General features: G+C 34.2%; 8 protein-coding genes, 1 non-coding gene and 1 pseudogene across 11 annotated transcripts; 2 read left to right on the top strand and 8 right to left on the bottom strand.

The window, feature by feature from the left end:
* Positions 1-15,709: 15,709 nt before the first annotated feature.
* LOC143535979 (DExH-box ATP-dependent RNA helicase DExH11-like) lies at positions 15,710-27,723 on the bottom strand. The gene is made up of 23 exons (XM_077030079.1): positions 27,578-27,723; positions 26,554-26,802; positions 25,339-25,596; positions 24,979-25,044; positions 24,633-24,708; positions 23,931-24,139; positions 23,754-23,861; positions 23,558-23,659; positions 23,285-23,485; positions 22,758-22,868; positions 22,606-22,673; positions 22,175-22,532; positions 21,943-22,098; positions 21,561-21,671; positions 21,429-21,482; positions 21,086-21,343; positions 19,452-19,561; positions 19,214-19,367; positions 18,204-18,651; positions 17,375-17,589; positions 17,049-17,287; positions 16,841-16,967; positions 15,710-15,990 (listed from the first exon to the last, which is right to left on the bottom strand). Exons 1-23 carry the CDS (start codon positions 27,710-27,712, stop codon positions 15,778-15,780), a joined length of 4,026 nt encoding a protein of 1,341 aa, XP_076886194.1. The 5' UTR covers positions 27,713-27,723; the 3' UTR covers positions 15,710-15,777.
* Positions 27,724-34,933: 7,210 nt separating this feature from the next.
* LOC143535948 (uncharacterized) lies at positions 34,934-37,107 on the bottom strand. Its single transcript, XM_077030056.1, has 6 exons — positions 37,066-37,107; positions 36,861-36,993; positions 36,321-36,424; positions 35,937-36,108; positions 35,693-35,812; positions 34,934-35,593 (listed from the first exon to the last, which is right to left on the bottom strand). Exons 1-6 carry the CDS (start codon positions 37,104-37,106, stop codon positions 34,997-34,999), a joined length of 1,167 nt encoding a protein of 388 aa, XP_076886171.1. The 5' UTR covers position 37,107; the 3' UTR covers positions 34,934-34,996.
* Positions 37,108-50,262: 13,155 nt separating this feature from the next.
* Positions 50,263-50,694, bottom strand: LOC143535921 (auxin-induced protein X10A-like). Its single transcript, XM_077030037.1, has one exon. It carries the CDS (start codon positions 50,692-50,694, stop codon positions 50,263-50,265), a length of 432 nt encoding a protein of 143 aa, XP_076886152.1.
* Positions 50,695-55,266: 4,572 nt separating this feature from the next.
* LOC143535947 (putative ribosome-binding factor A, chloroplastic) lies at positions 55,267-56,508 on the top strand. 2 transcript variants are annotated; one of them, XM_077030055.1, is made up of 4 exons: positions 55,267-55,627; positions 55,751-55,924; positions 56,037-56,199; positions 56,305-56,508. In XM_077030055.1, exons 1-3 carry the CDS (start codon positions 55,283-55,285, stop codon positions 56,160-56,162), a joined length of 645 nt encoding a protein of 214 aa, XP_076886170.1. In that variant the 5' UTR covers positions 55,267-55,282; the 3' UTR covers positions 56,163-56,199; positions 56,305-56,508. The 2 variants fall into 2 exon arrangements, with proteins under 2 accessions (XP_076886170.1, XP_076886168.1); XM_077030053.1 differs by having other exon boundaries at positions 56,316-56,506.
* An 8,269-nt stretch (positions 56,509-64,777) lies between these two features.
* LOC143535946 (small ribosomal subunit protein bTHXm) lies at positions 64,778-65,141 on the bottom strand. The gene has a single exon (XM_077030052.1). The coding sequence runs from the start codon at positions 65,094-65,096 to the stop codon at positions 64,821-64,823; it is 276 nt and encodes a 91-aa protein (XP_076886167.1). The 5' UTR covers positions 65,097-65,141; the 3' UTR covers positions 64,778-64,820.
* Positions 65,142-67,785: 2,644 nt separating this feature from the next.
* Positions 67,786-71,378, bottom strand: LOC143535945 (uncharacterized). Its single transcript, XM_077030051.1, has 9 exons — positions 71,178-71,378; positions 70,442-70,519; positions 70,319-70,343; positions 70,213-70,245; positions 70,002-70,123; positions 69,795-69,925; positions 69,494-69,708; positions 69,005-69,228; positions 67,786-67,887 (listed from the first exon to the last, which is right to left on the bottom strand). Exons 1-9 carry the CDS (start codon positions 71,178-71,180, stop codon positions 67,786-67,788), a joined length of 933 nt encoding a protein of 310 aa, XP_076886166.1. The 5' UTR covers positions 71,181-71,378.
* Positions 71,379-72,905: 1,527 nt separating this feature from the next.
* On the top strand, positions 72,906-72,989 carry TRNAL-CAA (transfer RNA leucine (anticodon CAA)). Its single transcript has one exon. It is a non-coding gene; the product is annotated as a tRNA-Leu (tRNA).
* A 1,780-nt stretch (positions 72,990-74,769) lies between these two features.
* On the bottom strand, positions 74,770-84,629 carry LOC143535920 (endoglucanase 24-like). Its single transcript, XM_077030036.1, has 7 exons — positions 84,368-84,629; positions 84,035-84,284; positions 81,458-81,614; positions 76,869-77,360; positions 75,798-76,097; positions 75,546-75,707; positions 74,770-75,399 (listed from the first exon to the last, which is right to left on the bottom strand). The coding sequence occupies exons 1-7, from the start codon at positions 84,486-84,488 to the stop codon at positions 74,770-74,772; spliced, it is 2,112 nt and encodes a 703-aa protein (XP_076886151.1). The 5' UTR covers positions 84,489-84,629.
* Positions 84,630-86,013: 1,384 nt separating this feature from the next.
* Positions 86,014-91,151, bottom strand: LOC143535918 (subtilisin-like protease SBT3.10). Its single transcript, XM_077030035.1, has 11 exons — positions 91,065-91,151; positions 90,868-90,959; positions 89,744-89,841; positions 89,474-89,629; positions 89,132-89,243; positions 88,335-88,878; positions 87,556-87,653; positions 87,247-87,486; positions 87,049-87,163; positions 86,793-86,982; positions 86,014-86,585 (listed from the first exon to the last, which is right to left on the bottom strand). The coding sequence occupies exons 1-11, from the start codon at positions 91,149-91,151 to the stop codon at positions 86,014-86,016; spliced, it is 2,304 nt and encodes a 767-aa protein (XP_076886150.1).
* Positions 91,152-93,656: 2,505 nt separating this feature from the next.
* LOC143535944 (squalene synthase 2-like) lies at positions 93,657-98,194 on the bottom strand (annotated as a pseudogene). Its single transcript, XR_013135800.1, has 13 exons — positions 98,002-98,194; positions 96,880-96,922; positions 96,675-96,764; positions 96,530-96,605; positions 95,755-95,824; positions 95,531-95,674; positions 94,748-94,998; positions 94,465-94,540; positions 94,292-94,380; positions 94,118-94,209; positions 93,989-94,034; positions 93,825-93,894; positions 93,657-93,752 (listed from the first exon to the last, which is right to left on the bottom strand). The product of XR_013135800.1 is annotated as a squalene synthase 2-like (transcript).
* Between the last annotated feature and the right edge of the window lie 39,516 nt (positions 98,195-137,710).

Here is a 137,710-nt window from a genome sequence, read left to right as displayed (position 1 = left end):
AGTAGTTAGTAGTTTGTGATGAAAAATAAAAAGAAAAGCACAAGCGCTTATTGAAGAGGATTAAGGTGTGATAAAAAAAACACAAGAAACATTAGTGAACCAGTAATATCAGTAATAGTGGTGAGTTACCACAAAATATTGTGTTGCTCGTTCGATAATTGAGTTCTAACAATTTACCATTTTGAAAGATGATTAATGTTTAACACCTACAAACATTGAGATGAATAAAATAATTTAGTTCTGAAATAGAAGCAATGTCATATGAACAAAAGTTAAAAAGATATAATGGTATTTATTTTAAACTTTGGCAATTTTATTGAATATCAAAATCCTCGAGAAAGGGTTTACATGATATGACCATTAAGACAAGACACTAGCTACAACAACACCTAGGTGGATTTCCTTGGCATTCACCATTCTGGTATTGAATTCTTTGGCACATATGCAAGCAAGTCTCCTTTAACGCAGCACATAATTCGAGGCATGCTGGACCATGAGCTGTATACCAAAATCTTCGATTAGTAACTTTCGTCATTTCAATGTTTATAAATTTCATTTGGATTTATAATATGTATGAAAACCGAATAAAACCCTCATACCATACGATGGAACAAATGTTATGAAAAGAAATGTCAACATGAACAACGTCGGTAGAAGAGCATGTTTTGATATGAAAGCCATTACTTTAATGTTGGATGTTGCTTGATGTTAGAATGAAGAAACAATGGTTGTTGTGGTTGTCCAGGACTTCTTAAATAGACATATACACTAAATGTACAAAATATTTACATTAAAGGTAAAAAAATATAAATGCTGTTTATTAACATTAAATGTAAAAGATATTAAAGTTATGATATCGCTTAAGTTAATATAAAAGATTAACATTAAATGTAAAAGATATTAAAGTTATGATATCGCTTAAGTTAATATAAAAGATTAACATTAAATGTAAAAGATATTAACAAAAGTAGTTTAGTAATTATTAACTAATTTAACTTAAATAAAACGCCAAGTAATATTCTATACTCTCTAAAACTCGACTAAATTACTAACCGGGAAGTGAACCGATCGACTCTAGTAAACCTAAGTAAGTCCGGATATTGAACCCACGAGACTCTTTTAATTACGTTAACTAGCTAATTAGACTCGACATAACTGACACGACTATTTGTTTATATTATTTTATGGGGTTTTTATTAAAATACTAAAATTAAACTATTATTAAAAAACTAATTAAGAAAAGACAAGTAAATTAAACAAAAGATAATTAATTTGATTTAAATTAGATGATAGATGAAAAACCACCTAGGCTATAATCCCCTAAGTTGTAGTTATCAATTAATCGGGAAATATTTGCTATGGAACTGAGATAATAAAATAGACACTTAAGAGAAAACCTGAACAGGACCCCTGACCCTTCTCAAGAAAACACTTGTGGGTTTCTAATAAGTTTTAAAGCAAACCATTTTTAAATATTAGACTTCCTTACAGTCACCTAATTAATTATGAATAAGTACCTTTATGTGAAATCCTACCTTACAACGTAGAAATCAAAGGACGTTTAATGTATTCAATTGACTCGAAAGACAAAGTTGACCAATCAAACCTAGACGGTCTCCTTACGAAGAACTAAATCTAGTTATCTTAATCAACAAAGATTTATCAATAATTTATCACCTTACAGCTATTTAGATTAGCAGCAAACTTAGGTTTTTTTGATTAATTATTAATATTCCTATGATCTTATTGCAATTCAGCCATAAACTAGTCAAAAACACACAGTAGATGACCTAAAAACAACCTATTATATGACAGACAATCACCAAGGAAACTGGGGAATAATAAAACTAATCAAACAATCCTAAGTACACATATGCATCAATTAAATATAATCAAACTCTTTACTAATTCATAAAACTATAACGTAAAATAAATCCTAATCAAAATCAAACGTTTAACGAATGTTCATCATAAGCCTAGACAGTCTATAACATTTATCTTGTCATCATAAAATCAAACAAAGCAAACATAAAAGAAATCATGACGAAAAATAATGGAAACGAAAGATAATAGGTGATAAAACCCGTAGTCTTCATCCTTGGTTGAATAGCACTTCACCAGCTGATTCATTGCCTTCAAACGCGCCAAAAGATGCGATCCTAAGCTTCAAGAAACTCCAAATTCAGCTATGGTTCATCATGTATCTTCAGGGTTGAGGTTAAGGATGTTTATATAATGTTCTGGCGTCAAATAACCTGAAATCCGTGAAAGGATCTTATCAATCTTCTGCAAATTCAATTACCTGGAAGAGAATATTTTGTTATGGTTTACTTCACCATCTTACGAGGAACCAGATTGACAACGGATGATTCTTTAATTTTTTAGAGTTTATATTGAAGAACGCGATTCTTGGTTGTCAGCGATTGTAACACCCCGTCCAAAGGCGGATTATACATCGGGGCGCCACATATTGTTTCATTACTCGTGACACTATTGGGTGTCAATATTTAATAAATACATTCATTCGCGCACGCGCAAAGTAAACACAAGATAACATAAATCATCATAAATCAATATATTATAAATCATAATATTCGAACAGCAATAACTTGTCTTGATACATTTTAATCTAGGTCCAAAATAAAGAAAACTTCCTATGTGTCCACAAGCTCCAAAACAGCTACTGCAAACCTGAACATGTGTTAAAATAAACGTCAAACACTTGCGTGTTGGTGAGAAATCAAGTTTAATACAATACATAGATAACCATAAATCTGCGCGCAACATGTGTATGTCTGGTTTTCAACAAGGGTGTAATCTGATCGGGACCAACTCTAAGATTCATAGACTGCCAGTGCTCATAATTGAGCTCACAAACAAGACAAACTGTGCATGTGCAAACAAAAGAGAAAATCATAAACGATAGTTCTCCCGTGTTCATCTAATGGTACCATGAGAACTGCGGAATAGACCGACAAGACGGTTAATGATCCACACATACAAATAAACAGCCAAGTCTACGTCCTCAACACATGGGATACTGCGCGACTAAAGTTCATAAACCGTTTAAGACTCTAAGTTTGTATGAACACATGAACATCCCAAAACATTAAAAGCAAAAAGGGATTAGATACGAGATTACTCACTTGATAAACGATGCGGTGTAAGATAAAGCAAGAACCAACTTTAAACAAGCACAAGTTAACCTATAAATAAGATTATTGTTTTAATGAATTGATTTAAGTCTTGATTATAAGTTAGCATAATTAATAAGTAAATTATTATATATAATATATATATTACCGGAAAAGCAGGGCAGAATAGAAAGGAAGACGGAGGCAGAGAGAGCAAGGAGGACAGGAGAGATTAAGTGTTTTGTGTGTGTAGTGTTAGGAAAATAACATTATTATTTATAGAGAAACCCTAGGGGACACAATCCCTAGAAAAAGGGGAAAAGATCTCAAAAAGTAAAAGATTCCAAAAGCAAAAGATATCAAAAGATATGGCAGCTGCAGGGGGCAAGATAAAGCTGTCAGGGAACAGTAAAAGCATGGGCGGGTCAGATAAAGGTACTGGTCAAGCATGGAAAAAGCAGATCTCCAAAGATAATGTCAGTCACTTTTTCTGCCAACCAATGGGGTTGGTGCGCATGCTGCGCCGAAAGTAACTTTTCAAACATAAAGCAGATTAGGTCAACAGCTCAAAAGATAAGACAACACAAAAGCAAACGGCTAGATTCAACAGAAGAAAACTCAAAGGGTTTAGCGCGAGAAGGCTAAGGCGTGCCGCGGGAAGAATCACATTTCTTAGCGCGCCGCGGGAGGAACTATAATTCCTAGCGCGCCGCGGGAAGAACTATAATTCTTCGCGCGTCGAGGGATGAACTACGATTCTTAGCTCGCTGCGAGAAGAACTACAAATCCTTAGCGCGTCGCGGGAAGAACTACCGTTCTTCGCGCGCTGCGAGAAGAATTACAATTCTTAGCGCGCTGCGAGAAGAGTTCGTCTCGCGTATCGCTGGAACAGATGGTCTTCACGCAGGCTTCCTTGAAAGGAGTCTGGCGCGTGGAGCTGCGCAGACAACCTTAGGCGGGAAGAAACAAAGGACAAGGAAAGAGTTGGAAGAAAGAGGGAAACAAGGCTTAAGGGCGGGACGGCGACAAGAGGAAAAAGAGGGCGGAGAGAGAGAAGGAGAGGGACGGGACGGCGGAAAGAAAGAGAGAGAAAGAGGCGGGAAGGAAAATATATTATTATTATTAAAAGTAAAATATAAGTATAAATAAATATTAAATCATAAAAGAAAGAGATCGGATAAGAGAAACGGGTACCTGGGTCGGGTCGGATCGGGTCAGATGTCACAGCGATGAGGTCTGGAAATTGCAATGGGTGTTTTTGGGTGATGGTGATGATTGAGGTGTTCTTCGGGTTTGTTTTCCGGGTTTCGGGCTTTTTGGGTCGAGTTATTCGGGGTTCGAAGTTTTAATTTTAGACCCAAAACCCAACCCAAATCTCTCACGTTTTTTCGGGTTCGGGTATTTGGGTTCGGATTTTTTCGGGTTGGGTTAATCAGGTTTCGGGTATCTAAGAAAACAAAAGGAAAAAAGTAGAAAAAAACTACAGCGCGAACATTATAACAACATATTATTCTTTACTCGTTACGTAAATAACCAAATACTAAATAAACATAACCAGGTAAAGCAGCATATTCTTCGACTATAGTTGTTATTAGCCATAAATAGAAAAGGATATATAAACAATAAATAGTTGATCAACCATAATAGGTGGAATAGGAAAAAAGTGTAATATGTAGAGTGTTTCGTATAAGGTGTACGTACCTAATAATAATATCATTTTTTTAAAGAATTAGTTTATTCCGGTTTTTTGGGTTGACCCAAGACCTAGAAATCAGACCCAAGAACTAAACCGAATTACTTCGGCTCAGGTTGGTCTTTTCTTGGGTTCGGGTTTTCCGGGTTGGGTTGGTTTGAGTTTGAGTTTTTTTGGGTTGAGTTTCGGATAAAAGTGACAGCCCTAGTGGTGATGGTGGTAGATGGGTGGTGGCTATTAATGTCGCTTTGGATGGGCCAAAGTTATTTTTTAAGCGTGTATTATTTTAGATCTTTTTTAATATTGTTTAGTGCCTTTTAGTATTATTTGGTGTGTAAAAATGTCACGTTAGCAAGAAAACTAACGGAGTTAGAGTTCGTTTAGTTCAGGAGTATCAAAAACAGACTGGGTGAAAGTTAATAGTGGTTGGTAATAAATCGAAAGTTAGAAGTGATATCAGCCAATGGGTAAAAGTAGAGGTGCACAAATCGGGCTTTTCAAATACCCGGTTCCTGGTATGGAATCGGGTTCGGGTATAACCTGGTATTGGAAAATAGGGTATTGGCAATACCCGGGTCAGGTTCCGGTCCAAATATTGTCTCTAAAAACCATACCCTACTTCGGGTTTGGGTCAGGCATAGGAACTGGATATTCTAAAATCGGGTATTTGAATACCCTATTTTCAGGTATTGAAAAAACCATATTTTCGGGTTTTTTTGAGCCATGTATTTTTCGGGTATAGATTGGATTTTTAGGGTTATAATTTCAAGTATAGATCTGGTATTTGAATAACCTGGTTTCGGGTATTGGAAACACCCGGTTTCGGGTATGGAACCAATTTCGATTTTCGGGTATTATCGGGTACCAATCGAGTCTGGTTCGGGTACGAGTTTTGGTATTGAAATGCATACCCTATCCGTATCATACGGGTAGGGTCGGGTACGAGTTTGGGTATTAAAAACCCAAATATAGAAAAAACCTGGTTCCGCAGGGTCCGGTTTCATGTTCGAGTTTTTTTTTTTTTTTTTTTTACCTGTAGCAAATACTATTCAGGTTCTCTGAGTACTTCTATCTATCGATTGAAGCCGAACATCATAGGCCCATCCATATAAACGTTTTTAGACTTCTAAGAGAATCGTCAGGCCCATACACCCAATCCCTGTAATGTAAATAAGTAACAAAAATAAGGTTAAACTCAACACATGCTACCACTACAAATAAACCACCACCGTGAATTAGGTCAATTGGGGACAATATGCTCGGAAAAACTGAAAGAGGCTCCGGCGAGAGAGCGGCAGGTTTCATCGGGTGGTTGCCCCCTCTCTTGCCACTGCACCAACCTCTGTTGTGTTGAGCCGATGACTTCGTCCCCTATTACTCAACTCAACAACCCTACAAACAACAGCAATAATATGGGAAAATTACTGAAATGTCCATTTTAGAGGCTGTTTGGGATTCCTTATTTAGAGCATTCTCAGTAGCCACCCCCTCTCTTTCTCACACACACATTCTCTCTCTCTCTCTCTCTCTATATATATATATATATATATATATATATATATATATATATATGTATGTATATGGGAAAATTCCCAAAATAGCCCTTTTTTTCCTGATAATATATAGGCGATGATGATCTAGTTCTGCAAATAATTAATTTTACGAGCATAGTTTATACCGGACACGGTGTGATACTCGGCCCGTACCTTGGCGTGGCAACACTTGCAGCCATGACGGAGTCTGATCCGCTTTGTCTGGTTCAATATTTGCAGATCTGAGCCTAACGTCCACTCAGACGAAATGAGGCTAACCGATTTTGACTTTATGTAAGTCAAACATCAGCCGATGATTTTCTTCAGAATTGCAGTTAAATTAGCTGTTACCAGCTAATATTATTATTATTGTTATTGTTATTGTTATTGTTGCTATTGAGAGTAAGAGTGTGTTTGGTTACGCCTCTTAATCATTCAGTTGTTACTGAGTCTCACCTCTCATTGATTTACTTGGTTTGTTACTTGAATAAGAACATATGATATATTTTGGGGATGTTTGGGATTCCTTATAACTTATTAACTTTTTGGAAAAGAATAAGATGTTTGGGATTGCTTTTGATGCGAGAGGAAAACGTTAATAAGTTACACTTTTGAAACTTATGAACTTATTGAAAGAGGCTATGATGATAAGTTTCCGTGCGTCTGAGTGGAATCGAGCAAAAATGAGATTATCCGCGTCTTGGCGGGGCAACTTGTTGGTATGCAGCCATGGCGGATTTATCCTTTTTGTTTGATTGTTTACAGATCTGAGCCTCATAATGATTTTATCCCACTTTTTTCTTGTTCATTTTTATGTGAATTTATTTTGGTTGTGGTTTACAGAATTTTGATATTGTGTTTTATTATGTTTTGCAACTGTGTGGCTGATGGATTTTGCACCAATTCATCGCACCATTGATTAAGGTTTGCAGGCATCTTGTATGCGTACGCTATATGTGCTAATATAGGATCGGTGTGAGGCGATCAAGAGACAATACTCTAATCACTCAAGTCATTCAGTTCATTTGGTTGGGGTTCTTAGGTGGTTTTGTGGTGTTTGAAACCAAGTATTGAACTCCAGATTATCTTAATTTGTCTCTTGAAGATGATAAAGCTGATAAGTCTCGATGAGTGAAATCGAGCAAAGATGAGATCATCCGTATTTGATCGGGCAACCTGGATGCTAGTGTTAAAGAGTGAAGATCCGATTTGGCTTTTCACAACAAGAAGTTGATAAAATGTCTTAACTTAATTGGGACGCTAATTCGGTTTAAGCTAAAGCTTGGATTAGGTTATAATTATATCAGGTTTGGGCTGACAATTACATGTAGGCTAAAGTGGAAAAATTGGCTAACAACTAAAACATGTATTTACAAAATGGTTTGAAGGTTGGGTCAAATCATTAAGGTAGTCGGATTGGATAATCATTGGTCATCACTGGCTAGGTTTAACTTACTAACCTTGATTTAGGCTGATTGTGCTCCAACTAAATTGGGCGCTGCGATTTAGTAAACGTTTCGGCTTGAAATTTTTTCCAAACCGAATGTGAATTATAACTTCCAGATCACTGAAAAATTTGTACAAGTCAGAGATGACTTATAGTGACATTTTTCACTTGATGGTCTTGCTACGTGCTTATTTTCTTACTTTCAACAATGTTTTGTGTTTTATAAATTTCAACATGTATGTTGGGCCAACACTATCGTTTTAACATCTTAATCTAACAAAAACTTTCAATTTAACCTATTTGGATCGAAGAAACGTGTAAGAAATTATCTAATAGAAGTAAAGTAGAAAGGCCGGCATCACAAGACTCACTTATGAATATTATTGTTTTTTTATCTTTTAAAAAATGTTTGTTTTGTTTGTTTTTTAATTGGTACAAAATTTTGTTTTTAAAAGCAAAGTAGAAAGGCCAGCGTCACAAGACTCACTTTTGAATATTTTATTGTTTTTTTTAACCTTTTCAAAAAATGTTTTTTTTTTGTTTTTTAATTTGTGCAAAATTTCGTTTTCAATTTTTTTAATTGGTTAAATGTGTATTTTGTTTTTTTCCCAGTCACAACGTCTGAAGCTAACAATGCTCGGGTTTTAACAACTCATGGCACAATGTGCAGTACCGACAACGCTTTGCCAAACTTTATTTTAATTCCGATACCGTAACAAACGTAAGCGAAATCTATGAAATTCGCGTTGACACACAGCCGAAAAGCTCGGTTTTTTACCAGCGTCCCAGTTTTGCCAACTCACCACCACAACACCCGAATACGAGTCGAGTCGACGTTTCGTATAGAAGTAAAGTATACATGTCGATGCCACAAGATTCATTTTTGATTATTTTACTTTTTTTTTCCTTTCAAAACATGTTTGTTTTTTTGTTTTTTAATTGATGCTAAGTTTTGTTTTTAATTTTTTTATTGGTTAAATGTTTTTTCTTTTTGTTTTTTTCCTACATTCGTAACAAGCATTATGTGTTTTGTTTTACTAAAATTGTGTTGATTTACCGTCACAACATCTGGGGTTAACAATGCTCGGGTTTTACCGACTCATCGCGCAACGTCCAGTACCGACAATGCTCGGGTTTTAACAACGCTCAGGTTTTGTCAAGCTTTATTTTAGTTCTGATACCGTAACAAATGTAAACGAAAACTATGAAATTCGTGTTGACCCACCGCCAAAAAAGCTCGGTTATTTACCAGCGCCCCAGTTTTACCGACTCACCACCACAAACACCTGAATACGAGTCTAGTCGACATTTCGATTATCAGCTTTTACCAACGCTCTGGTTTACCGACCAGATAAACATTACTTTAAATATGGTAAGGGAAAAAAGTATAATATGTTATACGAGTGTCCTAGAGTCACTGCCTCAGCGTCAAGTACCGACCGCGACGTCACCCCATTCGCTCACCTTACTTTTTGTTTTAGTTCCAGTATCATAACGAACACAGTTAATGCTGACTAAATTCGCATTGACTAGCTGCTGTCGTCCGGGACCAACTGACGCTACCCCATTGGACTACCTCAACTTTGATTCTTATTTTTTTGTTTCAATTTTGTTTTAGTTCCAACTAGGGATGGCAATGAAACCCAAACCCGATGGGAAAACCCGAAACCCGACATAAATGAGACGGGTATTACCCAACCCGTTAGGATTTGGTACGGGTTTGGGATTAGTTTTGAAATTTTTCTCGGGTTTGGGATTTCTAATATACCCGATTATCCAACCCGATTACCCGATAACATAGACCCATTTACACGATTATATACCCGATATAGCTTATTATATTACATATATACTATATTCCAAATATATTATTTGTCGAAACTTGTTTATGTCAATTATTTGAGATATTTTACCTTTATGGTAACCATCTTTGTAATTAATTAGTTATATTTTGTCAAAACCTCGGTAGAAACCCGACGGGTTTTGAGCCGGGTATACCCACGGGTAATTTGTCAAAACCCGATAGGAAACCCAAAACCCGATGGGAAAACCCGAAACCCGACGGGTTTGGGATGGAATTTTATAACCGGGTATGGGTTTGGGAATACCTAAACCCGACCCATTGCCATCCCTAGTTCTAACACTGTAACGGTCGTAGGTACTATTACCTGAATTCGCGTTGATTCGTCACTGCAGCACCCGGATTTTGCTGACCGATTTTACCACGCAACACGCGGGCAACTCACTAGTTAAAGAATAAGTTAGATTTAAGTTTAATATTGATGTATGAAAAACAACATAAAAATCATTATACCACATTACCCACCTATATAACTTCCAAAATTATAATAATTAGATATTAGATAATAGATAAAAAGAAAGGAGAATTTTTACATATATCCTTTTACCAAGAGACCTTATTGCATATTTGTTTAACCCATAAAATTTTATTACATATCCCCTTCTCATCAAAAATTACCCAATTACCCTTTTGTATTTTTATCAATTCAAACAACCCTATTCCCTGACAACACTTATGTATAAATCATCTATTCTACGTTTAAATCTTATATTTTTTTTCATGTCACTAGACTCTCGACTATCAATACCATTATTCTTTCCATATATTTTTTTTCATGCAAATAAATTAAAGGACCAGGCTCTGAAGCCTGAAGTGTTTAAATCTTATAAACTGTTAGCTAATAAAACACCAGAAATCTAAATAACGGGCGTGACCTGAAAACTGTTTTTATCTAAGAGTTAATATTAAACCTCTTGAAATAAGATTTTATGGTTTAAAATACACTTTGAGTAACTTTCAATATATAATTTACAACTAGTATTTCGACCCTGCGCTTCACAGCGGGTGAAATTATTCGATCAACTAATTGTCTCTTCTCCGAAAATCCACCATTTACCACTTATTGATTATGCGTCAATAAGTTGTTAAATTGTTACAGTAATAAGTTGTCTCTTATTAATTATTCACTATTTGCCTCTTAGGCCATGGGGTATACTTTAACGCCTAACTAGGTTATGATGAAATGACACTTTAAATGTGCTTTTCACGGGTTAAAATGAACAATATGCATTAATTATTATGTATTAATTACTAATTAATTTGTTAAAAATTAATAGAAGTGAAATGGAGTTAAATAGAATAAGCCACTTCCTTTGAGGACAAATGGGTAACTTAACACCCTTACACAAATAAGCTTAAAAGCTTATAAGCATAAGCTTAAAAAGCTACAAGCATGTTAAAAAAAAAAAAAAAAAAAAAGCTAGGCCAAAACAGCCCTAAATAAACCACCACCGGCAATTTGGTGAATTGGGGAGAAATATGATATGCTCGGAAAACATTTCGTGGATGTTATTGTTAGGTCAGGATCGGCTGAGAATGCTCTTATTATTTATTAACACACACTCTCACTCTCTCTCTCTCTCTTTAGGCGATGATGATGATGATGATGATCTAGTTCTGCTAATAATTAATTTTCCGAGCATAAGTTATATATACCGGGACACTGTGTGAAACTCGGCCCGTACCTTGGCGTGGCAACACTTGCAGCTATGACGGTGTCCGATCCGCTTTCTCTGGTTTCATATTTGCAGATCTGAGCCTAACCTTCTCACTCAGACGAAATGAGGCTAACCGATTTTGACTTTATGTGAGTCAAACATCAGCCGATGATTTTCTCAGATTAACACCTAATTGTGTTGTTATTATTATTATTGTTAGGGAAAATTCCCAAAACAAGCATTTATGAAAACAAATTTCAAGTTACTATTATTTTTTTAGTAGCCTTTGGAACTACGTGCTGATTTTTTGAGTTCAATGGTTTCGATCCTGGGACCATAATGCTATTGGAATATAATGTCATGGGTTAAGCTCAAGATTATTGAACAGCAACATGTTATCTGTTTTGAAAGAGGCTATGATGATGAGTTTTAATGCGTCTGAGTGAAATCGAGCAAAGATGAGATTATCCACGTCTTGGCGGGGCAACTAGTAATAAGTATGCAGCCATGGTGGAGTTATCCTTTTTGCTTGATTCTTTACAGATCTGAGCCTCGTAATCGTTTTATCCTATTTTTTTTCTCACATGGTTTCCATAAATTTAACGAGTTTGGATGGTTTTTATCTGATTTCAGTTGTGTTCAAAGAATTTCGGTAGTATGTGTTAATATGTTGTGGATTAGCGCCATTTCATCGTGTATGTTTTAGGATTTGCCGGTATGCTTTATCATGGTAATATGTTATTATATAGGCGACCAAGAAACAAATGTATTGGAGTTACAATCTTTCATCATCAATTCCGTGTCATTTGGTTGGGGTTGCAAGGTTTCAATATTTGAAGTATTGTGTATCATCATAATCGAGTTCTGTTTGCTTTGCTAATTGCCATTCATGGTTGATTCATAAGCTTTTGAGTGATCATTTGTTTTGTACTTTTGTAGTTCTTTGCTGTTTTTATTTGCTTATGCTTTGTAATTGTTTCAATATATTGTATGCTGTATTTAAGTTAATCAACACACTAAAGATTGAGCATTTAACGTGTGGTAGTGTATTGTTTGTCCTGTTTTATTGTAAAAGTAACACACTTGGAAAAAAAGAAAAAAACTATGTTGTATTATATGGTAAGTTAACACACTTTCGATTTAAAATAGAAGTAACCAGCACAGCAGACCATAGCATAGCAAAACATAACTAGCTGCGATCTAGCATGAAAAATATCACTAACCGGAACTCCATAAAATCGGTATATGTTTTGTTCGTTCGTTTAATAAATTTGAATAAAGCATCCCAACTTTGCCATCTTTGAAGTGTATGTCATTCTTTGACTTGTTGGTTTGTTAAAGATTGTTGATAATTTTCGCATGTGTAATAATGTGTGTATTGGATTTTAAGTATTTTGATAAATACTATATTTTCTTTTTCTGCATTCAAGTTAATTATTTTAAAATGTTGTAACTATTTTATTTTATATAACTTATCATGTAAACATAAATAATAATATCTAAACGTGTAATACTATTTTTCAAATATAAAGAAAAAGTGTTGATAGATTTTCTATTGCAAATCAGTCACAACCAAACGCTTACACTAGGTGCTGTTTGTTTTTTTGAGATAAAATGTCTGAAGTCTGCGGACCATATCTGCAGCAGAGGTGGACCAAATCTCTGCAGTCGGCAACAAGAAGACTATTTGTTTATTAACGTCTGCACACTGCTATAATAAACAGAAAATTAAATAAATCGATTTTATAAAACAAAAATCAAACAACACATTCATAAACATTCTACAAATTTTATTCAACAACAAACTAGTAATAATTGTACAATTTAACAAAAAAATCAAACAACACATTCATAAATCTAAATCTTCTACAAACTTTATTCAACAACAAACTAATAATAATAGAACAATTACAATAATGGTGAATAGACTATCAAATCTTGAAAAAATAAACATGCCAAGGTAGATGGTAGACGGTGGTGGAGGTGGCAGCTACGGCTTGGGGTGGCGGAGCAGCGTGCGGCGGCGCTGATGTCGGGAGAAAGCCAGTGGCGGTCGGCGGTGATGTTGGGAGAAAGGCAGCTGCGGTCGGATGGGGTTGCTGGAGGAGCATGGCGGTCGGCGGTGGAGGTCGCCGGTGGTGCGGCGTCGGCAGTGGAGGTCGCGGTGGTGCGGCGCCGGATGTGGAGTAGATGGTAGGGAGGAGATGGTAGAATGAGGGGGGGGGGGGGGGGCTAGGGTTTTGAATGAGGTAGAAGATGCAGAAGACTTGAAAAGATGAAATCCATGTCTTCTAGGATAAGAGGGCGCGAAAACGTTTTTTTAATGAAATGTCTTCAAAAAAACAAACAGTCTGCGGGCCTAAAGGTCTGGGCGTGGTGTGGCGCAAACATAAGAGGCCAGTAAGATCTTCAGACAAAAAACAAACACCACCTGTCATTGGTAAGTTGTCGAGAAAACGGCATAATAAGGTCCGTTAGTGACTTGTAACATTAGGGATGAGCGTTTTCAGTACGGGTACCGATTGGTACCGGTAACGGTACCGATTTGGTATCGTCGGTACAGAATCGGTACAAAGTTGTGAGTTTTCGGTATCGATATGGCACCGGTATTTCCTAAATTTTGCACGAAATACCGGTACGGTACGGTACCAGTACCAAATATTTCTAAATTTTGGAATTGGAAATTTCGGGGTCGGTACAGATCGGTATCGATACCATCCTGAGCTCATCCGTATGTAACATCGCCTTGGCTCCAACGTCGACTAAATTGTTGAAACTTCATAGGTGATAGTATGTGTCAATAGAATCATTACTCAAATCATGTAATTCTAAAAGAGTATCACTGACAGATACTCGTTCATCTAAGAGTTTCCGTTGGATGTATACGTCGGTAAAAGCCTTGTTTTGTACTTGTAGTAATAACATGAAGTAAGAATAATGTTAATATCACTTTTAAATTTGTGAAAAAAATATAAGCATTATAAAAGTGTGCTACTAAACAAATGAGTATCACTGACGAGCGTTTACTGAGAGAAGAATCCTTCGGAAATTACCAACGAATTTCCATCTGATAATCTGAAAGAAAACCCTGAAATGTTTTTAAAATTATCGGTATTTCAAAAATTTGCATGTTTGTCGAGAAAGCATTATTGTCGTATAACTCATAGGTAATTTTTTATTAGATTTTCGTTAAGACTCCCGCAAATTCTTTTCAAACACTTGTCGGTGTGAGCTCACATTTCGTCTATGATTCATTGCTAATCTATCAGTTAATGAGGGATTGATTTCAGTGAGTTTCCTACCCAGTCAACAGTTACGATAAACTTTCCATAAAGTTGGTCCTTAATGACAACATAATATATCCCCAATCAAGCCTCCTTATTTTATATCCCCGGTGGTTGTTTTGTGGTAAATTTAAATGTTAGGAATTGGTGGTCTCAGAATTAAAATATCACCTCTTTTGTTTATAGTATCACAATTCAACTTGGTCATGGAATCCTCGTCTTCGTATGTGTTTTACCCATCGCGGCATGGTAACTCACATAGGACAATAAAGATGAATTGTCCACGAGTGGCTAAATTCCTCTTTGTTGTATGAGGTTATCCCATTGATACATGGTAACTCATATATCCTAAACAAGTTATGGTGAATTACTTATTTAGTTAACAAGAAATGGCGTTGGTGTGACTTGCACTAAGCAATGGTGGCCTATGTTAAGGCATGTGAGATTGTCAATTGGCATGAAGAGGTAGAGTGATTGGTATAATTCGTAGTATTTTAAAATATAATATGATTCGTAATATTTAAAATATAAAATCATGTATGAAAATGTAATGTAGTTTACTTATAAGATGTGTAATATTTTGTTGTAATGTAATTTACAATGCGTTCTTCATGTGCATGGTCCGCTTATACTCGGCGTATGGCAAAAAAAAATTTTCGTCTTCTACTTGTTAACAATTTAATTTCTTATTCCGCAGAAGTTAAAACCTTATTAAATTATTATTCATTACACTTGTACCACCTGGACCAATAAAATTTGAGGTCGTATTAAATAAGAATAAATAGGGTGTTTGCTTTCTCAACAGTACACATATTTTGGAATCCATCCTAATTCAAGCTACTCGTGAAACCTGAGAACATAAATCTAATTCTTTTCACAATCCACTTGATTCAACATATTTTAAGTCAAAAGTGTGAACTAAACACCCCATAATCCTACTTTGATTTTACAATATAATAAATCTGATTGTTTAAATCAGCTTTCCCGATTAACAAAACAGATAAAAGACAATGTGTCATAAACCGTAAAATCAAGTTACAAAGATTTTACTGAAGTTGGTAGAAAAATGTCCGTTTCCAGTTCTAATACATCAACCACTAGCTAAATATCAAAGGCTGAGAAAAGACTTCTTTGACCTAATGTACAATCATAAAAACACATTTTGCTATTACAAGCCAGTAATGTACAAGCTAGCTGCAAAAACAATATCACGTTTGATTGCATTTGAAGCAACTTCCATTTTCTTGTACAACGCCGAGTTGCCCATGATAGCTGCAGCGTTTCTGAACTCACGACACGTTTCATCCAATCGTACGATTGTCCTTACAATAAGCCCTTCAGGGACATCCGTGAGTTCACATATATCGGCAAATGGAGTTCCCTGCATAACCCAAAACATTCATCTCAATATATGCTAAATACTTCTAAGTTTTAGTAATCAAGTTTCAATATTGTTTTAACATATGCAAAGTTTTTCCTTCTACAAAAACTAATAAGTAATAGCCAAGTTTTAATATTGTTTCATTTTGCTTAAACCGAGTGAACAAAATAGGACAATTGTGAAACTTGATTATTGGTTTGCGACTTTTTCTTCACAATTACATGTTCCTTCCCATTACAATTGAAAATCAAAATTGCTAAATAGTAACCAAGTTTCACAATTGTTCTATTTAGGTTACCTAGCTGTAAATTTTTGAAAATACTGAGAAAAATTAATGGAGGTAGGGTTGGTTTTGGGTTCAAAGTGAACCTAAAACCACAAACTCGGTTTTTGAGATTTTTAAAACCGTTCGGTTTCAGTTTTATCATTTGAGCAATTGGGCCTGAATTTTTTAGGCAGAAAACAAATCGGCCCAAAAAAATGAATTTGGGCCTAAAACTTTGAGACTAAAATTTTTTGTTAACTAATGATTAATTGATTATCATACATTTGGGGTAAAAAAATTTGGGTTGCACTGATTATTAATCTTATATATTCTTTATTATTCAAAATAAAAAAAATGAGAACACATAAACTTGTTCAGTTCAATTTTGGTTTTAATTAAATGCAAAACCGAAACCAAACCAACTTTTGGTTTTTACAAAGACATAAAAACCAAATTTCGGTTTTCCAGTTACAGGTTGGTTTTTTCGGTTTCACGAACAACCCTGAGTTGAACAATTAAGAAGCATGGTTAATGTTAAAACACTTTGTTTTTGTGTGTGCGTAAGAGATAGAGAGAGAGAGAGACCTTTGCCCACTCATAAACAACCTCAACAAGTCCAAACTTGAGATTCTCTCGAGCATATTCCTCGGGCTCGATTTGTATTTTGAAATTTGCTTGAAGCTGCCCAAGTTTGATGGCAGTGTTGTACAACCTACTCACAAAAATAAATACATTAGGTAATGACAAAAATACAAATATGTTTAAGAAAAACAAATAAAAATATAAAATTGACCAGTCTCTGGCTTTTGCAAGTCTGGGAGTAAGTGAAGGCTCAGAAGCATTCCTCTGCTGAAACACAAAAGCCGACATCAAAGCCACGGCTTCTTCTGGTTCCAAATCATCAAACTGATTATCAAATAAGCATTCTGTACATATCAACTCTTCACCTGAATTCATCTCACAAGCAACTCTCCCTTTAATCTCAACCACAAGATCACTATCTATACACCCGAGCTCCTTCAACACATCAATCTAAATTCCAAAAACATAAATGATATAACTAAACAACGGGTAATAAAAAAAAACAAAAGAAAAGAAAACGAGGGTGTTGTTACATACACGACCCTGAAAATCAGGCATCTGTTGAAGGGCTTCATCCGACATCTGATATTTGAGTGTGTTAATTTCATCTTTATACTTTTTTATCTCCCTAGCTACTTTGATGTGTTCTTCCAACTTAATGCAATTATGGCACTTGCTTTGTGACATTTTTTGTAATAAACTGTTCCATTTGTAGTATGCTTCCACTAAACTCACATCTTTCAGCTTCAAATCTGGTGTACGAATTCGAATACCGAAAAACTAGTAAGTTAAAGCAACATTAAATAAACTTAGGCCTGTAAACGAACCAAACGTCAATGAGCTGTTAGTGAACCTTTCAGCCAGAAGTTCGTTTATGTTTGTTTATTTAATAAACAAACGAGCATGAACAAAAGTTTTCAATCATTTATTTAAACGAATGAACATGAACACATGTCTCATTCGTTTATCTTCGTAAAAGCTCATTTTTATTCCTTCATTTAAACTCATTTACATTTGTTTATTTGTGTTTATTTATATTCAATAGTTTACGTTTGTTAATATATTCATTTGAATTTTTTAGGCCCATTACAACTTAGTCTAGTTTTAATAAAACTGTTTAGGCCCATTACAAGTTGGTCTAGTTTTAATAACTTTTAAGGCCCACTATAACTTAGTCTAGCTTTAATAACTTTTTAGACACATTGTTCTGCACATTCATTCATAAACCATTCATTTAAACTGTTAATGAATGAACGTGAACAAGCATTTTCATTTTCTTAACGAATGAACACGAACAAGAAAACCCCATTTGTTTAATTGTTCGTGTTCGATAGTTTGTTCCGTTAAATTTAAACAAACCCATTACCTTTAACTGGATCAAGGGCTGGAGGGTACTTATTTCCATCAACCTTTTGATTTAACAAACTAAGAACGGTTTTAGAATAAGCTGCTGTGCTGTCATCTTCTAGAAGCCCAACTTGATCGATCTTGATTTTGGCATTGCAAATGGACAAGAATTCTTTAGTGTCGGTTTCTCTGACTTCATAATTAGCACCAGCAGCAGTGCCACGATGGGGCAGTTTAATTTTAACAACACCAGATCCCTTTCGAGCAGTGGAAGAAGAGTAATAATCATCATCCATACCACGTTTCGATTTTGGCATTAATATTTGAAGACCAGCATTTGATTTCTTTTGTTGGTCATCACTGCTTTGTAATGTTGATGGTAAAGATGGTGTAAGCACCAGAACAATATACTGTTTGTTAACCGAAGAGGGTGCTTTTAAGATCACCCCGAGTAAGTGGTCCTGGCCCTGCAATTACAACAATGTATTTGTAAGCATAAAGACCCACCATTTCTTCCTTTTATCATTTTTCAATTGAATTAAGATTACAAAAAAGAAAAACTGAAATTATGATGTAATGCGTTTGAATTATGCAATTAATAAGTTCGAGTTTATAGCCACTTTGACTGAAATTTAAAATAGATTGACCCGTAGATTCGGTAATTTTAAGATTGCGATCAAATAAAAACTCATCCCCCATGTAAAAACTAAAAAACCAAATTTTGGCCTTAGATAAAAACACCTCATCTTTTAATCCACGGCTAAGATAGATCTTGAATTTTGTGTACAAAAGAAATAGACTAATGACTAAGATGAGATCAGGGGTATAAAGGTAATTTGACTTTTTTTCCTCTCTTTCCCATGCATAATTATTAACCAAACAAGGAAAGGACATTCCCTAAAATAGATATTTACTAAAAGCAGGTCATTTAACCCAAACTGACCCATTTTCACATAAATGACCTGAAACTGCCTTCTCTAAACATAACTAAAAAATGGTATTTATGAAGTAAGATAACGATGAACTCACAGATTGGGATTTGACAATGACAAGTCTTCCTGGCATAAGAAAAGACTGAGAAACTGAAGACTGCAAAACTGCCTCGGTAATTTGGTTGCTATACATCTCAGCCTCCAAGTACCACTCGTAGTATTCCTCTATTCCCTGATCACCTTTTATGCACCTACCCATAAATAAAACAATTTATTTACTTATTCATAAAAACTTGTGACAAAAATATGAAGATGAGGAATCCAAAATGTATTACTCAATAGATTTGATAGGCTGAGCAAGCTTTCGCATCAGCAATTGCTGTTGCTCTGGTAGTTTTTTCTGAGCATGAAATTCAGCAAAACTTCTTTTCAGCATGTCCTCCACCTAAAGATTTTCCTCAATATTAGATAATGAACTTTAAGAGAAAAACTGAAAAACATAAAACGTGTACTATGTTTTTAATACATGATATGCCTTCCCAAATTAAATATTGCATTTTGAACTAAACTCAGAATTGATTGCTTAAATTAAACCGATGCATTTTGGTTATCTGTTTATTGCGACTTAAATTCACAATAATCATTTTTTTAAGCTTGCAAAAGTGCTGCTTGCTTCTGATATAGAGCACAATAAGTTTCAAATAACCTAGGACTTAGGGTCAAATTAACCTATTCACAAAACCTCTCTGTCACATAAATGCCCTTTCTGGTCATTCTACAACCACCACCATACCCAGTAAAATCCCACTCATAGCATAGTTATTGGCAGGGTCTGGGGAGGGAGGGTGAGATGTAGGCAACCATACCTCTATCCCAAGGGATAGAGAGGTGGCTTCCAGTGAGACCCTCGGCTCCAAAATGCTAAGTGTTTTACAAACATTTATACCCCTAAAACACTTGCATAATACCATATTTACCCAACTAAAATCTAATATCAAATATTCATTCAAAATATTTGCAATTTTATATTTACTGGTTTCATTAAATGCAATTATGATATTACCGTTATTCCCTTCTATTTCTCCTTAAGAGTCCAAGCTCTCATACCCTAATGCAAGTTTTAGGAAATGGGTTCAAATGCATATTTAAAAATGGGTATACTTGATATTATGACTTCTTGTTGAGTAAATATGATTTTTAACCAAGTTTTAAAGAGGGTAATATTAGGGTCAGGTTATTCTACAAAGAGGGACAAAAATAAGAAGGATAAGAAGGATTTGTAGCCACAAAAAGAACCCAAAAAAAATTCAAAAAAAAATCATAACTCAAAATTTAATAAAAAAAAACAAAAAAAGTAAAAACACAAAAATGTTTCCACCGTCTTCCTCGTTCTAAAAAAATCAAAACAAAAAAAAACAATTTTAAGGAAAAAAGATCATTGTGTTTTTTGTTTATTTTTGTCCTTGATTGTGTCTTTTTTTCCTTGATATTGTGTTATATTTTGTTCGGCATTGTGCTATATTTTGCGATCTATTGTGTCTTTTTTTATTTATAACTGTGTCTTTTGTTAATTTTCGTCATTGTGTCTTTTCATCATTTTCTTTTTTGGAGAGGGAATGAGAGGGGAAACATTTTAGTTTTTAATTTATATTTTGAGTTATGATTTTTTAATTATTTTTTTGAATTTTTTTTTTAGGGTTTTTTTTTGTGGCCACAAATCCTTCTCACATTTCTCATTGTTGTCTCCCTTTGTATTTTAACTTTTCTAATATTATCCCTTAAATGTTTGTAAAACACTCAAATAGCATATGTACATCCAAACACAGTCTTCTGATTACTCAAAAACACACAATCACTTTCAAAACACGCATTCAAACACCACCTATAATAAAGGATTGTATCTATTTAACTAACCATATAATGAAACCAGGAATATTTGTCGGTTAACTAAGTGATCATATGTGTGTACCTTTAATTCTTCAACACGAAGTAGATGCATAATCATGATATAGGTTAAACGAAACTGAGATTCAAGCCTGGTTGCACTTCCAGTTATAAGACTCTTCAAATCAGATTCATCTGGAATCTCATCCCGACACATCACAAGAACACTCCCAATCTTATCAAGTCCTCTCCTACCAGCACGCCCCGCCATTTGTGTGTATTCTCCTGCTAACAACTGTCTAAATTCTTTTCCATCAAATTTCCTTACACTATCAAATACAACCTGCCGCCAATAATAAAGCTTTTAATGCTCAATTAACTAATAACTAAAAGAAAAAACAAATACTAATTTTGCTATCGTGACTCACTGTTCTAGCTGGTGCGTTAACTCCCATTGCAAATGTCTCGGTTGAAAATAAAATCTACAGAATTAAGAACAGACATTGAAAAAATGCATAATATCAGCAATTATAAAAGGAAAAACAATGAAAGTAACTTGCCTTAATAACACCACGACAGAAAAGCATTTCAACTACTTCTTTGACTATTGGGAGTAAACCAGCATGATGTACACCAATCCCTCTGTGAAGAAGACCTTGGACTCTCACAATCTATTATTGTACATCAACAAAACAAAACCATTATTCTACAAAATGTCAGGTACATAAAATTCAAAAAATAATAAAACCAGCTCAAACAGTTTGGTACCAATCTTGTTTAATTTGAAAAATATGAAGCCAAAACAGTGCTTTTAAAGTTTAAAAAACAAAATAAACAGGTTTGTTCCAGTTTCGGAAAAAAAAAGAATGAACTGTTGAGGAACTATTGAATTCAGTTCTTCAGTTCTGGTCAACCCTAACTGCATTGACTCAAAAATATCACCTGCGGAAGGTTCCTATCAGATCCCTTTAACCGAGCAAATGCCTTGTCGCAGAAAACACGAATCTCGCTTTTTTCAGATCGACTTGTTAGGTCAGTTTCACGCAGATTATCAGCTGATTTGTCACAACGATTCTTTGAGAAACAAAATATCACCACCTACAAACACAAGCAAGATCTTGTAATTCAAAACCACTTGTTAAATTAACAGAAATAAAAGTATATCGTTACATACAGGTAAAAGGGACGTCTTTGACAACTTATTAATTAGAGACAACCACACGGATTTTTCAGAAACTCTCGAGCCCCAATTGTTATTTCCTTGGTGGGCCCGACCTGTACCAACAAAGTTTTGGGGCCCGGTTTGTTTGTTTGAGTTCGGTTTGCCCCTCGCGAAACCAGTGTTGGGTTTTTGAGTGTGAGGTGGCGCAAGTGGTCCTGAACCACCGACACCTGTGGTCATAGTTTTTCTCTTATGGGCATCTTTAGCAGCTCTTAATCCCTGTGATAAAAATTTCTCCTGTTCACAGATTTTGTACACTTCTCCAGAATAAAAAAGACAGTGCTCTAATGGGACAGGCCTTTTTGTCGTCCTGTCAAAAATTAAATAAATAATTATCTGATAGAGTAATTATCGTTAAAATCATTTCAAATAGGGAAACTTACCCAGTTACACGGATTTGCTTTTGTTTTGTCCTACCAATCCAATCAGCAAATTCAACTGTATTAGGTACCTGCAAATACAATAACAGAATTTTAAATATATATTCAGAATTATGTACAGAAATTCTTAGCGTGTGAAATGTAAAAAGATTTACCGTGGCGGAGAGGAGAACGAAATTGATATGCCTTGGGAGCATTATGATAACCTCTTCCCAAACAACACCTCTTTCAACATCATTAACATAATGTACTTCATCAAATATAACCTACTCACCATGAATTAATACAAATTAGCGCACAGCTAATTTTAAAAGACGGTAAGAAACCAACAATGAAACAAGTGACCATTTTACCTAAAAATAGGCCACTATTGAAAACCTAGCTAAAACTAAAGCAGGTCAAACCGTTCGAAAGTGTCTCGAGTGTATCCAAATTCTTACAACCTTCTATATTAAATGATTATTATTTTAACAGCATACTTTTGTTAGTCATGTTAATTACATTAGTTATTTATGAAGTCCAAAAAATGGGTTGAAAGTGATGGTTAGTCAACATGGATTGAAAGTGATGGTTGGTCAACTAGTCTCCCATTCTGGCATGTTAAATAAAATTACCAATTTTGAACAAAAACCCATTAAAGCTGCTTAAGAAATAAGCTACAAGATAATAAAAATGAGTTTACCCATTCAATATCACGTATGATGTCAGCGCCTCTATAAAGCATTGACCTTAAAATCTCAGTTGTCATGATGAGGCATGAAGCCTCGGGCCTCAAGCTAACATCCCCCGTGAGAAGCCCAACATCAAATTTTCCTGAGAAGTCCCTATACTTTTGGTTGCTGATTGTTTTTATGGGAGCAGTATAAACAGCTCGTGTGCAATGCTGCATTAACACAACCATCCATTAAAATTACAAAACTACTCTTGAGGCACTGAATACAGAGAGATGCCATACTTTAGATACTAGTGCAAATGCATACTCTGCAACAACTGTCTTTCCTGCTGATGTATGAGCTGCCACAAACACTGATTCCCCTTTCTCAAGATAATATATAGCCTGTGATCATACCCCAAAAAGATACCTTTTTGTTTTAAAATGGTAACTAAATAAATAAAAAATGAATGAAAATGTAAAACTGAACTATTTATACCTCTTTTTGGAATGCATCTAGTTCAAAAGGGAAATCTAATGCCATGTCAGGAACTAGTTCATCAAAATGATCTGCAATTCCATCACTACCTCCGGTAACAGCCCAGACCTACAAAACCAATCCATTAAGCGAAAACATCAACACAGAAAATATTTTTTTAATAGCGTTTGATTATACTTTTGCCTCCTTTGACTTTTCTTGACCACTGCCACCCGACTCATCCAAATCTTTAGTCAATCCTCCAGATCCAGTTGTTGACAGAATCTGATCTATAACAGATGATTCAGAGTCATTTGAAACTTCTGGCTTGTTTTCAGCTTCTGTAGATATAATGGGCCTTGGGGAACCCGCCTCGATTACATTAATTTGTAGATCGGATGTATCTCCTGCACAAGCAATAATGTTATTAACCTACCAAACTTGGAGCACTGTTTTAGTTTTGCATACATATATTGCCTGTTTTCTAAGATAAAAATAGCAAATTTTAAGAGGTGGAAAAACATGCAGGTGATGTGAGTTGGATAACGAGTCAGAACTTAGAACAGCTATTGTTAGTAAAGAGTAACAGAACTACATCTAATAATAAGCTTTTTCTAAGTAAAATGATTTAGGAGGTTAAACATACAATTTGGGCGGTTTTCAACTTGTTTGACCTTTTTTCCATTTTAACTATGTTTTTATTGAACCCCCTCGACCCATTAGAGATAAAACACGACCTGAACCATAGATAAGTGATTTGGTCAAAATCACAGCCTTTATTTATCTTTATATCCTCAAAAACAATGTTCGTATTTATCATTTTCATCAGAAATAAACAAAAAAATATCTATTCTGATTACTGAAAGTCTAAAAGTAAAGAGTAAGTTGAATCAGGCATACCATCGATAGGTACTTCTGTAACATCATCTTCCCAAGCTCTTTTAAATAAATCATCAAACTGAACAGATAAAGTACTCTGCAGATGTAACAAAATATTAACTTGAAATATAATATCACTCCATCCGCCCCAAAAAGGAAATCTAAAATTCGATTTTAAGAGACTTAAGCCATGCATCAAAATTAAAATACAAAACATTTTTTCGTAACAGTTTCAAAGGCTCCATTATTGTAGTTCTTTGTTTAGTTATATGTCTTAATCGCTTTTAATTCTATAACAAAGTAATTGTACGCTACTAAAAGTAACATCATTCCACCACGTGAAAACAAGAATCATGACAAGCATTACCTCGGGTGTTGCCTTGGAGTTAGGCAAGCTTTGATCTTCACAAATGGTCCAGGAACACGAATGACCCTTCAAAAGTTTAAATAAAATCAAGAAATTAACTTTTTTGTGGCAAAATGAGCAGATTGCATAACGGGTCAAAACTCATTCAAGTCAATATGGGTAATTTTAATATGAATCAGGTCAAATTGGTTTAGCCTTTTGTCGATAGATAACTAATGCTAATAATAATTATAAAAAGTATATGATTTCAATAATGTTTAATTTACCTTAATAAAATGATATAAAAGGTTCTATACATTAAAGAAACACTTTGATTTGTTAAAATAAATAGACCGCCTTTAATATTATAAAGTATAAAACCTTGAGGTCTCCGAGCTTCATTCCTTGTTTAAAGGTAGGAGGGACGACTTGAGCGGGACCACCAACAAGGAGTTCTTGTACCCATTCGCCATTTGAAGCACCATCAGGAAACGTCCTTCCTGCGGATTGAGAATCATCCAAACCACCAGGATGAAACGGGCGGTTGTTAATGCCTCCCTTCACAAAATCCTTTGGAGGTCCGCTAATCCGCACACCAATTGAATTATCTGCTTCTACCATTAGTTCAGACACATCAACCTAAAAGTCAACATAATAAATCAACTCAATGAAAAACCAAAGCCCCAAAAGGTCCCATTATCTCACTTCAAAGAAAGAAACATTTCAAATATAGAAATTTAGGATTCTCTTTGCTATGAAAAATTATTTATTAAGTCAATGAAAAATTTGCAAATTTCTATATTTTGAGTAGGCCATTCAACAATTGGGGACATGCATAATGCTTAAACATTGTTCAACCAAATAATGTATGCATAGTAAAATATATAGACATTGATGTGAATATCTAAAACAATAATGGCTTTTCATATTGCATGCAGTGTGTGGCATACTCAAGATATCCAATGTACGCACTAACATAGCAAACAGTTACCAGATGATGAAATACAATTATAAGCTTTTTATTTTACACTACAATAAGATTTCATTTCATGTATGCAATAACTTTTTATGAGTTCGCATATTCATTAAGAAACTAATTATGTGATGCTGAGTAATCACAAACAAATAATAAGGTGTGATGAAACATGTAGCAGGGGATTGTGTTTGGATATGATCATGTTGTTTGAAGTTGTAATAATCATATAATCACATATTGGAGTACAAAAAATCATATAGTCACATACTTTAGTGTTAGGCAACGTCCTAATATATAAGGAACTAATGGTTAAAATGACAAAACGAACACTCTTAAATACTTCCAAACCATTCAAATTTAAAAAATGGCAGTTTATCTTTTATTAACTATAAGTCTATAAGAACAAAAATGTTAATAATTTTCGTTGATATCTTTCTTAAAAAGTTATCGTATCCAATACCTGAAGTAAGATCTCCTCTTAACAGTAGTATTACAAACCACGAAAATGTAAAAGCGGAGTAGATAAGTAATCTTAACATTTCTTAAAATACTAGATACGCATAACCATAACCAGAATCACAAACCCTAGAAACAATAATGGTAACAACAACATTAGTTACCTGCACGGATGCAGGTTCCCATTTCTTAACGTCCGACGAACGTCTAAAAGGTAACTCCCACGCAGGCACCACAATCGTGCGTGGCATTGTCGGCTCTAAGTCAAATTTTGCTTGGTCAAACCAGTCAAACTCCCATTGCCTTCCACTTTTTTCTGCACAAAATTCATCTTCATCCAATCTAGGAAGAAGATACTTTTCTTCAACAAACTTCGTGATCGATTCCGGTGTCTCCTTAGCAAATGCAGGAGGCTACAAACATATACGCACAGCATTACAAGCCAAACTTTACAAATTCAAAACAAACACCATAAGATTATAACGATTGCAAAAATCGCGCCAAGTACTTGACGAGTAATCCCAAAGTACTTCCCACCTAGGCCAAGTACCCGTTGAGTAATTCTCAGGTACTCCCCGACTAGGCTGAGTACTCGCAACACCTGCAGCACCTAGCTATGCAGTTAATATCGGCGGGATATCGGTCCCCAAGCAAAATATTGGTCATAATAACAGTACCAATATTATCGGCAATGTTGACAGATATTTAACCGATATTTTGGATTCCTTGGTTGATGTGGACTCGGAGGAACATTTCATGGCTTACGCCTTACGATTAGACAATTTGTCAAATATTGACACTTCTGAGTTTTGGAATTACTATTAATATTATACATGTTTACGTTTTTATACATGTATATACATAAATTTTGCATAAAATTAAAATTATCGATATCCGATAACCGGTATCTCAAATATTAGTCCTTAACCGATATTCACTTTTTTTACCGCATTAACCGCATAGGCGCCTAGTGACTTCAGCAATCATAGCCTAAGAAACTAACAATACAATTAAACTCAAAACTTAAAGCTCATACAATCAAAAGCCACTTATAGTGAGCACTGAGCAACATTACAACATTAGGTCATAAATTTATGCTTGTTCCAAAATTCAGGTCCAATTTTAGGTCAAATTAAACTAAATTTTAAGAAAACATAAAGCGGAAGGAGATTGATAGAAACGACTGACGAGAATGAAGTCCGGTAGCGAGTTAACAGGTGAGGATTGTTGAACAGAAGGTAATGGTTCGATTCGAAGATGACCGGTGTGACCGGTGAATCCGACACGGAACGGCAATTCACTGACGGTGTCAATTCGATCCATCTGCTGCTGTGAAATTGATGAGTGGTTTTCGTAATTAGAGCGGGCTGGCAGGCTTAAACCGTTGTTGTTAAAGACGAAGGGTTTGTTGGTCTGCTTGTTTGTTTGTTTGGTCGAACTGAGTAATTTTTTTTTTTTTTTTGTGTGTAAGATGGGCTATAAAGGAATGAAGCTGCAAATGGGAAAGTATAATGTTTATATTTAGGTCACTCTGCTTCGGATGTAATTCTGCTAAAACCATTTCATGTTTCCTTCCATAAATAACACCAAGTTTTTTAAAAGCCTTGTTAATTTAATTTGATTCATCTCAATCGGGTCATATTGTAATTGTAATTGTAATTGAGTACAAACGATTTACAATGAAGTCAGGGCTGGCCATGGCCTATGACAAGGTGGTTGACGGTCATAGGCCCGACTATCCGTTAGGCCCGAATTTTTTTTTAACATTTATACGTATTTTTATGAAAAAAACTATATGTATACTTAATGTTTAAACTCAATTACATAACAACTAACTTGACCTAATGGTAAAGGGGTATGACTTCTAACTAAATGTTGTGATTTGAAACATATTTAAACCTATTTTTATACATTAGTTTTTTACACAACCCAAATCATAATCAAGGAAGCCAATTTAAAAATTAAATTGTTTAAACCCAACAAAATACTATTTTTACTTAAGGCCCAAAATATTTTTCGCCTTCGGCCCAAAATTTTTTTTCAATTATCGGAGCCCGCCCTGAATAAAGTGGCAGGTAATCGAACAACAAGATGTGTCGGCGTGCCGCACCCCCTTTTGGATAGCAAACCTAATCCTACTAAAAACAAAGTTTTGGTTCTTATGGGTCGATAAATTAATATGCATGATTTTTTGAACTTTGTTTAGAAGGTCCACGGCATCTTGAGCTAAGAAACCAAATGTGTCAAAGGCAAAAGGGATAAACACGTGTCGATTCTCTAAACAAGTTTTCTCGTATTTAACAACATTGCCCTATGTCGCATTCAATGTTGTCTGACCTGCTACAAACCCAATGTTCCTAAGTCCAACAAGAGGAGACACTCCTGTAAGGTCCAACAAGCGTGTTTCCCCCTACCCACCAAAAAACAAGAATATCGGCCGGTCGTAAAGTAGAACTTCCTTCAAGAGGATCTGTAAGAAAGTTTACGGGGCGCTCCTTTTTAGCTGAAGTTCCGACCCGTTTAATAACATCGCATAGAAAATCCCTTATCAAATCATGTTTGTATTTAAACCCAGGTAACTTTTTGCAATGAACTGCATGCTCACCAAAAGAATCCAAACAAGCCTTGCGGCAAACTGGGCATGGCTCATCAGCCGGGAACATAGGAATCATTAGCCGATATTTGAGGATGGTCCGATACTCCAAAGGCGAGATATGTTGACCCAGTCCTTCAATAGGAATAACACTTAAGAAATCCTGAGCCCGAAGGCACTTAAACACCGCTTTCTGACGAAGGGATAAATCAAGCTTCACTTCTAAACTCTGGATGATTCCACCAATTTGATTGCGGAAAATAATTTCTAATTTATTTTTTCTCTTGCTTATAAGCACTATAAGCTTAGTTTTATCATTTATTTGCTGTCAATATAAATCATACAATATTTTCATATTTTCTTTTCAGTTATACATTTAAAATGTTATAGTCTGGTGAATGTAGATAAGAAAACACTAGTAAATCGTTGAAACTTTTACAAATATAAAACCGACTTTGAGATGTGTTCTTGAAATATCTCGAGAGCTTGATTGCCAGCCATCATCCTTCTAGGAGCTTGCTTAAGTCATGACTCATGTCAACATCACAAGTTAGTATTGGTATTGTAAAATATCCTATAATAACAATGGCCACATATCAACAAATTTATCACTACTAAAGGGGTAATGGGTTAAAGACAACCACAAATTGTTGGATCTGGCATGCTCAGGCATCCACACAATATATTACAATTATAGTGAAGTTGATTATTTAAGGCCACACAAACAACATAAATAACTGAATCGTTTAATTGAGATCAAGCGTCCAAGCGAATTATTCATAGTGTTGGAGCCTGTCATGTTACCATATGATAAAATATTGAAGTGATATAAGATTACACTTAAAAGGAGTGTTAAATTGGCTTAATTCATAGTTGTGTGTACGCTAACAAGAATAGAATGATTTGGAAAAGATGATAAGCAATCACAATATTAGAAGAAGATTATAATCAAACACACTTTGTCTATTACAATAAAACATATATATATACAAAAATGGGAAGCTAATTCTAGGAATACATTTAATTACAATTATATGTAAGGCATAACTTATAGAGAGAATATCTCCATCTTTGACTAGCCATGATTCTTGGGATTGTATTCATTATTATCCTTGATATGCTCCCGCAAGATGGACGACCGTAGGATAAGTCCAATCTTGAATAAAAGTAGATTTTGTGGTATGTAAGAAAAGTTGATGAAGCAAAGACATGATTCTTGGGTTTTTTTTAATTATCATTTTAGAGGGGAATAGTGGTGGAATAGTGCGTCACCGAAAATTGACGGAGTAGTGCATCACCAAAAAAAAATTTTATTTGTGGAGGGGAATAGTGGGTCGACAGAACAGTGCATTGCCGGAATATATTTTAGTTGTGGAGACAACAGTGGGTCGATGGAACAGTGCGTCGCCGAAAAATATTTTATTGGTGGAGGGGAACAGTGGGTCGCCGGAACAGTGCGTCGGTCGGAAGTATTTTAGAGGTGGTAGAGAACAGTGGTTCGACAGAACAATGCGTCGCCGGGAAATATTTTAGTGGTGGTGGTGGTGGTGTTTGAATGAGTAATATTGTGATAGTAGGAGAGATTATTGTAATAGAGAAAGAGGAAAGGAGATTGATGGGTGCAGGATCAAGAACTTCTCGTTGGAGACATGAGCTGTGATACCATAACAAGAATAGAATGATTTGGAAAAGATGATAAGCAACCACAATATTAGAAGAAGATTATAATCAAACACACTTTGTCTATTACAATAAAACACACATATATATATATATATATATATACAAGAATGGGAAGCTAATTCTAGGAATACATTTAATTACAATTATATGTAACGCATAACTTATAGAGAGAATATCTCGATCTTTGACTAGCCATCATTTTTGAGATTGTATTCATTATTATTGATATACGCAACTCAATTTTCAAGACTCTAACAAAATAGAAATACATTAGATAACTCCCTCAATTTATATGTTTGAATTCCGATACCGCTAAGCTTTCGGTAACACTAATGTTACTGCTCATATACACATATATACCTAGTTATATGTCATATTGTTCAAATCAAGTCAAATTATCATACTTCTAATAATTAATCAAAGACTATATATCTTTTAGAATACACTAGTAAAAGTGTTCGCGCGTTGCGGCGGGGTCACAATTATAATCTAGTTCGTAGGGTGTTTCTTTTTTACCGACATTGTCGACGTTAATATTAGGTTTCCATTTAGTTTGCAATACCAAGAGTTGCCATTTTAGACAACTATAATAGGGAAGAATGTAAATATTTGAAAAGCCATATGGAGGATGTTGTATGTTGATATAAACATTTGTTTAAAGAGCATGTTAGAGAATGTAGTGTAATTGAAAATTTTATAGATAATTGATGGTGCTAAGTGTAACAATGGATAGCAATAGTGTCTGCAGCCACAGCGGATAGTTTGTCACCGACATCATTTGCAAGGGGCCCCCATAAAGATACCACCACCGATTTGTTACTGGGATATGCATAATTGGACGTAAAATATGTAGAAGACAAAATGTTCCACTGTTAATCGGGGAAAATATAGTGAGCGTACGTGTCATCCGCGATAGTTACGTCGCGTTTTGGGACCATATCGTTGTCCAGCCTCCTTTTGATGGCCTTTGTAGGTGAAAAGTGTAGGACAACGCCAATAACATCCGCAGTTAATTAAAGTAAAAGAAGCAGAAGTTAATAGAGAAAATCATCAACCGTAGGGTGTAAAAAAAAACTCATACCATTAAGTGGCAATAACTTCCTTCTGTTGTACATATTTTTGTAGTTGATCGATTGGCACAAAGTTAAAGGTGGTTTCAGGAATGATAGCTGGTTCGCCTACTGCCTCATCTACTTTAGAGTATTCATTCAAAGTCATCTCGTAGTCATTTGGTATGGTATTGAATTCCTTTTTAGCCAGTTTTAGCTACCCGTTGTATATGTAGTACACCTTTCCCAACTCAAACAAGTTGAAAAACATCCTTGCGCCGTGATTAAACATGGTTGCTTGAATTTGTGTTCCCTATAATATAGATGTTCATGTTGTTGTGTTGTTAGGAATGACATATGTAAAATAATAAGTAACATGCTTGTTAAGTGGATGAGAGGTTACGTCTTCGTCAGTTAGCTCAATATTAAAAAGTCACCCTTCGCCTCATGCATTCTTATAGTAGCGCATTGGCCCTTTGGAGGTGACACGAACTTTAATGGTCCAGTTTCCTTGATACGGGTTTAACGAAGCGAGGGGGTGCACACGCCTAGTGGTTGACATCTGTGTTGTAGGCGTTATCCTGCGATATGAATTGAAACAGACACGTTGCTGTCAGTAGTTATAAACGTGAAGTTTAACGGGCCTGAACCTGATAATTTATTTAACAGGGTCTGTTAAATTGTTTGGGGGATGGGGGGTGTGACAAGGGAAGTTGGTTGTCGATAGGCTGTTACGTTTTTAGATACACACTCATGTTCGAGATACAAACATGATCCACTACTCGTAAGCAATATGAGATCATTAGCATTAATGTGTTGGTTTCCGAATAGGGCTGGTTTCTGTTTGGGGTCTGTATTGTTTTGTGTCAGTCGTGGCAGGTTGTTTTTTTTTTTTTTCGTTTCATTTTTTCGGGGTTTAGGATTATGATTTTATGTTTTGTCTAAGTTTATTGTTTATCTTTAGGTCCACTCTTTGATTAATGTTGCTGAAAAAAGAACAAGAGGTTCAAAGTCCGGGATTTTTTTATTTTTTGTTGATCTTATGAAGATAATGCTACTGTTGCATGTTAATTCTGTTTTTCATATTATGGTTATATGTAAAAATTAAAGTGGGAATACTTGGTTTCGGTTTCGGTGCGGTTCAAGAGAAATAAATCTTTTAACTTAACCTTTTAGAAAATGAGAGAATAAAAATTCGGTATATTAATGGGGACAACAGTACTTTACTTAAGGGTACTACCAAACCGAATTAGTTGTCCTGCGGCTTAGACAACTGCTCCGAGCGAGAGCTTCAGTGCATGTCAAATTTTGCATCAGATGGGACAACATTTGAGACATAGAATGTCTCATGCATTTAACTTGACTGCCTTTTGATTTAATTTGGCCTTCGTTTCATTTATGAGTCTTAGTTGACTGCGTTTTATACACATTTACCAAATTTATCATTTTTTCTTTAGTAATGTGTCACACTATCTATATTTTGAATGATTTTTAGCTCAATCAAGGTTCTGGACCAACATAAAGAGATTCCAAATAATTGTGTTTTGAGTTATGGGGTTAATAACTTTTCAATGGTGTGAGCACTTTTTTGTCGGATGTCTTGGTTTGGAATTATTTATTTTAGACTTTTTGATGTTTCTTTCAACTTGGAAGTTCACTTGGTTTGGAATTATTAACTAAATGTTTTCTTATTTTGTTTTAGGGGACAACATCGGTGGTGCTTGCAGGCGTATTTCTGCACTAAACTTTGTTGGTGGATCATTGGCATATCATGAATTTATATTTCTTGAAGCTATAGAGGTTAGTCAATCCTACTTACTTTTTAATAATTCAGCTTTCTTGTACGTAAATTGTTTTATTATTTTTATCTTTTTTGTTTTTGTTTCAGTTTTTAACTGTTGCTTTTCCAGGAGGGCTGAGGCATTACTGAACTCATAGTTCTTGAAATACTAAAACAGGTCTGATTGGATCATTGGGCGCAGTGCAGACTTTACTAAAGACTTTGTTTAAGCTATGTCGTCTTTTATTGAGGTATTGCAGCAACAATTAGTTTGTTCTAATATTTATATATTAAAAATTCACCTCACATATTTGGTTTTTATTTTGTTCTATTCAATGTATACGGTTGAACAATGGTGCTTAAATTCACAGAAGTAGTTGGGGAAAGTTGTCCACAACAGGAGAGTCAATTACTTCATACTCGAGGTAGGTAAACGGCCGAGTTGACAGAGATGAAGTAATCGCTCATGTATAGTTGGACTTGAAACAAACCGAAAATATTTAAGTTAATGAACTTTTGATTTCAGTTTATATGGTTTGTTCGGCTCGTTTTATAGTTTCAACTTGCGTGGTCGATGAAAAGATTTCTGTATTTCAGTTTATACGGTTTACTGGACTCGTGTATTCAGTCTAAAATCAACCAAACAGATTTAAGTTAATGAACTTTTGATTTCAGTTTATACGGTCTACTCGGTTCATTTTATTCAGTCTGAAATGTCGGCTCGTTTTAGTCAGTCTGAAAATTTTTTGGTTAACAACGAACCGAGAAGATTTAAGTTACTGAATTTTTGATTTCAGTTTATACGGTTTGCTCCATTCGTTTTATGGGTTGTTTAATCAATAGTTTGAGTTGTGTTTTTTTGTTTTGGTTTCTGTTTTTCATATTACGGGTTTTATATTTTAAGCATTCAATTTGCAGTCCTGCTGCGTTTACTCGTGCCATAGATTTATGGCGGTGTAGGTGCAACTTGTGTGGTCGATGAAAATATGTCTTTGTTTTATAAAAAACAGATTTGTAATTCAAGATTTAACGAAATCAGCAGGTAGTTTGTGGTCCGAAAAACGACATCAACATAACGAAATCAGCAGGCGTTATATAAACAATAGTCAACCGAAACCCCAAAAAATTCAAAATGCAAAATGTTACCTCGTAGTCTAGTACGCGGTGCGTTTGATAGATCGTCTCTTGCAATTGTGGAGGTCGGGATTTGAAGATACCGTGCCATTGAACAAAGGGTTTAATTGGATTGGGAGTTTCAGGGAGATGGAAGGACGCCAGCGATGACCTGTACTCAATATTTACGGCGTCTCACCGTATGATATTAGGGGCATCTTAAAATGTGCAAATTACCATTTTATCCACCTTAAATCTTTTATATGTAATATAGATATAGATATACAAACTACTTTAGGTTTGCTTCCTCCAAAACAAATAAAACTAACCACAAAATTCTAACAAATTGAAGCCAATTTACAAAACTTTGAACTAAATGATCTTGAATTTTAAACACTGCATATCTCATGGTTTTGAAACTTTTCTTTCTTTAGTGCCATGAACTTTGCTGCTAACTCATCATAGTCAGGGAGTTTCGGATGCACATGAGACCATGATTCTTGAACAGGAAATGAATAACTCCTCATCACGCCATCTTCATCCCCACGTTTCTTCCAACCATTACACGGCATACTCATCGCCCTCGAAGGCTCTCCAATTGGCTTAACAATAATGCCATTTCCATGGCCTGCTTGATTAATCATGGTCTTTAGGCTATACACTCTCGATCTTTCATCATTCTTGCCACGATTCCTTGTTCCTGTTCTAATCTTCATAGAATCCCCTAGTTTCTCAATGATCGAAATCAACAAGTTGATACTTTTATGGGTTGTTGTGAACATGAAAACTCTTTGATCTTTTCCATTATTACTGTCTTTCAATGGAGGCTTAAACTCTTGAATGTCTTCTAGGTGAATAATATCTTTGGGCGTATTAATAGTTGAGTTTTCTGATGAAGATGACTTGGGCTCAACATGATAGGTTATTGATCGATTTTGATGATCAAAGTCGGACCGATTTGGTGGGAACTCAATGTCTGTAGTTAACTGTAGTTGACCCTGAAAAGATGTGGATCAAATGCATGCGTAGTAAAGTTATTGCGCACATGGTACACCCTATAAAGCACGCATGAAAAAAACGCATACCTCTTTAGAAGTAAACTCTAATGCCAAAGGTCCTGTTTGTAGAACTGTTGTCGTTATCTCTTCGACCAGTTTGTACTTCACTTGATTGGGTACCTTATTGACGGATAAATTGTCTCTAATCTGTAAGATATAATAAAAGTAGTTCAAATTCCATTACTTAAAATAAAGAGAAATTAATTTATAAAATGAAGTTGCATTAAACATATAGGGATATGTCATGATATATGTTTATGCGCATACACACCTGAAAATTGACTAGATTTCCGGGAAGTAAACCAAGAGCCCTGGCTTCAAAATGCTCCCCGTAACGCTTACTAAAGATTTTGCGTATGCGCACAAGCTCGGGCAGGTCTCCGCATCTGGCGGAGGCGAAAATAAGGCTCGATATTGCTTCATTGATGTCATTAGGGCAATCCCTAGAAATTAGAATCCGAACACATATATAAAAAAAATTAAAATGACAATTTTATGTTTAAGTAATCTTTAGAACATGTATGACATCATAATTAATCAACTAATAAAAGTAATATCAATGATCAAATATACCTATTTTCATATTTATATCACTTATAGCATTTCCCTATGTAATGATTTAAGTTAAGATAAACGATCGGATTAAAGATCATACTTGCTACGACGAATGTAGGGGAGTTGATGAGATAAAAATTCACAAAAATGAGCCAAAAGGTCGTATACGGCGATGATGCATTCGTCCTTGTAAATTTGATCCACCTGAAACATTAAGCACATTTAATTATACATATAATCATAATCATAATCATAATCATGGTCATGGTCATATATACAAAACCAATTTTTAATCATCCAAAATTTCAACATTTTCTAAAGATGAAATTATGCCCAAAATTACTTATTTTCTGTAATTATTAATTGAATATGAGCATATATACATTAGCATATGATTAAGAGGTAAATGACATCCATATTATTATCAAATCCCTATTTAATACTTAAGAAAAATATTCAAATAGTGATGAAATTGGTTATACTATGAATTTGCTAAGCTAAAAGTTTAATTTATTTAGATTTTAAATTTGATATCAATAATAAATCTTATCCAAAATATGTAATATAAATATGTAATGATCCGATGTAATATAAATGTTTTTCTACGTTAATCATCAAAAGAATAAAGGAGATCGAATACTCTATTAAATGCCGTTTGATGATGACCGTGTTTGATGAGTTGTGCGACATCGTTTCGTAATTGTCTTACAATGCAGCATCTTTTGTTCTTCAGCAGCTTCAAACGACACCTAAGCTTCTTCATCAGCTTCTTGCTGCATGTACAAAAAATATATAAATATTTAAATTAATTTAATTTAACAAAATTTAAAAGAGAAAAAAGTTACCATTTGGAGGCTTTACTCCATCCAAACATGAGATCAAACATATCTGAACCTCATGCAAGCGTACGACAACTAGCTTGTAAAGAATAACAAGTGAAGAAGGTATTTATTATTTAAAGTGGTTGGCGGTTAGTTTAAGGTGGTGGAAGTAGGTTAGAAAATATCGGTAGATAAGAAGAGTGGTTGGTTTTGTGGTTCATCTAACTATATATGTTATGTTTCTAAGTCTAGTCTTGCTGTAGGCTAGAAAATTTAGTGGGAGAAGAGGAGATAGTGGGTGGGGTAGTGGGTTACGGCTAACTGCCTTTAGGTTATGGTTATCTAATGTGATGTATTAAAAGTTATGAATATTTTAACGTCAATCATACACTAAAAGCTAGCACATTTCACAAAGATAAGATGAGAAAGTTATGATTATTTTAACTTCAATCTTACACTAAAACCGTACTTTTCACAAAGATAAGATGAGGTGTGTTCATGCCTAAAGGGGCATACCCATAAAAAAATTTTATGAGGTCGGAATTTTTTAGAATCGATTGGCTATAGTTATATAATAATTTTTTTCGGTTCAGTTTGGGTCAATTCATATAAAAAGTCATTCTAAACTTCATATAACCGAAATTAGTACGTATTACGTCATTAAAAATCCAAATGAAAGTATAATATATTTAAAATTGTTCTCTATGGGTTTTTAGTTTTTTGAAATCTAGACATAACGTCATCTCTAGAGAAATTCTTAAGCGGGCCTTTTTAGTATAACAAACACAATTATCTTTTTAAATTCTTATCACCGTTTTGATTACGGAAATTAGATTTCACGCATTTCATCGCCGAGCACAATCTTACGGAAATTAGATTTCACGCATTTCATCGCCGAGCACAATCTTTAGTCGATGCATGAGAAAAATTAATATCAGTTCAACACAATTAAGAGAAGCAATTGATGAGATCGAAATAAAAAACCCTGAAGTATGGGCGAATCGAATAGGAAAAAAATGATATAAAGGCCTCTGATAGCATGTCAAGAACTAGATATATTATTGAATTGAAAGATAGTAATAGTATAGATGAAACAATAACCGACTTCGTCTTGTTACAAACTACTAAATGTATACTGATTAAGAACAATAAACAAGAATACTTAAAACATAATAGAGATGAAATAAGAACTAAGAACGACTCAAAAGATTCTAAGATACAATTGGTAAAGAATCAAGACAAGCAAAGGATAGTGATGCCATTGAGCCTCATTAAGACCCTAGCCAAGGTGAGGATCGGAGAAGCCGTTGTGCACTTCTGATTTTCCAAAAAATGTATCAATAAAAACACTGGCGTCTGTCGATAAAACGCGATGATGGATCAAAGGCTTTTATAAAACGCGGTGGTGGATCAAATTAAGGCTGCGATAGTGCCAGAGCCCAAACACAAAAGGAGGGTGGTCCATATCTAAAGCCCAATTGCTCAATGGTATAGCCCAAAATGCAAAGAAGAGAAAGTAAAATTAGAACAAGAGAAATATGGATTATAAAATTAAAGAATATAGGAATATATATTTCAACATTTTGAAACCCATATATGGTTTCTCTATAGCTATGTTTATTGTGTATTGATCAAGTGACCCCCTCCAAAGAAGAGCTCAAGACACCTTCCTGACCACCGACACTGACAAAACTTAATGTAGACCCCGGGGTCCATCCCTCTCTCGTTTTTTGTCTAAGTTTCACCGCTTATCACCGCCCAACAACCAACCTGCATATAACGAATGAAATTGCTAGGTTTGCAGCAAAGGAAAGTAAATAAGTCAAAATCTTTGCAGCAAAGGATGTTAATTAGTAATACTATCATTTTCTAGTGCATTGCCTTTTCTCATAATGGATGCATTAAAAAAGTGAGGTGATAATGTTAATTAACTCAAAAGGTACACACTAATGTCAAATTACATCTTCGGACCATCCATGACTAATTTTCAAAAGTTAAATAATATTTTTATAGGTAAAAGTGTAAGACACTCAAAATATGAAAATTTTAAATTTTGATAGGATACTAGTAATTTCATTTTTTTTCTGTGTTCACCTCCTTGTATGAATTAGTGAGATCGAGGATTGTTTCAATGTAATCGGGTATGGGTAATTTCTAGGTCCGTGTGAAAATTATTTAGTGTCACACAGTCATATACTTTGAGCGGGAAAACAATATCAAGAATGGATTTTTTAAAGGACATGTGGCACTAGTTATTTTCTTTTATTAGAAGACGTAGGTTATGTTGAGTATTCGAAGTATTCTTCTATTACATAGCTAATGAACATAATGACTTCTTGTTTACATTATATAATTATATGCATTTAAAAATAAACAAATGATTAACGATATTGCAAATTACTCAAAAGTTATTGATTCAAACATGAAGTCCCAAACAAATCAAACTCGAGGCGAACTGGGCTCGAGTAAATTTACTTAGACAGTTTGAGTTTGGGATCCATTAATTATGGTTATACATCCTTAGATCATGCAAGTCTGAAGGGAAATTAGTAGAACGACCTCATGAGTGGGTTGCCAAAACTTTACAATATCTTTTTAACTTGGGTCCCCAAAATCTTGACTTTTTGTCAACCGAATCCTATTTCTTCATTGTTTATTATTGGCATTGCATCTTTTCAAGATTATTTAACCGTAGTGACAAAGTATGAATTATCACATTGTTATAATCTTGCTAAAGTAATTTTCTCTTTAAATCCTTGATACACTATAAGTATTTGTCTCGTAGACTGTTTATTTAGGTTCGAGTACATGTGAGATCGAGTTACAAACCAATGTCTAAGTTTGATTAGAAATCACACAAACAAATCAAACTTGAAGTCTTCACCATCATGATCAAAATCAAATAAGCTACACAAAACATGACCAAGATTAAATGTTACTAGTGAATAATATAAGATTTGACAGAAATCTTTGTTTATTATTAATAATAATTGATCAAGTATATATATGGTTAATTTGACCTATACTAGAAAATATAATCATATTACAATACAATTTGATTACCTAATATATTCAAATATAATTTCTAATATACACTTGTTGGATATCAAGTCATCGAATTACACTTGTTGAACAAAATGTCTGAATGCGTAATTAAATATACATTTAATGATAAATGAAAGATAATTAAATAAAAAATTAAAAGAATTTGACTGCTTGTGAAGGTTGTAAATTGGATGGCATCTATCTATAATATATATAAACGAAACCTCTAAAATCTTACGTGTCGCGATATGGTCGCTCCCCCCTTTTATGAAAGCCACCAGAATGCTTAATTTTTAAATGGAGGGCTCTCATTGATTTAACCCAAATTCATGGGTATGGGTCTTAACAAAACCAGATAACTCTTAAACGGGTTATAATGTCTCATTAAATTAAGAAAAAAATTACAATTTTTGTCCTTTTGAATATACAAAATTATGGAATGGGTCCTTTACGAAAATAATTTTCACTTACTATCCTTTATTTGTATGTTTCGCTCAATTTTTATCCTTTACACTAACGAATGTTAAGTTTTTCCGTTAAGTTATCTCATATGCACTGTACATGAGGGTATTTTAGTCTTTTTACAATGACTGTTTGTATAACTTAAATAAAGATAGAGTGTCCGGTACAGTTATTATAAAAAATTATTTAAATAACATTAAATTTAAAAAAAATTATTAATCTATAAAATCAAAACACCCTTCACTTTTGCCATACCACTGTTTAGTATTCTCTTACCACCACTACTGTTTGCCTTCTCCAACCACCTGGCAGCATTACAATCGAACAACCACACCTTAAAAACAAGCCACCCACCATCTCTATCTCCTAACTCGGCATCCCCGATCGTAGCCCCCACCACAACACCGTCATCCCTTGTCACTGTCGATTACATCTCAGATCTGCCTCCGTAACTCTGATGGCACTTCTTATTCACTACATCGCACCAGATCACACACATCTCTCTCTCTTTCCCTCCCTCGCTCTCTATCTGCCTCTCTTTGACTTTCAGATATGGTAGGTGCAGATTTGATGACGTGGGAGTTGTGGTTTCTCACCTTAAGATGGTAGCTAAAGATGACGGTGGTCGTGACGGGAAAATACCAGTAAAAAAGATGCAATAGCCGGTTAAACCTCCGCCGCCCAGATCTGAGGAGATGGTTGCAGGTCTTGGTTGAGGTCCCTGATTGGAATTGCATATTCCATTATGTTGTTTCGATGAGGAGATGGCTCGATTTAGATGTGATGCGGTCGTTTGGCAAGTTTATGGGATTGTCGGCATGCCGGTGAGGGATTGCCGGCAGGGATGAAGCCTGAAGATGGTTGAAAGGAAAGTTTAGGGCTAATTAATAATTTTATTTAGTTGTTACCTAATGTTATTAAAATATATTTAATAGTAATTGTATTGGAGACCCTATTATTTATTTATGTTACACAAACAGTCCTTCAAGTGTAAAAAGACTAAAATACCCTCATGTGCAGCGCATATGAGATAACTTAACGGAAAAACTTAACATTCGTTAGTGTAAAGGACAAAAATCGAGTGAAATATACAAATAAAGGATAATAAGTGAAAATCATTTTCGTAAATGGCTCATTCCATAAATTTTGTATATTCAAAAGGACAAAAATTGTAATTTTTTCTTAAATTAAAAATTAATCTTACCAATTATTTGATATGAAAATCCTATAAAATAGGGATATACTAAAATTTAATATCCAATTTAAAAAGAAAAAGATATTATTTATAATTAATAAACAATTTTATAATAAAAAACATAAGCGGGTCATGGGTCACCAAATCCACATAACTTTTAAACGGGTTATAACATATCATTTATTTATGAAACCCTTTTATCATCAAACCCTAAATATATTATTAACTTTCTTACAATAAAGAAAATTAAAATCCAAAAAATAAATATTAAAAAACAAAAAATGTAAAAACAACCATTCTCTCAAACCATCAGATTGCTTTATTTGTAAATGAAGGTTTCTCACGCATTTGACCCGAATTCACGGGTAAAGGTCTAACTAAATTCAGATAGCTCTTAAACGGGTTATACATCTCATTAAATTAAAAATTAATCTCATAAAATATTTGATATGAAAATCCTATAAAACAGGGATATACTAAAAATTAATATCCTATTTTATTAAAAAAAAGATATTATTTATAATTAAGAAACAATTTTATAATAAAGAAAATAAACGGGTAATGGCTATCACCAAATCCAGATAGCTTTTAAACCGGATTATAACATATCATTTATTTGTGAAACAATTTTATCATCAAACCTCAAGTATATTAATTATTAACTTTCTTACAATAAATAAAATTAAAATCCAAATATACATATATAAATATTAAAAATGAATAATGTAAAACAACCCCCGTGTCACACCCCAACCTAAGGCGGAAATGCCGGGGCGTGATCCGATTGCTCACAGCTCGAAGATAATATATATATAAATTGTGACAATATCTAATTAATTATTTACAAATATTACACACATTATCCAAGTATACAAAACAATTCAAATACACAAATATGAATTCATATTACGATTATCTTGATTATATCCTAAGGTCTTGTCTACGTGTCCAACTTCAATTTTCAATACAAGCAACCTGCATATGCATAGAAAATGGAGTTTTGTCAACAAACATGTTGAGTGAGTTTACCACCAAGTTTTGACCCCAAAATAATGTTAATATGATAAATAAGCAAAACGTAATAAGTGCGGCAATGAAATCAAACCATAAGCAAGTAAGTTGTCGATTAAACCATTGCCAAGCGAATCGGGCACCGGTAAATCAACTATGAGCAAATAATGAGAATAAGACCGTTTCCAAGCGAATCAGGCGGTGGTCAATGAGAATGGGAACCCTCTCCAAGGGGACATGTCAAGCGAATCAATATATTAACACATAAGCACATAACAAGTAGATTTGATTGATCACACACAATTACAGGTTTGCTATTTTTGATATGTATGTATATATAGATATGTATGTATAGTATTATATACGCATATGTCCCCAAAACGTTTATGAAAATCGAGTAAAATAGGGGAATGATAAAACTCACCTTAGACGGAAGGCAAGTGATTAATAAATTTGACAACGAACTAATGATTTAAGCGAGTCGTCCAATACGCGTCCAACGAGATTAATGATCAGAATCTAAAACTTTGTGATATGAAACTGTAAATAAAAACGAACTTAATGCCACTGGAATCAATCCAAACGGATGAGTAGAACTCTAGTTATGTTGAATTAAACGTTTAAGCGAGCTGGTACTAACCAGAATCCGAACAGCGAGTCAGAAGTCGGGTTTTGGTCAGTAGCCTTAAAATTTCGTTACGAGAATAAAAGTCTTCTGGACTGAACGTTGATTCCGACCAAAAGTATGAGAAAACGTTAAGTCAAACTAGTTGACTATTTTGTCTTTTAACGAGTTTTAAACGATTTGACCAGTCAACATCCTTCAACCACCGAAATTGATTGAAGGTTATTGACTATGGAATATTTATGAATGATTTCTAAGTTTACAACTTACTCGGAAAGTGAAAGAATCAACAGAAACGACGAGTCAAAGGTCCATACGTATGCAAAGTCAGCCAGTTATGAACGTATCTTCAACCAATAAGCAAAAACCAAAGAGTTTGAGGAGGGTCAAAGAAGGGTGACGGCTGAGAGTAGTGTTTTAGGGTTTTGGAATGATTTGTGGTAGAGAAATAATGATATGTTTATATAGGGTACACTAAATCAATCTAAATATAGTAACTTACTCGTTTAAGAACCAAATGGGCATTTAATGATTAAATCAATGTTATAAGCTGTAAATTTCGTTCTTGATCAAGGGGTTATGTATATGGACATGTATTTTAGTTTTATTAGTTTTCTTGGAGCTTAATTCACCCGATTTATGCCTAAAATAAGTAATTTGCATGCTAAAAACAAATTAGGAAACAAAATAATCAATTAATAACAAAATCGAACCAATTAGTAATAAAAATTCGTTTTTAATATTTAAGGTAAGAAAATGGACATGTTATAATATTATATAACTTATCTTGGGACATAAGTTTCGAGATTTGGGTCAAAAATAATCCCTGTACTTTTATAAATGCGATTTTTAGCCGTTTTAACTGATTTTAAGGGTTTTTAAGAACTATTTGGCATAAATGAAAGTTATGAAATTATAAAATAAGTTAAACCAAGTTGAATATCAATAAATACAAGTTTTAAATAGTTCAAAAGATCCAAATTACGTTCCCGAATCGGTTTAAACTTAAACGAATACAAATACGAAAAATCCGAGATGTTACACCCCGTATATGGGGGATAAAATCTAGTTTATAATATATATAAACGAAAACCCTAAAATCCTACGTGTCGCGATGTGATCGCTCCCCCCTTTTATGAAAGCCACCAGATTGCTTGATTTTTAAATTGAGGTCTCTCATTGATTTAACCCAAATTCATGGGTATTGGTCTTACCAAAACCAGATAGCTCTTAAACGGGTTATAACATCTCATTAAATAAAAAATTAATCTTACAAATTATTTGATATGAAAATCCTATAAAATAGGGATATACTAAAATTTAATATCCAATTTAAAAAAAATTATTTATAATTAATAAATAATTTTATAGTAAAAAACATAAGCGGGTCACAGGTCACCTAATCCAGATAACTTTTAAACGGGTTATAACATATCATTTATTTATGAAACCCTTTCATCATCAAACTCTAAGTATATTATTAACTTTCTTACAATAAAGAAAATTAAAATCCAAAAACTAAATATTAAAAAACGAAAAATGTAAAACAGCCATTCTCTCATGCTATCAGATTGCTTTATTTGTAAATGAATGTTTCTCACGCATTTGACCCGAATTCACGGGTAAAGGTCTCACCAAACCCAGATAGCTCTTATACGGGTTATAACATCTCATTAGATTAAAAATTAATCTCATAAAATATTTGATATAAAAATCCTATAAAACAGGGAAATACTAAAAATTAATATCCTATTTTATTTAAAAAAAAAAGATATTATTTATAATTAAGAACAATTTTATAATAAAGAAAATAAACGGGTAATGGGTATCACCAAACACAGATAGCTTTTAAACCGGATTATAACATATTATTTATTTGTGAAACCATTTTATGATCAAACCTCAAGTATATTAATTATTAACTTATTACAATAAATAAAATTAAATCCAAATATACATATATAAATATTAAAAACGAATAATGTAAAACAACCCCCGTAATACGGGGGGATAAAATCTAGTATATAATAAGAAGCAAATATGATATCATATAACTTTTAGCTTGATTTTATAAAAATGTCATTTACTAAAAACGTTTTATAATAGTAATAATAATAGCAAAAAGAGAAAATTACTGTTTGAGTCCCTGTGGTTTTAAGGCGGAGGCATAATGAGTCCCAAATTTTTTTTTTGAATTGGTTGAGTCCCCGTGGTTTCGAAAATGAACCATTTGAGTCCCTGCCATTACTTAACTTTCAGGGTAAAACGTTCATTTTACTGAAACCACAGGGACTCAAATTGTTTGTTTCTGAAACCCCATGGACTCAAATTGTTCGTTTCTGAAACCACGGGGACTCAACCAGTTCAAAAATTTTTTCGGGTACACATTGTGTCTCCGTCCTAAAACCACAGAGACGCAAACAGTAAACATATTTGAAGGCATAATAATTAAAGTAATACAAGTTGAGGAAGTTGAGGAACATGATAATGGAAACCATGTAGCTAGCTGCATGAAAGATGCCACAAACGTACAATGTGATAATAAAGTAAATGTACCTGCCACTTTGCATGGAACAAACAATTTTAAAAATAAAATAATTTAGGTGGTATTTATTTTTTGTCTGAAGATCTTTCTGGCCTCTTATGTTTGCACCGCACAGACCTTTAGGCTTGAAGACTGTTTGTTTTTCTGAAGTATTTCATTAAAAAACGTATTCGCGCCCTCTCTCCCACGCAAACATGGACCACACTTTCTCAATTCTTCAAACCTCTTCTCCTCTTTTGTTTCCTTCTGCTCTCTCAAACTCCAGGCATACCCTTCTTCAGCCCTCAAATCCCGTCACCCCTGCCCCCCTCCACCTCCAATTCCGACGCCACCCTTACTCCATGCCGCCGCCGCGCCGCCGCCCCTGCCTCCTCTACCTCCGGCCAGCCACAGCTGCTCCGCCCCTGCCTTCGCAACCCCGCCTCCCACGTTGTTCCTTCGCCGGAAATCAAGGTAAGCATCATCAGTAGCCGCCAAAATCCGATTCTTTGTAGCCTACCTTCAACTTTCAACTTTCTGAATTGATTCTTTCACGCATCATATCTCCTATATTGTTGATATCATGGTGCTATTGTCTTCAATTTTAGTTAAATTGTTCATTTATTGGAAACCTAGGATTACTAATTTCACTTTTGGGGGGATTTTGAACTTTAAAATTAGGGTGTGAATTGAGTTATTTTGGGACTACGTCAACCTTAATTGTGGTTTCTTTTTTCAAATAAAATGTTTTTTTTTTCCTTTTACAGGTGCATCCATGTGTGTTTAGAGATTGATATCATGCTGTCGTGATGATAACATGGTAGTGTATAGAGTGGTTTCTACCGAAGCTACTGGACTTTGCTCAATGATACGTTCACTTAACATTTTCAATTTCATCTATTGATAAAGGCATGTAGGGTGTGATAAAGGCATATAGGGTGAATTGTCATAATATGTGGTGAATATTCATACTGTAGCCAATTCAGGTGATACATCTTAAGTTCATGTTATGCCATTGATCTTAGAACCATCAAGTCTTCAGTTTGTTAACATTTATGTGATCAAGCATATCATTTTTTATTTATTAAAGCTACAAAATTTTATAGGCTACTTAACTGTGTGTTTACTCGTGAACAACGGGCTGTAGCCTAGGTGATCGGACCGAAGAGTGTAATAGTTGCGAGGGTTGCGTCTAAAGTCCATCGAGTGGTATACACTTCGTCGGCTGGAGGGGTGTACATGGATCCTATTAGAGGTCCGTCTGAATATACAGTAAGTGCTTTTTTCAATAGCAGGTATTTTTTTTTTAATTTTTATAACAAGTCGTTTAGATGTGCTTTTCGTTTATGAAGATGCATTTTTTATAGAAGAAAAGTGGGGTACTTGTTGGAGCTCAAGAGAAATTTGCAGAACTAAAATAAGTAGAGATAATTCTTTTTTTTTTTTGAAACTTGGTTATACATTAGATATTTGCAAACTAATCAAAATGAAGTTGTAGTTGGATTGCTCTCAATGTTATTTTGTTGTAGTTGCAGTTGGATTTGCATCTTATGTAGTTAAGAATAAATCTCATGATCTATTGTTGAACCTTATCTTGTATCAAAGTACGGGACAAATGACTTAAAAAAATGCTACTGTAGTTTTATGAATATTATTTCGGTGTTGTTTGACTATTATTTAAATTCAGCTTATTTAAAAATTTTGTTTTATTTTAGCAGTCTGCAGACACTAAAAACAAACAGTTTTCTTCTTGTAAACTGCAGAGATTTGGTCCACCTCTTCTGCTACAGATGCCTGCAGATGTGGTCCACAGACTGCAGACATTTTACATCTGAAAAAACAAACAAAACCTTAATAAATGTAATACGTTTAAATAAAAAAAAATGTTCTAATAAAATAAAGTAAATGCCACTTTGCGTGCAAGTCAGTCACGTTCGTGGTCAATGTTTTGGGGTAAGCGACTAATTAGTATTTTAGGATTAATTTATTAAGATTATAATATCTCATCAACATCAAGATTTTTTAAATTAATATCATAATAAAATAGGTTATTTCATGTGTTTTAAATATAGATGAGTAGATGACTGATCGACATTGTTACGTATATGCATACTCTCTATTTTGTTTGAGATCAGTAAACTATAGAAAAACATATAAAAGAATACTATACTTACAAACTCTTATTATATTTTAATCGTAAATATTACATTAATCAAACGAATGAAGACAAAGAAAAAAAGACAATTAATATACTTATGAGTTATATATGATCTACAATTCGACATGGTATCTGTATATGAAATTTGTGAAGTGGTTGTAAGTATTTTCTAAATTACTATGATACGAGTTTTTTTTTGTTTTTATTTTGTTTTATCTTTTATTTTTTACAGGAAACTTATATTTGATTTCAATAAGATTTTGATTTTCTTTTGAATGTTTTTTTTTATTTTTGTAACGTATTGGATTTGATTGCTCACTATTACCTTGATGTAAATTTATTTATTTATTTATTCTATAATCTATATAAGAGTTTTTAGCAATTAATTATGATTTACAAATGTTATCAGTTCATCTGTATGATATTGTTATAAGAAAACATTCCAAGTCAGTTCGGTCTTTGTAAAATATTGATAAAGTGATTTATATATATGTAATACTACTATATGTTGGTTGATTCCTACACAGACCCTAGTTATATAAACACAGAAAGTAACATAGTGATGTACCTGGCAAGGTATTGATATTGTTTACAGCTACCGTCTTAGTATTTGTAGAGAAATAATTAAAAATCAATAATTATTTTCTTATGTCTATTAGAAGTAAAAGGTTTCCTTGAGAGCATAAATGTCCTTTCGAGTATCCAAACACCATCTGGATCTGGATTTGATATCAGTTCTCACCAGGTGAATACAAACATTCCTCATTATAAGCTGATCGGTATCATTCTGTTAATTAAGTAGAACCTAATGACACACGTATCAATGTTAATTCATATATACTAAACTTATGTTACCAACCAAATCTATGCAACAAGCCGAAATCAATAAATGAGACCTCGAGTTTCATCGGATTATATTGATATGAGTATGAGATTTTGTGTCTCGGACTATTGTATGGTGTCGCAATGAGGTTACAATCTTCAGGATGCGAAACTGTGATCTTAGAATCTTGGATGATAAAGTTTGATACATCAATCATTTAGATTAAAAATATGTGTACGTAATTTGATGTTGTACATTCTAGGATGATTTTAATGGTGCATATAGTATGTGATAAACTATATTGAAAATGTATTATTTACTTTCTCCTTACTTTTATAGCCCAAATTCTTGTATGATATTACAGCACTTATGTAAAGTTGATGATATGTGTTTTCAGATCAATATATTATCATTATTATTACTTTTATAAGAATTATTAATTTATCCAACAAAAAGTTATGATTTTTAAATTTCCTGTACAATCAACCTATGCAGTCGATCTCGCTGATATATCACCGATATATTAGTGATATATCGGTTATCGGTCCCTTGGCGATATATAAGTCATAATATCAGTTTAGAATATCGGTACCGATAATATCAATGATATTGACGGATATTTGACCAATATTGGACTAATATTTGACCGATATATCACCGGTATTCCCGATATTAGTGATTTAAGCCTTAATTATCAACTTTTAGTGTTCAATATTATTGTTTTAACTCTTAATCAATTCTTACTTACTACGATTGTTAGTGTTTTTGCAATTTGCAAAAGGTTAATTTATAAACGGTGAGAGACTATACTGAATTATTAGTGTTAAATTGTTATATATATAAATTTTACATGATATTAAAATTACCGATATCCCACCGATATCTCACTGCAATAACCGATATCTCATATATCGGTCCTTGACCGATATCCGATATTTTTCCACATTAACTGATTAGCAATCAAGTGCAAAAATAAGCTACTTCAACTTGTGATTATATAATTTTAATAACGCAATCATGCCAAAGAAAATAAATCCAAATCTCATTCAACTCGGAAAGACTCGGCCTGAGTTTACTTACAACTCGGTCCGCAATTATCTCCCAAGCAAAAAACCACAATCAAACACTCTACTTCACCCCTAACATTACACAAAAGGGTGAAAATAGACACCAAAAGACTACTTCTAGTCTTAAAAAAAATAGAAAAGTAGTTAGATTAAGATTTTAGATTAATCAACTCGGTTTAACAATTAATGCCGAGTTGACTAATAAGTGGCGTGCTTACACGCCAGCTTTTTTAATACGAGCTTGTGGTTTCATACACCATACATTTTTTTTTCGTTTATATCGCATGTGGTGTATGAAAACCAGATCCCTTTTAATAAACGGATCCATGTAGGAGTGGCTTAGACTCCGCCACATTACCCACGTGGCAAAACCTCCGAAACTCTTCTACATCGACGGACCGGCCAGATTTGCTATTCGGGTCATGTTCGGGTCGTGAAACAAAGCGGAGGATCTCTTCGAACTCGGATTCTTCACAAGGAATGGTTAACGGACCTGTGTTGCAGAACCCGTATTCTTCTTCGGCTTCAAATAGAAGCTTCTGGAAGACCGGGTGGTTGAGGTACGTAGCTCTGACGATGAAACTCCGGCAACTGGTGCCAACGCATATCGCCACGTGTCCGGCCGGCACATCGGTTGCTGTTAATCTGTTGGACGATGCGGCTCGTCTACGCCAACGGCAGAGCATCTGCCGGACTCTGACAATGTGGCGGATTTGGCTTGATTTTCCGGTTGCCGGTGACATTGGATTGGTGGTTAGATCGGAGTTGTGTTTGTGTATAGTTTTTTTACATTTATGTGATGCACGGTATTTTTGGGTGGTGGTTATATAGAGAGTTGAATGTTATTTGAAGGACGAAAATGCCCCTGGAGGCTGGTATTTCACAGAATCACAGTGGCCGGTTATGTTGTTAGCCACTTGCAGGATAATAATAATAATAAAAAAACTAACTCTTGTGAGCACTATGTCACGGAGCTATCCCTCAGACTCCGTGTGGCGCCTGAAGGCCAGCCAATCGGTCCGCTCATGATCAGGGTCTGCTGGTTTCGTTCTGCCTTGGACTCATCAGGCGAGCGGCAACAGCTCGCAACCAGCGATGCGTTTGTCATGCAAGCACGATTAGGCATGTATGCCTTCCTTCCCGCTGAGGCCGTGCCCAATGAAATCCGGGATGAGCCAACAAACCCAAGCGTTACGACACAACTTAAGCATCTCGATCTTCAAATATTTGGTCCGTGACAACTAGGGGCAGATCCAGCCCTGCTTTGGAACCCACAAGGTTTGAAAAAAATCAGTGAGAACCTTGTACGATTTGTAAAAAATTAGTGAGAATATTTGGATGTAACTTTTTGTTATGGAGAAATATAACAATTGTAATGTAATCAACTTTTTATGTATTTAAGAAAACCTAACTACTGAATTTTTTTAGAACATCGACAATAGCATTAAAAAGACTAGAACTTAAAAAGAACATTGTAAGAGTTACAAAATAAAAATCGGAGAGCAGCACCATTCCAATCAAGAAACAACGCATAATTTGATCTATAGAGCTTAATTCCCTATTCTTCAAACAAAACAATTGATGTTTAGACTTTAGAGGCATCTAATTCTCTCATCTGAAGCGTTGATACGGATTCACATTGTCAAGGACAATCATGATCTTCCTGGGTGATTGGAAACTAATTTAATAATATTAATTAAATTCTTATATAAGATTGATACATTATTTATTAATAATTACTCAAAATTAAGGGGGAAAAACATTTAGGCCATCTGGCATGGTTCACTATAATGCCAACGTGGCAAATGATGGGAAATGCCCCAAAACGGATGACCTTAACGTGTATAAGCTAAACATTTGTCTTATGAAGGTGTTCATTAGTTTGTATTGTTGTATTTGATTGGTTTTGTGATTGTATATTAGTTATATTTAAATATAAATATCACAAGATTTATCCTCATATAAATAATATCATTATCAAGAAAAAAAATTAGTTAAAAATTATTTTTACGATATGGCCAATCCATGTTGAAATTGAATTTGATGGAAGAAGTAGTTGTATCTGATCTGTTGTGAATGATTGGTTGGGATTTGCTGATCAAGGCAAGCAGGTGCCTTCTTTTGTTTTCATTTTGATTTTGATTATAGTGTGAAGCATGTGTAGAACAGCAACGCACGTATGATCTAGAATTATTATAACTGGATTAAGTCATGTTGAAGTAGTGGCAGATCAATTAATATTTTTATTTTTATTGAATATTTTCTTATTGATGTATTTTAGAAAATGCTTGTTAACGTGTTGTGACTAGAGCGCCGAATATTTTAGTCGGTGTTTATTATAGTATGTCCGTCAAAATTAGGATATTGTTGTAAAACTAGCTTCATAGCAAAGCATAACGAGAAGAAATATATGAGAAATAGATACGATATTTTATTGATCAAGTGCATAATACAATGAAGTATATATAATGGTAATAAAACCCAATCAAAAAATAAATCAACAACTATTTGAATAACATGATAAGTATATATATATAGATAAAACTTATCTAAGTAGTTGTTGATAACACAATGGTTATTTTTGTAACACTCCTCTTGGTTATCAACTTAATACGTTTGAAGATGTTACGCCGAAAACTTTGCTAGGAAAACCCGGTGGAAAAAAACATAGCTAAGAAAAAAAAGAATGCAGTGCGTATTTGCCCTGACAATTCCGGATGAGAACCAGATCAGTACGTTGCTTATTAAATACCTTAGCAAGAAAAACCAATAGGATAACACTTAGTGAAATAAAAAATAGTGCAACTTGTATAATCATTCCCTCTCTAATACATCTTTTAAAAATGGTGAATGCCGATCTTTTATTAGAGTTGCCTAAACTTTTGTAGTTATCCATTTGATTTCTTATTTTGCGATTCCTTGTTGAACAGAGTTATTGTCATTCTGCATGTCAATGATGATCATTATGTCATGGGTTACCTTCCTTGCTATCGTGAGCGAACTTTAGAGTTAATATCTACATTTCGCTTTCATCCTCCTTGGGTCGGTGGTGTACACACCCCAGATGGTGTGCGCTTTTGGTTATTTCACCAGTAGTATTTCATGATGCTATTCGAGTGGTGCAACTTTATCGGGCTTATACATGCCCTAAGAGATTGAAACTGATATGTTTATTCATGGTAGAGTAGCAACATATGACATTACAATCGAAGCCTTTTCAACCATGACTGGGGTTGCAGAGTTTGGGATAGTGGCACGGGTTTTGTATTTAAGACCCTGTATATAGATGAAAATTGTAATATCAGAGTGAGAATTCTTGTAACTAAAGAAAAGCTTGATAACAAATAAGTAGTCATGCTATTCGTATATGTAGTTATAAAAACTATACAAGACATAAACTCAATACTGCATATAAAAGTCATCCATGCTTATACAAATCATATAGAACTATGATGCCTACGGCCTACGCGAGATCGTGACTTCTTGTGTCAAGACTTTTCTTTTAACGACCAACGAATAAACCCTAGCTACCGTGGTAACCCAATAGCAAAAGAAAACCCCATACGTCCGCGATTATAAACAATGTTAAGCAGTCAAAGTGCATCATCTCCTATTTCGAAAAAAGCCCGCCCCTGAAGGTAAGACCGTCTCGTGTGTAAGTCAAATAAGGCTAAAGCTTTACGCCTTCAGTTTTACAGGGTCTCAACCTAAAATAGACGTTTATATCATGAGTTTTTGAAAGTGGGTTTTTTCGTAGTATTAATAACTTAATGATGGATCACAAGTTAAGGAGGAATGTTGCGTTCCCATTATCATTGCATATTAGACAGAATTACAAATTTTGTCCTTTAAAAAAAGCCAAATTACGGTTCGTGTCCTTTTTTTAGTTTCCTTGCAGGCGATGTCCTTTAAACATTTTTTTCCTACACGTTATGTCCTTTACGCTAACTGGGTTAGAAAAACTCAGTTAAATACCCTCACATGAGGCGCATATGAGGGCATTTTTGTCTTTTCGTCTGTACTGCAAATTTATAACTTACAAAATCCCAAAACCTACCACCAACCCCAAAACCTGCAAATCCATTATCATCCCAAATTCAAATCAAACCAAAACCCAACCATCTCCCCATTCCTCAATCCAAATTCAAATCAAACCAAAACCTGGCCGTACACCTCGGCCAAACTATCGAACTCGTCAGCGTTATATTCTCCGGCGAGATTTGGTTCAAACTCGTAGGAATCGTAACGGCCGATCTGGGTTTCAACGGGATCCACATTACACTCCCCATCCGCCGTCCTCATCGTCTTACCCGGGATTGAAGGTTGAAATTACACTCCGGGATCCACATTACACTCCGGCGGCGCCGCCTTTATGCCGGTACACGTAACCCTAATCGGGACCTTCTTACTCTTAAACGCCAAAACCGTCCCGTCGCGACGTCCACGCCGTTGGAATCGAACGATACGGTGACCGGATCGTAGGAGAACGGGTCTTCTTGTTAGGGTTTCGAGCGGTGATAGTGAAATTGAATTTGGTGTTGAGTTTTTTGGATGGAGATAAGCTAAATTGTGACACGTGGAGTGACAATACGTGGTTGAGGACGTTGCGGCGGCGATGAGTAGTAGGATAATGACGGTGAAGGTGATCCAGAGACAGCATGAGCAGCAGATGGAACGATTGCGGCGGGGTTGAGGACGGTAGACGGGACGAGAGTGGTTGTAGAGTTGGGCTTTGGTGGCCGGAATGATGGTGGTTACTGGAGGTTGAACGGTGATGTGAAGGTGGGTGTTGATGGTGGGTTTGGTGGTGGTGGATGGCTTCTGGAAGAAAGATAGTCTTATACAAAATTTTTGCAGGTGTAGACGAAAAGACCAATATGCCCTCACATGCGTCTCATGTGAGGGTATTTAACTGAGTTTTTCTAACCCAGTTAGCGTAAAGGACATAACGTGTAGGAAAAAATGTTTAAAGGACACCGCCTGCAAGGAAACTAAAAAAAGGACATGAACCGTAATTTGTTTTTTGTTTAAGGACAAAATTTGTAATTGGGCCTTGCATGTTATTCATATTCCATAATTCATGAATACTCTTAATGTTATATGTATAAAAAAAAGCAACATTTTAGTTAATTTTCTGTCTCCGAACACGATAAGGCCTGAAGGTCTACTTTGATAAAACTCGGTTGGGGGTTGGGATCGTATCCCAACTTAAAAACGAAAAAACTCATTGGTGGGCGTAGTGCTGGCCATTGGCGGCCCAAAGGATTTTCTTTCTTTCGGATAAAGAATCTTCCTATCCGTTTCTGGCCGCCGGAGAAACTTTATCCTGTGATGCCGCACTGTATCGTCACCGCTAATCACCTCTGTCCTCTGCCGAAAACCACCGTAACATGCTGCTCTTTATCGGCTTTCCAACCCAGTTCAATTGGGTTCCCAACGGCCAAATTCGGTTATGCTTTAAGAACCACCAGTCTGAGAAATCGTCTTGTAGTTTGTATGGCAAAAGAGAGGAGAGTCAAAATGGTGGCTAAGCAGATACAAAGAGAGCTTTCCGATATGCTCCTCACCGACCAGGTTTTACAGTACGCTATCCTGCCCGAAGCTGCCCTTGGTGCTGACCGTTATCTCTCTTCTATCACCACCATCAGTGATGTCGAAATCTCTTCTGATTTACAGGTTAATTTAATTAATATGCATTTTATTCTTTATAATTGCCTAATTTCATATTCAACCCACACAGAATTCGAATTTATGATTTCAGTATGAACAAGCCCTAGTTTACTTATCTTGAATTTATAGGTGGTTAAGGTGTATGTGTCTGTTTTTGGTGATGAAAGAGGAAAGGAGGTAGCGCTTTCCGGGTTGAAGTCGAAAGCTAAATACGTGCGCGGTCAGCTCAGCAAGCGGATGAAGCTGCGGTTGGCTCCTGAGATACGGTTTATCGAAGACGAGTCCTTAGAGAGAGGAAGCAGGGTAATATGTTATTTAGTTGATTTTACTTATATGTTATAAAGTGAATTAGCAATGCATGTTTGGAGCTGATGATATTAGGCCAACCTGATAAATGATTTGTGTGTATGTTTAGGTGATTGCTATATTAGATAAGATTAAGAGTGAGAAGAAGACGGGTGAAAATCCATCGGTTGAGTCATCTGATCCGAATGAAGACTGGGATGACGAGGAGGATGATGACATCATTTACGTGAAGTAGTTGTTTTAAGCTTGTTTCTTCACAACTTCATACCCTGGTGAGTTCTCGTTCTTCTTTAATTCAGAATGTATACAATGCATTTATGTGTTAGTATGGTTATTAGTATCTTGCTCGCTTTCATGAAAAATTTATTAAACGATAGCTTGTGTGCAGGTCGAGCATTAAAGGACCGAGTAGCTGCTTTTGTGTTAATTGCTGACGAGTGACCTCAGCGATGATGTGTAAATAATTCCTTGGAAAAGTTGGTGTTGGTGACATGCTTATGCATATCAAAACATGGTTATTAATGTATGACATTTGATACGTATACTTATGATCATGAAAGATTTAGATGCCAGCTTTGTATGGTTACATTTATATTTTGTATGCCTTTGGCATCTACAATGTATGCATTTTTGCGATCTGTAACACCTTCGGGCAAACTTTCTATCTTGGAGGCTCATTCATCACTGTCTGTCACTTAGATTCTGTAGCAATTTGATTTGTTTCCTGAATGTTACCTTCAGAAACATGCGAACCCAATTTTCTAAATGTTCATGGTCTTCTATGAGCCTAAGTTTTGCCGCCATGATTCATTACATCAGTAAATGAGTTGGGTTTAGTGTTGGAATCAATATCAACTTTATAATCATTCATGTAAACTTGATTTGCATATTATACATTTCCTACACTCACTTTATCATGTGCATCTTCCTTTTCTTGCATCATTAATGAAATCATAGTAATGTCCTGCTGTATGAAGAAATATGCAGAGGCTAGAATCAAGTGGTAGGAGAAACTCAAATTTGGAGGAATAAAGGATCACAAAGGGTAGAAAGACAGCATTTTGAGTTGAGACAAGATTATCTGATTTATAGAATGGGGATATGTTCAAGTTATTTTATATTCTTTATTGCCTTGCCTTTTAATAAAAAAAACAGTTTGTTAATAAGATATTTCTTTTAAAGAAGTTTTAAGATAATAGAATATACAACGAGTTTAGCGTAGAAAACACACAACTACGTAATGGTTAAGGTGGATGTTAACAATTTTATCTGGCGTTCTTTTATGCCATAATTCCATTTGAATTGTAAAGCACTGGTGACTTTTCTCTGATCTAAGTAAATTTGTTCTCTTCATATACTTGATCTTAATCTGATATATGAGATGTGTTTAAAACTAAAAATAATGATGTTTAAAAGATCAAGAATTTTGGTTTGCGAGAGAGGTTGGGGTGTAAACAAGCTGAGTAAGCCAGCTTGAACTTTGGCTCGGTTTAAAGTTAGACAAGTCAACTTGGTTCGTTTATGATGCAAGAGCATCAGCCCATAAAGTTGACCCGGCCCAAATGCTTTGTTTATTATTATTATTTATAAATAGGGTTGTTCACGAGCCGAGCCGAACTGAGCAAGGGCTTGCTCTTTGCTTGGCTCATTTACAACCGAACCGAACGACTGAACTTCGAACCGAGCGAAAAATTGAAACGAGCCAAAAGCGAATCGAGCATTTTTCGATCGAACATCTAGCGATATCGAGCATTATTTATTTCTTTTTCACTTTAAAATTTTCAATAAAAAACAAGTTTGAAAGTTTGAAGGTTGTAAATAATATGTTTTGTAAACATATTAGTAGTGTTTAGACAAACGTGTAATAAGTTGTAAATTTTTATGAGAAATAAATTTGAACCGAGATATAATGAACATGCAAACATACTTATGGTATTCTGAAAGCTAGAAGCGAACAAATAAAACTATAAAATTTATGGAATTAAGAAAATTTTAAAGGGTTTAAAAAATTGTATACTTATATTTATGAGTGTTTTCTACATATTTATATATTTGTTCATATATAGTTATATATAAAATAAATTAAAAATATTCGAGTCGAACCGAACCGAACGGACATTTGTTCGTTGCTTGGCTCGTTTACAAACCGAACCGAGCAGAGTGGCTCGCTTACAATCAAGCGAAAAAACGAGCGAACACTTTTTGAGCAATTTCCTAGCGAACGACGAGCGATTTGGACGGCCCTATTTATAAATATGGTTACTAGGTCTGCTGCTTAGTCAACTTTTTTAAATTAAGAATATTATGAAGAACGCTTGTTCTTGAACCTTTCGGCTCATCTCTAACCTTCTGGTTAGATGAAGTCTATGAATAACGAATAAACTCATAGTTTCGTGGGCCATTTGAGTAAAGCCGTAGATTTGACGTATCAATTTATCTTAACAAGCTAAAAGGTTGAGCTCGAGCTTGGCACGTAAAAAGCTCGAGTAAGCTTGGAAACCAACCTTTCTTCAAGTGGTGCTAGGTATGATCACCTTGTCAAGATGTAGTTTTTATCCAAGATCAAATACCTACAGCAAAACAAGCGAAAGAGGAGAAAATCTTGAACCAACTTTTGCAAAATAACTAAATCCCTCTCTCCACCTTTCCTTTGTTCAAAACCGAATTCTAAGAGTGTAATAACCTCATATTTTTAGTGTTCATAAATGTGCAATTGGACATCAAAATATGAGATGGTGAGTTATTGGCACTGATAGGTGTTGATAGAAACTTGGGAATGTGGCTCAATGGAAGAGTACTCACTTTACTAGTGAGAGGTAGGGGGTTCAAACCTTACTACCACCAATTTATATGGAAGATATGAGGGATGACACTAGCTTGCCGGGGTTCGAGTCCTGATCTCACCCGATTTTACCGGCTCCTCGCTGTCGTGCTGTTTGGCGGGCGCGGGGGTCGGGTTTTATCCGGGGAATCCCTCAATAGGTGGACCGCTAGGGGCTCCGTCCATCCAGACTAGTGGCTGGCTCAGGCTACCTTTAGCCATTGGGGGCCGCGTACGGAGTACCCGGCGTTACTTAGCTGGTCGTTCCATAAGAAAAAAGAAACTTGGGAATGAAGTGGAAGGTTTTGATTTTGTGTATATCATTAGTTTATACCAATTCAAGTACATTGTGTAATGCTTCAAAATTTCTTTTCAAGTATTTAGGCTAAATTGTCTACTAATTTTGTCAAGATGGGTTATATTTTACTTGTTCAAATTAGAAACTTCCCAAATGCATAATTATGATATCTGCATTGACATGTAGCATTGGCGGATTTAAGGGAGGGTCAGGAGGGTCTTGACCCTCTAGCCGGCCAAATTTACTGCGGATCGGAGCATGTATTTTTTTTATGGCTTGACCCTCTCGATCATCTCTCACAAAGTGCTTAAAGTCAAAAGGGAAATGTAGATATGTTGTATTTGAGAATTTCCCGGTCCGGCAAAACTGTGAAATATGGTGAAGAATGAAGAAGACGACATGAGCTGTGGGCAGAACTAAGAAAGCGTGCTATTTACTTTACTCTTAAATGGGTTTATAGGAACGTGGGCCTTTTAAATGAATTGATTTAATTTTTTTAATAAGCCCATATTCAAACATAATATTTTATTGGTAATTTATTTTTTAACTTTTGACCTAGTGTGTAACGTCCGACTTTTAGAAATAATAAATAAAATAATATTTAAATAAACTTTGTTATTTAAATTTCGTATAATAAGTAAATAAATTAAAATGAGGGAGTGTATGTTTAAATGGATATGGACTTAACAATAAAACATAGACTTAATAAATTAATGGGCCTAAGGTCCATGAGCTAAGGGTATAAGTACCCCTTAAACCTTTCTTAAAACCCTAGATCTCATATTCCATACCTTTCCATTTTTACCAACACACACCCTCCTTACTTTGAAACCTAAGAACGAGATCCATGTCGTTTTAGTGATTCTCGCATCCAAACGACACGGAGAAACAAGATCTAGCTCGTGTCAAGACCAAACTCTAAACCGAATTTCGCTAGAGGTACGTTTGTAGTGTAAAGGTGGTCCTTTTGACGTCGGTTCCCATGAAATTTGGTAGAACCTTAGATCAGGGCCTAAGGGTTAATAAAAATATAAACTTGATGTTAAAAGATGAACTTTAGGAGTCGGATTCGTTTGACTCTTTCATTAAGTTCGGCTCGTACATATTTGTAGATCTAACGAAAATTTGGCTCTTATAAATATAGTATAAAAGATTGAAACTTGAATCTAACCAAGTTACCAAGTTGGGATTTTTGATTAATAATGATAAAGGAATAATAATAATAATGATAATAATAATAACAATAATAATAATACAATATCGATAATAATAATAATAATAATAATAAGGTAGAGCAGAAGGTGCTCTTACATAATCATAATAATAATAATAATAATAATAATGAAGTAAAGTAAACAGGTAGGAATCTTGAATATAATAATAATAAACCAATGAAGGGAGTCATAATAATAAATGAAGCAGCATGCGAAGGGAATTCCAATGATAATAATGACAGCCATAAGTGTACAAAGGTATAATATTAATGGCAATGATATGAATACCATCAAAGCACTCTAGCTTAGTGGTTGAGTAGTTGCTATGAGTGTGAGAGGTCACAATTTTGAATCCCTACTCACACAAACATTTTTTCGCCCGAAACTGGAAGCAGACTTGGGCCAGGCTATGCGAAATGGATCATGCGAAGTTGGCCAAGCGTAGCGAACTGAGGGGTTCATGCGATGTGAACTGGGCCATTCCTAGTTAATCCAAGATGATCCGACAAAATAAACCAAACCAACCAACTTCGTTATCTCCACATAACCCGATATATTTTAAGATAAATAATCAATTAAAGAAAAGAAATATATTTGTATATATATATATATATATATATATAATTAAAGGAAAGGTGTGTATATACACACACACACATACATACACAATAATATATTAAAGGAAAGGAACATGTATTAATGAATATATAATAATGGGAGGATATGAACACAAAATAAAGACCGTCGTTAAATAAAGTTATTTCGTTAGATTTGTTAGCCCAAACAAACGAGCCTAGCTTATCAAGTACGCTAAATTAATAAATACAAATCTAATTAACTATGTTAGTACGTGGTTAATTAATGAATATATGTGTTAAACAGTTAGCCGCACACAACTCAGGAAGGGCATTACTATAAACGTTGAACGTAACAGGATCCAGGTGAGTTCTAGCCCTTTTATGTGTTATGTTTTCGGGGCTATGTGCATACTACGATGTGTTTAGTTTTATACACTTAACTTAAATGGTAAGTGTATATTAGATATATGTTTGCGTATGAATGTGAATGATATGGATTTATTAATTTAGTATGCCCGTAGTTATAATTAAGTATAGTATAATTGAAGGATAAAGGTATGAAACGAACGAATGTATGATTGTATGTTTGAACGGCTAGTAAAAGGGTTGTGGACCCTACTAATATCTGCGAAGAGTATAGGGTTGCGGACCCTACTAATATCTGCGAAGAATATAGGGTTGGTTGCGGACCCTACAAATCTCTGCGAAGAATATAAGGTTGCGGACCCTAATAATATCTGCGAAGTTTATAGGATGAAAGACTCTTTAAAATATAGAAAGGATGCGTATGTATTAACTAAAGAAAGTTAGATAAAGTATGGAAGATTGTACGAATGAAGGTATGTATGTATGTATGAATGTTAGAAGAACAGGTAAGTGATTAATATGTATCTTCGGATGCGTATTAGTAAGTATCAATACGTATCTTCGGACGCGTATTAGTAAGTAAGCGAATGTGATGTATGTTAATTAACTAGAACTCACTCAACGTAGCTGACTTTTAGTATGCACGCAGGTGAGTAGAATAAGGCAGGTTGCTTGATGAGGACACGTGACAGTAAGAGGAAGACTGGCATCGCTATGAAGAGAAGACACCCGTGTCATTCATGTTTTATGTTTATGACTTATGTTATGTTATTTTAAGACAAGATGTTTATGATATGTATGAATGATTGACTTTATATATTCCGCGAAATGTTTTAATTAACTATGATTTGCGAATTATGTGAATGAGTAAGTCCAACCAGCGAGAAAGTAGGGTTCCCTGGTCGGGGGCCTTACATAGTAGACGTGCACAAAAAAACCGGTTTCGAACCGGAACCGGTTCCAGTTCCAACCCGGTTGGAACAATACCCGGTTTGGGTATTTTTGTACCCGAAAATCGTACCCGGTTCTCCTATTTGTATGTCAGTACCAGTTCCAACCCGGAACCGGTTCGGTTCGTACCCGGAAAAACCGGTTCCGACGGGTTTTTTTGAAGGGTCAAACAAAAGTCAAACTAGCCGTTGGAACCGGTTCCAACGGTAATATAGCCGTTGGAACCGGTTTTTTAGACACCAATTAGCTGTTGGAACTGGTTCCAACGGTAATATAGCCGTTGGAACCGGTTTTTGATGCCCAAACCTATATATAACTTGTTTCCATTAAAAACTAACTATTACAAACCTATATATAACTTGTTTCCTATATTTAAAAACTAACTATTACAAACATTATTAAAACATAAACGATACTAAACATAACAACTAAACATAAAAAACCGGTTCCAACGGTCAAAAACGGTTCCAACGGTCAAAAACGGCTATATAGCCGTTGGAACCGGTTCCTAACGGCTCTAATATTTAAATTTCAAAAAAAACCGGTGGAACCGGTTTTTACGTAAAAACCGGTTCCGGTTCATACCCTACCCGGTTCTTAAAAGTTCGCATATCTGGGCATCAGTTCGGGTCGGGAACCGAACCGGTTCTTGATTGGAACCGGTGCCATTTTACAACCCGGTGTGAAAAAACCGGTTTGGAACCGGTTCGGGTTTTCCATTTGAACCCGATTTGTGCACCTCTATTACATAGTGCAGAGTAAAATCAGAAGTCAACTGTCTTGCTCTACTCCTCTGTTACAACCGTCGAAAGATCATTTTCCACGATGAAGTTTATCAAGACTGATTTACGTAACAAGATAGGTGATAATTTTCACTCACAGATGCATTGGTGTGCTATGTAGAGAGATATTTTTGCAAGTGTAGAAAATGAAGCAATTCTACAACGGTTTCAAGCTATGGGACCTCGAAGATGCCAGTTGTCGGCTATCTGTAAAACAAAGTTGTGTACACCATTGAATTACGAATGTTAAACAATTATATTACGACCCCTCATTTGGAATTTTCTGGTTCCGCTACTACATGCAAGTTAGTGAAACTATGCAAATTGGAGTGTTGTATATGAGGTATGGAGAAACTGTCGTCATTGACTCATTTCATACACACTAGTCAATATTGACTATTATGATTACATACATCTTTAGTAATACTTTTGTGTGTAGTACTTCCACCCTCAGGTTAAAAGGAAACACACAAATTACATGTGACACGATAACTAGCCTAAGAATGGAAGTGCTTAATAGTGTTTAGGATAAATACCCTGACCAGTAATTTTATTTCCTAGAGAGTAAATACTGGATCCAAATACTCATGATAAATTGTTTTACTAGACCAAAAATAATGTTTACTTCTGTGCACACTAATTATTCATTATATTCCATCTTGTTTTTTTTGCAAGTCACGGGTATTTTACGATCTTTGAAAGTGTATACAAAGTTTAAAAGAATTTTGGAGAACACAGAATTCAGTTTTTTGGGTTAAAAGTTCAATAACCTGAGGGTGTCCGCCATAGGGCTACGACACTTGGAATAAGTTCCTGCGTGTCCTACAATGCTTTTTACTTAACCACATTGTAACCTTAATTTAGTCCTATGATCAACTTTCTATAGCATTTTGTAGTGATTTTCAAATGTTCTTAGTTTCGTTTAGCGTTTAGCCCATGTTGATTCACTTAGCATGTAGATCTTAGAATGTACAAAAGCCTAAGTACAATCTCTTCATCATAATTCACATAATATCAATCCCCCAAAACATCTGCCTGGCCACCTGATAATTAAGGTTGCAGACATGCAGCCATGGTTTTGACTTAAGTAGTTAAGTGCTAATGCAAATTTCCCCTCCCCTTTTCTATAAGAACATATATCATCATAACCCCACAAAATGTGTTTTAACCTCAAAATTATTATGAACCACCACCATACTTATAGTTACTTCCCCTTACTTTTTTTATGTTCTCCCTATGAATAAAAACAAATGCATGCATATAAATTCCAGATGGGGGTGTGTAGAGTATCGCGCAGTTTAGTTATACCTAACAACCAAACCATAACTGACAGTTTCAGTTATTGAAATGCCTAATCAACCATCGATTAAACAATCAAATAATTCAGTTAACCGCTTGTCTTAACTGGGACAGAATATAACCGAACTTTTCGTATACACACACAGCTAACAAAGCACCAACTCACCGGTTGTGGTACTTGAATTTTAGATGTCAATCAAAGCAAAGTCTTTTACTTGACTCGCTTTGGTTATTTGATGGTGCAGTTTAAATTCTTTACCTAAATCACTTCAATTTTGTGAATGCTTTTGACCGATACTGAATCAAAATAAAGTTTTATTAATGGCTTTTTCGTTATAATTCTGTTGTTATGGTTTCCTAACAAATTGCAAAACTATTAAATAAATTGAAAGAAGAATGCACATTTTGCAGATATCAACTTGCATAAACAACCACTTCTCTAAGATTTCTAGACAATTTCAACATTAATGTTTAATTTCATAACAAAAACTATCCAACAAATTAAAAGAGCATCTGGATTATTATATCATATTGATGATATTTGATAAAACAAACATCAATTAGGACTACAAAATATAGAGAGATCAGATAAGTTTAAAAGGAAGAGGCCATGGAGTAGACCTGGGGAGCTCAAGCTTATCCTTAATCCGTTGAATCTTCTTCTCCTTCTTTGGCCGTTTGTTTCCGTACGATCCTTTGAATACCTTCCCCTTCTTCGTCTTCTTATCACCCCTGCCACACAACACCGGCGCCGGAGCTGTTAACGATGAGAAAGCGTGTCGTTGCGGTTGCCTTTGCTCAGCCGTCACAAGCACTCGTTTTGCCGCCGTGCCCCATCGCTGCATCAGCATCATCGCCATGGTTCAGATCGCCGCTTAAACCCTAGAATGTTAGTGGGTGGATATGTCCCGTTGCTAAGCTAAGCTAAGCTGATTTTACATAACAAATAAAACGTCATAAAAAGTAATGTAAAATGTTGTGTAAAGTCATAAAAATGAGGTGTATGAGAAAGATTTTTAGGAAAAAAAATTGCCTCACAAAATATAATGAAAAATTTATAAAAAAAAATCATAAATTAAATTTTAATATAAAAACACAAAATTGTTTCCACTGTCTTTCTCGTTCTTAAAAGAAAAACTTGAAAAAGACACAATGCTAAGTGAAAAAACTTATTGTGTCTTTTTGTTTATCATTATGTTTTGTGTCTATTTTCATCATTGATTGTGTTTTTTTTAAGCTGTGTTTTTTTCCTATATATTGTGCTATATTACTCAACATTATGTAATATTTGTTCAACATTGTGTTATATTTTGCGATCTATTGTGTCTTTTTTTGTTTATTATTGTGTTGTTTGTTCATTTTCGACATTATGTCATTTCGTAGGATTTTTTTTGTGTGAATGGGAATGACGGGAGAAACATTTTTGTTTTTTAATTTTTTTCGTTTTTATTTATATATTGAATTATGATTTTTTTTTATTTTTTTGAAGGGTTTTATGTATGGCCACAAATCCTTATCACACTTCTCATTTTTGTCTCCCTTTGCATTTTAACTTTACCCGTAAAATGTTATCATTTTTACAAACACAATGTTGTTCTCGGAATATTTATTAATTTAACAAGATATTATTATATCAATAAATTCTTAATTTAAGGAGTTGGCTTATATTCATGAATAACTCTCAAATTAATGCATCGACCTTCAAAATTTTCATGTATGTTACATTAATGAACTCGTCAACTTCAATGTACATAGATCTAGATTGATCACTATAAAATGTCTAATGATAAATTATGGCGGACATTGTTCAAAATCCGGTTGATGATGATTGAGTACCTTGGAACCGGTCACTCAGAAAGAAGCATTGCAAGCGACAACTCCTCTTCACAACTTTTGATTGCAATTCGAGAATACAGTGCCTCAACTTTTAAGTGCAATGAGAATATTTAAAAATGAACTCAATATAGATTTGAAGTTAAAAAAAGTGACTATAGATTCATTTTTTACTAGATAATCTTAAAATTTTGGAATATTTTAGTAATTATTAATTTATAGTTTCGCTGGAACCAATATATTTACATTGGATTTCAAAAAAAAATTATTATTTTATGGATCGGGTCCAATTTCTACTGACCGGACAAATTATTAATTTTACCGAGGTTATTAATTTATCGAGTATTAAGTTATTGATGTTCTACTGTAAAATGTTATTCTCATGATATCATTTTTACAAGAGATTTTTCCTATCCGTGGTTAACGCGAACGTCCAATGTGTTGCTAAAAGTCAAGATGATACACTTGCATCCATGTGGTTACAAAATGCGTAAAATTGAGTCCCTTAGGCTAGCAGAACCGTTAGATGGAGTTAAATCGATGGACGACTTAGTCTTTTTACCTTTGCAAAACCCGGTAATCCATTTATCCTCTTTGGGTATCTGGGTTCACACACCATGCAACCTTTCTCGTTTCTTCTTTGATAAGATAAGCTCCTATTCTTATATGTCTTCCCCACCACGATCAACTACCCCCCCCCCCCCCCCACCTCCGTCTTCTTCTCCTCACCATCTCCACTTAAGCCCTAAAATGTAAGTGAATGTGTTCCGTTGGTAAAATTGTTATCCTCGTGATATCATTTTTGCAAATAAAATTAAAAAGATATTAAGCATGTTAAAAAAAAAATCTTACGAATTTATAGTGTAAGATTAAATTGAAATCTGTAATTATTATGCTATGAGTTTTATGTAATAAAAATAATCAATGTAAGACATTAGCTATTTTTAATGGTTTTAATTGTACTATTTTTTTATAAACTTTTAGAGACTTATGTATCTTATGACAAATAAGATATTGGAATATGACAAATTAAACTCGATTTTTGAGCATATGACAAATAAGATATTGGAATAAGAAATGTTAACATTCTAGAGCTCATCCTCATACAAGACTAATGATTACACGATCATACAACTAAGATTTTTGACTGTGAAAACTTCAAAAGAGTTGTGAACATGAGTAGAAATAAGTACCGAGATCTAGCGTGAGTAGAAATAAGTACGGAGATCTAGCGTCACGTACACGAAAGTTGTGTTATATTTGCATCCAAGAGCGGTGTGATAGTATTTGAACCTAAAGGTGCTTTCTCATTCTCTTCTCTCTCATTTAAATTAATCTATTTTGGGCAACATTTTAGTTCTTCTCTCTTCAACGATAAATTTTTTTAGGGTCTTCTAAAATCTATCTTTCTCACCCTTCCGGTTTTTGAAACTCTCTATTTTGGCCTTTACCATGGATTTGTGTCTAGGGTATGTACTGCCCATAGTTATTTTACATAAAACTCTTAAAATATATAGACATAATTAGACAAGACCTATATAGTCAACTTGTAAATACAACTGAATACGAAACACGATAAACTTGAACATGTAATTAAAATCGTCTGTGACATAATAAAAGCATAACAGGAAACACAAGCTTCTAAATAAAAAGACTAATTAAAGAGTTGCATGATAGATAATAAATATAAGCATAATCACAAGTACTAGTAGGACTTCAACCCTTGAGTGAGTATTTCTTCCCTGTGAAGGCTTGAAACTTGGGCTCTTCTTTCTTTTCAGGCTCCTCTTTTTTAGCCTCTTTTCCTTTTGCAACTTCCTGCACAATACATGCCGTTTAACCAAAAACCGCTATAATAAAACAACAAAATTATATAAATTATGCACAAATTCTTACTAACATAAATACTATTCTACAAGTATAATAAAAACCCTGATAAAACTTATTTTAAATCAAAAGCTACTGCTAAAATGACCCTAACAAATAACATGTAAAAAACACAAAATTATATTATTAAGCTAATAATCTTGTTATTTGCATATCTACCAAATACCAATATTTAGTTCTAAGAAGTTAAAATAAGTTTAAAGGTGAATAAGAAGAAGCACATAATTCTCTTGTTAGAAAACAACTTATTTCACCCATAGGGTAAACTTTTCATTTCTAAATTCATCAATAATAATTAATTTAAAATAAGGCAACTCCAACATCATGTTGAAAATCTTATTTCACCGTGTATAAGTAAATAAATATGGACACCTTTTTTGTCAAGACACTCTTACCTTTGTTTTTGTTTTTTTCAAAAAACAAAAACAATAATAAACATTGTAATTTTCTTAATCTTTACACTTAGCAAGGCATTACACACAATTCTGTTTCTGATTTCTGCGAAATTGTTGATGAGGATCTTGATATCCTAGAAGATGTTTCGATTACCGAAACATAAAGTTAAGATAATAATCACTTTCTAGACACACATCCAACCATCCCCTATCAGATCAAAAACCTCGTCAACAATTACACAGACTTCAAACATGAAATTACGCGTAATGCCTTAGTAATTGCAAAAATTACGAAAATTATCATGTATTTTGTTTTTTCCCTCTTATTAATAAAAAGCAAAAGATAAGAACTTTTGAGTGTTCAGAAGCAAAAAGTGTTTATATATATCTAGTTACTTTAGGGTGAAATAAGATGTCTCAGTTATCTGCTCGAATATTGCCTTAGTTTAAACTAACTATTATATGGTTTAAAAATTTACAAGTATAGCCTAAAAGTTAACTAAGTTGTTTTCTAATAAGATGATTATCTTCTTCCGCTTATACACCTTTGAACAAAGACTTATCTTAAGTCTATATGGTATTTTATAATAAGACGAACATTTGCTTATTTAATCAAGTATAATTTGAAGTTGTACTTGTACAGAAGCACATACCTTTTGCTTTTGAGCGTTTGAACCAGAACCAAACACAAGCTTTCCTTGTGATTGACGAGAAGTCGTTTGTGAAGTTGATGACTCACCACCACCACTAGCAGGTTTCTTTTCTTTAGAAGATGAATCAGGTGGCGGCTGGTACTTCAAAGGCTTACCATCCAACCTTCGACCCGATCCAGTGAACGGATTAAACTTTGGCTCCTCAACCGCTGCTGGCTCCTCACCTACCAAATAAAAAAGAAAAGATAAAAATGGCATCTTATGTTATAATATAACACAACAGAGTAACAAAGGTTATAATGGTTTTCTAGCCCACCTACTAATAGTGATGAGCAAATAACTGACTTAATCGACCTGTAACTGAATTAACCGACTTAACCGAACTGAACACTTAACCGACAGTTCGGTTAAGCCATAACCGACTAAACGAAATTGTGGGTCGGTTTTAGACTTTTAGTTATGATATAATATTATATAAAAAAAACCTACCTTGAACGGGTGCCTTGCTTGAGGGGACGGGTCTCTCAGGTTCCTTATAATCTAAAGGAGGTGCAAAGTCCACCTCACAGTCGGTTTCAATAATACTTATCGCATGCGACGGTTTCGATTCCATAATATCTATGTAATACTTCTTGTTATTATACGCCACCATTATGCTATCTCCGGTTGTCAAACACGAAAAGTTCCTCAATGTCGTCTCTAAACTGCACACCCGCAACACCACATTTATAATCAAATAATAAAAATTGCATTTATTACTAATATTATTATCTCAATGAACCAAACTTACATTGCTTTTGGGTTGGAAATGTCCAAAAAGTCCTTTGTGTGTGGCTGCAACTTAACATAAGTACCCTTCGGAAGTGTCACGTTTTTCACTCGCACAATGTCTCCTTCTTGTAAAAGCAGATTTTCCATCATCTAAATGAATAAATGTATTTAGTAATAATGATTAATACCTAACAATTAGCAAAAAGATATAAGAAACGGCGCGCACCCAATAAGGCATATAAACCATTCCTTCTTCAGCAATGAACTCCAAAACGCCACAATGTGAAACTCGCTCGGTAGCCGCATTGCGCAGCTCAAACAACATTGGATAATCGATTTGAAGAGAAGCTATTATAAAAAAACATTAACCGTCACCTCATATCATGTAAAGATTATGTTTTTATTGAATATACAATTAAAAAGTATGATAAACTAACCAAGGCGATCAAGTGCTGATGGAGGCATTATAACTGATACAAAACACGCACGTCAGTAACTAATTTAATAGAGAAAACACAGAAACACTAGGATCCTACTACTTACTTTTATCACCATTCTCTAACTGAGGCTGCAAAAAAGGAAAAACAAATAAAAATGTATAATTAGAACCATATTAGCGTAAACAAAACAGGAAAAAAGGTTATTGGTAAAAATAAAATTTCCAACCTTGTCGATAAAAGATGCAGGGTAGCATCGATATGTTTGCTCGAACGATGTTCCGTGATAACCATAACCTTCAAAATACTGTAATCACAATGAAAACACTTAGTCAAGAAAATCTTATTCAAGATTCGATAATAAAAAATATATAAATTTGAATATGCTAAATCTTATATATTTATATATAGGGGAAGGTTCATGTGCATTTTAATCTTAACATGAGAATGTAGGAAATAATACCAATTTATAAAAAAAATGAGAACGTAAGAAACAATACCAACTACAATACCAATCTACATAAACAATGATTTATAACAAAAAAGGAAAAAACCTAAAAATTACAACAAAAGAATCAAAATCAAGAACAAAATAATAAAAGCAAATACCAGCAAATACTTATAACAGCAATAGAAAAGATCTAATAATAACAACAAATTATAAATCAGTAAATACTTATAGCGTAATAACAGCAAAATGGTTCTCACTGTTTTCAAGTTAAGAATAAAATGTATTTGATCCTATTTAATATTAAATGTATTTGATCCTATTTAATATTTATATATATACACACACACACACACATTTAGTTCATTGAAGATCAAAATTGAAAATATTATACCAAGTTTATGAATTACAAAACACAACAACAACAACAACAACAACAATAATAATAATAAATTAATACTAATTAGCATCAAAACCAATATTCATGATAAAAAATACATGATAAAAAGATAATTACCATGTTTAGTTGTCTTGTTGAAGAAGCAGGCGAATTTCCGATAGCCCAATTCAAGAACAGAATCTGCGATCAAAGACACACACTTTAAATATAAAATTATGCTTCGTTAATCTACCAAAGTGATCGATTTGTTAATATATACAGCTACAGTTCATACGACACACAATTCGAAATAATTCACATCTGGGTTAACATGATGTAACGAAATCTGAGATTAGGAATTAGAAAATATGAATTTAGGGGAGAATAATAATAAGAATATTACCAGGTAAGGTAGGATGGATTTGGAACTTGTTAACTTGGAGAACAAAAAACCCTTTCGATTGTATTTATTTATTTAATTAATAATCGAATCGGATGGATTGATTGATTCGTGAGAAAGAGGTGGATATGAGGCTAAGATGTACCGGGTGGGTTTTTTACACCGAACCAAAACCTCTTGAATGTGGCCCAGATTCTTTTGAAGGGAAGTGGGCTTGGACTTTGGATATTCATGTGATTTTTTTTTCAACGAAATGGTTTGGCATTAGTTTTTGACTTTTTTCATTGTTTTTAGCTCTTTGGCCCCTTCAACTTGTGGGTTCGAGACACCGTTTTGCGTTAGTTTTTTCACGGTACAAGACATAAAATTACCGATTACTTTTCAATCATCGTTGTATAGATTCTTATTGATAAAATCAACAATGATATACGGTAATAGATGTCAAACGGTCAAAGGAACCATACATAAAACTTACTGATTGTTTTTGAGAAATTTACAAGCGGAAACTTACACCACAAGTTCCGATTTAACTGGGATACATTCCCTTTACTTTTTATATGTTTGTAGTTCGGCTTGATCTCTTCAAGTATCTCGAGGATAAACAGAGCTTTGTTTTTGATGATGTTATCGCTCCTACCTCTCAAATAGACCAACATGTGGTCAGGAACACTACTTGTAAAACCATTTTATGTCAAGTGGGTTTTGTCTCATTCATGGGATAGTTGATACCTTACAGTTACACCATAAGCTAATATGTATCTAATTATCAGTACCACGACAAAGCAAGATACAAAAGGGTGAAATTTTACCCATATATAGACTCGCTTTGAGTTAATGATTGCGTTAAAGGTGGACCAAATCATAGAAATATTTGAGAGCGTCTAAGAGGGTGTCTGGGAATTGGGATTATTTTGGCCTGACTTTTTAACTTTTTGCAAGTTAAATGATGTTTGAGAGTCCTTATGGTGTGAGTAGAGAAGTTGGATAAGTTACAATTTTATAACTTATGACTTTTCCATAAGTCATAAGGAGGCCAAAATTAGGAATCCCAAACACCCCCTAAGTAATTGTTTATTACATTAAATTTTGTAAGTTTGTTTAATATAGTTAGTTGATTGCATATTTGCAATTTGCATTACCGAGCATGATAATCATGTAATAAACATTTATGTGAGGAATCTTGTTTGGTATAGATATTAAGGATCATGCATTGGGTTGCTTATTGGAGTTAGCCTTGAAACACCACTATTAACACACAATGTTCTTACTTTCCCTTTAGTCACTTGCATGTCGGTAATTAACATGCAATCTAACAAAGAAACATTTGTTAAAATTTTCGTTTCATTAAAGCTCATTTCCGACTGTCATGATATGCTTGCACATAAAAGTTTTTAAAAAAAGAATAATAAATAAACTCTGCTGTAGTATTGTACATAGAGTAATTTATAGAAACGATTAACAAATCAGTCAGGATGGCCGAGTGGTCTAAGGCGCCAGACTCAAGTTCTGGTCCTCGAGAGAGGGCGTGGGTTCAAATCCCATTTCTGACACATTCTTTTTTACTTTTCCTGAAACGTAGCATTAGTTGATTTCTTGTCGTTTATGATTTAACCCCTTAAGTTGGCAATTGCTGAATCAAAACATATAGACATTCAAAATGTTGACTAATAAAGAGTGTGGGCAGTGATCCTTGGTAGCGGTACAAATGAGCCAAGATATTCGCGACCTACATGAGATCGGCTCGTTAAAAAGCTCGATCGAGCCGAGCTTAATCGAGCCCGAGCCTGTCATTTATATAATTTTTTAAAATATATATTTAATAATTATTAATTAATATATATAATGAAAAAATAAATAAAAATAACTAAATAATATATATTATTTTATACATAAAATTATAACAGAAAAAATAATATAAAAATAATTATAATTATATAAAAAATAGTTGATATATGGTAAACGAGCCAAGCTCGAGCTCGGACTCGGCTTGGCTCGTTTGCACCCCTAATCCTTGGGTCGGTTACTTTTCTTTTTCAAATGCCCGCAAGGCAGAAAAATAAATCATAATACAACAAAGATAACATATAAGATTTTGAACAGCGAGCCAATATGAATATATGGTGATCCAAGTGATGGAGAACAATTAGAGTACAAAGTGTTGTTTGAAATTTATTTAGCACAAGATGTGATCTCTTTTACTGCATTTGTTTAGTTTATTACTGTCGACTTCAAGTATATATAAAAATGGTTTACAATAATGAACTTTTAGAAAATTGTCCCAAAATTTTATTTAGCCCATAAAATGTTTAAGGTACCCATGGTTAGGGTTTCAAATCACCAAACACCACCGCAGATTCTTTATATCGTTGCCCACAATAGTGAGTTATTCGCCGAAAGAAGCAAAAACCCCATTGTCAGGTACAATTGTACACCACCCTTCAATCACAATCGACATGTTACCGATTGAAATGGATTGGACCTAGCTAGCTCGCAAGTAGAGAGACTATCTAGTAGGCGGGTGGCTAGATTGAGAGATTTGAGGGATGAAATAGATTAATGAGGGGATGCTAGTGTTATATTTTCAATTTTTTTAAAAGAAGGGATGTAGTACCCATATTGTTACACTTCAAAAAAAACTTTTTGGAACTTATAATATTATATAACCACAATACATTATGATTTCAACCTATGTATTCGAAAAAACTTACATATTGGAACTTACAATATTATGTATCCATTTTTTAAAAGAATGGGATGTAGTACCCATTTTGTATTCGTTCATGCAACTAAATGGTTGTAACACGATGTGTTAAACCTATAACATTATATAACCACAATACATTGTGAATTCAAACACTCATTTCATGAACCCAAATCCACAAAGCGATACAAGGATTTATCAATAAATCATATCCAGTAAAAATCATGTCAGTAGCAACGTTATTAACAGGGTCTGGAAACGGTGTGATTTCAAAGATAGAGAGGTTAATTGATTTCAAAGAGAGAGATGAACTATAATAAAAAACATCATTTACCAAATTTCGTATTATCAATTTAAGTGTTATTAGGAGTACCTTAACCATCATTACATCATTAAAACTGATTAATGGTGATACAAATAAAACTAAAAACCAAATGAGAAAAAGCAAACACAAAGCTATACATGTCTTCCCTCTTGACTGACTTATATAAGCACAAGATGAGAGACTCCCATTCCCTAGCTAGCATTTGCTTCCTTGATCTATCTTTTCATTCCTCGCTCATTTGACTTTTCTTTGGCCCGGTGGGCATGAAAAAGAAGACTGGAAGAGGTATCAACACTTCTTTTATTCACCATCTTTGTTCTGGTGGACTAGGATCAGAATTAGCCGCGAAGAATGCTAACACGCCTACAAACGGTGCATTAACATAGGTTGCAGGCTCGGATTTACTAGAATCAGCTCGCTCATCGCCATACACGTCATCCCCTGCGGGCCCACCAACTATAGCACCAATCAAAACATTTGGATTAGGGTCGGGAGAGTTAAAATAAGCAGTGCCATCTCTACATTGAAGGCGTTGGGGATAGTTCACAATGGACGGTACAGATGACCCACGATGGTGAATATGCTGCGGGTACTTATCACCGTACCCTACCATATATGACATTCTCATAGGGTTTTCTCCTAGGATGTAATCCACTTGGCGTTTAGCCAATCTACGAAGGTAATCGGGTCCCACGTTTATGTTACCACAATTCAACGACGGGCTTGGTGATCGCTCTAAGTAATTTGCATATACTAGCATGAGGAATGTGAGTGCAGTTGAATGTTGTAGATTACATCCACCAGGACGATAAATGAGACCACCCGGAGAATATTGAACGTGATCCCTAGACGATTCGGGTACTAATGTGCACATGAAGGTGTCTGCCGATGCTTTGTACGACTCCAACTCTCTAGCATTTCCTTCCAAGACTTCCTGCATTATTTAAGTAGGTATATAATCACTAAAAAAAATATAATTCGTATATATAGTTGATTAATAATATATATAACAATTAAACAACCTCATTAGTATATCCTTTTAAAAACAAAAATAATAAATAAATACATAAAGGGTTTTACCTTGGAAACAAGAACATTAAGACCACCATGTTTGTTGTCCCATCCAAACTCATAAATATTTTCATCAGCACCAAATATATCAGCATTGACTTGTATATAATTCTTATACTTGTCAACACCAGATGCCCTTCTTAGCCATGCTGCTCCCCATAACAATTCATCCTGCCAAATTATATACACTCTTAGATTTTAATTTCTACATAAAATTTGTTAAATATTAACACGCATATGAATATGTGTAAAAATACTTGCCTGATATCCACTATAATCACAGTAAAATGGGCAAACACCATTCCTAGCATCTGCATTATCGCTATATGCCCCTCTATAAGTATCAGCAAACTCAAAGACTCTGGTGGCTGTTGCTAGAATGGTTCGAGAGTAGCCGGGATCAGACGAGCGGAATGCCATGGACGCAGCCGCTAGAGCAGCAGCCGTCTCTCCTGCCACCTCCGAGGCAGGGTTTGGTGCAACCACCTTGAACACTGTTCGCTCAGTGTCCATGTCTTCTGGCCTCTCCCAACAGTTGTGGTCTTTTATTGGATCACCAACCTACAATCACATTTAAATATAAAATATTTACTCATTATTATTATTATTATTATTATAATAATTGTTTGGCAATCATAAAAATATTTTCTATTTTAGCTTTTTGGAAGGGATAAAAAACAGTTTTCCAAACTTTTTGAAAAAGCCAATAAGCTAATAAGCATTTTTTAAACTCAATCCCATACATGCCCTTATAAAAACTAGCTATTATGTCATATAATATGTGACCGTTAACTAGCCATTATACGACCATTTTGACCCTTTTACCCCTCATTCGTTAGCATATATATGGGTACTCGCTGACCACATCTGCAATGCGTTATAAAAATATTGACAAAGACGAAACTTCAACCAATGACGACCCCGCGTACTTCTGATCACAAAAACGTTGTTTTTTGTTTTTAAGCTAAATTATGTAATGCAACAGGTTTAACCAATGACCAAAACAAACTAAACAGATCCAGTTTTGACTTTCTTTGACTTGATTCGAACCAGTTGTAAACCCAATTATATTGTGGTTGACCCAAAATTAGATTCGTTGACTTCTAGACTCAACTAGTCTCCATGCACTCACGGGCTCACTTTCAGTAGGACCCAATAACCTAGATGAACATATGACCATAATAAATCCATACATTGGTTCACGTGCTGTTCTCCAAAACAACAACGTATCAACTATCACCAAACTACCACCAATACCAGTACTAGTTTTTTTTAACTTCCAATGAATAAAGACCTGCTAGCCAGTGTAACCCGATAACTGAATAACCGTACCTGAACATAAATTCGATCATGCTCCGCCACCGTCTTGAGCAAATAATCTGTCCCCCACCGTAACGCCACCAGCGCATTCCTCAACTCCACCGGCGGCATCATCTCTCCGAACTCAATCACACTCCACGCCAGCATCGTCGTCATAAACGCCATCGGGAAACCAAACTTCACATTATCTCCAGCGTCATAATAACCACCGGTCAAGTCAACATTTTCATCCGAACCGTCATGGAGACCCGAGTTCCCACGCCATTTCATCCGCTGGTCGTTTGGGAGTCTCCCTGATCGCTGACCTTCAAAAAACAGGATTGATTTGGACAATGCTTCACCGTAGTTTAGGTAACTTGAGCTAATAGTAGATAGTTGAAGGACCAAAACTGTAAATTTGAGAATTAAGTGGAACTCCATTGGATTATAGAAGGTGGTGAACTGGTGATGTGTATGTGTATGTCTATATGGTGGAATGCAAGGGTTTTTATACGATACTTTCGACTAGAATGAAGTTAATGATTATTAAACTGTATTTTATTAAATGGGAAAGTGATAAGTTTTTTTTAGTATGACACTGATTGGTGGTTAATCATTGAATGTTAAAGCATATAATTAGTATAATTGAAATATAAAAGCAGTTTAAAAAACAAAAAAGGGAAGTTGTTGAAAAGAATTGAAAAATAAAAATAGTGTAGTTTAAGTATAAAAATGAAATAACAAATTAACATTGACTGTCGTTATTATTCTGGTCTCTTAAAAAGGAACTAGAGATAATCTTGTTTAATTTACCCTTTTAAAAACAAAATTACCCTTTTAAAGTCTTGATTTGAGTTGTAGCGAGATTATTGTGTTTCTATAATAAGATTACCAGTTACATTTTTTTTTATTAGGATAATATCATGTATTTCTATATATATAATAGTATATTTTTCAGTTGAAAAATTAATAACAAATATAGTCATTTTTATATTAAGATCGTGTGTCCTTTAAAAGTTACATAGAGATGATCAGGACTCATGAGACTTCAAAATATAAGCAATACAGAAGAAAAAAATATGATGATCATTTTTTATAGAGCTATATTAACAAATCGGTTAAATATTGAATCAAAATATTTTAATGTGTTTATTTGATATAATAATTTAGAAGTTTTAAGGGAAACTATACATGTACCAATTTATAACATAAAATTAATGATTTTGGTTAATTGTGTTAGATAACTTAAGCCAGTTTACAAAATTAAAACCATAAAATTAACATATTGACATTATGAATAACGACTTTATTCCTTCTTAGCTACAAACCCACATATACCCTTACATACGTGTTTAATATCACTAATGGCATATATAACCTCAAATTACATAGAAGTTATTTGACTTGAATAAATAAAACAAATAGTCTTATACGTTGTAGAAACATTTAAGTAAAGAAGATTTTCTTGCATTATTGCTAGCTAGTACAGATTTTGTGACGCTAATCCCTCATGCATACCAAAATTTCTATAAACTAACGTATTTAAAAATTTCAGCTTTTTTATTAATAGTTTTACCAGGATATCTTGTTATCTATTAAATCAGTCCGTTAAAAAATTCCTGATTTTGCTACTATATTATTTTATTGTTTTATGAGAGCGTACCATAATAAGTTAAAGTGTTAATGCATCGTTTTATGAAAGTTGTAGACATACATAAATAGTGTTTAAAGTTAAAACTATTTCATAAGGACTAATTAAACCTTATTTAAGTTTTTTCAGAAAACTTTATTCTATCCCTTTTCATGGGGCACTTAAAAGTCACATGCATGCATGGAGTACAATTTTAATTTCCAACGCTACAGATAATCAAACATGTATTGCGGTTTAAAGCCTAGTTGAGTCAAAATTCACTTAGAACGTAACCAACGAAATACGATTTTGCACAAAGACTACATCACCACGTAACTTATCGATGTCGTACTTTCATTAAAAACATCAAACGAAGGGTTTTCTTATCGTGTATAAAAGAGGATGTATCATTAATGTAAAAAAAACAAGGATGGCAGCAAGTAAAAAAAAGAGAGAGAGGTGAATTTAGCACACGAAGGTAATGGTTTCTGTTAGATAAAATATATATATATATATATATATATATATATATATATATATATATATATATATATATATGTATATATATATTCTAGCTAACAAATGGTATGGATAATTGAATTTAGAACTACAAAAGGTAAGAAACTAACAAAATTCCATAAATAGGCTGCATCGAACTACTTAAACGTGGATCATAGTTACACTAAAAAGACACTACATTTCTCTCTTTTGTTTAATTAAAAAATATTTTTTATACTTTTATCATTATAGTTTTCTCTCTCCACCCTATAATTTACAAAAAAATCACTATATTTTCTCCCAATTTACAAAAAATCACTATATTTTCTTTCTCCACCATTTAATTTACACTCACAATCACTTGAAACTCTATCCTGTAATTTACAAAATTCTCTCATAACAAATTTAAGAAATAAGATGAGAATGCTCTTAATCTAACTTTTCCTCAAAACATATTATTTCTCAATTTGGTCATTTTGAGCACTGCAAAGGCCAAAATAGTAATTTTGTGGCTCTAGCCTGCTATGAGCCCATAAAGGCTTGAGTATGTAAAATATCTTTTTTAGTTCAGACTTTCTACTAATATTATAGCTTAATAAATAAATGATCATTTTACACTTATTTTTCAAAAATTTTAACTTTCGTGCATACCCACTATTTAACGAATACACCATTCTATTCATTTTCGTTACATAATGTGTTTATACTATATGTTATTATTTTAATTTTGATCGACATTTTTCAACCTTGACGACAACCAAATTGTCTCTCATCACTTTTTCATAAATGCAAACCCTTAAAAGGTTTTTCGCCTCGAATGGTCTACACTGTAAACCATTTATCGCATCTAACCGAACTAGGGTAATATGGTTATTTATTAAATTGATTTTAATGAATTATGTATATATGATACATTAAGAACTTTGTAAGGATATATATGATATTTTTAGTTTTGGATGGTTATATATGATATTTTCAATCTTTGTAAGGGTATATATGAAATTGCCCAATAAAAAATAAAAAAAATCAAGCAACAAAATTCATTCAGTCAACTTGTTTTAATTGCGATTTTAGGCACTTGGGTTATCTCCAATAATACAAACTACTCTAAATCTAAAAAATTGTACCCTCATAGCAAACGTGTTCTGTTAGAGGAGGCAAACAACCAGTTTTAACAAAGTTCAGTTAAAGACGATTTCACAAGAAAGTGTCCGTGCACAATTGGGGTACACACTTTTTCATATTAAAGATGCAACTTCGTCAAGGATCCACGTTAATCCAATTTCGTTTGGCGGTCATCCAAGATTAGTTGTCCAGCTTGACTTGGGAGTAAATTACACGTGCTTTTCACTTAAGATATTTGTGTCAAAAAGGAAGAGTAAAGCAAGGTTGAATAAGAGTCTACAAGAGAGATGAGAACCTCAAAAATTGTACCCTCATAGCAAACGTCTTCTTTTAGAGGAGGTAAACAATTAGTTTTAATAAACTTCAATTAAAGACGATTTCTCAAGAAAGTGTCCGTGCACAATTGGGGTACACACGTTTTTCATATTAAAGGTGTAACTTCGCCGAGGATCCACATGGATCCCATTTCATTTTGCGGTCATCTTAGATGAGTTGTCCAAGTTGACTTGGGAGTAAATTACATGGTACATGTTTTTCACTGAAGATATTTGTGTCAAAAATGAAGAGTAAAGCAAGGTTGAATAAGAGGCTAGAAGAGTGATGAACAATCTCAGAGCGTAAGGTTAAACGATAAATCACTCTAAAACCGAGTACCATTGTAACTTCAGTGGTGTAGACGATGAGTAGACACTCAAATCACTATTGAAATTTGAAGATATGGGATGAGTCATGAGAGGATTAGGCATGATTAGGGTTATGTGCCTTTAAAGGAGGGTATATACGCAACTTTGATTTGTCTTCTTTAGCTTTTCATATGCTTTTATTGCCTTAGCCTAAGCCTTGCCTTTTTGTTGTTTGGGAGACCCTTTTAGTGGTGTAAATTGGTATTTGAATAGGGGGTGAGGCTTCTTTTGCATGTTTATTTGCTCTTTTATCTGTACTTTCCAAAGTTACTTGCCGCTTTATGATTGCGATACTTTACAATTTGGATTATTAATTAGTACTCATGTATTGTTTGTCTGCTCTAATTCTTTTAGCTATTTGTTATGACATTATGGAGTTCTGTAGCATAATATAATATGCTCTACCAGTAAAGAAAAAACTTTTACAAGCCAAGGATTCCAATGGAAACAACCACTCTATCACCTAAGATAAAGTAAGATCTATCACCATCACATACTATTAGACCTTACCAATAACTCTATTAAAAGTAGGCTTATACATTATTTTAAAATTTTTATCTAGTATCTTTCACAATAAATATATTCGCCCTCCCCATATATTCATGTAGATATAGGATGCGATGCATTAATCCATTATCGTACAATAGGTACGCGACACTTTAGAACGTTGATTTTCCCATGCTAACCCTAAAATCACAATCACGTGAGCCGGTCTTCGTCCACCTCTGCTCCCATCGATTATGTCCACTTTCACCGTCACCGTTCAGCAATCCGTCATCGTACAATGATTTCGTCCACCATCCACCGTCGAAACCACCATCCACAGTTGTCATACCTCGTCGCCTATTGTTGTTCACAAGTTTGTTTATCTTTAGATAAGAATTGAAATTGAAATTGAGGAACACAATTGATCAATTAACCTTGAAAATGATCCAGTTAATCATCAATTTGAAGCTTCAATCGATCAATTTTGAGTGATGGGTTTTAACCTTAAATGTATCAAGATTAAGCTTGAACGTTTTAGGTTAACTTTGAATGTATAAGATTTAAGACTGAACTTCTTAAGCCTTTTTCTTCTTCTTCTTCTTCTTTTTTTGTTCTGAACCTCTTAGACTTTTGTTCTGAACTTCTTAGCTTTACTTCTTAACTTTTCTTCAAAACTTTTTTTTGTTCTGAACTTCTTAGATTTTTGTACCGAACTTCTTAGCTTTTTGTTTTGAACGTTTTAAGTTTTGAACTGAACATTTCAGTTTGTTAAGAACATTTAAACATAATATTTTGAACCCTAATCAGAGATCAATTGAGTGCATTGTTATGCAATTTCATAATCGATTGATGATTCTAAAGTCTCATACACATCAATTCGATTGATTAATTCATCAATTTTTGATCAATTTGAAGATTCTTAATGTTCAACGACGTTCTATTTTGATTTTTGACTTTAGAGATTTCATACTTTAAGCTCTGATTAGGGTGTAGAAATTGGATATAGAGCAAGGAGTTCAAAATTTAGATTATAATCGATTTGTAATTAATGAATTTGATCACGAACTAGTTTTGGGTTATTTACGAAACTGTCATCACGTGTTTTGTAATCTAACGCTCTGGAAGGTCGCGCACATAATGTACAATAAACTATTATTATACAATAACCCGCCCCTATTTATGTATCATATGATAAATATATCTCATTTATATAATCTACTATGAAACTAGTAAGGGTGTGCTTGGGATTGTTTATTTTGACCTCTTTATAACTTATTAACTTTTCTAAAAAGTTAATAAGTTGGCAAGTTGCTTGGTAACCGTAAGTCCTTTTAGGTTTTAACTTTATCAATAAGGTAAAAATAAGTTTGATAAGTTAGGATCCATTGACTTATTAACTTTTGGGCTTGATAATACCCATTACATCCTACAAATCTTTTAAACTCATTACACTCTTTCTAAAAAAAATGTTGTTTTAGTTATTTGATTTTCCACCTAACATAAGCTAATTCAAACACTTTTTAAGAACGTTATAAGTTAATAAGTTCTTTTAAAAAAAAGTCTTTAACTTAGATAAATAATCCCAAACACCCCCCTAAATGTATCAAATCAACATCATATTACAATCTCATAATCATATTACAATCTCATGTACATGTAATCAGTTGTGTGTTTTTGTAATTTTTTGGAACTATATGTGTGTGTTTTTGTAATAATGAATTCAATTTGTAAAATGAAATATTGATATTAATAAAAAGTAATAAAAGCAGGAAAATAAAGAAGTCTTAACTCCACCCACCCATCCATCATCAGTTTCGGCCACTAACCAATCTTCTTCTTCTGAGTTGAGTTGAGTTGAGTTGAGTTGAGTTGAGTTAGTGCTCTTCACCCAATTCCACCCTTCCTTCCTTCCTCTCCCATCCCTACAACACGTGTTCTCTCTCTCTCTGCAGGTACGTACCACTTCCTCCACCTATACAATACATGCACAATTTCTCTATCTATACACCATCTATTTGTTATTTAATTAATTAATCAATCAATTATCTGCCTCTATTTCAATATATTTTAGATAGCCAAACATATATTATTCATGGCATGCATTGAGATTGAAGCACGAGCATTAAAATCAAACTTTCTCAAGGAAATCCACATGACCTCTTACTCAACCCAGCAGTCCTTGTTTGATGATTTATGTCGTGTCGACAACGTTGTTAACGTGTCACCTGATGAATTCTCCGTTGAGGATTTATTGGACCTCTCCGACAAAGATTTTAGCAATTCTGAGGGTGCTTCTTTTGACCGGTTTTCCAAGGAAGACGAAGAGAAGATTTCGATTATTTCTAGCAACTTTTCAAGCACCGCGTCTCTCCCGGAGACTGATATTAACCTTCCGGTATTATAACCATTTTTTTATTGGGTCCGATATCTAATCTCACACCAGTTCAATTGTTCAAACGACAGTCCGAATAAAGGTCTGGCAGCGTTTTGACCATATTTTTATAAGTTTGACTATATTGGCAAAACGACCTTTTGAACAATATTTTTCAAAGTTAGACCCATGTGGTCAAAACGGAGACCAGAAAAAGGCTATAACTTTCAAAGCTTGACTTTTTATTAATACGAACTTCTAAATGTTTCGTGAGGCAGTTTTGATGGTGTGAAATTAATTAGGACCGTTTTTATTTGACTTTTGTTGGTAAACATGCAATCTTGTTTAATAATTATTTATTTATTATTAATATATATGTTTTTTTCAGGTTGATGAGATGGAAAACCTTGAATGGTTATCACAAATTGTAGATGACTCAACTTTGGAGCTTTCTCTGTCGTTACCGCCGGTGACTTTGAAGGAAACAACCGGCAAATTACCGGTCAGACCGGTGATTCCAAGTTTTACAGTTTTGGGATTATCGTACCCGGTTCCTAGGAAAAGCAGAAGCAAACGGTCAAAAAAAACCGGCCGAGTTTGGTCCAGTTTGACCGAGTCGTCTACGGACGATTCCTCCTCGTATGACTCGTCCACCACTATGTTATCAGTAAACCCGGTTCAGCTATTTGATTGTTTTATGAATTTTTTAAAACCGGCAGCAAAGAAGTTTAAGAAAAACCCGGTTCATAAAAACAACTCATTCGAGGAGTCAACTGGGTGCGTAACGCAGCGTCGTTGTACACATTGTCATGTTCAGAAAACGCCTCAGTGGAGAACAGGTCCTTTAGGACCAAAAACATTATGTAACGCGTGTGGGGTCCGGTTTAAGTCGGGTAGGTTGTTTCCAGAGTATAGACCTGCTTTTAGTCCAACTTTCTCGGGCGGGCTTCATTCAAATAGTCATCGGAAAGTGTTGGAAATGAGAAAGCAGAAGGAAACGGTGGATGTTAAACCGGGTTTTGGCTCGGGTTTTGGTAGCTTGTCTTGTTGAGTTTGTACCGGTTCAAGTTTAAGATTGGTTTACTTAGGTTTGGTTCAGATTGGGAAGTTTTAGTGTGATGTTGGTGGACCTTTTGTAGTAGTTAGGTTCCTAACTTTAGTTAGGGTGATCTAATTTTAGGTAAATTGCATTTCATTGTCTTTTCCAAATTAGAATTATTAGTTATTGCTATTTTAAAAAATAGTCAAGATACATCAAGAGAATCAATTAATATATTCTTGTTGTGAGTTACTTTTATATTTCTTTTTTTAGTACATGTTTTGAATCATCCAATGCTTATTTCGAGTTTGGAAGTGATCATTTTGATTAAATAATCTTGCCGTCCAATTAATGCAATTTTGTAATTTGAAAGTGAACATATCATCTTGGGTGACAAGAGGACTCTTTCTTCATTTATGACGTGTAGTAAAATCTTTGTGAATCAAAATAGTACAACGACCTTTCAAAGTGTAGATCATGAATACGACTCTTGTATAGAGAAAAAATGCTCTAGGTTGAGTCTTGGGCTTTGTTGATTGTTAAACAAAATGTTTGTAACAAAAATAATAATATAAAAGAAAATTGTCTATTTTATAGAATGTTAAATGTCGAACCACCAAAAAAAACCACGAATAATCTAAAACAACCTCATAATACCCGGGAGATAAAATACAGGGTAAATATATATGAGAAAAGAAAATGAGAGATGTATGCTAGTAAGTTCATAGAATGATTGCATACAAGCTATATTACCCATTAGTAACAAGAACGTCTCATACACAAAATTATCCAGCATACAAGCCAAAATTAAAATTAAATTGTAACACAAGTGCTCAATAATAACATCCTAATAAGTAATAAGCTTCACAAGGCCATTTCTTGTCACTTGAGCAAACCAATGATCGGATGCTCTTCTAAGCATTGCCAACACCTCACTGTAAAAATCCATCACCTCCTAAATCTTTCTCTCCATTCGTTCTTCGTTGGTATTATGTAGATCAGTAGATGTGAGAGTCGACTATTCCATTCTCGAAACTGAGGAGCAATATCATCATCCTCACTTTATCATCACCTTGTTGAGAAATTGTGTTTCGTCACAAGCCCTCATAGACGAAACTTGGCACCATATATATGGTTGTGTATGATTTTATAAATGTTTAGAGTTTAAGCAATTTCTTTCTTATATTATTTTCAATTTTTTTTTCATAATAAAAATCGAATTACGATTGATTGTCATTTTGGTTTTGGTCACTTGTGAAGTTGAATTGAATGAAATAAGAGACGAAGCTATTCGAAGTAATTAATATGCATTAGGAGAACAGCCATGCAGCCATATTACAAAGTAGTTATACTTCAGAATATGACTTCTCTATGACAACTCGAACTACCAAGGGTGTTCTCACAACATGAATCCCATCTTCCCATAACAAGTATCCAAAAGAAAACCTCCCTTGCACCCTCACCAACGGTCGAATTGTCACCTTAAACCGTAACCTTGTTTTCGTGGCATTAAAAAACAAGATTGATGGCTCCACCACAACACTTGTGCCGGCGGGTGCTTCAACTCGTGCGACGTATAGAGATGAAGCAGGGCCCACATTGGTCACAGTCCTTGATATCGTTACGGTTTTTACCAACTCCGGTATTGAGATAGATGGGAGATTAAGGTTTTTTAGAAAGTTTGTTTTCCGAGGGCAAGGAGCGTGTGGTTGGTTTGATAACAAGCTTATGGCACTGTCGTTGTAGCCCATGGCGCAAAGGAAACGAATATAATCTTTGGTTGTCATGTTGTAAATGAGACCGGGGTTTATAGCTTTGTTGGGGTCCACGTGACCCCCTCCATAGTCGAATGGATCAGCCTGCTTGTGTGGAGCCCCCTCTGCAACAGCAGGTTGACCATTGTCATCCTCTATAGAACCTACATTACAGAAAACGATAATGGTCATGAAAATGACATACAAACTTGGTTTTAAGAAGTGCTATGCACACCAAAGCGATAGGGTCCCAAAAGCGTAGGCGAGAGTAGCAGGTATTTATATAAAATTTAGATAGTAAACTTCTTTATATGATTTAATATACAACTAACCTCTACATACAACTTAAAAAGCTATATGTACACTGTTACCTGTTGTAACGAGGGCCGACTTGATTGCTGCAGGACTCCATGTTGGATATACAGATTTAAGAAGAGCAACAATGCCCGAAACATGAGGGCAAGCCATAGAAGTCCCCGATTCCATTTTGAAGTCAAGTGGCGGGACTTGATTCTTGGACCATGACGCCAATATGTTAACCCCCGGAGCCGCTACATCGGGCTGCAATACAAAGTTTGACTTTAAACTTTAGTCAAAAACAAAAAAGTCAACCTTAAACTGTTTGACCTTAAGTACTGTGGGAGAAAGTGAACTTGGTCCTCGGGCTGAGAAAAACGCAACTTCAGGCGACGTTTGCTTCCCGATAACCGTTCTTGTCATTCCAATCTTCACAACTGGATTACTGTTAAACAAAAATGCATGTACAAGATACAAACCAATCTTCTGCTTTTATCAAAAGTCAAAACTAAGTGAGTTTGACCAAACCTGGTTGACTCGGTATAAGTAGCTAATGATGTTCCAACTGAAAAGTCAACTTGAACGCACGGGATCACAAAAGTCAGCGTGACATCTTTGGTTGGATACTGTGCAAAAATGATCCCAACACCGCCAGCTGCATGGACATTTTTGGCAGTCGAAGCAGCCGAGCTTCTTGCACGTGACTGGAAACATAGAATGATTTTGCCTTTTGCTAGTTTTTCATTTAATGAGTTGCTTTCACAACTTCTGCAACGAAGAAATATAAATTAGGAAAACAAAAATGACATCAAGATTTATTGAAATTACTGAAAAGACCTTGCATCATCTTCGTCTGCATCATCAGCAACAATATCTTCACCGTACACAAAAGGGTAGTACTTGTCAAAATCTTTCCTTGCAAAGAAAGCTTGACCCTGCATATGATTTGACTTTCAGTTTGACTTTTACGGTCATAAATTTGACTCTTTAGAGAAAAAGAAAAGCCAAATTTTCGAATTCATACATTTGACTGTTTTAAGATAAAAGAATAATAGGCCCAAAATATTGAATGCGGGCCTAAACCGGTTCGTTAGTTAATGAATAATTGGTTATTATACATCCGGGCTTAAATGCACCATATTATTGCATTAATAATCTGATTTGTTTAACAAAACTCTTTAATTGGCTGTGTGCATTATAAATACACTTTGGCAACTTTCAATCTGTTTGAACCATTCACTTGTTAACTAATGTTCTTACTCATACATTTGATTCTTAGAGATAAATTAAATTTGCCCAAAATAATAAATTTGGAGTTTTGGACCTAAATTCTTTTCTTAATCAATTATTATACATTTGAGCTAAAATATTTGAGTTACCCCATTTATAAAATACTTATAGATCACTAACATTCAGAATAAAATAAAAATGAAAATCCATAAATTCGGCTCAGTTCGATTTTTATTTGTTTTAATTACGCGCAAAATCAAAACCAGACCGAAAGTTTGGTTTTTACATAAACACAAAACCAAACCGCTGGTTTTTGTTTCGGTTAAGTTATTTCAGTTACAGATCGGTTTTCTCAGTTTCATGCACAGAAAGGAAAAGAGACGTACGAAAAATGTTTGATTATTTCCAAGCGTAATTGAGGTGGCGAAAGCTCGATCTATCGTGCTTGCAGCCACGGTTATAATCCACGGAGCTGTGTTAGTCACAGTTTGAGGATACGGGCCCGAGTTCCTACATGAACAAACCACCGTTATCCCACGAGCAACCGCATGAAACGCGCCAATGGATAATGGGTCATCAACATATGTAGAAAATGGTGGAGACGTGCCCGAAGAAACAGAAAGCACATCCACACCATCATGGACCGAATCATCAAATGCAGCAAGAATATCAGCCGAGCTGCAACCACCCATGGCCCAACAAACCTTATATACAGCCAAATGAGATGACGGTGCACCACCTCGGGCTAACCCGTGGGCTAGCCCGAAAAAACTGGTGTCTTTTACTACGGCCCCGGATGCAATGGAGGATGTGTGAGTTCCATGACCATATGCGTCACGCGGTGAAAGAAATTCAGAACCGTCACTTACGTCCAAGTCTCCAAATTCGGCTTTATATCCTTTAACATACCATCGCGCACCGATGATTTTTCTATATTAAATTCAAAATGGTAAATTGTAAATAACTAAATACACTCATTAGATAGAAAAACTGCATAAGATGCCAAGTTTTACTATCTAAAGTCAAAAGATAGTCAAACTCACAGAAACTCAATACTTTATATGAAAAGATATCTCAAAACAATGCACTTCAACTTTAAACACTCATTACTTATTTCTAAAGTTTATTTTTTTCTAAAAAAGGTAAACTCTTTATGTTAAGTAATCTTAAAAATTAACCGAACCGGTTGCAGTTGGACTTGTTGAATTGTTCGCCTTCTAAACATACACCTTTCCACCGTGACGGTGCCCTCTTCATACCGACATCATCAAAGCTTTTAGATTCGGGCCATACGCCTGGTAGAAAAAACAAGTCAAAACAGTTTGACATTGGAGGTCAAACTAACTTTTTTTGAACCAGTGTTGGTTTATAAAGATTTCATAGCAACAAATTTCTTATTAAACTACTTTTATATGATGTTAATTTTGTTATAAATACTTTCTTGGAAATTTAAAGAAGTCATGATAACTTTCTAGACGGGAAACATTTTGTTTGACTTGAAAGTCAAAGTCAAAGTATAACTTACCACTATCAAGGACGCCAATAACAGTCCCAACACCCGATTGACCTTTAGAGAGTATACCGTTGACAAAATGAGAATTTACATTGAGAAAATCCCAACTTCTTGTTGTGTGAAGTTTATAAATTCTGTTAGGAATCACACGAGCAACGTCTGGAAAATCTGCATACATTATTAGTGAGAACCATTTTGTTTGACTTCAAAAGTCAAACTATAGTTTTGATGTCAAAGTGTACAAATTAGGATGACTAACCTAAATGAATAAAATCAAAATACCTGAAATCAATGAGGCTTGAGTTGGGGTTAATACTGCAGCAAACCCAGAAAAGGCGTGCTTGTAACTATACACGATCGATTTAGTCGCGGCTTCTTTGCTATAAATGTAAACAGCAAACAATTATACGGGCCACTTCTCTCTTCTGACCATTTTATTTCATTTTTAGTTATATTGGAATTAGTTTCTTGTTTTGGTTTTTCTGTCTTGAGCTCAAGTTGTTAAGACTAAAAATATGTTTTGACTTTTCTGGTCAAACGAGATAGATTTAATATACAAATTAGTGGCATTTACTTACTGTTTGAAAAAAAAAAGAACGTTGATGCATCGTATACATAAGCCTGTAAAATGCTACCATGACTGTAGTTTTGATCCTGCCACTTGCAAATAAAATAACTTTGAATTGTTAAATGTTTTGATTGTGGAAGTCAAAATTTATTACTAATAAGTCAAACTTTGACCTTAAAAGTTAAAACATATCTTTAGTCTTAACAACAACTTGCCACTAATTTGTAGTTTTCATACTACCAATTACAAAATTTATTTCTGTGTTGTAATCTTTTCACATTTGAGCAATATACATGACCGTAATTAATAAGTAACGGAAGGCCGTCAAACTTATAAATTATGTGCATAAGCCCAAAAAAACACCCCTCTAGGGGTGTTAATGAACGGGACCGGCCTCGAGCTCACCTAAGCTTGAGCTCAACCCATTCAACTTATGAGAGCTCAACCTCGGGCTCTCTCGCTATTAACACACAAATAGTTTTTCACGCTCAAACTCAGCTTGGGCTCAACTCGTTTACTATTTAATATTATTAATCTATATACTATTATAATTTTTATAAATAACGTAATATATATTATTAAGCTAATTTTTTATATAATAGTTATCATTATATAAATATATTTTTGATATATTAAATAAAAATTATATTAAATATAGCCTCGTTTATTAATAAGCCGGGCTTGGGATCATTCATTAATCATGCTCATTTTCAGACAAGGGCTCATTCAAATTAGGCTCGATTCAAGCTTTTAGCGAACCTGGCACTAGTAGCTCACAAGCGGTTTGCTTCGTTTACACCCCTCTATACGCACACATGTAATTTATGTATAAATGCACCTTCCAAGAACTTGTAAGAGTATCCCATGATGTGTGTCTTGAAGAAGCTGTGGGTCAGTGCGAGTATTATGTCCCATATAAACAATATACACCTGAAATTGTATCACCCATTCTTGAATTTAACTTTAAAAATCAAGAAAACAAAAGACAGTTCAAATATGAATATGGATAATTCATGAAGCATTAAAAGAACAAACCTTGATATCTGAAATGCCCAACACAACCCATTTTTGCTGGAAGACTAAAACTGGGAGTAGAACATGAACCCATGATGAGAATCCCATTAGAGATATGAAGTTATACACACATAGGTACATATACATATATGATTCAGAAAAATGGCAATTCAATAGAAAATTATTAAAGTACACACACTAATATAGGCTGATACACAGATATGCTCTATACATGTAAAAAAATGGTGTGAATTTCTGGTTTTTTTTACAAAGATTCAAAAAAAATATAAAACTGAAAAGGGTTTATTGTAAGTTCAAAAAAAAAATCAAATTATACCACAAATACCCTTTAATGAAATTTCTTCTCCAAAATTGGCAAGAAATATATACACCTTGAAAATCAAGAAAATTGTCAAGCTTTTGACCTTTTACCAAAAAAAAAAATCTTAAACATGCAATATGAAGTGCAATCATCATATATAAAAGACTCAAAACTTTATTTAAAAAAGAATAAAATCAATATCACTTTCAAAGTGCATCAAGAACCCGTTAAATAGGTGAAGTAGTAGCAACTAACTAAATTGTTGGGTAAGATTAGGAGGGCCTACAAATGATGAATTACCTGCTCCCACAAGTAAGTATGCTGAATATTCTTACTGTTGATTTGAGTTGAGATTACGCGGAGTATGGAGAGTTGACTTGACTTTGCAGCATTGGTGAACAACAGTGGAGCTGACTGGTGAGGATGAGCATGATGAGATAGTGTCGGATTTTGTTGGTGTGTAAATATCTAAAACAAGTTTTAACACTATGTTTGTCTTTCACTTTAAGTAAGAGTTTACATTTTCTAATTTCAGTTTCTTTTTAGTAAACTTTTATTCAGATTTTATAAAATCTTGTATAAAATTAGCAAGTGGCAAAATATTAGGAAAATGAGTAATTTCAGACGGACTTTGCTTGCTTCCGTTCGTTACCAATGGGTCTTTATGTTATTACATGATGTTTGTATGTTATTGGTAACTTTCTATTAATGCAGTTTGGAAACCATCACTAGCACAAATATTTTGGTATTATGCTTTGTATGCACGTGCTAATTTTTGGGAGTCAATGGTCTCACTGAAAGCAATCTCTCTATCCCTTAGGTTGTATGCTATGGTGAGGGGCATCGAAGCCCCTCCACGGTGCCACGTCATGGCCTCGTAAAAAACGGAGCATCGAAGCCCGTCCCGCTATGGTTAATGCCCATTGGGTGCCCCAATATAAATATATATATGTGTGTGTGTGTGTGTGTGAGAGAGGAGAGAGAGCGCCCCCTTTCCGCGCCCATCTTCACGACCACCGGAACCCCTTCCGCGCCCCCACCAACGGCGCCCCGCGGCGGTGTTCTGCACCCACCGCGCCCTCATCATCCCATCCACCGCGCCCATAGCGTTGAGCCTTAGGATAGTGGTAGGGTTTATCTGCATGACTACAACTCACTCTTTCCAGACCCTACCAATATAAGCTAGCTATGAGTGAGATTTTCCTAGGTAATGTTATGGTTTTTTTTTATAAGTAAAAAATTCGGTATGATTATAAATATCATAGTATTTGTAAATTTTTATCAATTAAAATGATTTAGAAAGCTCAATACGATGTCATAATAAATTGAACTATATAAAAGGCAATCATAGAAATACAAATGTTTTAATAAATAATTATTAGATATAAACAAGTTTAAAAACAATAATCATCTAATTCATCACTAAGTACCCAACTCCTTATAGCGTGGTGGTGAAGGTGCTGGTGTTATCCAGCAAAGTCTGGGGTTCGAGTCTCACAAAAGACAAAAGGCAAAAATTCTTATAATATAATATAAAAAGTGCGCTCTTGAACAATGTATCATCTGATTTACAGCCGTGCCGCTGAAATTTCTATATCTAAGTCAATCCATTATGTTTTGGTAAACCGTAGGAGGGGCATGCCTAGTTACTTCTCGATACATATTCTAATATCGAATCCAACACAGGTATTAATTAGTACGGGCTTCCCCTCTAATAGCTTAGACAAGTTATCGCATTTTGAACTTACAGTAAATAGTCATCTATTTTTATATCTAGTAAACTCTAAATAATTTAAAATTTCTTTATAAAACACCAACAGTAACAACGGATATCCATCAGTGACAAATTGTCTATGAAACAAGTGGAATTATAAGCTAATAATAAATCTTACTGTGATTCATCGGTGAAAACGCCGTCGCTAATCCATCAAACTACATGGTTACTTGTGACTGGGGTAAAACTACATGGTTTGCCCCTGTGATTTTCTCCAACAAAACTCTTTATTATTAAACATATCAATGAGAGTATATCTTTCCATACAGATTAGTCCTCAAGCTCCACATTCTCTACACAACCATTTTGATATCAACAAAACCTAACCTCCTTTGTAAAATCAAAAGAATCACTTTACACGTTACTATAAAAATATGCCAATCCATAACCACAATGTTTATGCAAGTCTTCAGGACAATCCAAACATTTCAAATTCGTGTTCATATTTCACATAGCGAGATTACAGCTACTTCCATTTACGACAACAATATTCTACCAACCACAAGACATCCGGACGCACATAGAAACAATCACCCTAAAATAATATCTTTCACATCTCACAGTTGGATTTTTTTCCGCTTCAGGATCACCACAGGTTCTTACAGAGTAACTTCTGCGAAAAGGAAATACCGTTCATGGGAAAAATGCATGCATAATTGCATATTAAGTCACAAACACCGCTTACTGATTTTATTCTGTCGATTAGCAGTTGCGTACGCATAAACAATCGCCAGCATAATGAAAAGCAATGCGATCTGCATCAACATCATTGTATATATCATTGTTAATAATAAATTGTATGGAAACACAAGGGCAATTTAGGAAAAACAATATTAACAGAACTCTTACCACAGCGGGACTGTAGCTTGGCTTGCTCTCAACTATGTAAGATTTCCTGAGACGACACAAAAATAGTTGGCTCTTGAGTTTATCAAAAAAGACCATTTTAAGGAAAAAAAAAAGGAATCAGTAAACTACCTGTTTTTAAGGGTGCCTAAGTCTTTGCATATTTTCTGGGCTGCTTCTATCCTGGAGATTGTTGTTTCAGCATTGGGATCACGCATGTCAACCTATACACCCAACCAATCCAACAGTTATAATCGTGTGAATAAAAGTTAACTAAACTGACCAGTTTTTAGTGAATATTATTACTTTTGACTTGAGTATGACAGAAAAATCATAAAAAGCCTGGTACACATCTCCCATTGTTCTGGTCCGATCAATTACTTTTGCAGTAAGACCTAAAAGAAAACGAGACCCCTTTAAAACAATTCAGGCATATATTATAAACGATAAAATAAAATAAAAAGTAAAAAAAAAATTACCACGTCTCATCTTAACTACACCCCGGAAAACTTGAATGTTGTTGTACATTAAAGCTAGGGTTCCAATTGCCATGATCTGAAAAGTATTAAAGTTTGAAATTAAACTAAGGTAAACACATTATATATATAACAAATTTTAAACTATGAATAGTAATCATGAACAACGGTGGCACGTCTTTTGGTAGGCCAGATTGTAGATATACATATATAAAATTCCCACCGTATCGTGATAGGCAACTCCAACAAGTTATGTTACTAAAAGTATTAATGCTATGAAATTTACCTGAGGTATAGCACAAAACCTAAAGATGGCCGGGTCCCGCAAGTCAGACATATATTTCAAACAGTCTTCAATGTGTATTAACGCGTTCGTCACCATATCATTAAGGCATTTAACAGCCTTTTCAGAGTTTTCTTCATACTTTAGCTCCTCTAGCTTATTAACATATTTGCTCCATATCTCACGTGGCCAAACATGCGAGACTTCGGTATCTCATTTATGTCCTCCAGATAATCGCGTATGATATTTGTTTTCTACATTTTTTGACATGCATACAATGTTAATGTCATATATTATTAGGCATGTAATAAAACCAAACATTCGGTGAACAAGCTCGTGAACTGTTCGGTGAGAAGTTCGGTTTTTTTAATAAACAAACGAACATGAACAAAAATGTTGTTCACTTAGTTAAACGAACGAACATGAACACATTTCTCTTTCATTCATTTATGTTCATGAACGTTCGTTCATTTATATTTGTTTATGTTCTATGTTGCTGTTTTGATAAGTACGTTCGTTAGTATATTCATGATAATTTTAAGGCCCGCTAAAGCTTAGTATAGTTTTAATAACTATTAGGCTCAACACATTGTTCTTCACATTAGTTTTAACTAGTTCATCCATCCACGTTCAGTTATGTAGTCCGTTTATGTTCGTGAAGAGTTTGTTTATACCATTAACGAACAAGAACTTGTTTGATTAATTTTTTGTGCTCGGTCGTCCATTCCGTTCGTTCACAAGCCTATATATCATTTAAGGCTTAAAATGATGACACAGAATATTTACCTGAAGAAATAGAACCATAGAATTGGACATGGAATCGGGGAACATTTTTTCTGTGCCCGAAGCATGGAAGAGTTTTGACAATCCTAATCCAACAAGTCCCGCCACATAATGACAATACTCATCATAATCATCAATTGTCTCCACCTGTACTTACCAATATTATCTAACTTTCCATTCTTACAAAGAAAGAACCATGTTTATTGGATATGATAACATGTAAGTACCTCTTTACATATAAACTTTGCCATTCCTGCACCCATTCTCTTAGTTATATCCTCTATTGCCTCCTGATAGCTGAAGAATGTTCCAAGTATGTAAATCAGTTTTGTAATATATGTAAAAACTAATTCATGTTTTACTAATTCTATTTAATGATAATTAATCAAAATCTATATGTAGTGTACATTGGAGGCGCGAATTTTGCGAGAACAGAAATAACAAACAAATCATTCATTTTTTCAATTTGACAAAATTGTAAAATACACAATAATGACTAGAATGCAATGTTTATTCATCCTTTTTAACATTCTAAGAAAAATACATAAACAAAATTTGCTAATTTATAGAACTCAACATGCATATGTTATGTGTATCGTGTGGCATATTTCCAACACCTACCTACACACGTGTAAAAGTGAAAAGCATTGAACAAATTAGTTTTAACAGTTTATTATCTATAAAACACAGATATTTGTATGTAAGTAAGAGTTTTGAAAAAATCTAGCCATTGGTTGAAAAAATTACGATTTAGGTTTGCTCTTTCAGTGCTCGCAGTAATTTAGTCTTTTGCAATCCACCTCTCCCTTATTATGTAAACAAGTGAAAAACTAATTGCAAAAATTATTCTTTTGTAATCCACATCTCCCTTATTATGTAAACAAGTGAAAAACTAAATTATTTTTTAAGTTAAATGGGTCATGTTCATGTCAACCTGCGAATACGCAAACCCACGAACGCGACCAGTTTAGCACCCCTAGTACTCCTATATTTAAAATTTACCCTTTCTTAAGCTTTAGAAAGGCAGTAGCAACATGGTGAAACTGGTCCATGAGAACTTTGTACTCCTTTGTACCACCTACAAGATTAAATAAAAAGCTGCCTCAACATATATCACAAAAGATTTAAGGTTATAATTTAAACTCACGTGCAAAGTGCCAATCACGATCATAGATATGCTGATGAAAGGCAATCAGAATAGGTACTTTGATATCAGCATCTATGCTTGTATCATCCTCTGGTTAAAAAGAATAGCACCCAAATTGTTAAATCATGAACATCAAATGGTTTTTGTATGAATTGTTTAGTAGAAAATGAATGATTGTTAATAGCTTAGATATATTAAGACATACCAACGGTGTCAAGAGCACGAAGAACCAAATAGAAAATGCACACCTGTATTTTCAAAAAAAAAAAATCAAAACACCTTTAGAAACCTAATTCTAGGAGTACATATGCAAAAAACACAATAAGCTATTTCGATGATGCAGTCATATAACAGATTACAGACGCACATGTTCTAGACATCTGAAATGAAATACAACAGAATCAGTTGTGAATTCACTATCAGTTAGATCTGGAAAACCTAATCAAAAATTAATTTATATGTTAAAATGCCTGAGCTATATTTCTAGTCTATAAACACCACGGTAGGGTGCTTACATCTGAAATGAAAATTAATTGATTTGTTAATCCTTTAACCACAGTTTTCTTTTATAAAATTTTACCGGGCAATGTCCATTTACCCCCCACCCCACCAAAAGAAAAGAAACGAAAAAACACCACAGTAGGGGTCAAACGAGCTGAATTGCTCGAGATCGGATCGATAAAAAGCTCGAAACAAGCCGAGCCTTTTCAAGCTCAAGCCAAGCCCCGAGCCTCAAATAAAGCTCGTTTAGTTATTTAGCCAGAGCTCGAGCTTTGTATATATTTAAATTTTACCTCTTTTGGACTTTTATGTATTAATTTCACACTGCACGGCCGAGCTTTGGCTCGTTTAAGGTTTTTTCTCGAAATATATAAAAACTATATAATTTAATTAATAAATAATAAACAAGCCGAGTCTGGGCTTGATGAACGCCACACAAACCAAGCTCTAGCTTTAAAAAAAGAGCTCGAAACGAGCCGAACTCGGATTTGTCTCGTTTACACCCCTACACCACGGATCCAGGAAAGATGATGATTAATCGAGCAAATTCATGATTCGAATCTGCCTAGTCCACAATTCACGAACTAATTACCAATTAAACAGAGTTTCGTCAATCGAGCATATTAGGTTACGTACGAATGCACATCACAGACCATATACATTTCACAAATTTGTTTTCTAACAAATTATTAACAACAACAATTGGTATTGACTTTTCACAAACAAAATTTCGAATCCAATCACTCCAATTGACGCATCTAAAAGCCGTCAATTACTATGCACACAAAAAACGACGGCGTTTAATTTATTAATAAATGTAACTTACAGCATCACGAAGCTCGGGATTGAGTTGCTGAATAACGAGAGCGAAGCTTCTAGAAACCTTATGAAGCATGGTGTAACAGAATCCCCAGTGTGGCTCAGCCGGAATCTGCTTCTCGGCCTTCTTTGCCGCCATCTTCAGCTTCAACAACGGTTAGAAATCGTCCGGGTGCTTCAACACTGCCTTTAAACTCCCCATTTTATTTATCGATTATTGTACAAATTGTATTGGAGATGGATCTACAGATGTGTATGTATGTGACAAATGGAGGTTTGTGTTGTGTTGTGCGGTGTCCCGTCTTGAGATTGGTTTTATATATAGGAAAAGGATTGTGACGATACTTAAATAATTAATATTTAATAGTGTGTCGCATGCCTTCCTTTTCTTTTCTGTTTGTTTTTTAAATCTATGGATGTTAGTGCAGCGGTAAGAAAGCGATTACTCGGATTGAAATTTATATATAACTTTTCAAATACACGTGTAAAAATGTAAAAGCATCAAACAATTGATGAAGAAAGTGGATGGACCCCATAGTGTCTTATCTGACGCATTGCACCGGTGCAGGTTAGTAAAACCCAGACGATGGTAAAACCCAAGCGTTGAGTCAGTAAGTTGGCATGAATTCGATAGGTTATAGTTACGTGCGTTGTACCGGAACTAAAACCAACATATTCGACGTTTATTTGGTCGGCGAACCCGGGCGGTGGTAAAACCTAAGCATTATCGGTCCCGGGTATTGAGGCGGTAAAACTCGGCATGAATCCGGTCGTTTTCGGTTATGTTCGTTACGGTAAATGTGCTAAAAGAAACAAAAAAAAAATATGTATAAAAATAGAGGTTGACCAATGGGTAGACGTCGGTCGGTCAACTCAGAGGCTGGTAAAACCCAAGCGTTGTCGGTTCAGGGCATTGAGGTTGTGAGTCTATGCGAATTCGGTAGGTTTCCTTCACGTTCGTTACCGTACCAAAATTAAAGCAAACAAAAAAAACACAAAGTTGACGTTCGGCCGGCGAATTCGGTTAGTTTCTATCACGCTCGTTACCTTATCAGAAATAAAACAAACAAAAAAAACACAAAATTGACGTTCGGTTGGCTTCCGCAATGTTCATTACGGTACTGTAACTAAAAACTGACAACAAAAACCCAAATGACAAGGACTAATTTGGTGCCGCCAAGTGGTCCAATCAGGACTTAACGGCACCAAAGTCCTTAATTATTATATAGTAGTAATGTAAACTCCTACGAAAATTAATAAATTGCATAACTTACATACTTAACCATTTAGTTAAGTAAAGTTTATTTTTAATCATATGAAAAATATAGCTGATTTGTTTGGCCCTTTTAATAAAACTGGCTGTAAAGTTGAGCAAAACTAGAGAGGGTAGAAAAGTTTTCTTAAATTTAACTTGCTTAAAGATGTTAAATACTTTGTTAAGCTCTTTTCGCATCTTGATAACAGTAAATCCAACAAGTAAAGAGTTTCATGGTTAAAGCTGACATAGCTGATTATAGAGATTCAAGTGAATGTTAACTAATTCACTTTCACTCTAGTCCTCTCCCGGATCCTTCGATCGAGAGTATTCTACATTAATTGTTTCCCTAAATGGTATGGATCACCAAGCACAGCGTCTCACAACTCAGTAAGCAAAGGTGATGATCACCTTCTTCAAAACACTATATCAAGATCGTATGTCTTTACAAGTCTTCAAACAGTCATCGTGCCAAGTTAGTGAACTCACTCAAACAATATATCAAGATATTGTATCCTCACAATAATTGTAACACTATGTCAATTAATTGTATATGTATATATAACCATAATTATCATTAAAATTTAATCCAAACAACAATAATTAGAATGCCTAATCCCCAAAATCTATTTTTTTTTGGCCATCTTCACTATTCCTATTTAAGTGGAATTATAATTTATGAGTTTATATGAAAAAAGGTGTGGAATTAAATTAAAAAGGTAAATATAACAATGTAGGTTAAAATTGGCAGCGGGCAAAAGTATAGAAGTATAAAACCAAGGTTGGAAATTGGATGAGAGATGGTAGTTGGGTCACTAAATTCAAAGAATGGGCATAATGTAATATAGTTTATTATTATTGTTATAATTTAAATTTTATATACGAAATACCTTTGGTTGAAGTTAAGTATACGTTAAAAAAATTTATTTATGGAGTAGAGTGGAGTGTATGGATGAGCTACACTGTAGTGGTTATTAAGACATGGGAGTTTCAAAGCGGAGGTTATGAGTTTGAACCTTGGTCACTACACTAGTTTTCCTATGCCAATGAGTTTTTGTCTAACTAGCATTTTAAGGAAAAGTGAAGATTTGGGACTTTGGGTTATAGGCCGTAAGGTCTTAAATTTGAATTTGATCCAACCAGGTTTTATTATAGTGGGCTTTCGGGCAACAATTTACCCCAACGCAGGAGATAGTTGACTTGAGCTACCCAGCGCTGTCTGCGATCATGAGCATATGACTATATGAGGTCGTCTTTTGCCATTAGCCCCCCCCCCCCCCCACCCACCCACCGATGTTTGAATTTTAGTAATAAGTATGTATTTTAGTTGATGAGCAAATGATATTGGGTACTTTCGGTACAAATCAAGCACCCACTTTTTAAGGTTCCAGACGTACGATAACCATTTTGGTAATTTTCGATATCAATATCTTTAATACTGCTATTTTCGATACCAATATCGGTACCGAGCTCATCCCTACTATAAAGACGAGGACCGCAAGCTACTCTAAAATGCAAATATTCTTACAATTGAACCGCTCCTAGTTTTCAGTTCACTCATCCACACTATTGAGTTTTGATATTGAAAGATTCCTTTATTTGACTTTCATTCAAAATCTTTATTCTTCAAAGTACGACTTTGTTTATTAAATTTTTCTTACGATATTGATGATTTGTATCTAATAAAGAAACGAAGCCAATAATACCTTCGTTTGTCACTTGATGATTATTGTGTCTCCAGTCCAATAAAAACAATACGTGTTTATTGGAAACAATTAAAAGAATATATTTTAAACAAATAAATTCCAACCACATGTACAATATCATTTATAAGGTCAACTCAAATCTTTATAACCTTATTTTTTTGCTTTTATAAATTTACAACTAGATGTATTGAGTAAACCTTTTAAATCATGGAGTTGACAAATCTTTGTATATAATCTTAGCTATAAAACAGACTATTGATTGCATGGTGCCAATGTGATAAATAGAATGAGGGAATTAACATGTGATCATTCAGTGTTTTAAAAACCGATTCAAACCGGTCGATATTACCGATTGTACTAGCTACCGAAGACATAACCGATACGATAGAGTCCGGTCTAATTAAAGGGTGGTGTAGTTTTCGAACAGCTAGAAAATTTACTGTTAGCGATGCATAGTGATAAACTGGTTTATACATATGTTCAGTTTTGAGTTTTAATTTTTCTGCTCATTTTTTATGTAATCTTAAACAAATCCAACTAAACTAAAAAGACACTAACGACACTATAATCATAGCACACTACGCTCTTGTTTCCCCCATAAAACTAAGATGAGGAAGATAATTATGAGTAAATTAGTTGTAATTAGTCTTGTAATTGTAAACTAAAACTATCAAGCTATCTATGATTTAATTAAGCGATTATCAAATTATTTTCGGCCAAAATGAACTTGCCAACCAGTTTTCGATTACAATAAACAAATGAAAGAGACAAGTTTTGGTTTTTATCCAGGACAAATGTATGACCACAAAATTTAAAAATAAATAAATAAATAAAATGTTAATAATTCATGGTGGTGAAGTACAATTGGGTCAATTTTGTTTGCAAGTGAGATGTGGACACAAGTCTTAAAACAGTCTAAGAAATACTCCTAAAGCGAATATCTAGAAGTTTTTAGCCGTATTTATCCCCTCAATTAAACCACATTTACATAATTTACATGAAAATTTGACGCAGTAGAGCAACTCTGATAACGCTCTTAATTTCTTTTTCATGTTTACACTGCTAGAAATGATCGTACGAGTTTCTCATACCTTTAACAGTATTAATCTGTAGATGTTATCCTCGCGTATTTCTTTTTCTCTTTCTCTTTCATATCAGCTATCAGAAATGAGGCATCAACATATGAGACCAGTATTGAAAATACTTTATTTTTCTTTAAGATGATATCATTTTCATTTACTTGCATTTTATTGATTTTTTACTTTATTTTTCTTTAAGATAATATCATTTTAACTCGATTCTAGTTTTATCGTACCAAAATACGATAAATACATTATACAAGTATACAACATATTTACCTAGTTCTGGTGTTCTTTATTCTGATTCTTTTTTTGTATTTAAGTTATGATAGATTTAATATGCTACGCCTTTTCTTTAATGTTTTACGTAATTCTTCCTTTTAAATTTATTTCTTTTTTAATACAAACAAACCTCTAGAGACCACTGGGTCATTTTTGTTTTTATTAATTTTATTGGATTTCTTTCAAAGTTGCAATCTAGAAACGATCAAACAGATAGAGAACACAAGAAAAGACAAAATGATAAACATCTTGCTACATGGCATATAAATGTTCCTTTAATTTTACTTATAAGTTATATCAATTTCGTGCATTTACGTTTCAGTTTTGTAGTTTTTTTTCTTTCGGTAACCACGACTTTCGTTTTTTTTGTGTTTAACCAACCGTACTCTTCAATTTAAAGAGCATCATTGTTCCATTCTGGTCAGACTATGTTGTCTTAACCGGCCCACGCTAGCTTTAGAGTTTGGCTTGAACATTCTCCCAAGAAACCATACCGTCGGCTATCATTTGACAGTCATTGTGTCGTCACAAGAGCAGAACACTTTGGAGTAACACACGGTGGGATGAAAACCCGGTGGGCTCGGTATCCAAGCTGATCTCGCAATGCCTAGCTCAATTCCTTCATTTTCACTATTCACCCAAAGTGACACAAGTGAGGATTAAACTTGGGTCTCCACTGGAGAACCCCAAGCCTTCCTATCGCTAGGTCAAAAGTGAGGGATGCTTCGTTTGCGTAGTTAAAATATAAAAACAAAACAAGAGAAGTAGAAATTAATAATAATAATAATAACAACAATAATAATAATAATTTTCCTTGTGTTTTATTTCAAATAAAAGCAACGCACGATTACACATCGTCCATCTTGAGTCCGGTCAACATTTACGAAGGTGTGTATCCACATCATATGCATATACATATCATGAGCAGAGGTAACTAGTAAGCATTTACGAATCTAGAATAAAATTTTAAAGATATCTTAAAAGACATGTTTACAGTACCTAAAGAACTAAGAGCATAATAATATATTTGCTAAAGGGTATACAATACATAAACGAAGACAAAAAAAAATTGTTGCACTAATTCCACATTTTGTCAACAAAGTTAAGAGGTAACCTGGATTACATCTACGCCCTAAGAAGATCCACCGTATACATAGGCTACGACATCAAACCTTGAATTGTGATCTTTAGGGAATAGAATGGAATAATATGTGCTTAAATAAGCCGCCTATACTTTTATTTATAGTCCTTATGTCTCAAGACGGGTGGCTACTCATGAAAACGTGTACTCTTTCAAAATAACTAGAATGAAGGTGTTGGAAAAGTAGGTCCGCGTAGGGTTGATAAAATAACTCAAGCTCGGCGGGTATTAGGGGTGGGTATGAGGTTAATTTTGAAAAATTTTCGCGGGTACGTGCCAAATATGAGATTTGCTGATACCCGGCCTGATTACCCGAAAACACATACCCGTTTACACTAACTATATACCCGAATTATAAACTCGAGAATTTATAATTATTAATTTTATTTTTCTTTAACATTTGTCTAATAACTCTTCATTTTTGTAGGTTCATTATACAAAGAAAAAAAATATTTTGTATTTAATATATGTATTTAAAAAATAGACAAAATGGCAAAAGACGTCCTTTACGTTTGACCTGATTTTTATTACATTAGACGTCCTTTAATGAAAGAAATAGCAAAAGGCATAATTCATGTTTCAAATTTGTTACACGTTACGTCCTTTGTCACTCACCCAGTTAGTTTTAGTTAGTTTTTTTTGTTAAATCTGGTAATGTGCCTTGCACATGAGGGTATTTTTGTAATTTTATATATAAATTATTTTATATTAAAACTAACAAATACTCCCCCCCCCCCCTCTCCTTCTCTCATGTGCATCCACTATCACCACCCACCTTCTTCTTTCAACATCCAAAACCGCCACCACCTGGTGCCGACTGCCATCGCTACCCACCACCTACCGCCGCCGCCACCTGTTTACTCTCTCTAGGTCAACTCTCACCCTATCTGCAACTAACAATCACCAGTTCCGGCCAACAGCGCGGAACCGACGACCATCAAGCACCACCCCACACCATATACGACAGCAACCACCACAGCTTGAACCTATAAGCTTTGTACCAGAGGATTTCAGGTTATACGAGCACGGTTAGATAATACAGTGGCCGAAATTGCAAGTCTTCTGTTCAACGACATCCCCACAGTTTCTCTCTCCGGCGACCACAAATAGCAATCCAGTTAGCGATCTTCTGTTCGGCGCCATCGCTATTGCATCTCTTTCTTTAGAAAAACCCTAAATTTCAGATCTCTTTATCTCCAACCCACGCTTCTAGGGTTTCGAAATCTAGGGTTTGTGGATGAAACATGTTTGTGTTTTTGGCCAATCTTTATCTTGTGGGTTTTACTAATGGGCAGGTGATGGTGCCGAATTTGGTGAAATAACTGAAACTTTGTAGTTGAATTTGTGGTAGCAGATTATAAATGCCACAGATGCTTCAAAATTTGGGGATGCTAACAATTTATAGATCTTAATTGTGGTATGATTTAGCTGACCAGTTTCTTCCCCAAATCTTGATGTTGGTGGCGAATCATGCAGTGGCGGCGGTCGGCAGCAGGTGGTGGTGGGTAGTGGTGGCAGTCGGCAACAGGTGGTGGCGGTTTTGGATGTTGAAAGAAGAAGGTGGGTGATGATGGTGGATGCACATGACAGAAGGAGGGGGGGGGGGGGTATTTGTTTAGTTTTAATATAAACTAATTTATATATAAAATTACAAAATACCCTCATGTGCAAGGCACATGACCAGATTTAACAAAAAACTTTAACTGGGTTAGTGACAAATGACGTAAAGTGAAGCAAATTTGAAATATGAATTATGTCTTTTGCTATTTATTTCATTAAATGACGTCTAATGAAAATCAGATCAAACATAAAGGACATCTTTTGTCATTTTATCTAAAAAATATTATTTATATTTTATCTATTATCAAGTTTATATATAAAGTTAAATGAAAATTTAAGTAATATTATTTATTTATGATAACGTTTATATACACGCAAAATGTTAAAAAAGATATGCTTGGAAATCCTAAAAGGAAATTTTTTAACAAACTAACGGGTTATTACCCAAAACATACCCGTCGGGTAATGGGTCAGGTATGTGACTGAATTTTACAACCGGGTATGGGTATGAGATTAGCAACACTCGGCCCGAATCCGGTCCATTACCATCCCTGGATCCATGTCTAAGTGTTGAGGTTTCAAGTCTCATGGTATACCAAAAACGGATTAAAGAGTGTGTGGGTTAGTGGTTTTAAAAAGATAACCAGCGTTGTCAAAATCATTTATTAAACGTTGGTCAATGACGCTTTGGTGTTGAAAATACCCAAAAAAAACTCTCTTGCTTTGTACACGTCGAAATGCTTCATTTTTGTGCACGTGGAGTTAGCCAACGTCTTGTTGGGGCACACAAACTCGTTGTTTCCTTTTGCTATTGCAACTATGAATTTGATGGCAAACAACCATCGACTAACGGTGGACCGAACGCTGATCATTTTTTTTCTTAATTCTTGAGCTTGGAATAATCCAATTTGACTATATATTTAGGATTCATTATTAAGGTTATGAATTTTATGACTTTTGATAAATACTATATCCAAAAGTATGAACGCCATAGGGGTTAAGTCAGCGTACCACGGCTATATAATTTGTTGTATGTGATTATGTCTTTGGTGTATATATCTTCATTTGATAAAAATGGTTACACAGTTTTGATTGCATAACTTTGTTCTTCTCGGCCGTGGACTTTTCTTTCATTTATTTTTAAATACACTGGTTTCCGTTCTTTTCGACTACTGGCATTATAAGGAATAAACTTCAAACTTATCACTAGCATAAGGTCTGTATAGGACTGGTGCTGAATCCCTAAATCATCCCTACATATTGATAGAATAGTTACTCGAAATTTCCCAACAAATGTCATAGAACACTCAAGTCTCAAGCCCACAAAAATTATCTGCAAACAATTTAGTGGCATGTGTAACAATTCTATGAGCCTGACTTATTTCTTTTTCAGATTCTCTTAATTTGTATTTCACCATTCATACTATATAAATTTATAACTTGCAAAATTAAACAAACAATTTTTATTAAATATATTATTTATTCGATCCATTTAATATACAAACTTATAACCTAGTGTGTTTATACCTAAAATTCGTACTAAAAAATAGATTACCAACTAAAACTAATTAAAAACATTCGTTAATAATTAAGAAAACGTAAAAATTAAGAAATATAAATTCCGAATTATCGTCGAGTGATCGAACAATGCAAATACTTTTCACCAGATTAAGCAGTCCAAACGCTAGTCAAAGACGTCTACAAGAACAAAAAATATTTTCTTCAGAAAAAACACTTTCCACGCTTGTTATATATGCATTCATATAACCGTACTAAGTTAGGGAAAGTCAATTTAAAATTAATGCTTTGTTTTTTTTTTCTATTTATTTGGTCACTAGGTTATTGACATGTGCACGACATGGACGGAAATATAGAAATCGTCAAGTAAGCACATATATAAATTCAAACAAATTATTTTTAATATATTTTTTGAGACAACAACATAATTTTTAATTACAATTCATATTCATACGCAAACAAAGTACTGAAATACATAAACTTACAAAGAATGACTTTGCATAGTAAAATGTTTATGAAAAAATTTAAAACATAAACTTTAAAAAATAATATTAACATAAAAAAAAACTTCACTAATATTAATATGGAAAGCAAGCAAATAAAAAAATAAGCATTCGGGAAAGATTTCCGATAAGCATCCAGAATGATTCGAGCTTTTTTTCTTCCTAGACCGGGAACACAATTGATGACATTAACATTCATACACAATCTAACAAGCATAGTGACTAACTAACTACGAAAACTATTTTTTACATTTGAATACGTGAAAAGTCTTGCACCCTAATAAACTAAAGCACGTCCAAAGCGCATTTAAGAAACAGAACCAAATCGAAATCTTTTTAAAACGACATGTTTTGACCAGAATCAAACCGTTACGTTTTGAGAATGACCCATTTTAACCCGATTGAAATCGATATCTTCTAAAATTGACCCGTTATGACCAGAACCAAATCGATATGATTTTAAAAATACCCGTTAAAACCCGACCGAAATCATAGAAGCTGCCTTGGTGGATGATGGGTTTCATCCCCAAGCCATACTCAATGAGTACCGAAAATACCTTTTTATATTGACTCGTTGCCATGACTAAACTGATGCCCTTTTAAAATGACTCATTTTGACCATACCAAAGCAAATTGAAACATTTCTAAAATGACCCATTTTCATAAATGAAAATTGAAATAACACACTTGAAGACTAAGAAAAAAAATGAAGAACACTAGAATTATGATATAATTAGGAGTAGTTAAGTGTTGCTTGTAATTTGTACACAGTTAGCCGTGCCCAGCTGAAAAGATGCATCACAATCAATTCCGAAAGAAACAGGATTCAGGTGAATTTCTAGCCCCTTTTCTCCGTTATGTTTTTCAAGGCTGTGTGCATACTCATATATGTTCAAGTTATACACCTAACCTAGGTGATAAGTGTATGCTATATGAATGTCTTTGAATGATATATGATTGATGTTGAAATGACGAATGAATGTAGAAAGGATTAGAAGTACACTGATAAGCGTATATGAATATATGTGTATCTAAAGTATGGTCGTATGGTTATTCGACGCAAAAAAAGGGAACCGGACCCTAATAATATCCGAGGTAGACGTATGGTTGTATGGTTATTCGATTATAAGGGAACCGGACCCTAATAACATCCTAGGTAGAAAAGGATCAGGCCCTAATAATATTCGAGGTAAAAAGGAACCGAGCCCAAATAATATCCGTGATAGAAAGGAACCGGGCCCTAATAATTTCCGAGGTAGAAGGCAACCAGGCCCTAATAATATCCGAGGTAGAAGGGAACTGAGCCCTAACAATACTCGAGGAAGTAGGGCGAAATCTCTTTATAATGTAGAGATAGTATGTATGAAATAAATGAGTTAAAACATGAAAGTATGAAAATACGGAACAATGAACAAATGTATGTACGCAAGTATGTATGAAAGAAGATGAACATGTTATGTATGTAATATGTATCTCTGGATACGTGTAAGTAAGTATGTGAATTTAATGTATGATTGCCAGATTAACTAGAACTCACTCAGCGTAGCTGACTTTTAGTATGCACACATGCAAATAGGTTAAAGCAACTGGCTTGAAGGAGACACGTGGCATTGAACTGAAAAAGCTAGCACCTTGAAAAGAATATTATGATGTTATTTTATGACGTTATGTTATGACAGTTTGGATGTTTAAGACATGGACTTGTGTTTTGTAATATATTGGTTGAAGTTTTAATTATTACGCGAAAGTTTTGATTAACTCTGATATTTAAAACTGTGTTTATGAGTAAATCCAACACCTAATGTAGGACACTGGGAACGGAGCCTTACATAAATATAATATTTATTTAGTTATTTGGTATGGTTTCATAGAAACCTAAAAAGTTTCAATAATAACTGTTGTTAACCAACATTTTTTTTTATTTCTTGGTAACAAATGTAAAAAAGTAGAAAAAAATTTTTAAAATACGTTGATGACGAAGTTACATACATGTAACTCAAGATATTACATATATATACTTGTATACGAGGTACACAAATGTAGCGTACAAGTTACATATATGTAACCTTTTGAGCTACATATTTTTAAAAATTTATAATTTTCTTTTAATCATTTTTGCGCTTTTAATCTTATAATAATAAAAGAAATGAAAAGAATGTTTTTTTTAAATTAATTGATTATTAATTGTTTTCTCGATTTTCTTATAACCTTTTGATTTTATAATAAACCCTTTCCTATATATATAACATTAAAAATACTAATCTAGGTTACATTTGCATAAATGGACAGGCTGAGTAAAACTCACCATTGCTTTATTATAAACACTAGCTTAGAGCCTGTAGATTACATGGGACGAAAAATATAAATAAAAGATTCTTACATCTTTCTTTACATACTATATTTGGAAAATGTGTTACATGTACTAACAATTTTAAGAAAAAAAATATACATTAATTATTATTTAATGTAATTTGAATTCCATTTCTATTTGGTCGGGAAAAGAAGTTACATAATTAGATTTTAGAGTAGGAGATTGTTTAGAATAATTTGTTTTATTAGTATAACTAGGTTGGTACCCGTATAGAACACGGGGTAAAATAAATAAATTTACTTAAATAATAACACAATGTAAAATATAAAAGTATGTTCAACATATATAAAGATATAACATATGTTAGAATAAGTTACACAATTCACAATATACAATATGGAAATAAAAGGTCAAAAATTCGTAAATTTCTAAATATTTCTTTGAATACAATATTTGTATTTTATTTGTAACTTTATCCTTCATATTAAAATTAGTAGTTTCGTTTTGTTTTTTGTTTCAACTCTAGGTAACGGAACACATAACTGACCATGTGTTAAATAAGATTGTCTCAAAAACATACAAGCCATCTAAAACGATTGGTCTTAGCTTTTATTAATCTTCATTGCAAAATAAACATAAAGGGAAAATTTCCTTTTTTGAAATTTAAAATTAATTATTTTTATCTAAAGAAATGTGAAAATTCGTTAGTTATAAAAGCATAATATTAATAACTAATATAATATATTTATATAAAACAAAATAATATATTTATTTTGCTACTAGATTTTTTAAACCAAGAAATAATTATAAAAAACGAAAATAATAGATTAAAAAGAAAAAAAATAAAAGATAAAACTATTAATAAGAAAAATAAATACATATTTAATATGAGAGACGTGAGAAAATTTTGTTAGAATGACTTATGTGTGATGACATATGACATTAAAAAACCCATGTTCTAGGTTAGAATAAATAAATATATTTAAATAATAACACAATGTGAAATACAAAAATATGTTTAAAAGATATAAAGATATAATATATGATAAAATAAATTACACATTACACAATATGGTAACAAGGTTATTGAAAATTCGTAAATCTCTAATATTTTTTCTTGTATAAAATATTTATAATTTTAACCTCCATATCAAAATTAGTAGTTTCATTTTGTTTTTACTTTAACTTTAGATAATGAAACACATAACTTACCATTTGTTAAAACATGTTATCTCAAAAACAAATCAACCATCTATAATGATTGATCTTAACTTTTATTAACGAACGAACATGAACAAGGTCTTGTTCGTGTTCGTTCGGTTCGTTTACAGCCCTAAGCATAGCACAAAAAGCGGCTAAACCTATTATGTTTTGGTAATAGATTATATGATTACCAGAAGCAACAAAATATTTTCTGCTATATCCACAATGCAAATCATTTGCGTAGTCATCTTACTAAAGCTATGATATCAAATCAAATTTTAACAATGTAGATAACATAACATAAAGAACATAAAATTTGTACAAGACATCGATTTTCAAGAAAATCTTGGAGGAAAAAATAAAAGTTTACTCGTAGTGAAAATTCTCAATTCTTTTCACGAAAATTATGAACAAATTTTGATAAACTGAATATTTTTTTTTAAAGTTCTAAAAATGCAAGTATTTGTATTTGTATTTGTATATGTAATATATATGTGCATAATCACTTGGTGTGTTGAAAGCTGAAAACCTGGTAACACAGTCAACAATCAACCCACTTTGAATAATACAAGTAAAAAAAAGTCAATACCCAATGCACAAAGCATATATTTTACATGAAACCAGTAACAATAAATAACACAGAGCATATATTAACATGAAAACAGTAACAATGAAAGACACAAAACATTTATTAACATGAAAACAGTAACAATGAAAGACACAAAGTAAGCATCACCATTCTATTATCAGACCAACTTCAACATTCAAATGTTTTACTAACACTGACCAGATATCAAATTTGGTGGACCTCAACACCCTTCCTACTTGCTATTTTCAGACATAGGTGCCCAGATCCACCATAACACTATTTTCTCACACATATCATTCAAACTAAAACCCTAAAAAAAAAGTTAATATCTAAACCATCAAGTCTAAATGGGTCTTTTTACAACCTAAAACCCTAATTCTTACCCAGCTTAAACATCTTGGAAACCACCCGACCGGACCCGTCTCTTGCGGGTTCAAACAACACAGGCAAGTCCTCATCCAATCCACCAGTAAAATCCATTGTCTTGTAGAAGTTTCTAATAGCCTTCTTGCCCTAAAAATTAAAACCACATGTACTTCAATTTTTTTTATTAAAAAACAAATCAATTTAAAACAATACCTGAATCTTGGCCTTAGAAATCTGAGCAACCTTTGGACTATCGAACAAGGCCCAACGTTTACCATCAAATGCTTCCTTAAACCTCAAAGCAGCTTTCGGGCTCGTAAAGTTAACAAACGCAAACCCGGCATTTAATCGACTCCTATCAAACACACATTTAAACAACACAAACCAAAAATTATAATTTATAACTTAAAATTAAAATGTTAATTATTAATAAATCAACTCACTTGAAATCAATCGGAAGATAGAGATAATCATAAGCAGAAACAAAATCAGTCTCGTTCATAAACTTTTTGCAATGATTATCTAATGTGATGATCAACAAATCCCTCCTGCATTAATAATTAATCATTAAATTAAATGTTGATAAAAAGTTGCATTTATTTATTTTTATTGTAATGAATAAATAAATAAATGTTGGATAATAATAATAATAATAATAATAATAATAAAAATATAAACATATATACGTGTATCTGTGGGGTATGTTTTTAATCATCACCGACGTGGTTTTATGATCCATGGGCAGCAGCTGGTGATAGCCGCCGGTTCGGTTCTTCCAGCGTTTCCGGGTTCGTTGAAACCCTGCTTCTGGTTTTTCGATGAGATTGGGTTTTTGCTTTGGCTTTGGCTGCCATTGGAGAATGGGTTTTGGAAGTGGTCTCCGGCGGTTATGACGGGAGGATGGAATGCGTGGTCCACATGGAACAGGTGATAAGACCTTAGGACGAGTGTGGAAATTGGGATTGTTTGGCTGATAGAACGGTGGGAGTTTGTGGTTGGGTGGAGCAAATGGGTTAAGGGTGGTGGTCGCCATTGATGAAGCTTCAAGTAAAAAATGGGGTTTTTTGAATGTAGAGAGAGAGAGAGAGAGAGTGTGTGTGTTAATGATGGGAAGGATTGTGCCGGCGGCACAGGCACATGATGTCCCTACAAGGATACGCCATACGTACGTACGAATACTTTCACTTTTATTTAATAGCTACGAAACGAAATGTTAATTTGCTCAAAAATGGATTCAAAAGGAGGTGAAGGTTTATGTTACGAAAGTTTGCGGTTCAAAATACGATTAGCAAAAGGGTTTAATAAAATGGGGTATCGTATAATGTTAATCATGTTCATGCGATTCACAAAGACGATGATATATGAGAAAGTCTTGGAGGAAAAACAAGTTTAATTGGATTTAAAACAAAGAATATTCAATTACTCTTGTGGAATAATTGGTCTAGTTTTAACATAAATTTGTGATGTCTTGGATTTATCTTATAAGTTACCTGTTTTGATGTTTTCTTTTTATTGGTAAAAAAACTTGTGCTTTGCCTATTCAATCCACCGTATTCCAGATAATCAGTAGGGTAAAATATAATATAAGGGTTTTTAACATATTCACATTTATCAATTACATATACCTCAACCCAGAAAAAAAAAACAATTACATTTTTCATGTTTTTATATTAAATTACTCATTTACCGCTCTTACATTTCAACCCACAAGCCTAGGTTTAAAGCTAAATGACGCCTCTTCCTTGTTCAACTTTGAGAACCAAACGATGCAAGTTCTTCGACGCCTCAGCTCTTCTTTTAACAATGTGCATGTCAACTCCGGGTGATTCGCATCGTATTGGGTTTAATTCTTCTAGTGTGTTTCATTTTATAGGGTTTCGTTTCCCTATTGTAAGTCTCTCGTTAGTATTTCAATTGTGTGCTAGAGTTTCGTTTAGTTGGTTAGTTTACATAATAATGTAAGAAAATGTATAACTAAGCGTTGAATTTTAAAGCAGAGTTCATATTATTATGGGATTTAAACTTTTGTGAACTTCATTGCCACTTCTTCATCTTAAATATATATAAACGAAACATCCATATTTTCTTTCAAGCCATCAGATTACTTTATTTGTAAATGGTGATTTCTCATTCATTTGACCCAAATTCACAGGTATGGGTCTCACCAAATCCAGTTAGCCATTAAACGGGTTATAATATCTCATTATATTAATAATAAAAAATTATCTCACCAAATATTTGATAGAAAATCCTATAAAACAAGGATATATTAAAAATTAACATCCGTTTTTTTTTTAAATATATTATTTATAATTATGAAACAATTTTATATAGTAAAAAAATAAGCGGGTAATGGGTCTCATAAAACCCAGATAACTTTTAAACGGGTTATAACATCTTATTTATTTGTGAAACCCTTTTATCATCAAAACTTAAGTATATTAACTTCCTTACAATAAATAAAATTAAAATACAAAAAAATATATAAATATTAGAATCATAAAATATAAAACAAACCTCGTAGTCAAACCTTAATTTAATTTCTCAATATGGATTTAGTTACATTCGTGATTCTTTTTCCTTTTAAGTTTAACTTAAATGAAAAGTTTCACAAAATAATATCCAAATTATAACTAATGAACCTAAACGAATAAATATAAAAATTAAATAGATACTTCATTTAACGTTTTATTAAAAAAATGTACATAACCCAACATAAATTAATTAAAATAAGTTCAAGTACATTATTAACTTTTTGCAATAAATAAACTAAAATCCAAAAAAAATACATTCACAATGTTAGAAACGAAAACAATCCCTGTAATACGAAAGATGATAAAAACTAGTAATATTCAAATAAGATTATACAGGACATCGTTGTAGAATTTGATTGTATTGTAAAATTTATGTTCATATTAGTGGGGGATTTTTAAGTGCTTTTACAAATTCGAATCATCATCTGTTTGGATTTGGGATAAACAAAGGCTAGATTGAACTGGTCTAAACCATCATATTCATATATATTTGGTTTACTGATGCACGCATCTTTTTAGCCATTTATTAGCCTATAATGTTTTGGTAATAGGTTATATGATCACCCAAACCGATACACTATTTTCTCTTCTCTCTATTATGCAAATCATTTGCGTAGTCATCTTACTAAAGCTATGATATCAATCGAATTTTAACAGCATAAAAATAACATAAATAAGAACATTAAAATGCATAAGAACATAAAAAGTATAGATATGATAATAAAAAATTTAAAAGATATGTAGGATAAGCTGAACCCGATACCCGTATTTTCTTTATGTCAGAAACCTTATCCACAAAGGAACTAGTAAAATGGTTAACTCATTTTAAACGCAAAAATAGACAAACTTAACCCCATGTGTTAGAAATATTTTTTATAAAATATAAATATTTAGAAAACATAATGTCATCTTTTGACAGAGTATTGTTATCATTTGTATAAAATTTCTAAAAAGTAAAAACTTTTTTTCTAAATTACGTTCTAAAAATGGATGTTTGTTGGATGTAGTATATATGTGCACCAGTCACTAACTGGTATACGTGTTGATAGCTAAAAACCTGGTAACATAGCCAACAAGTCAACACACTTTGAAAATAGCAACTCAAAATAAGTCAAAACACTATACGCGAAGCATACATTTACATGGAAACAGTATCAATGAAAGACACAAAGCATGTATTTACATAAAAACAGTAACAGTAAAATTATAAATGTGAACATTTATTATATTTTAGTTAATTCTTATAATTTTTTCCCTCCAAAACTAATATATGTAATAAATCAATAATGATCCATTTTCCTTTCACACTATATTTATATAATATCTATATATTTTTGTAAATATAAATATTAGCATATTATTTTACTATATATTTCAAAATACTTGATGGATTTCAAAAATCAAAAGCACATCATGTTTCTCAATTGAAAATTGTTTCGAGTTTTTTGTGGAAATTAAATTTGATTTTATGGGTCAAAAGTTGGTAAATAGATTGTTTGATACAAGTTAACTGCATTTAGGTGAAAATTTGTTACGGGTCAAAAATGAAAATTTTGAGTATTTTTAAAAGTTTGAGAATGCAAAATAGATTTATCGTCAAATTTGTTATGGTTCAAAATGTTGACTTTAAAATGTCAAAAGTATGAAAGCTTGAATTTTAAACATGATTCGGTTTCAAATTTATTTTTATGGCATTTTTTGAAATAATCAAAAGGTTCGGGATCTGGCAAACTGACTATTTTTCCCTCAACTATTAAAATGTAAGAAAATATTGCGAACACTTTCGACATGCCACCCTCATGCCTATCAATGCTTCTAATTTTTATCATATTTGAAATATTTATGTCAACATTAATTTTTCTTTCAATGGTGATCAGGATGTTGTATGGGAATCATGTCATGGAAAACTATGCTCAGATGAAACAAAATATTCACAAAATTGGATGGTTAACATGTTATTTTTTGTTGTCATTATGACAAAGTCGAGAAGCCATCTGAAACTTATCAAAATTTTTTTCATGGTGTAGCTCAAAAAAACATAGCTATTTAAAACATCCAATATTACAATTTAATGTTCTATTTTCCTTTAATAAATGGTAAATTGATAAATATATCAATAAAAGTAACGTTCCTTTTGTATTTAGGCTGAGTGGTTAGAACTACTATCGTATGAAAAGCTTTATTTCCGAAATTGGTTCATAACCAAAAGTCGTTCAATTATACATATATGGCATCGAGAATGAATTTTTCAATAGAAATAAATATTCTCGGATACGTTTTTGCACGAGCATTTTTTTATTAAGTTCATTTAAAAAAATAATTTTGTGATATAAATAAAATCAATTTATGTATGCATTGTATATATACAAGTATAGATGTAATACATTTTTTTTTCATATACGCTATGTAATTATTTGTTACTTATAATTTTATAATTTGAATTATCCCGTATGGCCGTGTGTGACACGGGCTCTAAAACTAATATTTACATAAAACAGAATAAATGAAAACATGAAAACATTTGTTATTCACCCGTGTTCAACAGGTCAGTTTTTAAAAAATTAGGTTTTGCAATTAAAAAGAGGTAACTGTGTAGCTTGTTGTCCGCTTGCCTTCTGTTTCAATGTACATTCAAACTAAAAAGTAATACCCTAGCTGAAAATCAGCATCTAAACTATAAAATCCAAATGGTTATTTTACCACCAAAGCAGCCTAATTCTTACCCAGTGTCAACCCGACCCATCCCGTCTCTTGCGGGCTCAAACAACACAGTCCAATCCACCAGTAAACTCCATTCTCTTGCAGTAGTTTATAATATCATTTTTGCCATATATATTAAAACCAAATAGTTAAACAAATGGCCGGACTTTAATTTCTTAATTTTAAAAATAAATCAATTTTACCTGAATCTTGGCCTAACAAATCTCAGCAAGTTTCGGACTATCAAACATGACCAGCGTTTACCATCAAACGCTTCTTTAAACATCAAAGCAGCTTTCGGGTTCGTAAAGTTAACAAACGTAAACCCGGCATTTTTACCATTCCTAACAACCAAAAACACACATTTAAATAACCGAAACCAAATACTATTATTTAAATTAAAATGTTAATGTTAATTGTTGATTAACAACGTCGTTACTTAAAATCTTGGCAGATAGAGATAATCATATGCCGAATAGAACTCACTCTCAGTCTCATTAATAAACTCCTCGTTAACAACTTTACAATGATTATCCAAAGCTCGAATCAATAACTCCTTCCTACAATCATTAAATTATTAATGTTCTCGAATAAATGAAAAGCTACATAAGAGAATGAAGATTGAAGAGCTTGTTGTAATAAATGTCGAATATAATTAAACATTTACATGCATTTATTGGGTATGTTTTTAGTCATGACCGACGTAGTTTCGGGTTCAATGGGCAAAAGCATTATAATTATTACTCGCGGTGGGTTTTTGTTTGTAGGGCCAATATTCTATATTGTTTTTAGGATTGCGTATGTTGTTTTAGTTTGGTTTTAGTCGGTGTATTACGTATTCGGTACGTTTATTTTGTAGGTTTATTATGTAAACTTTGGAGAAGCAGGGACCCTATTTCTCCAAATCTATAAAGAGTCACTTATCCATTTCTCCAAATCTATAACTCCAACTCCAACACTTTCACAACAACTATTGGAAATAAAAAAAGTTTTTTCCACCTCTCCTTTTTCTCTCTCTTATATATCCAAACTAAGATCGAAATCCGAGTGTCGTCGGTGATTTCTGCTAACCGACAACACGGATTGATCCGAGTCAAGTTGTGAGATCCATCTAGAAGACCTACATTGTTCAAAGTCACGGCGGTGAGAACGGGAGAACCTGGGCCCACGTGAGACTGAGAGATTGCTTGGAATGAATTGGGGGAGTGGATGGTACGGTGCGGTTGGGCCAAGGGGTTGAGGGTGCTGGTAGAGGTGTTCAAAAAAACCGGTTACGGAACCGGTTTGGGCGGTTAACCGAAAAACCGGTTTTTTAAAAACCGGTTTTTTTAAAAACCGGTTTGACCGGTTTACGTAACCGGTTTACGTATCGGTTATACTTTTTGGAGCCAAAACCGGTTTTATAACCGGTTATTAAAAAAACCGGTTTTTTTTAATAACCGGTTATTAAAAAACCGGTTAACCGGTTTTTAAAATAACCGGTTTATAGCCGTTATAAAAAAACCGGTTAACCGGTTTTTTAATAACCGGTTAACCGGTTAAACCGGTTTTCGAACGTTACCAAACGGCTTTATAGCCGTTTTTTTTTTTTGCCCGTTTTTTTAGCCGTTTTTTTGGTTTTTTTACCCCCACAAACATCTATATATAGTTTAGGTTGGGTATTGGTTAGATCACACTTGATTATACAACTCCAAAAGCTCTAAACGTTTATTTCATACGCGATTATAACTCCAAACGCTCTTCTTTCGTAGTCGTTTATTTCATACTCGAGTATACCACTCTTAATTCGTAGTCGATTATCATGGCCTCCCAAAGTGCTGCTTCATCGGTCAACATGGGTGCCTCGAACACGGGAGAAACCGTCGTTCGGGTCATCCCCACGAAACGAAACCAAGATATTTGGCAACATTTCGACCTATGCGAAATGTCTAACGGAACCCAAAAAGCTAGATGCAAACATTGTTTGAAGTTTTATAACAAAGAAGCAAACTCCAGTTTAAGAGCTCATGTAGAAAGGCCCTCTTGCAAGGTCTTGAAGGACGAATCCGGAAGTAGTTCGCAGCCGGAGATGACGAATCAAGGAACGGTGTTTACGTACGACCTTGAAGCGGTACGTCAACAGTTTGGCAACTTTGTGATTCAACAATCACTTCCTTTCAACCACTTCGACAACCCTCAATTCACGGAGATGATGCAAAAGTATGTTCAACCACGCTACCAACACGTAAGTCGTTCGACCCTTAGAAGAGATATGCTTAAAGCATGGAAAAACGCTAAATCCGAACTAATTTCATACTTTTCAAACTTACAAACTGGTGTGAACTTAACAACGGATGTGTGGTCGGTACCTAATGGTTCGCCCGACTCATACATTTGTGTGACGGCTCATTGGGTTGACCCCCGGTCGTGGCAAATGATGAAACGAACCGTTGCGTTTCAATTGTTTGATTACCCGCACACGGGTAGAAATATTTTTAAACTCTTGGATAAAGTCATTCGACAATACAAGATTGAAGATAAAATCTTTTCAATATCGTTTGATAACGCGTCCAACAATACGGCCGCGGTTGGCCATTTAAAATTAAAGTATAAACCTATTTGTGATGGAGCGTTTTTTCATAGCCGATGCATTGCACATATTATCAACTTGGCCGTGCAAGATGGGTTAAACGTGATCGAAACGCAAAGAAACAATTTTAAAAGAATGTTACGAGATGTTTTTAGCAACAATAAAACATTTTCAAGATACAAAAAATTTTGTGATGAAGCTAATTGTCAATGGTTGGGGCCCAATTGGGATTGTCCAACAAGATGGAACTCGACTTGTGATATGTTTGAGAAAGCCATCCAACAAAAAGAATCACTAGTTGCGTTTCATCAAATAATGTCAAGTAGGGGTAAATGTGCACCGTACGATCCTAGAAACTGGTTATTGATTGAGATCGTTACGGAGGTTCTTCAAATTTTTAAATCTTGCACAACTAGTTTATCCGGGGTTTACTATCCAACAAGCCCCATTGCTTTACCAAAAATTGCTGTCATGTGCACAAAGTTGACTGAAATTCATTGTAGGGGTGCACCTTATTTTGATATGGGTGCAAAAATGAAAGAAAAATTTATAAAATATTTTCAACAACTACCCGCTGTTTTGACCTGTGCGGCTGCGTTAAACCCTTGCATCAATGTTGGTGGTGTTGAAGCTTTAATAGAAAAAATTTGTGATGAGCTAGGGTTAAACGACGATCAAAACCCCTATTATAGCCAAACTTTAAAGAATGATTTCAACACCACATTGGCAAACATGTATGATGTTTACCTTACAAAACACGGGTCGTCTTCCCAAATTCATGACTCGTTAAGAGCTGTTGCCCAATCCCAATCCCAAACCGACCTTGAAATGGGGATGTACTACATGATTTGGGAAGACGCCGGTAAACGTCAAAGGGTAAACACCCCAAGCAGTGAACTTGGAAGGTATGGTGGTACCAACTTTGTGAAACACATGACTCCGGATGAATTTAGAAGTCTTGATTTGCTGGCTTGGTGGAGAGGTAAGGAGGATGAGTTTCCGATCCTCGCCGCCATGGCCAAAGATTTACTAACGGTCCAAGCTTCCACGGTAGCTTCGGAGTCTGCTTTTTCTGTTTCTGGCAGGGTTATATCGATTAGGAGGACTCGACTCACTCCAGCAGCTGTAGAGATGTCGATTTGCTACAAGGATTACTTGGACTCTTTAGACAGGGCACAACATCAACGCTCACTCGAGGGGGAAATGGAGTATGAGGCGGCCTTGTATGAAGACGAGGTCAATCAAGGACACATTCAACCAATGACCGATGAAGAAGCCGCGTACGACGATTACCTAAGGAATAGCTCGGGATCGGGTAGCGAAGAAAATGAGTAACAAACATCAACTTGTTAATGTAATCGTGTCTAAGCATTCTTTAATGTTTGTATTTTTGAGTTACGAATATGCGATAACGATTTAATGTTTGTATTTTTAATGTAAAAGCTATAAATGAAAGTTATGTGTTTTTAATCTTCCAAGCAAAGAATGCTAACAACGAAACCCTAAACCCTAAACCCTAAAGAAAAAAAAAAAAAAAAAAAAAAAAAAAAACCGGTTAACCGGTTAGACCGGTTATTAAAAACCGGTTATAAAAAACCGGTTTAATAACCGGTTCTAACCGGTTTTTAAACCGGTCCAAACCGGTTTGGCCGGTTTGAGTTTTCAGCAATAAAAACCGGTTAATCGAACCGGTTTTTTTCTGGATAAAAAAAACCGGTCCGGTTAATAACCGAACCGGTTTTTTCAAAAAAACCGATTTGTGCACCTCTAGGTGCTGGTGTTTTCCGCCATTGATGATGAATGAAGCTTATAAGGGGTTTTTTGGGCTAAGAGATTTCTGACCGGTTAAGTTGAGAGAGAGAGAGTGTGTTGTGATGTGGAAATGAATTAAATGCATGTACGGAGTGCCGGCGGCACGTTGCCCCCCTACAAGTAGAGATGGCCAAAAAAACCGGTTGGGGAACCGGTTTACCGGTTTTTACGAAAACCGGTTTTTTAAAAACCGGTTTGACCGGTTTAGAAACCGCCGGTTCGTCTTTCGGTTACAAGTTCTAGATCCAAAACCGGTTAACGAACCGGTTAATGGAAAAACCGGTTTTTTAATTAACCGGTTATGGAAAAACCGGTTAACCGGTTTATAAAAAAACCGGTTTATAACGGATATATGCCCGTTTTTTTTGTTTTTTGACCGTTTTTTTTTTTACCATTTTACCCCCACAAACATCTATATATAGTTTAGGTTGGGTATTGGTTAGATCACACTCGATTATACAACTCCAAACGCTCTAAACGTTTATTTCATACGCGATTATTTTGTTATCTCACGCTCAATTATACCACATTACCACTCCATACGCTCTTATTTCGTAGTCGTTTATTTCATACTCGAGTATACCACTCTTATTTCGTAGTCGATTATCATGGCCTCCCAAAGTGCTGCTTCATCCGTCAACATGGGTGCCTCGAACACGGGAGAAACGGTCGTTCGGGTCATCCCCACGAAACGAAACCATGATGTTTGGCAACATTTCGACCTATGCGAAATGTCTAACGGTAGCCAAAAAGCTCGATGCAAACATTGTTTGAAGTTTTATGGCAAAGATGCAAACTCCACTTTAAAAGCGCATGTACAAAGGCCCTTTTGCAAGGCCTTGAAGGACGAATCGGGAAGTAGTTCGCAGCCGGAGATGACGAATCAAGGAGCGGTGTTTACGTACGACGTTGAAGCGGTACGTCAACAGTTTTCAAACTTTGTGATTCAACAAACACTTCCTTTCAACCACTTCGACAACCCTCAATTCACGGAGATGATGCAAAACTATGTTCAACCACGCTACCAACACGTAAGTCGTTCGACCCTTAGAAGAGATTGTCTTAAAGCATGGAAAAACGCTAAATCCGAACTAATTTCATACTTTTCAAACTTACAAACTGGTGTAAACTTAACAACGGATGTGTGGTCAGTACCTCATGGTTCGCCCGACTCATACATTTGTGTGACGGCTCATTGGGTTGACCCCGAGTCGTGGCAAATGATGAAACGAACCGTTGCGTTTCAATTGTTTGATTACCCGCACACGGGTAGAAATATTTTTCAAATCTTGGATAAAGTCATTCGACAATACAAGATTGAACATAAAATCTTTTCAATTTCGTTTGATAACGCGTCCAACAATACGGCCGCGGTTGGCCATTTAAAATTAAAGTATAAACCTATTTGTGATGGAGCGTTTTTTCATAGCCGATGCATTGCACATATTATCAACTTGGCCGTGTAAGATGGGTTAAACGTGATCGAAACGCAAAGAAACAATTTTAAAAGAATGTTACGAGATGTTTTTAGCAACAATAAAACATTTTCAAGATACAAAAAATTTTGTGTAGAAGCTAATTGTCAATGGTTGGGGCCAAATTGGGATTGTCCAACAAGATGGAACTCGACTTGTAATATGTTTGAAAAAGCCATCCAACAAAAAGAATCATTAATTGCGTTTCATCAAATTTTGTCAAGTAGGGGTAAATGTGCACCGTACGATCCTAGAAACTGGTTATTGATTGAGATCGTTACGGAGGTCCTTCAAAATTTTAAATCTTGCACAACTAGTTTATCCGGGGTTTACTATCCAACAAGCCCCATTGCTTTACCAAAAATTGATGTCATGTGCACAAAGTTGAGTGAACTTCATTGTAGGGGTGCACCTTATTTTGATATGGGTGTAAAAATGAAAGAAAAATTTAGAAAATATTTTCAAGAACTACCCGCTGTTTTGACATGTGCTGCTGCGTTAAACCCTTGCATCAATGTTGGTGGTGTTGAAGCTTTAATAGAAAAAATTTGTGATGAGCTAGGGTTAAACGACGATCAAACCCCCTATTATAGCCAAACTTTAAAGAATGCTTTCAACATCACCTTGTCAAACATGTATGATGTCTACCTTACAAAATACGGGTCGTATTCCCAAATTCATGACTCGTTAAGAGCTGTTGCCCAATCCCAATCCCAAACCGACCTTGAAATGGGGATGTACTACATGATTTGGGAAGACGCCGGTAAACGTCAAAAGGTAAACACCCCAAGCAGTGAACTTGGAAGGTATGGTGGTACCAACTTTGTGAAACACATGACTCCGAATGAATTTAGAAGTCTTGATTTGCTGGCTTGGTGGAGAGGTAAGGAGGATGAGTTTCCGATCCTCGTCGCCATGGCCAAAGATTTACTAACGGACCAAGCTTCCACGGTAGCTTCGGAGTCTGCTTTTTCTGTTTCTGGCAGGGTTATATCGATTAGGAGGACTCGACTCACTGCACCAGCTATAGAGATGTCGATTTGCTACAAGGATTACTTGGACTCTTTAGATAGGGCACAACATCAACGCTCACTCGAGGGGGAAATGGAGTATGAAGCGGGCTTGTATGAAGACGAGGTCAATGAAGGACACACTCAACCAATGACCGATGAAGAAGCCACGTACGACGATTACCTAATAAATAGCTCGGGATCGGGTAGCGAAGAAAATTAGTTAAAGAAACAGCAAACATGGAGGCAAATCATGAGTAAGAAATAGCAAGTTGTTCATGTAATCGTGTCTAAGCATTCTTTTTCCTAATATGTGCTCTTATTTACTTGTTGATTTGGATTTTTCTAATTTAGTTAAAGAAACAGCAAACATGGAGGCAAATCATGAACAAACTGCGATTGGGAACAACAAGAGCATCTGCTAGTTCACGATTTAATGTTTGTATTTTTGAGTTAAATCATGAACAACAGTTATTGGCAGAGATTTCTTCAGTGTTAATGATTTAATGTTTGTATTTTTGAGTTACGAATATGCGATAACGATTTAATGTTTGTATTTTTAATGTAAAAACTATAAATGAAAGTTATGTGTTTTTAATCTTTGGTTTGTTGAAAACACATTCACCAACACACACTCATACTCATCTTCCAAGCAAAGAACCCTAACAACGAAAGCAAAGAATGGCTTCGGTCAGTCCGTTTTGCCTTGTAGTTACCGGTTTGTTTATACTGTGAAAAAATAATGGTCTTCATTAAGTACAAAATATAAAAAACAAATATTCGTATTTGAAACCGCGAAATTAAAAAAAAAAAAAAAAAAAAAAAAACCGGTTAATAAAAAAAACCGGTTAATAAAAAAACCGGTTTATTAACCGGTTCTAACCGGTTTCTAAACCGGTCCTAACTGGTTAGACCGGTTAGGGTTTTGACAGCAAAAAACCGGTTATTAACCGGTCCGGTTATTAACCGAACCGGTTTTTTTCCGGGCCAAAAAAAACCGGTCCGGTTAATAACCGAACCGGTTTTTTTAAAAAAACCGGTTTGTGCACCTCTACCTACAAGGATACTACTATCAGATTTTCAATATTATATTATATTATTATTATTATTATTTATTATTTTAAATTTTAAGGCTGCAAATTATCTGTTTGACTATTTGATTATGAAAACAACTCGAGTAGCTAACTATGTGTGTTAAGAATATCAACTAATTACACAACATCAACTTTTTAATTTGTAAACGGGTTGTAATCAAGTTATAAATGAATGCAAAAAAAATATTTCAAAGTATGTTTGGGATTAAATGTAAGGCATTCCAGCTAAGAAGCTTTCAACTCAACTATTTGGGCTAATGGGTTGGTTGTAATTAAGAGTCCTACTAGGGACACCCTACACCCCACTAATACGTCGCATATAGCATTATACGCGACGTATTAGTGGGTTTTTCTAAAAAAACCCATTGAATTTGTCTTATTATGTTTTTTTGTATGAAGATCAGAGGGGGCGTATAGTGCCGCCTCTGAGATTTTTTAATTTATTATTTGTTATTATTATTGTTATTATTATTTATTATTGTTATTTTTACTGTTATTATTATTATTGTTTATTTATTATTATTTATTATTATTGTTGTTGTTGTTGTTATTATTACTGTTATGATTCAGATGAGGGTGCTGTAACATCTTGGATTTTTCGTATTTGTATTCGTTTAAGTTTAAACCGTTTCGGGATCGTAATTGGGATCTTTCGAACTATTTAAAACTTGTATTTATTGGTATTTAACTTGGTTTAATTTATTTTATAATTTCATAACTTTCAATTATGCCAAATGGCCCTTAGAAACCTTTAAAATCGTTTAAAAAGGCTAAAAATCTTATTTTCGGGAACTACAGGGTAAGTTGTCTTCTTTAATATTGTAGATTTTTATTTGTAGAACAAAAGAAATTTTGCCAATTGAGGGAGTCTTGGTGGTCAATTGGACTCAAACCCGTTTAAGGGCATAATAGTCAACATCTTTGACTAGTCAATTTCTCATGCTTCTGGTCGAAACCGACTTTCGATCTCGAAAACTTTTATTTTTGTAACAAAATTTTAAGGCTACTGACCAAAACCCGACTTCCGACTCGCTGCTCAGATTCTGGTCAATATCAGCTCGCTTAAACGTTTAATTTAACATAATCAGAGTTCTAAACATCCGTTTGGATCGATTCCAGCGGCATTAAGTTAGTAAAATAGGGAAATGACAAAACTCACCTTAGATGGAAGGCAAGTGACTAATAATTATAATAAACAAACTACGATTCTAAACGAGCCGTCCACTAACGCGTCGAACAAGATAATAATCAGAACCTGAAACTTTGAGATATGATAATATAAGTAAAAACGAACTTAATGCCGCTGGAAACAATCTAAACGGATGTTTAAAACTCCGGTTATGTTAATAACAACAATAATAATAAATAATAATACTAATAATAATAATAACAAATAATAAATTAAAAAAATAAATAGCCCTATACGCCGCCTCTGACCCTCAGACAAAAAAACATAATAAGATAAAATTGGTGGTTTTTTCTAGAAAAACCAATCAATATGCCCCCGTATATAACTATACGCGTGTATTGGTTGGTTTTTTAGCAAAAGGGGGGTGGCTGTAGAAAACCCCTTAATTAAATGACTAAAAATGGAAAGTTTAAAACACGAATTATTTTTATCGTGTTATAATACCACCTATTAAAGGTGTGTCTTGTGATTGGAAGCGCATCAACTTTGTCTTAACATGAAACTAGCAAGCCATAAGATATCAAATTTTAAATGTCAATAGTAAAGGTTTGCACCAAAGGGTATTTGGGTTAATGGTATCAAGTTGTTAGATTACCTTTTCAAATTAGGGGAGATCAAATCCCATGGATGACAAAAAATATAAAATAATAAAAATAGATGTTCAGGAAAAATAGTAAGGTTTGCCTTTGTCCAGTTATACGATCATATAAATATACTTTATATGAAATTATAGTTATTAAACAATTATATTCAGGGAATTAGGGGTGCTAATTAAGAAAAGACACGCTTTTTTTTTTGCCCCAACCCATGTGGTTTGGTGGTATGAATGTTGGGAAAAGGCAAAAACGATAGAGAATAAAATTTAGTTGTTAAAAAAGAAAATAAAAAGGTTTTTTTAAACCAAGAAAATATTTCCCCATTATTCTTATATCATGTTGGTGGAGGCCTGGAACATCATTTTCAACAATAAAAAGAGAACTTTCGTCAACAAAATTATCGAAGACATCAAATGTACAAGTTTTATACAAGTTAAGTAGGTAGCAAATAACGGTCAAATTTTGTTAGCGTTGAGACTAGTGTGACAATCCTCGATTTCGAGTTAAATTGTATTTATTTTGTATTTGTTTTTATGTTGTAAACCGACCCTATTTATATCCCGAACATTTCAAATATATAAAATATTGGATTTTATGTTACTAAAACATTCCCGCTTGTCTAATTTGAAAAACCCCTTTTACGGATTCGAAAACGGACTTAAAACGCTCAAGATACATCAAAAACGAACTTCCGGACGCGAACCGACGTGCTGACCAGCAGCAGATCAGCAGCAGACCAGCAGCCCATTTTTTTTATCTTTTATTTTTTTGTTGTTTTGTGACTTGTCTTGACCCCTCTTGCATGCAAACCTTGATATCACACCCCATGCTTGACCATTTCAACCCACTCTATATATACACCCCTATCTCCTTCATTAATCCTTGCTCATTCATCTCTTTCTCTTCAAATTCTCAAGCATTCAAAGGTGTTCTTCATATTTTTTTTGGCAGTTTGACTTTCCAAAGTCAAACTGACCATAGTCTTACATTATAATCAACTTGTTAACACTTGTTTATACTTGAAGATTGTTATACAACATATATATAATAGCACCCTTTGTACCTCCGGTGAGCATTTCTTCGGTCTCGGTCGGTTAAGTATCCGGCCCATAAGACAAAGCTACATGGAGGACTCGTAGTAGGCCTTAATTATATATATTTTCCGCATCTAACTATCAAACTAGTTATACTTGTTTAACTTCTGCTCATCTTAGTTTTATTTTACATTTTGAGTTCCATGGTTATGGGTTTGTAGAGACTAGCCTTGGTTATTCCGTAAATAGCTCCAAACCGGAAGCCGAACTCTTGTTTACTAGTTTGTTTAAATAGTTGTATAAACATGTTTTATGTAAGATTTGAGTTTCTAAAATCATTTTAATTAGTTCCATGGTTATGGGTTTGTAGAATCTAACCTCGGTCTTATCCCAAAACAAGATCCGAACCGAAAACCGAACTTTCTTTTAAAGACTTTGTTGTTGACTTTTTGTATGTAAAACTTTGGTATTATTATTTATAAATTATTTTACAAGTTCTATGATATTTGGACATGTGGTAACCATTCTTGGTCTTATTCCAAGATAAAAAAAAACCGAACCAAACCGAACTAAACCAAGTTTACTCGCTTAAGACACACAAGTGTGTTTTTAACCATTAAAGCTTATATATTTCTTTAAAAATACTTTATAAATTGATTTTAATTATTTTCACAAAGTACTCGGAATGTTGAATCCAACTTGATCTTATAACACAGTTTGGACCGACTAAACCGAACACTCGATTAACGAACGTTGTTAGTTCTAAAACAATAGAACTACATACTTGGTTAAGTCTCTTTAAGATTTATTGAGTTATCTCATATATTTATTATTTTGGGAAAGTTAACGTTGGGTTTGGTCAACTCACCAAGACCCGAACCGACCACCCGAACACTCGTTAAAATCCGTTTTAGTATCTATATTATAAAGGGACTTGTTTCCTTGCATTTTTACCCACCTTATTACTTAACATAGGTTGAGTAAAATTAAGGGCTAGATACTTTAACCCGGTTTCGAGCAAACTTACATTTTTAAAGTACTATTATTATAATTTCTTAAATATTTACATTTTAAACCTTAAACTTTAAATTGTTTATATTTCTTATCATTTATTTTCATTTAAAGACTTCCAAGACAACTTTTCTAATACAAGACTTCTTCTCCTTTAGGCTTCGTTCGTTAAACTCATCGTTCCGGTTAATCTCCAAATCATCAAATCTTTCAAGTTTATTACTTGAATGTAAGTACTTTCATTCCCCCGTTTTCACTCTTTTATATTTTGGGGGTGATATTGCAAACTTATTCAAATCCAAATGATTTATACTTGAGTCTTAAACCACAAACTTTATTGTATACTTTACTTAAATAAATGCTCGATTTGGTGTTATATGCTTATATGCTTAAGTGCTGATGTGTTTACCGCTTTTGGATGGTTGATTCACAAAATCCGAGTATATCTGGCATCCCCTTATAGAAAGGTGTCGTTAATGTATTCTTATCAACGATTTCATACAAAATCCGAGTATATTTGGCATCCCCTTATAGAAAGGTGTCGTTAATGTATTCTTGTTAACGATTTCATTCATCTAAATTGTTGCTATTACGTATTGTTTTGTATACAAGTTGTGGAATTTCATATTATATATCTATTGTTCAAAAACTATGAAATTGCTCACCAACCTTTGTGTTGACAAAATCTATTTATGCAATGTTACAAGTTGTAGAATTTCATATTATATATCTATTGTTCAAAAACTATGAAATTGCTCACCAACCTTTGTGTTGACAAAATCTATTTATGCAATGTTACAGGTTTGACTTTAGGTTGACTCGAGGACTTGAAGAAAAAAAAACGTTATCGAGACTATTAGGATATTAGCAAAACGAACAATATATTATTTACTATGATTTGAATTTGGTTATTGTATGAACAAGTTATGTGACTCTTTGTGTTTTTATGAATTTAAATGAGTTGATTAAATATTGTCACTTGATAGTGTCGTGTGCGATGAACAATCGGTTGCGCCCCGACGTTTCCGTCATGGTCGGGGTGTGACAACTAGCAAGCCAATAGTCACAAGAGTACACCATCATCACATCAAATTACAACATCCTCACCGATTTAAAAGCTCATCAATGAATACAATATTGTTATTTAAAATGAAAAGGAACATCTATGTCTCCCACTCCAACCTGGTCAATTTACCCCTATTTTTCACTCAAAGGAACAAGAGATGTTTTATATCTTTTTTGATTCTATTGATCGACATTCGTGTGATTTTGAAGATAATTTCGTTCTTCGCTTTCCATGGACTTCAATACGCCATGAGAATGATACATTGAATTGCTTGTTTTTTGCATTCATGCGCGTTAAGCTTGAGGTGTAGCGTTAATAGATCTCTTACCGCGAAAGCATAGATGGGTGCAATGCCACACCAATGACTAATACATTTCCGTATCACCGTGGCTACATAACAAGATATTAGGAAGTGATCGGCGGATTCCAACGAGTTCTCACAAAGCATGCACCATCTATAATCTCCTCTATGAACCACCCCCCCCCCCCCCCCCGCGCATTTGCATAACGTATAAGAAGTTGCTAACTTTCAGTATCCGTCTTCCAACCAGATAATGTCACACCCCGACCAAGACGGAAACGTCGGGGTGCAACCAATTGTTCATCGCACACGACACTATTAAGTGACAATATTTAATCAACTCATTTAAATTCATAAAAACACAAAGAGTCACATAACTTGTTCATACAATAACCGAATTCAAATCATAGTAAATAATATATTGTTCGTTTTGCTAATATCCTAATAGTCTTGATAACGTTTTTTTTTCTTCAAGTCCTCGAGTTAACCTAAAGTCAAACCTGTAACATTGCATAAATAGATTTTGTCAACACAAAGGTTGGTGAGCAATTTCATAGTTTTTGAACAATAGATATATAATATGAAATTCCACAACTTGTATACAAAACAATACATAATAGCAACAATTTAGATGAATGAAATCGTTAACAAGAATACATTAACGACACCTTTCTATAAGGGGATGCCAAATATACTCGGATTTTGTATGAAATCGTTGATAAGAATACATCGACACCTTTCTATAAGGGGATGCCAGATATACTCGGATTTTGTGAATCAACCATCCAAAAGCGGTAAACACATTAGCACTTAAGCATATAAGCATATAACACCAAATCGAGCATTTATTTAAGTAAAGTATACAATAAAGTTTGTGGTTTAAGACTCAAGTATAAATCATTTGGATTTGAATAAGTTTGCAATGTCACCCCCAAAATATAAAAGAGTGAAAACGGGGGATGAAAGTACTCATGTTCAAGTAATAAACTTGAAAGATTTGATGATTTGGAGATTAACCGGAACGATTAGTTTAACTAACGAAGCCTAAAGGATAAGAAGTCTTGTATTAGAAAAGTTGTCTTGGAAGTCTTTAAATGAAAATAAATGATAAGATATGTAAACAATTTAAAGTTTAAGGTTTAAAATGTAAATATTTAAGAAATTATAATAATAGTCATTTAAAAATGTAAATTTGCTCGAAACCGGGTTAAAGTATCTAGCCCTTAATTTTACTAAACCTATGTTAAGAAATAAGGTGGGTAAAAATGCAAGAAAGCAAGTCCCTTGATAATATAGATACTAAAACGGGTTTTAACGAGTGTTCGGGTGGTCAGTTCGGATCTTGGTGACTTGACCAAACCCAAGGTCAACTTTTCCAAAATAATTAATGTATGAGATAACTCAATAAATCTTAAAGAGACTTAACCAAGTATGTAGTTCTATTGTTTTAAAACTAACAACGTCCGTTAAGCGAGTGTTCGGTTTAATCGGTCCAAACTCTGTTATAAGATCAAGTTGGATTCAACATTCCGAGTACTTTGTGAAAATAATTAAAATCAGTTTATAAAGTATTTTTAAAGAAATATATAAGCTTTAATGATTAAAAACACACTTGTGTGTCTTAAGCGAGTAAACTTGGTTCAGTTCGGTTTGGTTCAGTTTTTATCTTGGAATAAGGCCAAGAATGGTTACCACATGTCCAAATATCATAGAACTTGTAAAATAATTTATAAATAATAATACCAAAGTTTTACATACAAAAAGTCAACAACAAAGTCTTTAAACGAAAGTTCGGTTTCCGGTTCGGATCTTGTTTCGGGATAAGACCGAGGTTAGATTCTACAAACCCATAACCATGGAACTAATTAAAATGATTTTAGAAACTCAAATCTTACATAAAACATGTTTATACAACTATTTAAACAAACTAGTAAACAAGAGTTCGGCTTCCGGTTTGGAGCTATTTACGGAATAACCGAGGCTAGTCTCTACAAACCCATAACCATGGAACTCAAAATGTAAAATAGAACTAAGATGAGCATAAGTTAAACAAGTATAACAAGTTAGATGGTTAGATGCGGAAAATATATAGTCAAGGACTCCTACGAGTCCTCCATGTAGCTTTGTCTTATGGGGACACTTAACCGACCGAGACCGGAGAAATCCCCGCCGAAGATACAAAGGGTGCTATTATATATATGTTGTATAACAATCTTCAAGTATAAATAAGTGTTAACAAGTTGATTATAATGTAAGACTATGATCAGTTGGAAAGTCAAACTGCCAAAAAATATGAAGAACACCTTTGAATGCTTGAGAATTGGAAGAAAAAGAGATGAATGAGCAGGGATTAATGAAGGGGATAGGGATGTATATATAGGGTGGGTTGAAAGGGTCAAGCATGGGGTTAAATATCAAGCTTTGCATGCAAAAAGGGGGTCAAGACAAGTCACAAAACAACTAAAAAAAAGAGATGAAGCTGCTGGTCTGCTGCTGGTTCGGTGCGAGTCGGTTCGTATCCGGAAGTTCGCTTTTGATGTATTTTGAGCGTTTTAAGTCCGTTTTCGAATCCGTAAAAGGGGTTTTTCAAATTAGACAAGCGGGAATGTTTTAGTAACATAAAATCCAATATTTTATATATTTGAAATGTTCAGGATATAAATCGGGTCGGTTTAAAACATAAAAACAAATACAAAATAAATACAATTTGACCCGAAATCGAGGGATGTCACATATAAGTTCACCTTCCATGCATCCACTTGCTCCAATACAGGCAAAAAAATCCGGTTAGGCCATTTCATCCCTTTGAAAAGCCAATCTGCATGAATTTGAATTAAAAAGGCCGTTTCTCTCTAGGCTCCAGTCCCATAAGTTCTTTTCCGAGCGACTTACATTCCGGGTAATATCTCCAAGCACTCCCACGGTTCTTGTTCCAATGGTGTTGATGGTTCCCTTGTCTACTACCAATTCCACCCATTTAAAGATGAGCGTTATTATGTAATGCGCATCTTATTGATCTTTCAAGCCAAAATAGGGTCGGGAATTTCTTGCAAAGTGGAGGAGCAATAGCATCCTCAAACCATGTTCATGTTTTGATTATTAATTTGTTTAAGCCGACTTTATATTGGCAAGTATATGAATAAATAGTATTTAGATGATTTAATTATAAGTCTTGGGGTATTTTGGAGAGATTCTACATTCTTCGCTTTGGAACCTATCACCATAATGAGCGTGATTAACATGTTCTCATGAATGCATATTCATTATCTCTCATTTAATAAACAATTTCCTATAAATGACTCACCATTTCACCTCAAAGCACCATTAAGGGGTAGGGGTGTCCTGGAGTACCCACCCCGTGGGTACACCATTGTCACCATTGCGGGCACCCGCACAAAACAATATTCACGGGTATAAGTTGCTGAGGAAGAAGTCGAGACTTGACCGTTGACTTTTTTCCCGTTAGAAAATAAAAAAAGGAAGTTGATTTACCCATTTAAATGCCTATCTTACATTTTAGTTTTCATACAATTCTCTTTAGTTTCAACCATTTCACTCACAATCATGCACTAACATCTACAATACGATTAAGAGTTTAAAAACTGACGATGACGAGGACATGACCTTGGCAACGACTTCGATGGATGCATCTAATAACCAAACAGTCGTCAATGGAGGATCTTGGAAAGTGATTTTAACGTAATTTCAACAAAATTTTGGTGTGGTGAATCGCACGAAACACCACATCAGTTCAAAGTGGAGTGTTTCGAAACACGAGAAAACTATATTCAACAAACTTTATTGGGAAAACAATTGTTTAAACTTTAATGAATCTTAATGTTTTGATAATGACTTAATAAAGACAATGAGACATATAATAATACTAGTTTTAGAGCCCATGTCACACACGGGATAATTCAAATTATAAAATTATAAGTAAAACAAATAATTACATAGCGTATATGAAAAAAATGTATTACATCTATGCTTGTATCTATACAATGTGTACATAAATTGATTTTATTTATATCACAAAATGATTTTTTTAAATGAACTTAATAAAAAATGCTCGTGCGAAAACGTACCTGAGAATGCTTATTTCTATTGAAAAATTCATTCTCGATTTCATATATGTATGAAAGAATTTTGGTTATGAACTAATTTCGGAAAGAAGACTTCTCATACGATAGTAGTTTTAACCATTTAGCCTAAATACAAAAGGAACATTACTTTTATTGATATATTTATCCATTTACCACCCATAAAAAAAAGTAGAACATTAAATTGTAACAATGGATGTTCTTCGAGAACTATGTTTTTCTGAGCTACACCATGAAAAATATTTTGATAAGTTTCAGAGGGCTTCTCGACTTTGTCATAATGACAACATAAAAAACATGTTAACACATTCAATTTTGTGAATATTTTGTTTCATTTGAGCATAGTTTAGCATGTCATGCTTCCCATACGATGTTCTGATCACTATTGAAAGAAAAATTAATGTTAACATAAATATTTCAAATTTGATAAAAGTTAAGCATTGATAGGCATGGGGGTGACATGTCGAAAGTCTTCGCGATGTTTTGTTAAATTTTAATAGTTGAGGGTAAAATAGTTAGTTTGTCAAATCCCGAACCTTTTGATTATTTCAAAAAATGCCCTTAAAAAATAAATTTGAAACCCGAATCATGTTTAAAATTTTAACTTTCATACTTTTGACATTTTAAAGTCAACACTTTAAACCTATAACAAATTTGACGATATATCTATTTTGCATTCTCAAACTTTTAAAAATACTCAAAATTTTCATTTTTGACCCTAACAAATTTTGACCAAAATGTAGTTAACTTGTACCAAACAATCTATTTACCAACTTTTGACCCATAAAATCAAATTTAAGTTCCACATAAAACCCGAAACAATTTTCATTTGAGTTGTTGATTTTTGGAATTCATCAAGTATTTTGAATATATAGTAAAATAATATGTTAATAATTATATTTATAAAAATGTATAGATATTATATAAATATAGTGTAAAAGGAAAGTGAATAATTATTGATTTATTACATATATTAGGGTATATTAGTTTTGGAGGGAAAAAATTATAAGAATTAACCAAAACATAACAAGTGTCTACATTTATTTTACTTTATTAAAATAGGTATATTAGCTCATCATTTATGTTATATGTCACACGCATGTCCATTAACACTTTGTTGATAATCATTAGTAACAACTAAGAAGACTATGCATACTCAAGATCAAAGATTTATTGAAATTATCAAGTCCATGTCTACTAAAAGTTCAATCAAGATTTCTAAACCAACATAAAAATAAAGAAATTACAAGACTAATCCGATGAAGATAAATTAACAACTTAGTCAAAGTTAGGTTGTTAGTTTTTATAAACTTAGGAGACGCTTATAAAAATATATTTAAACACAATTGTTTAAATATATAATGCTTGAAATTCAAATATTATTTAAAAAGAGTATTCTTCTTTGGATGTCTTATATTCAAACCTTGCCTTGAACATACAACCATCATCAAATAAATAAGTTAAATCCATAAATGGCATAGCATGAAGCTTTGGTTTAAGTCACTAAAGCATGTTTAACCAAAATAAAGTAAAATTTGGTTTTCACTCCATGAAGAAGTGGGAAGTGAAAGGGGACCTCTCACAGGTGTTGGTTAACCTAGAAATCCAAAATTCAAGACAATGACCATACATAACATTCACATTGGCAAGACCAATGTGAAGTGAACTAGGCGTCCACGGTGGTTGTAAACGATCATGGGATTTACCGTTGGGTGCCTAGTCCATATCCTAGCCTTTCACATGCTTGGATCCTAAATAGAAGGCTTATTCAAACCAATTAAGAAGCTGTTTGTTTACATCTGAATGGAACTATTCAGATGGAAACATTTGATTCATTTAGAATTCAGACGGTTTGGTTCCAGACATAAAACATCTGCATAGTTAAAATTGTACGTGTCTGAATCATTCAGACTCATGTTGTTGCTGAATGGGAAAGAGACTTATTTAGATCTAGCTCGTTCAGATCTGAATGAACCAAACAACCCATAAGACTTTATCCCTTTGTTCTACGACATTAGTACACAAACTTTCAAGTTTAATCAAACTTGACAGAAAAAGAAAATGAGGTGATTGTCCATAATTAGTGGAGTTTCAGGTTAGTTCAGGGTACGCAAAATAAACACCACTAGTGCCCTTAGGATGAGGCGGTGATTTACTTAACCAAACCAATACTTAACAAATAGTATAGTGGCATCTCAAAACAACCTGAAACTGCTCAAATTAAGGAGTTTGCTTTACCTACTCAACCCAAATACACTCTCGACCTTTTTTTTCCTACTAAACGTTGAAAAATATTTATATTAAAAACATATTTCATTAAACAAAAAAGAGAGAGCACAATACCTAAAAAAACACAATACTAAAAATAAAACAAGAAAACAAAAAAGTAATGTAAAAAAGTTAAAATGGCTAATAAACGGTGGGGTCGGAGTTAATTGGTTCTTATCAATTCGGCCCAACATTTGGTCTATATTATTTGTTAATGTTCTTTTTTCTGGGAAAAAATTTTCGTTTGAATACCTACGGTTTAATCGTTCCATCTATTTGTATTCAATTTTTAAACTTTTAACGTTTTGAATACAAATATATTTTAATTATATCGATTTGTTGTAGGTTCCCAGCCGGATCTACACGAGATATCGCGTTCTACGTAGGTGCGGAATCCCTACGTAAGACGTTACGAGTATAGAAAACAATACGAGCTAACACACGATACGATAACCAAACACACGCTGTATTCCAACCGTAAACACGTGATACTATGATCACTTAGTACAAAACTCTCTGACTCGAATACACGAATAAACTCTTAATCTGATGAATAAGCCGTAACAAACAGCTTATATAGACACGACAACTTCGCCTGGTATGTTCAGGCGAAGTTGTCCCTAACTTCGCTTGTCTAACAAGTTCGCCCAAATAAGCGAACTTGTTAGTAACTTCGCTTACATACAAAACTCAAATCTAACTAACACGATTACAGACACTCGACATTGAACTACTGACATCATGCACCAACAGACTCCCCATTGGCAGTAGCTTCATCTCTTTAGCTTCAAACACGTGTCTTGTAATCTTCAATCTTCTATCTTCAAGCATGCACTCCTTCTCGAACACAAACCGAGACAACTCTTTGATATTTCCTCGCTTCGTCTTTCCAAGCAGGAATATAAAATATCTTCTTGTCATTCAACACATGCAAATCAGCTTGCGATAAGTTTACCAAGTGCATCGGATCGTACACTCTAAGCAGCTCTTGTTCATCTTCGTCTTCCATCACTGCCTCAGCTGTCTCACAATCTACAAACCACCACTTCAGGTCTTTAAACACATCCTTGGGCATTAGCTTCATCGGTACTTCTTTCAAACACCGGATCGGTTTATACTTCATAATCATCCAAGGCTTTCCATCAGCTCTCAAACCTCTATCCTTGTCTTCAACAAGTTTTCCCTTTTGTGGCTTCAACAGCTCAAATTTCTTCTCTTTTATACTCTCTTTCCACACAATTTTCCCAATGACTCTAGCCATATTATCGTCACTTCTGTTTATCAATCCCAATCTGGCTAAGTCTTTCACTTCACATTCTGGCAGTGTATTCAACGATCTTAACATCCTTCTAAAGTACTGAACACCGTCATACCTTTTAATCACGAAGAGCCTCAACTGCTCATCATATATCCAGCATATAATCCCTTTCTTCGCTTCAGCATA

Source organism: Bidens hawaiensis, unplaced genomic scaffold (assembly GCF_021521415.1).
Source record: "Bidens hawaiensis isolate Kalapana, Puna unplaced genomic scaffold, B.hawaiensis_p1.1 tig00010730_1, whole genome shotgun sequence".
NCBI classification, from domain to species: domain Eukaryota; kingdom Viridiplantae; phylum Streptophyta; class Magnoliopsida; order Asterales; family Asteraceae; genus Bidens; species Bidens hawaiensis.
Note: the sequence above shows the minus strand (reverse complement) of the source record. Positions and strands in the feature narration are given on the sequence as shown.

Bases quoted from the DNA above. Each gene is read 5' to 3' on its own strand.
- LOC143535948 (XM_077030056.1), bottom strand. From the start codon at position 37,106: ATGTTTGATCTCATGTTTGGATGGAGTAAAGCCTCCAAATG. The intron at 36,994-37,065 runs GTAACTTTTTTC...TTGTACATGCAG, and splicing joins TGGAGTAAAGCCTCCAAATG to CAAGAAGCTGATGAAGAAGC. The intron at 35,813-35,936 runs GTGTGTATGCGC...TATATCTTACAG, and splicing joins GAAATCTAGTCAATTTTCAG to ATTAGAGACAATTTATCCGT.
- LOC143535946 (XM_077030052.1), bottom strand. From the start codon at position 65,096: ATGGCGATGATGCTGATGCAGCGATGGGGCACGGCGGCAAAACGAGTG.
- LOC143535979 (XM_077030079.1), bottom strand. From the start codon at position 27,712: ATGGATCGAATTGACACCGTCAGTGAATTGCCGTTCCGTGTCGGATTC. The intron at 26,803-27,577 runs GTCAGTCGTTTC...ATATGTTTGTAG, and splicing joins CGCTACCGGACTTCATTCTC to CCTCCTGCATTTGCTAAGGA. The intron at 19,562-21,085 runs GTACACACATAT...GAAAATCTTTAG, and splicing joins TTCGTGTTGAAGAATTAAAG to GTGGAGGACATGCTGAAAAG.
- LOC143535918 (XM_077030035.1), bottom strand. From the start codon at position 91,151: ATGGGATTCTCATCATGGGTTCATGTTCTACTCCCAGTTTTAGTCTTC. The intron at 88,879-89,131 runs GTTCGGTTAATT...AATTTAATATAG, and splicing joins AACAAGTCCAACTGCAACCG to AAAAATCATCGGTGCGCGAT. The intron at 87,164-87,246 runs GTTTGGTCAAAC...TTTGTTTAACAG, and splicing joins ACTTATACCGAGTCAACCAG to TAATCCAGTTGTGAAGATTG.
- LOC143535945 (XM_077030051.1), bottom strand. The intron at 70,246-70,318 runs GTAAGTAGTAGG...GTTTTGTATCAG, and splicing joins GTTAGAGAATGGTGATAAAA to TTATAATGCCTCCATCAGCA. The intron at 70,124-70,212 runs GTTAGTTTATCA...TTTTTATAATAG, and splicing joins ATCAGCACTTGATCGCCTTG to CTTCTCTTCAAATCGATTAT.
- LOC143535920 (XM_077030036.1), bottom strand. From the start codon at position 84,488: ATGTTTTTGGTCCTAAAGGACCTGTTCTCCACTGAGGCGTTTTCTGAA. The intron at 84,285-84,367 runs GTTTTTCTTAAA...CTGATAACATAG, and splicing joins GAGTTGTTTTTATGAACCGG to TGGTGGACGAGTCATACGAG. The intron at 81,615-84,034 runs GTTTTCCATCTC...GAACAACAATAG, and splicing joins ATTTGTGATAACCATTCAAG to GCGACGAGGTATGACAACTG.
- LOC143535921 (XM_077030037.1), bottom strand. From the start codon at position 50,694: ATGTCACCGGCAACCGGAAAATCAAGCCAAATCCGCCACATTGTCAGA.
- LOC143535947 (XM_077030055.1), top strand. From the start codon at position 55,283: ATGCCGCACTGTATCGTCACCGCTAATCACCTCTGTCCTCTGCCGAAA. The intron at 55,628-55,750 runs GTTAATTTAATT...TTGAATTTATAG, and splicing joins AAATCTCTTCTGATTTACAG to GTGGTTAAGGTGTATGTGTC. The intron at 55,925-56,036 runs GTAATATGTTAT...GTGTATGTTTAG, and splicing joins CCTTAGAGAGAGGAAGCAGG to GTGATTGCTATATTAGATAA.